This window comes from Polypterus senegalus, chromosome 4 (assembly GCF_016835505.1).
Source record: "Polypterus senegalus isolate Bchr_013 chromosome 4, ASM1683550v1, whole genome shotgun sequence".
Lineage (NCBI taxonomy): Eukaryota > Metazoa > Chordata > Cladistia > Polypteriformes > Polypteridae > Polypterus > Polypterus senegalus.
The window spans coordinates 147,018,399-147,162,577 of NC_053157.1; the positions used below are offsets into that span (position 1 = coordinate 147,018,399).

General features: G+C 39.1%; 3 protein-coding genes across 4 annotated transcripts; all 3 read right to left on the reverse strand.

The window, feature by feature from the left end:
* Positions 1-10,696: 10,696 nt before the first annotated feature.
* LOC120528615 (C-C motif chemokine 2-like) lies at positions 10,697-70,624 on the reverse strand. Of its 2 annotated transcripts, none has more exons than XM_039752786.1 (6): positions 70,529-70,624; positions 65,672-65,783; positions 53,306-53,431; positions 16,396-16,475; positions 12,345-12,401; positions 10,697-11,218 (listed from the first exon to the last, which is right to left on the reverse strand). In XM_039752786.1, the coding sequence occupies exons 1-6, from the start codon at positions 70,590-70,592 to the stop codon at positions 11,097-11,099; spliced, it is 561 nt and encodes a 186-aa protein (XP_039608720.1). In that variant the 5' UTR covers positions 70,593-70,624; the 3' UTR covers positions 10,697-11,096. The 2 variants fall into 2 exon arrangements, with proteins under 2 accessions (XP_039608720.1, XP_039608719.1); XM_039752785.1 differs by lacking the exon at positions 70,529-70,624 and adding an exon at positions 67,521-67,617.
* Positions 70,625-78,233: 7,609 nt separating this feature from the next.
* Positions 78,234-86,952, reverse strand: LOC120527705 (C-C motif chemokine 4 homolog). The gene is made up of 3 exons (XM_039751432.1): positions 86,728-86,952; positions 84,937-85,048; positions 78,234-79,863 (listed from the first exon to the last, which is right to left on the reverse strand). The coding sequence occupies exons 1-3, from the start codon at positions 86,795-86,797 to the stop codon at positions 79,737-79,739; spliced, it is 309 nt and encodes a 102-aa protein (XP_039607366.1). The 5' UTR covers positions 86,798-86,952; the 3' UTR covers positions 78,234-79,736.
* Positions 86,953-97,035: 10,083 nt separating this feature from the next.
* Positions 97,036-107,034, reverse strand: LOC120527706 (C-C motif chemokine 3-like). Its single transcript, XM_039751433.1, has 3 exons — positions 106,861-107,034; positions 104,451-104,562; positions 97,036-98,944 (listed from the first exon to the last, which is right to left on the reverse strand). Exons 1-3 carry the CDS (start codon positions 106,925-106,927, stop codon positions 98,830-98,832), a joined length of 294 nt encoding a protein of 97 aa, XP_039607367.1. The 5' UTR covers positions 106,928-107,034; the 3' UTR covers positions 97,036-98,829.
* Positions 107,035-144,179: the final 37,145 nt, after the last annotated feature.

The following is a 144,179-nucleotide window of genomic DNA, read 5'->3' on the forward strand; positions in this document are numbered from 1 at the left end:
ATGATGCCAGCCTTCTAAGGAAGTATAGTCGACTCTGTCCTCTCTTGCACAGAACATCAGTATTGGCAGTCCAGTCCAGTTTATCATCCAGCTGCACTCCCAGGTATTTATAGGTCTGCACCCTCTACACACAGTCAGCTCTGATAATCACGGGGTCCAGGAGGGGCCTGTGCCTCCTACAATCCACCGCCAGCTCCTTGGTTTTGCTGGTGTTCAGCAAGGTGTAGGTGGTTTGAGTCACAACATTTAACAAAGTCCTTGATTAGGTTCCTATACTCCTCCTCCTGCCCACTCCTGATGCAGCCCACAATAGCAGTGTCATCAGCGAACATTTGCACGTGGCAGGACTCTGAATCGTATTGGAAGTCTGATGTATATAGGCTGAACAGGACCGGAGAAAGTACAGTCCCCTGCAGTGCTCCTGTGTTGCTGACCACAATGTCAGACTTGCAGTTCCCGAGACGCACATGCCGAGGTCTGTCTGTTAAATAGTTCACAATCCATGCCACCAGGTATGAATCTACTCCCATCTCTGTCAGCTTGTCCCTAAGGAGCAGAGGTTGGATGGTGTTGAAGGTGCTAGAGAAGTCCAGAAACATAATTCTTACAGCACCACTGCCTCTGTCCAAGTGGGAGAGGGATCAGTGTAGCATATAGATGATGGCATCCTCTGCTCCCACCTTCTCCTGGTATGCGAACTGCAGAGGGCCAAGGGCGTGGCGGACCTGTGGCCTCAGGTGGTGAAGCAGCAGCCGCCCCATGGTCTTCATCACATGTGACGTCAGAGCGACAGGCCGGAAGTCATTCAGCTCACTGGGACGTGATACCTTTGGGACTGGGGTGATGCAAGATGTTTTCCAAAGCCTGTCTGGTTCACATATGTCACACCATCTGATGTGGCCACTTTTGGGGAGTTGTTCATGGTGACTGGTGTGGCAGCAGACTGGTGTGTAGATCAGGATGCTTTTCAGTTGCTTTTGGGGTAAAGCAAATTACATGTTACATAGGGTTCCAACTAGGTTTTTGTCTACTGGCTCCATCTTGCTTCCACTGTTTGTATTTTTGATATATATAAGGTCTCTTATCAATGGGTTCAAGGTATGTAATTGGTTTGTTTGGAAAAAGGGTGCCTAGATTAAGTTGGTCAATGTTTGTGCAGGGCCAGTCATCCATCTTGGGTTGTTGAGTGATTCAGTCACATTTGCTCCTATCAGTGTAACAACCTGGGGTATGGTGGAAGAATGGCTGCTATTTAGACACAAGCAGCCATTTAATGGTCCTTTAAAGGACCATTTATTGTCTCTGTAGATAAGGGCTCTAATGAGCTCCCAATACTTGTCCCATGAGTTGCCGCTCTTCTGCTTCAAGGGGGATTGATATCCTCACAAGCCTTCACACCCATATTGGCTATCTTCTTTCTTTTTACTGGGTTCGACCTCCCATGCTGTTCATCATGACTCCTTTTAATCTATTTCATTTTTTGCATCTCTGCCCTTGTGTCCAGCATTTTACATGCCCCTATGGAGCTTCACCTGCCTGTTCTCTCACAGATTGAGTCACTATAGCATTTATAAAAAAACACTTGCTGACTCAGCTAACCTCAAACAGAAAAGGAATGTTAAGTTTTTATTGCTTTATTTATCTTTAATTTGTCACTCATGGTATTAGTGTAGCGTAATGGTACAGCAGTTCTTGTGAATATCAGCACATTGACAGTAAATAATATATTGTACCAATGGAGACTCATAGTTATGGCAAGAAAGTCATGGTAACTCTTGTGCCAGTCATTAAATCAATATTACTCTCTTTTGTTTTATCATTTGAACAAGTCTTTTCAACAATAACTTTAAAGAGCAAAGGAATAATCATATGTCCAAAAATAAATTTTCAGACTCCATCTCTTATATAATAAAACACTAAGGTCTGCCAATGTATCCGGTTCCATTGAGCAATCTGACTGGTCAGTTTGGTTTTGGTGACACGACTGAAAAAGGAGTGTGTGTGTGAGGCACATGAGGAGGGGTAAAGGCTAAGGAGGCATACTTAGAGTCAGCTTGACTGGAGGCGAGCAAGATGCTTTAAAATGACATAGTCAGAGAAACTGGAACGCGCTCCAGAGAAGGAGTGCTGGTCAAGAGAGGTTCAGACACATGGGGATACAGAGAAAAGGTGCTGAAATACAGAGATATCAAATATTTTTACATTTATTCTATTACTTGTCACTTTTTACACAGAGCAAACTATTACAAATTCGTAAAAGAGATCTATCAGGTGTGTTGACAAGTTAGTGTTGATCAAACACAGCCAATAAAATAATATATGTCATTCAAAAATAAAAGCACCTTCTACTGCTCATTTGGTAGGTCATTCCCATGTTTCCTACTCACTGCTGAGTCATGGAAACTGTATGTGCACTTTCTCCATAGTTGTACTTGAAAACAGCAACTAAAGAATTCTCTTCTTTCAAGAATTCACTTTCAAATTTACATAAGCATGTTGAAAGAAGCATTTTTTTTCCTCTTCTGAAGCTATCACATACGGTGCCCCGAAGACACAAAACACAGTTTCTTTGAAATCTTGTGCCAAGAAGATAGTAGTATCTTGAGACCACCAGTTATATTTTGTCCAACGATTATTTGTAAGTTATATGCCCATTTACAAGCCCATTTACTGAAACTCTATAGATTGTAATACTGTAAAAGTCTGTGATTAACTGTAGAAGATAGACGCAGAGTTCTGGCAAGATCTTGTGGTCTGCGAGGGGTGAAAGGAGTGTTGCCAAGGTCTTACTGTCACATGTTACTTGAGAGCTAATAAAAGGAATGTTCAGCTTTCCTTCAAGCAATGATAAGTATTTTTATTGGTACCTTATGGAATTTGAGCTGAGGGAAAGCAAACATAATACTGCCTTGTTGACCTGAATATTTTATTTTTGTGTGCAAAGGTGTACTTAGAGTACCGATATATTTTGTCTTGGGGAATTCAGTTATTACATCTTACATTGAATTTGAAATCATGTGACTTTTATTTTCTCTGAACTGTCCTTTTAATTACTCCTCTATGTGTGATTCAGGAGAAAACATTTAAATTTAACAGAACGGATACATGTCCTGAACATTCTTCAGGGGACATTGGCTCTTACATTTATAATTTATATTTTACTATGTTGTATTTAAGTTGAACTATTGCATGAATTATTATTCTGTAGTGCATTTCCATTGTAAAATATTTTGTGTGTGTTGTTTAAAAATAAAATAAACTTAATATTTTCTCTATGTACTTTTACTTTTGGTACTTAACACTAGAACTACCAGAGCCGTCCACACTTCAATTCGCAAGCATCCTACAGCGTAAAGTCACAAGTACAGTGCAGAGCTATAGCGCGTTTTTATGTGAAAACAGTAGTGTCAGAATCAGGATCGTGAACGCGACTGTGACAATGAAAATGAATTAAAAAAAAAACAAAACAAAGCTAACCTTTACAAGTATCATACATTTACACTTGCTGTTACAGACTGAAATCAAATGTATGTTTTTATTCTAAAATAGTAAGAATAAAAGCAGCTCATTTCTCAAAACAGACTCATTGGGGATTGAACCCATGAAGTTTTGATTACCAGTCAACACCGCTGTGCTACAAAGCAGTTGTAGTAAATGCGTGTCAATGTCGCACCCTAACATGGGTTCTTTTTTTGAATAAAAGTGCATTTGTTGTGTTATATTTGTACCTTTTGCGAAAGTGTTTATTTGATATTTGGACTTCAGGCTTCACACATTATAAACTTCATGTCTACATTTTGTCAATTATTACTAAAACATGAAAAATGTTTCTGTTTTAACGATATGTTTACATAGATTGTTGTAGACACGGAACACACATGAAATGCATATGTTCTAAATAGCGATATAGTATTTATAAAAGGTGTGATTTTGCTTGACTTCTCACTCTATAGAACTCCAAGTAACTGACACGCAGGTAAACAGATTGAGCTGAGAAGACTGTGTGCCGGTGGGGGATATGATAGCAGGCTGCTTGCTGTTTGCTGCTTATCCACACATTTACAGGACAATAGACGCTGACGGAGAGGTGAGAAGTGATTTAAGGTGGGACGGATCTATGAGTTTTTTCATAGGCTCTGGTAATTCTAGTGTTAAGTACTTTTGAAAGCAGATTCTTTTTTTTACTTTTTCTCAAGTATTTTTTTAACTGAAATACTTCTTACTTCAGCGAATGCAAAAATTTGATTAAGTACTTCAACATTTACTCAAGTAATTTCTAAATACTTCTTACAAATCTGCATTTACTGTACATATGTGCCTAAACCTTACTGAAGATTAAGCAAGTCTGTTTTCTTTTTCTTTTGCATGATTTTATTAGAATAGACCCTGGCCCCTTGACCCAGATATGGAATAGATGGATCTGAAGCTGAATGAATGATTAAATTAAAGATGTCTCCTCATCATCAGCATTCCCATTTATTTTCCATATATAACAACCTCCTTTGATTGTTTTAACAATAAATGTTGACAACTCAAAAGCTTTTGTCAATCTAAAGTGCATTTCAAACCTAAATAGAAAGTTTAGAAATGTATAAGTTATAAACCATCTGTTAATCACAAATTAATTAATTAATTAATGAACATGAAACTGCTATAAAATGGTATTTGAAATGAAGACAAAAACTCATTTTTTTTAAATGTTAAGAAAGATAAGTCATAACACTAAGGATGAAAAGCAGCAACTACATTTTGTAACTGTGATTAAGATTGTGAGGCAGTGTAGCTGTTATTAATTCTTTAAAAAAACACAATTACTTTAAAAGATCATATAGGGTTGGAAAATGACTGACTGATGATATATATATTTAATAGTAATCATCTCATTGTTCCTTTAGTAATTGTATAAGACATGATAAGTACAGAAAATATTAGTTTCATAGGAAAGGCACAGCCAGAAAACTTATAAATTTCAATTGCATTTTTAATAAAAAACACACAAGGATAAACTTTTTTCTGCAACAGTGTCAGTGCTTATTGACTGTGTTTTGAAGAATTGCATGACACTGATTTTTGCTTAATGTTTTTACTGAAACATGTTGTAGTAAAGGACAGCTATATATTAGCAAATCTTGTCTGTCTCTTTCACTACTGGTTTTGGTTGGTCTTTAACTACAAGATGCCCAGGACATAGTCCATTTAGGTATTCAAGAACACAGAGCATCACATGAGCACTTATTGTTTTATTTTCCAAAAGCTACAGTGCAACACAATATGGACCTTAGTCACCTTTATACAGTAGATGGTTTGATCAACCTATTTTTTTTCTTAAATTGTCTTTTTGCTTTGCCTCCCCAATCAAATAAGTGGAGTCATGATATAAAGGTAAAAAATAAACTCTGCAGGTACAGCTAGAATGTAAGTGTTTTTTACTCTGAACATGATAATTAAAGCATGTGTGTCTTTGGCAGAAAAAAATGAGTGTTAAGTACTAAGAACTGTACAGAATTGTTTTCCAATTAATTATTGGGTATACTGTATTTCACAATTTATTGCAACAATAGGGACAGGGATGAACAAAAATAAGTAGTAGTAAGTTTGTGGGAAGCAGTTTGGGTTTGTCCTGTGTAGAAAGTAAAGGGAAATTCATACTTTTCTGTCTGACTAACAAGCAACATGTTAGCACAGTCTGACACTCTAATCAGCATGCATTACTAGTCAAACTTTGGACCTTACATTAAAACCTCTAGATTTATTCATCCATGTCAAGGAAATATTCATCTGAGAAACTGTGAGTTTTTTCAATAAAGTCTCCAACCTTGTTGAAAGGATGACATCAAGGATATTATGCTGCTTAGCAATTAAGCATTCCATTTTGCTGTTTCGTAATCTAGGTATATCAGTAATGTATTCACCATAAGGGTGAAAGATGTCTATTGAGTTGGAGAAAACCACACTTTCCTCCTAGTTCCTGTAAATCTGCTTGTGTACAGTGGAAGATAACATTAGTGGCAGTGCACCCTCTCACCCCATTGGGTTATCACATACTTTGATCAAGCCTGTAAGGAGGACTTCTGATGCACATGAGTGACATGCAACCAGCTTGGCCCAAAGGGGGTGAGGGGATCTGGCTGAGAGGTTGTGGGACCAGGAAAGGGCATTAATATTGGCATGGAGGGACCCCTGTTGGCGGATCACTTTATTTTTGTAGGGTTTTAGGCTCAGAAACCACTGCATGATCCTGGGATTCTAGTCAAGATAGGAACAGAGCCACTGCAAGGGGGCATGGTATGTAACCAGAGTGAATTCTCTGCCCAGGAGGTAGTACCTGAAATGTGTGATTGTACACTTAATGGCAAGTGCCTTTCGTTCAATTGCTGCATGCCTCGTCTCCTGGTCCAGTAGTTTCCAGCTATATGATGGGGTGTTCGACTCCATCGATGACCAGGCTCAATACGGGCCTGGTGTCTGAGGCATCAGTCTGGAAGTGCAAAGGTAGAGAAAAGTTAGGTGAAAGCAGTACTGGAGCCTACAAAAGACAGTTTTTACGTTCTAACGACATTAGACATTTACGTTCCGCGACTTCTGCCGTGTGGGTCCACATCACCATGTTGGGTGCCTTCTTCATCAATTGAATGATAGTCGTGACCTGTATGCAATTTACGGCCAGGGTCAGTCAAATGACAGCAACTTTGGAGCACTGGGGTTTAAGATGTCCGCCACCCACCACGTATTCCAGGTCTTTAGCCTTGGTCAGCTCGAAATAGCATTTTTGAGGTTTGATCCAGAGGCCAGTATCGCAGATAGTTAAGAAGAATGTAGGAAACATGATGTAGGTGTTCAGCTCAGGTGCTAGAAGAGATCACCACGTCATCCCAATAGGCTGCACTATAGGCATTATGGGGCCTTAGTAGTCTGTCCACCAGATGTTGGAAAGCTGGTGGAGCTCTGTTTAGCATCTTTGTTTTGCAAATGTGTCAATCGGCACTCAGATTATAAAAAGGCAGGTCTTACCTGAACACCAGTCATGCAGACATATTTAGGTTGTGTCAATTGATATTTAGGCTTCAGTTTTTACTCATTGACAGCAACATGTAAATTGAATATTTTTTTTCATTTATATTCTTGCATAAAAGCACACTTGTTTTGTTATACCTTTTGTGAAAGTGTTTATTTGATATTTGGATTTGAGTCTTTACACATTATACACTTCACGTCAATATTTTGTCAATTATTACTATAACATTAAAAACATTTCTGCTTTAGTTATGCGCTCAACTTTTCATGCCTCGCATTTCCTGTCATCCTACATTTATACAGATTGTTGTAGACACAGAACACACATGAAATGTACGTATTCCATATAACGATATATTATTTACCCTATACAACTCCAGACATCTTACTCCCAGATAAAGTGACTTCAAGCTCTGAAAATGTTGTGGTGGACTTCAGCTGTCTCTGTCAGGGGATGAGTGAGCAGACTGCCTGCTGCAGGTGGTCATTGACACATTTGCAAAACAATGACACTGATGAGGAGGTGCAAAGGAATTTAAGGTGGCGCAGCATTATGACTTTTTAGTAGGCTTCAGGGATTCTAGGGTTAAAGTAACTTCTCCATCTGGCTGTTCGCTTTCAGGAGAGAGTGATGACTATTTCTGGGAAGGGGTGGTTTCTCTGAGCTGCAGGGAGAGAAGAATATACCTCGCTTGAGTTTGTGAGGATGTCCTTCGACTCACATGTGTGACAAACCATACCTGTAGCCCACCTGATCTCTTACTGCAAATTCTTTGAGGTTTAAAATGTAAAGTTTCAGGAGGAATGCACAAAAATATTAACTGATTTTGGCACCATTTATATCTGTGAGCAAACCACATCAAATCTCCAATCATTTCTGCTCTCAGTGATTAAGATTTGAGTCAGCTGTTATGACTGACAAACATGGAGCTTGACATTTCCTCTCTTATCTGCCTAAAACAGACCCACAGTTCACGACTTAAAGAGAAATAAGAGGTAAGCTAGTGATTTTTTTATTTTAATATACGAGGTGTGGCAGAAAAGTAATGAGACTGATTTTTTATTTACCAAAGTTTTTATTTTTTTCAAACATCAATGTTATCCCCTTCAAAGTAGTTCCCATGGGCAGCTACACACCGATGGAGACGTTGTTCCCACTGTTTGTAGCAGCACTGGAAGTCTTCAACTGGTATGGTCTTCAGCATGTCCGTTACACTCTTTTGGATGTTTTCTAAAGTCCCAAAATGACGTCCTTTGAGGACATTTTTCAGTTTAGGAAAAAGGAAAAAGTCACACGGACTGAGGTCAGGTAAATAAGGGGGCTGGGGAACCACAGGAATGAGTTTTTTCAATTGTCCTTCTGCTCAATTGTGAGGTTTTTCGACACCATTTTGGCACAGACCTTTCGCATGTGCAAATGTTCAGCAAAATTTGATGAACGATAAATCTGTTCAAATTTAATTGTTCACTCAACATTCTTAATGTTAAACGACGGTCTGATCGTTGGGAATGCAAGCCATGTCCATTGAGTCAAGTCCCAATCCTCTTTTTTAATACATTTTCAATTTAGGTAAACAGTGGCCTCTTTTGAAAGAGAACAGTGGAATAATGATTCCCTTAAGTAGGATAAAAATGCAGACACTTTGGTAAACAGCCAACACATGCACCATCCCATGCCACAGGGGCGTACTTGTACTTAATAATGATCTTCTTTATTGGGTAGCTGAACATGATGGAGAGGCAAGGTCACTATTGTAAGTCCTGAAGACAGTCTGGCAGTAGGCTTGTGAATTAGCATGCGCCCACCTCCTAGGTATCCATTTGATAGCCAACAAAACATTTGAGTGGAACAAGCTCCGATTTCATTGGCTGGGGATTAATGAAGAGGTTTGTTGCTTTTGTGCTTCCAGCCCAGAATACCAAATGCAAGAAATTCCTAGAAAGGACTGCGCTCCTTCAATCCCCATTACCCCGGTTGGTATTCCCTTTGACCGCATTTGGATTGACATCGTAGGACCCCTTGAACCCTCAGTTATAGGACATATATTTTATTCCTTGTAGACTATGCTCCCCATTATCCTGATGCTATCCCATTGCTAACACAACTTCTAAAATTATCGTACAGGAATTGGTAGGGGTCTTTGTGCAAGATGGCATCTCCAAAGAAGTCTTAACAGACCAGTGGACGTCTTTTATCTCGGAAAAGTTCAGGGAAGATGCCAGATTACTCAAGATCAAGCACTTAAAGACCTCAGTATACCGTCCTCAAACTGATGGTCTAGTGGAGCCATTCAATTAGACCCTCAAACAACTGCTATGCAAGGTTGTCAGAGAGGATGGGAAGAACTGAATCAGTTACACCCCCATATTATTTGCCCACCGGAAGGTTCGACAAGAATCTATGGGCTTCCCCCCTTATGAAGTGCTGTATGGGCGACAGCCCCAAAGGCTTATTGGACATCCTAAAAGAAGGATGGAAGGAAGAGGCCCTCCCTTCTACAAATATATTGTAATATATTGCATAGTTACGTGATAGATTCATGAAAATCAGACCTATTCTAAAAGAACACATGTAAAGGGCGCAAGCAACACAGGCACGTTTCCATGACTGTGGCATGTGTCTCCAGGGGTTCCACCCTGGTGGCCACATCATGGTACTCTTCCGCAATTTCCACTCCAAATTATTGGGTCATTGGCAGGGCCCTTACAAAGTTAAGGAGAGAAAGGGACTCGGTTCACAACCTCTTGGTTTGGGCCCCCCGACCTGATGAGTCTGGGCTTGGGGGGATGGGGGTGCCATGTCACCATACCTGCGCATGGAAGACAGCTTATAGGCTTGTATAATTGTACTGCTGCTTTGCAGTAAGGAGACTGTGGAAGATTGTGGGTTCACTTCCCGGTTCCTTCCTGTGTAGATAGTGCTTTGAGTACTGAGAAAAGCGCTATATAAATTTAATGAATTATTATTATTATTATTACTTACCTGACAAACCAGGGGTTTGAGATTTCCACTAATCCTTTCTCTCTTTTTTCCTCCGAAGACCAACAGACTGAACTCAAATCAAGTCCTCTGACATCACTTCCTGCCATCTTACAATATAAACACTATCTTTGATCATTGTATTCAGTTCTGTGTTGGACTCAGTCTGTAAACTTGCTTGTCAAACCCAAACCTTTATTTATGCTCTTTATGTTTATTTCTCAACAGCTATCTATGATCATTTTGCTGTCAATCACCCATCCAGACCCACCTACCTTTAGGGTGATATGCTGGCTACTACAATATATAATAGACTAAAATAGTCAAAGTTTGTTTTTTTTCTGTATTTTCCACTGATTTAGGATTTATGTTGTCTTGGCTGAATTTAAACATACAAAGTTCTCCTGCCAGACACAAGTCAATCTGCCCATGTCAAGGGGAATTCTGGACATTTGTGACTATACATCCATGCAAATATATGTCGCAGGTAAGTGAGCCAGGAGATGCTGATTACATCCCACATTACCTTGAATAAAAAGTCAGAGAATAAAGAGTGAGCATTTATTAAAACACACTAAATAGGGTATGTATTTAGACTTAAAAACAATAAAAAATGTCTTAAAAGAAAACTGCAACACAATTGCATTATATATCCCACAATCATAAGATTGACTTATCAAAAATTAACTATTTTAGGTGAACTCATAACTAATCAGTATTGATACATAAACTTAATTATCAATAAAAATATATTAATGGTTTTGTCAAAGAAAATCAATTCAGTTATACCAGAATATATGCAGCATATTTTCAAAAGACTAAGCTCTTACTGCAGATTATCTGAATTTTCTAATTTTTAACTTTCCTGATAATTTCCAATAAACTGCTCTTTTTTAATTATTTAGCCTTACCAGCTGTCCTCACACTTAGACTTCCTCATTTATATAAAATACTTTTCAGCTTGAACTAAATTTACCTGAAGTTACTTCATTTGTGCTTAACATTGTCCATATGGTACCTGGATCAAGCCTTTTACACACAAAACATCAGTCTGGAGATTAAGGGTGCAATTGTACAAATCAAACAGAAGCTTAAGAAAAGCCTAGAACATTCTACAGAATTGTTTAAATTCAGTTTGAAAGTCAGTTTGAGTTTTTTCCCGATTTTGTGTCTGAACTGGAGTTTTCTGCAAACCAGTGAAACAGGCATCTGACTTATTGTCATCTGAAATATAAAGGGAGTACAAAGTTGTAAAAGTTATTTTGATTGAAATATTTAAATAAAATAATTAATATTTAGTAAATAATGTTTTTAACAGCATGGTTATTGAACATTATTTCACAAAATACAGTACATTTAATTGCATTGGTTCACTGTTTGATATTAAATGAATTCTGAATTCAGTTTCTAATTCAGTTGTTGTCTGTCTGGGTTTTCTCTAAGAAAGAAAGCATTTGGATTAAAATGTAAACATACTGTACTTGTATTTGAGACTGGATGAGGACTGGATATAATTATGGGACTCAAGCAATCCAGGGCTCAGGTGCAAGAAAGAGATGTGGACAAAACTAATGCCCTGAACCAATTTTTTAGTAGATTTTCCCTCCCATTTCCTCCTTCTTCCAATGGCCAGTCTCCCCACACCATCTCTGTTACACCATCAAATCCTACCACAGCAACTGGAATAGCTAGTTACAAATCCACCATTGACCATCAGGGTGGACTGGTCAAAACTGAAGAATAAGTAAGGACCAAAATAAGGAAACTACATATAGGAAAAGCTGTGGAGTCAGTCCTCAAGGTCTTAAGGACTGTGCTAACAAACTTTGTGGTGTCTTCTTTGACCTCTTTAGTCTGTCACTAAGGTTTCAAAAAGTGCCACCGCTGTGGAAAACATCCTGCATTGTTCCAGTTGGAAAGAAATCAGTCGCTATTCAGACCACAGACCAGTAGCACTTTTGTCTCAGATCATGAAGATCTTTGAGAGACTGGTCATGGACTATATGAATCCCCCTATGGTAGACCACCTGGACCCACTGCAGTTTGCCAATTGGACAAAGATTGGAGTGGAGGATACAGTTATCTATCTGGTCCATGAGGCTTATTCTCACCTGGACAAAGCTAGCAGCACTGTGAGGATTATGCTTTTTGATTTATCCAGTGCCTTCAATGTCATCCCTGTTAACGGGTAAACTTGGAGATATGCAGGTGAATGAGCCTATGGTGTTCTGGACAATGGATTATCTGTCAGGCAGACTGCAGTCTGGGTTCAGTTCCTAACTCAGTTGCTGTTTGCCTGGGTTTTCTCTAAGAAAGATAACAAATGGATTAAAAAGTAGATATTATGTACCTGTTTTGGAAGCTGGAGAAATTGTGGAGAGCACCCCAGGAGTAGCTTTGTGTTCTCCTATAAGATAAAAGCAGGTCATTAAATTGTCATGAAAACACACTTCAGGAATGTGTTTTATCACATGGAATCTGTCATTTTACTTGCTTTCATCTTCAGTAAATGAACAGGTTGACTGCAATGCTCGAATGAGAATGTAACCCTGAATACCTATTGAATAACTTTTTTTTATCCCTTATCTTGTTTCCATTATTGCTCTCTTTAATATAAATCCCCCTGTTCAGAAGTTAAATTGCTGGAACATCATTCACTGAACCTTTGTAACCCGTGTCAGTGTTCAGGCAATGGTTGGGTAGATCCTGTCCAGCACAGGATGCAAAGCAGGCATCAAATATGTGCAATATATCTCTGCATCATACAGCACATTAATGATCATGCTCACCCTCAACCACCATGTGGCTTAAAATTTTATGGTTTTTATTTACAGTATATTGTTTTATCTTATGGGGCACTGTGGTAGGGCTGCTGTCTTACAACAACGAGGTTTCATGTCCTTGTTGCCCCCTGTGTGGAGTTTGCATGTTCTTCCTTTGCATGCCTGAGTTTTTTCCCATAATCCAAAGACATTCTCCATGACCCTGCTCAGGATAAGCAGATTTAATGATGGGTAGATGTTCTAACCTATTTATTTTGTCTTAAACTGTTCATTTTTTTGTTGTTATTTCTGCTTATCCCACCAGCACAAGGAGCAAGGCAGGAACCAATCCTCAAATGCGGTGCCCATTAATCACGGGGACAATGAAGCACACACCAACTGGAGGTCAATAGGGTATTGTCTATCGACATCATCTGCATGTCTTTGGGAAGTGAATAGAAAACCAGAATGCAGACCCCTCATAGTGAGAAGATCTGAATCCATGGGGCAGCAACTGTTATAAATAACTTATCTTTTGTATTCTGTACTCTTGATTGAATGCTAACATAGCTTTGCATTAGTTCACCCTCCATGGAACTACCTCACTTGCAGATTTGTTTCCAAACAGGAGACGTTTGAATCTGTACCATCCCCATGGAGTGTTGAAAATGCAGAGCACTGATGACTCTCTATCCATCTTGATTTGCCAATATCCATTTTTTTTCATCCAGAATGGCGAATATTTTTTTTTCAGCCAGTTTGCTGTGGACTTCATTGGGGGTTGGTATGTAGTAATGTTGTCTTTTGATAGCCTTGTTCAACTCACGTGGGTCTAGACATATTTGGAGTTTGCCATTTTTCTTTAATGTAATCACCAGACTGCTAACCCATTTTGTCAGTTCTGTTACTGGATGTGATAACATTTTTCTATCAGGTTGTCCATAATAGCAAATGGAATTTTCCGACAGCCGTGTATAATTGGTGTCACCTCTGGATCAATATGACTGTGATGTTCACCGGGGAATTCACCCAGACCTTGAAATACATCAGGATACGTGCTCACTAACTCTTGTATGGTTGCTGGTGAGTGCACTTGTACCTTGTCAGGTCGTTTGACTAGGTTCAGTTATTCACATGCTTCTCTCCCTAAGATTGAGGCAAAAGGCTGTTTAGTGATAAAGAACTTTAATTCTCGTCTTTGCCAGCAGTACTGCATCTCAGGTAGGTACACCCAGCAGGATTGATCCTGGCTCCACCAAATGCAATCAGCTTTGTTTTGGTCAGTTCAAGAAATATATCCCCTAGTAGTCTTTGAAATTGTATTACTGACATCACATTGGCATCTGCACCAGTGTCCAGTTTAAATTTTACTGGAGTCTCTTGAACTGACAAGATCTCATGTAAGCTCCATTTTCAGCTGTCTGTAGCACATTCAACTGGGAACACTGCAAGATTCCAACAAACAGCGCCTCCACAGTCTGAGGAGACCGTTCTGCTTTAGTCCTGCACATTTTAGCATAATGGTTCATTTTGCCACAGTTTCTGTACTTCAGGCCATTTGCTGGACATGTTTTGGGACGATGCTCTTTCCCACACCTGTTGCATGATTTTGCATCACCTTTATCTCTTTTGTAAGAAATCAGTTTATCATTTTTGAATTCACAGTTTTTGCTCCATTGTCTGAGTTCGCTAACAAACCTGTCTATTTGCAGTGGCTCTTGCATATCTTAAGTCCAGAACTGATGTCTTTCAAATACCAAATTTTTCTTGGTTGTGTAATAGTTATTTAAAGATTCCAAAATTGCCTCTACTGTATCGTTTTTGAATCTGCTTTGGATATTTCATGTGTATTGTAAACTTCCAGTGCTTCTTCTCCTAATGTATGCAACAAAATTTGCACTTCTTTAGTTTTCTTGTTCATTTCAACCACTGTAATATACAGCCTATATTTCTGTTGCCATCTATGCCAGTTTTCACTAACATTGCCGGTTAGGACTAGTGGCGGCAGAGGTTTAAACTGGTCCATTTCACTGGTGCGGACTTAAAAGCAGATGAAATAACTTACTGCCGGCACTGTTGGCTATCGTAAGTTCTGCGGGTCTCTTTATCTCGCAAGAAGCAGCTCTCGCTGTGGTTCAGCTTGAACAAAAGTAGTCAAAAACACCTATTGAATAACTTTGTTAACAATAATCTCATTTTCATTATTTCTGTTTTTGAAAATATAAATCTCCCTTTTCAGAAATTGTCAAATCATCACACTCACTTGTATCCTTTTTCAGAGTTCACGGTCAATGCTGGCCAGATCTTATTCTACACACAATGAAAAGAAGTCATCAATTCTGAAAAGAGCCTCACTCATGAACACACCTACCTTCAAACACCCACAGTCAAAGTACAGTCACCAGTTAACTTAACATTCATTTCTGAATCCTAACTACATGTCCACGATATATAACAGGTTCCCCACGATGGGTTCTTAACCCTACCTTAGACAATTAGCCCAATATGCTTGTATATGAATGCAGTTTTGGCTGGTTGCACTCATGATCTCATTCTTCTGATCACTACTCACAACTCGTAACCATAAGTGAGCATGAGTATGTAGATTTACCTATCAATGGATGATTTATTTCTTCATTAGTACAATGTCAGCACTCTATCTTGTACAGAATTATTGGTTAACCATATTGGATGCTTTTGTTGTCTGTTACAACAGATATAAAGTCAAGTCAAGTCAAGTTGGGGAGCATGCACAGGTACAGTGCGTTGCCGCACCCACCACATAACGAAACAACTCGGGACTGAACCCAACCTAACTTCTAGTTGGAAAGCATGTTAAATTTAATTGCAGCAATAGCTGAATTTCATTGTCTCTGAGGATATTATATAACTAGGAACTGAATGGAATGAATGAATCACAATCAGATGTTGCACTGTGAAAATGCCACAATATTGCCTCATTTTGGCAGTGAATCAATGTGGAGCAGACAGGAATACAACATTGGTGCTTGTCTTTTTTTCTTCTTCTTCTTTTGCTACTCTGTTATGGTAGAACAAATAAAAAAACACAGACCAAATATCTGTGCTTGTTTCACAGTTTGACAAGACTCTCTTACATTTGCACAGTAGAAACTCACTTTTCTTCTTTTTTTCCAGCCGCCAAAGTTCCTAAACGTTTGTGACCATTATATGCACTACATTTCCAGTTGAGCTCTGTTTGCTAAACTCTCACAAGAATAAGATCCTTAAGACAAAATTAGACTAGTTTGATTTTGTTGTAGTCACAGAATGGTATGTCTGGGAGTGCCACAATACACAACTGAAAGTAGTGAGCATACACTGCGACTGTATACAGCACATTATGTTTTCCTGAAGACTATAAAAATGAAGGCTACGACTGAAAATTATTAGAAAAGTTGAAAGGTGTTACACCAGCTTTAACAAAACAGAAAGGCAAGTAGATTGTTAGGTTAAAGAAAGCAGACACATGGCAAGTTAATACACAATGAACAGTCCTAATATATTAAAAAGTACAAATGTTACCATGCTAAAAAAATTCATAAATAAGCTTTTGACATCTTCTTAATATTATGTTGTATTTATTAACTTCATATGTTTCTAAGTTTTGAATGAAATAACCTGTAGAAGTTTCTTGATAATTTATGTTCTTCTTAACCCAAGCATCATTCTGATTCATTCTTCCTCTTGCAGTAGTAAATCTGTAATACAATAGAAAACAGAAATAATCATTATGAAAGACAGGTTACAATTATTTTCACACTGAAAAAATTAAAATGAATGATAGAGATGCAGCATTTCAAAATTTAATACACAACCTAAATGCAACATATTTCTAAAAATCTTTTCTCTGACTCATCTAGTCCCATCAGAGAAGGATTATTATGCAGTTATTATCTATTTTTTGTGTCTGATTATTCTTTTCTATCCTTGATTATTCTTAAAAAATACATTTAAAAACAAACTATATTTTTCAAACAACCTGCTTATTTCTTTTAAATCTTCCCAACCATCTGTTAATACTTTGCTCCCTGCTCGCTTGGGTGGGCACTACACGTTAGCCACTTTGCATTTCTGACGCTCGCGTATAAGGATGCGGATGTACAATTTAAACCGATTGTTATTTTCATGGGAATTGTTGCATATGCATAATAGAACTATTTTACATTACAGCGAGTAATTAACCATAAAAAAATAGTAAAATGTAATAATTTGAAAGTAAATTATATTTCATGTTGCGTTAGAGTTATTCGTTGCATTATACAATGTTGTTCTATTTGGCTTTAAAATTAACATGCAAATACTTTTTCAAATTGCATTTTTACTATAAAACTTCAGTAAAAATAATTTTTTGAAATAAATTTTCATCAATATCGCATTGAATTTTGATTCTGTGTTTGGACTTAACATTGTGACAACACAATGCATAACTCCCCGTGAGTGAAGACCAGATGGTGTTAACGGTTGTAGATATTCTTCGGTATATTGTAAGTTGATGTTTACAACTTCCACATGATGACCACCAGCTGTTTCAGTATAGTCTATTGATATGCATTTAATCAATTTTCTGTATAACCAATCGAGAATTTTAACGTTAATTCATTTGTCTTCATTGTTTCTTGGTGCTAGGTCTGCTTGTGTACTCATTTCTTCTGTTGATAACCCCTTTGGATCAAATTCTTCAATAAGATTTGGACATAATAAGTCCAAATGGGAGCTTAAAGTGAGGAAAACGTAAACATTTTTTAAGAGCTGAGAGAGCAGGAACTGTGTCTGTCAAAAACATTCAAACAAATTGATGTGAGGACCGTGTGCATGGTTGAAAATGACTGAGAGGAGGGTGGGACTTGAAAAAATCTCATGGCAAATGACTCGTCTCGTGGGACTTGAAAAAACCTCTTGGAAATCGTCTTGTCCCATCTTGTCTCAGGATTTTTTTTATAATAGAGAGATATTTTTCATCCTAACCCTAATTTACTTATTTTTATGTTATGTTACCATCATTACAAATATACTGGATGCCTAGTTTGATTTTAGATTCACTGATCTAAATATCAGGCTCATTCTTTACTTTATAGTCTAAACATCATAACATACCTCTTTTTTCTTTTTAAATCTATTCATCTTCTTCAAAAGTTAAAAAGAAAGTTTAAGTAAGTAACACCCGGAAGTGCTGGGGGGAAGAGGACCGGGGACACCCAGAGTGTTTCCAGGTGCACAGCCGGCACTTTCGCCACACAGGGGAGTGTCGGCGGAGGAGTGTCGGGAAGCACCTGGAGCCCATCCAGGCATGTATATAAGGGGCCGTCTCCCTTCATTCGATGGCTGGAGTTGGGAGAAAAGAGAGGCAGAGCTCAGAGGAGAGGAGTGGTGGCGGTCAGAAGAAAAGGCATTGTGAAAAGGCCAAGACTTAAAGGGGTGATTGGTGCTGCGGCACTGGGTTTGTGTTCACTAACTGTAAATACTATAGTGTAAAATAAACGTGTGTGGTGAAATTATCATGTCTATCTGTCTGTTTTTGGGCTGTACCCCACAATATATATATTGTGGTAGATAGGGGGCGCTCTCGCTCCCCTGAACCCCTGTCCACGACTCCAGACACCAGGTAAAAGTCCTCAAGTTGACTTTATTAATTTGCCACAGTGTACAAAACACACTCTCCACCACTATACTCATAAATCCCACCAATACAATCAATAAACAATCCTCCAGCTGCCAGACGCGTTGCCACCCTTCCACCCAGCTCAGCTCGCCGTCTGGGAGCTCCCACAGTCCTTTTATATCTCCTAACCCGGAAGTGTTCCCAATCCCCAGTCCATGTGATTCTCAATCACTTCCAGGTCAGATAAAAGTTCTTTTCTTCAACCCGGAAGCCTGTCGCTCTTCCTATGACAAACTTCCGGGTTATAGGGCACGAAGAAATCTTCAGTCCTCCCTGCAGCTCCCTCTTGTGGCCCCCATGGCATCCAGCAGGGCGGTGCATTAAAACTCCATTGTCCATGATACCCTGCTGGTCTTCTGGGGACCTCCATGCTGCAAGGAGGGCTCCACCTGGCGACTTGGGGGTATTGGTCGGGATAAACGGCCGGCCATCCTCCACAGTATTCCCCTCCCAGCGACGAATTATCATTTGGAGCGGCCTGCCCCGAGAGGGAAGACTTCCTCCAAGAGGATGTCCTGGTTGAGCCTTGATTAATCCGAACATCTGGGTCCCTGGAGAACCTAGGGGGAATATTAGTCCACATTGATAGCTTGTCCCCCTCTCTCCATGGACAGTGTCGCCAAATATGGCCCAACCTTCGGCACCTGTAACACTGCCTCTGCCCTCCTGACATTCTCCCCCTGCGGGACTGAAAACAATTAGGAAATGTTAGGGCCACCCCTTGTCTTGCTGGGAGAGAAACCCCTGCCGCCTCTAACGGTGCTTTCTCTTCTATCCCTTTCTTGTCAGGAGACCCCCGTTTTATTTTCGGGATCTCCTGCTTGATCTGGGGCTTGTCTACAGTCTGAGTCTCTCTACTAGATGAAGACAGACCCTTTACTGTCTGCACCCCTTTTACTTTATAGGGCCACCTCGCTCTGGGAGTCAGCACTGTCTAGCTGCCCCAGATCGATTAGCCCTTCCGCCAACCACTCTGTTAACATACCGGCCTCTCTTGTAGGGCACGTAGTGTACTGGCACCCGCTATTTATTAAAAGCAGGCCCGGATTACACTGCGTCCCTCTTGTTTTATATACGGTACGGGTTTCACATACCTGTACCGCCACATCATGATATACGGGAGGCTCCCCACCAAATCGCCGCACGTAATCCCTCAGCTTTGCCAACGGCTCTTTGGCTGCAGCTCCCAACTCCCCGACGATCTTCTCTGTGCTCGTCAGGACCTGTAAGAAACTCGCTACGGGCTCGCTCGATTAGTTTCTCGAGTTCCCGCATGTCCATATTAATGTTTACTTCGGTCGGCAGGAGACTTACTTCTTTGTTCGTCATACCTGCCGACCGGGAGCCAATGGGCACGTCCGCTTCTGGCACGTGCTCTGGAGTGTCTCGCGGAGGCTTCTGGGACTTGGAGTTCTTTTCTTCACAGGTTGAGGATCGGGCCGCTTCCTTTAGCAGGCTGCGGTCTGTCTTTTTTATTATTTTTGTGACCTCCCGATCAGCCATTTCCTGACCCTCCTTACCTTTTCGTGGGGTGAGCGGTGCCTCGCTCGCCTCCCCCTTCCCCTTCGGAAAGACCAAGTCCGATCCTTCAGGGTCGAAGGCGCAAACAGCGGGACGTGGACCTCCTCCTTCCCAGAAAGCACCGGGTTTGCTGCCGTGTCCCTCGTCGGCTGCCGTCATGCGGAAGTCGTCTCCTCTGTGCTCAGGTTCCGACAGGAGCGCGCTGTCGTCTCCGGGGCAGTCTTCTTTTCCCCGCGGAGCCTCCAGGTGATCTCCTCCGAGGTACACGCATGGGACAAAGTGAGTTATAACAAACGGATTTTCCATAGCGTTCCCAGCACGTACCTCAGAGCGCTCGTTAATTCCTGGAGGTTTCTCCGAACTTGAAAGGCCGCTCCTTAACTCCTCCCGAGTGTCAGTCATTGCACACAGGTCACTCCCGCTGGCGATATTACTCTGCTTGCCCTTCCTCTTCCTAATTTTAGACTTGGCTTTCTTTATGGGTTCTGGCGATGCTGTGGTGATTCCTGACGCCGTTGTCTGTTCAGGGTTCGTTTCCCACAGAAATTTTTGATTCAGGTCCTCTGCAAACGACACTAGAGTATCCTGCCAACTACACCACTGTGGTAGATAGGGGGCGCTCTTGCTCCCCTGAACCCCTGTCCACGACTCCAGACACCAGGTAAAAGTCCTCAAGTTGACTTTATTAATTTGCCACAGTGTACAAAACACACACTCCACCACTATACTCATAAATCCCACCAATACAATCAATAAACAATCCTCCAGCTCCCAGACGCATTGCCACCCTTCCACCCAGCTCAGCTCGCCGTCTGGGAGCTCCCACAGTCCTTTTATATCTCCTGATCCGGAAGTGTTCCCAATCCCCTGTCCATGTGATTCTCAATCTCTTCCGGGTCAGGTAAAAGTTCTTTTCTTCAACCCGGAGGACTGTCGCTCTTCCTATGACAAACTTCTGGGTTATAGGGCACAAAGAAATCTTCGGTCCTCCCTGCAGCTCCCTCTAGTAGCCCCCATGGCATTCAGCAGGGCGGTGCATAAAAACTCCATTGTCCATAATGCCCTGCTGGTCTTCAGGGGGCCTCCATGCTGCAAGGAGGGCTCCATCTGGCAGCTTGGGGGTATAGGCCAGGATAAACGGCCGGCCATCCTCCACAATATATATTATCTATACTAATAAAAGGCAAAGCTCATCACTAATTCTCCAACTTCCCGTGTAGGTAGAAGGCTGAAATTTGGCAGGCTCATTCCTTACAGCTTACTTACAAAAGTTGGGCAGGTTTCATTTTGAAATTCTATGCATAATGGTCATAACTGGAACCTATTTTTTCATCCATATACTATAATAGACTTCTGCTCGATGCCCGTGGGAGGCGTAACTCCGCAATTTAGTGCCTGCCCATTTAAGGCCGCCCGTCAGCGGAAATCCAATAGAAACACTGCCGCTAAATATTCACGGGTGAAGGACTGTGCTTATGCAGAGGAAGAAGAGATGATCAGGGTGGTGTTTGGCACAAACTCAGCGAAACTGCGAGAGAAACTTTTAAGTGCCGGGTCTTAGCTAACATTAAATACAGCCGTGGACATCGCATGAGATGGCACCAGCACAGCTGGGAACCTTCGATGCATGAAATGACGCAGTGCACAGACAAAACGCAACAGTTCAAAAGAGTGCTGAACAAAAACCGAATTACACAATTGAGAAGGCAGCAAAAAAATATGAAGCATGTGATACATACAAGCATATTCATAAGTGCAGCTACTGCGGAAACAAAGCACACGGTGGAAAAAGTCAATGTCCCGCTAAAGGAAGACAGTGTAAAAAAAAACCCATGCATGCAGTGTGTCACGTCTCAGATAAAGAGGAAGACGAGCTGTTTATTGCTGCAGTAAGAAACGAATTGAAGATTGAAACCTGTTATCTTTACAACGATTGACAAACACGGAATGTAACTTGAACACAACACATCCTACAAATACGAACCTGACTGAAAGAAATAATGATAATCAAATCCTTGATGACAGCATCACTCATAACACTCACAAAACAATTACTGTATATTGACAATCATGTTACGTTATTTTTAAAATGTTCCCTTTTCTTTTTCATAACTTCTTTAACACACTACTTCTCCGCTGCGAAGCGCGATCTACATACTCTCAACTAGACAAACCACATGCCATGGCGCAATGGTAGAGGCTTCGCCTCTAGCGCTGACATCAGAGGTTTGATTCCCGAGAGGGGGGTGCACTGAGTATGTATGCGTGCTTCCCGATTCATTTTACCCTTGCATCCCCTTGGTTTGAATCGTATGAAAAAATATGCGGTTAACGCAGAAAGACCGATCACCAATTGAAGCTTTATGAATAATGGATAAAAAGCACATTCCTAAGACTGATCGGAGGCAAATTTCATTTCAAAAGACTACCCGACGGAAGCCTTGATAAAAGCGTGGTTTTGTGCAAACTGTCCAAATACGAACCTGATTGAAAGAAATTATAATCAAATCCTTAATGACAGCAACACTCATAACGGTCACAAAACTATTACATTCACAATCATGTTACGTTATTTTTAAAATGTTTCCTTTTCTTAGCACAAGCACAGCTGAGAAGCTTCGATGCATGTACTCCATAACGCGTTAAAAAATAACGCATTTAATCACACTTTCAATTCCAAGCAAAGGGGAACTTTTGTCAATGCATGATTTCCTGGTACATCGATTACATTGATGCACACATCAGAGCTACAAAAATGTTAGAGTTGGAATAAAGCGCGTTCCTACGACTGATCGGAGGAAAATTTCATTTCATAAGACTACCTGAGCGAAGCCTTGATAAAAGCATGGTTTTGTGCACACTGAAAAGCAAGCAAAATTAGATGCATTACAGAGCGCGGACTTTGTGGCTCTTACTGGGGATCATTGGACTTCCGTGACCGTTAGTAATTCTAATTACATCTAATTACAAAATGTTCAATGATCACACTGTTTTAGCCTAATGTACAAAATAATTTTGGCTAAGGTTATCTTTTATGTTTCTGCCTTATTTTTTTAAGAAGAAAAACTGCACTTTATGTTGAAATTTTGGTTATTATTATTTAAAGACAATACCATTCTGAAAATGTACTTAAAGTACTTAAAATACCACTTTATTTTTAAGTCTGCCCAATTTTAGCCAGGGATGATATTTTTGTTTCTGTTTTGAATTGAAATGCAGTTTAAAAGCATTTTTTCTTCAGAAATTAAAAGAGCTTGAGTTTACAATTTTCATGTCCATGCCTATTATTTGATTCTGTCGCCCACTAAAACCCTTTTAAATTAAAAAAAAAACATTTGTGATTTGGGGCAAATTTTCTTGTGTGATTACATACGATTAATCAAGATTAATTATTACACAGCCTCTAATTAATTAGATAAATTTTTTTAATCGAGTCCCATCCCGTATATATGTATATATATATATATATGTAGATTTGTATATATATATGTGTATATACAGTATATATGTAGATATGTATATATATGTATGTATATATATGTGTATGTATATATATGTGTGTATATATATGTATGTATATATATGTGTATATATATATCTGTATACAGTATATGTATATATGTATATATTTGCCTATATGTGGCTGCCCCAAACCTTTCTACGCCTCTGGTCTCCTCTTCTTACAGTGGCGTAGCGGCAGGATGTATATATGTATGTAAGAGGGGACCCACAGGCGTGGGCTGGCTTCTGGGGAACACACGAGTGGCTCAGTATGCTCTCCTGGCATATATATGTGGGGCTAATTCCATTCTATGGACGAGCTGCTACAGCTCTTGCAACCCAGAGGCCGGCTGTGAAACCTGGGAGGCAGAACAGCCGCTCTGTGGACTACCCGGAGCTATGTCCTACTAAAGCAGTCCCTTCCACGCAATCCAGAGCCTGTTCGAAGTCGCCGGGCCGCCTGGCTTGCGATATGGCGGGGTTGTTTGTGTGCCCTTAGCAATCCCTGTATATATTTTGGCCTCGTTATAGATGATAAAGACTCATCTCAAGCTGCTTCCACACCGTAATCAGCCGACAGGGAGTGGGGCGGTAGGCCAAGAGAGTGACGAAGATACTCCCGACCGCGGGCTACTACGTCATCCACTAGCGCCCGGCAGCGAGGGAGGATTCTCCGCCCTTGAGGTCAGACCGACCCGCTCTCTGAGTTGCACTTTCAGTTTAGAGCGACTCCGGCTTCTTTCAAGAGAGAACAGTGGAATGACGACTCTCTGAAGCACATAAAGAATGCAGTGGTTCTCGTTAACGGCCAACGCACGCATTTGCCCATGCCACAGGGACCTCACTTTGTCATGGATAATGAATTATTGTATCGGGTTGCTGAACATGAGGGGAAGGTCCGAAGTTGTTGCTAGTCCCGCGGACCTACCGGCAGGTATATGCATTTAAAACCTCGTGTATCATCCTCAAACCGATGGGCTAGTGGAGAGATTCAATCAAACTCTCAAGCAAATGCTACGTAAGGTAGTCAGCAAGGATGGGAGGAATTGGGACCAACTCCTCCCCTTGTCCTCTTTGCCTACGGGAAGTCCTCAAGCCTCTACGGGTTCTCTCCCTTTGAATTACTATACGGAAGACAGCCCGGGGCTTATTAGATATTTTAAAAGAGGGCTGGGAAGGGGAGGCACAGCCCTCCACTAACATTTTGTGTAATAAGACCTATACTAAAAGTCATATCGAGGAGGCACAATCAGCACAGGCCCGCCTGTATGACCGTGGCACGACTCTCCGTGTTGGCTAGGCCCCTACGAAATTAAGGAGAGGAAGGGATTGGTGACTATTTGGTGAAACAGCCCAATACCAGCTGAGCGAATATATCATGTAAACCTGCTGAAACCGTGGAAGGAGAGGGATCCCGATCCCTCCTCCGACAGCCCTGCTCTCTCTTGAAGTAAGTGCCCTTAATTTCGCGAACAGCTATCTCCCAGTGTATATATATATATGATCGAGGAAAGTAGTAGTCCCTGGTCCAGCCCCATCGCCTTGATTGCTAAGCCTGACGGCAGTTGGATATTTGATGCTTATCCCATGCCTCGCGTGGACGACCTCCTCGAGACTGGGACCAGCCAAATTCTTGACTACACTTGACATGACAAAGGGGTACTGGCAGGTTCCTTTAACGGAGTCCGAAGGAAAAACCGCGTTTAGCACTCCTAGCGGACACTGGCAGTATCGTGTCCTTCCATTCGGGTTATATATATATAACTCGCTCTGTGCTGCCTATCTGGATGACGTTGTCATCTATTCCAGCACCTGGAAGGAGCACATACAGCAGGTCACAGCAGTATTGTATATGCAACCCCAAGAAATGTTACTTGGGTTGAGCAGCACTCATGACAATGACAACACAAATACATTGTCAATCATGTTACGGTGGTATTATTAAAATGTTTCCTTTTCTTTTTTTGTCATTACTTCCAAAGCGCCGACGGTGTTGAACACACTACTGTTGGACCGGGAGACCAGGTGCGGGAGAAGGAGGCTATTTTGATAGTATATATATATATTGTAAATCAATAGGCTTTGTCTCAAAATAATCATGGTGAAATCAAACAGTTTCTATGGCAGTTATTGTTGGACATACAGTACAATATGTTAAACCATTTTTGAAGGATATGCAGATAATTACTGGACCAAATTCTGTAACCTGTAACAAGACAAACATGATGCATCTTCCCTGAATAAACATACATCTTTTTTTTACCGAAATTATTATTATATATGGGTGTCAGCATTCAGGGGGATATCTCAGCAACTACTCAATCTAAATTTTTGTATCTTTGCTAGTATGAAGTTATTCAGGAGCTTTACACAATGCAAAAAACGGTATACGAGAACTGTAATTTTCTGACATAAAAATCAATTTACATTTTTCATAGACACACATACACTGTTCAAATCAACTCTTCTCAACTGTTTTTCTTTTTACTTTATTTGAAGAAAATATCATTCCATACTATTAAGTTGAACATATACAACAAATGACTATATAGTCAAACTAGGGAAAAAATACATCAGAAAGCTGGAATAAAAAGAGACAAAATCTAGCAGAATATAATTCAATTCCCACACAAGAGAAATGGCAGAACCAAGAGCTTGGACAAAAATAGAAAAAAAAGAAAAATGTCCTTTTTCCTGATATAAATTCTTATTATAAAAACTTTATTAATTAAATTTCATCATATTTTTAAAAGGTTTTGAATGGATCCTCTTAAATCAGAATTTATATTTTTTCTAATTTCAAATAATATATAACTTCAGTTACCCATTGACTTAAAAGAGGTTGGCTAGGGTCCTTCCAGTTGAGCAAGATAAGTCTACGTGCCAATAATGAAGGAAATGCAATTACAATTTGTTTGCCCTTCTCCACTTTGAACCCATCTAGGTTAGGATGGGTTAGGAGTGATTGTGACACCAAGGCTGTCTGATTAGCAATCAAAGATGTTTGTCCAGAATGATGTTAATTTGATGCACTTCCAAAACATGTGGCTCAGTGAAGGTGGAGCTAGATTGCAATGTTCAGAGGATGGATCTCACCCTGAATGGATTTTGGACAATTTTAAATGAGATAAAAGTGATCGATGAAAGATCCTTTTCCCACTGTACCTAATAACCTGAAAGGAAGAGACTTTGAGATGTTTTATATATTGGTGAGATGCTGTCCGATTTTTCAAGGCTGATCAGTATTTCTCATGGAATAGAAATTAGGTGTGGAAAATTGAGTAGGTTTCTTTTAGCAAAATTTCTGATTTGAAAGTAGTAGAAAAATTATGTTTCTGTGAAGTAAAACATGAAGAGTAATTGTTCATAAGATGCAAAAACATTATTTATATACAGTTTTCTAAGTGTTTTAACCCCGGCAATTTTCTAAAAAATTAAATATTGTGTAGGTTTGAGAGGGCTAAAAAAGGTGATTATCATGTAGACTGATTCAGATCTGCTCTACTCTAGCAATCACTTAGTAGAGCAGCACCAATAAACCAGAGTAGTTATAAGCGGGGGGTATGTGTCGAAATTGCAATTAGAGCTGTCAATCAAAATGATTAATGACTTTTAAGCCCCGCCCCTATGGCATCATACCGGAAGTCCCGCCCCGTCGCCTCCTGATGACGTCACGCCAGAATTCCCCGGCACCTGATTGGTTCAGGAAACTGTCAAGGGCCGTTTGATAGATGTCTGCCCCCTGGTTGAACCTGTTCCCAACCCACACCCACCTGCATGCCCAGGAAACTGTCAATGGTCCGTGTGATGGATGTCTGCCCCCTGCTTGAACTCACCACCGCCCCCTCCTCTCCCGAAAGACATGCCCGGGCGTTACAGCCTTTACCTCAACAACCTCAGACATGCCCGGGACATGTCCTGACAAGCTCAAACATCCCCGGGGTCTGCTTTGGCCCCCCCACTTTTTCTATAGCACAAGCCCAGACATGCCCGTGGCGTGTCCAGACCAGATCAGACATGCCCAAAGTCGCCCTGCACCGGTCCGAGGACGTTCCCATCTGTACCCTGCCGGCCTGAAGGGCCTGCCTCGGCCCCTGGGGTGAGGCAGCACCTGACGGTCGGCCTCCCCACACTGCCCAGATCACATTATCACGCTTTTGGAAACTGCTAAGAAAAGACAAGATGGACATCTCCGAGAACGGTTTGTCTGCATTTTAACGTTAATGTGTAATCTGTAATGGATAAAATCCGATATTTACATTCCTCACACACATTGACTATCTTTGCAGAAGCTATCCCCGCCCTCTCCCTAGCACAAGCCCAGACATGTCCGTGGCGTGTCCTGACAAGATCAGACATGCCCACAGTCGTCCTGCACCGGGCCGAGGACATTCCCATCCGTACCCTGCCGACCTGAAGGGCCTGCCTCGGCCCCTGGGCTGAGGCAGCACCTGACGGTCAGCCTCCCCACACTTCCCAGTCCCCCCACACTTCCCGGTCAGTTCTGAAAGGCCGATATAAAAAGCAAAGCACGCAATTAAAACATCTCATCTTTGCTTCAAACTAAGTCAAACTGCTTTTTTCCATCTCACAGACAGATTCTTTTGTCATCTTGCCTATTGCTGCGGCAAGATCTTTGACCTGCTAATCATGAAAAATCTGATTTTATTCTCATGACACTTTATTTGCATATTTTATTATACCTACTTAACTTTTATTGACATTTATCTATCTCTATATTTATTTTTCTGGACCTGATAGGTTTGATGGACCTTAGGGGTTTTAGGGATATACGACCTGGAAAATCAGATGAAGTGTCTGAACTGAATGTCCCGGTGAGATCACATGTTTTTTGTCGGCTTTTAATCACACTGTTTAGTTGTAATGTTTTGAAGTAGTTGTTAAAACCTCTCTGAATTTTAATATTGTTTTAAAAATGACCAATAAAGGACCAATTGATTTTAAACCCTAATTTCTTTCACCGTCGAGGATAGTGGGTCGTTGAAAACATTTTTTATACTCTGAAAAGAGACTCCCGCCCCACCGGTCTGATTGGTTCAGGAAACTGTCAAGAGCATTTTGACGGATGTCTCTTATTCAGGTCAGTGAAAGGTACTTTGGCATAAAAAAACCTAAGGTTTCGGGGGTATGGTCACTGTGAATAGTTAATACAGTAACGAGAATACTGAACACACACCGCACTCATCCTATCTCATTTGAAAAACCTGAGGTGAATTTTGAACATCATGTCCTATGACTGGTTAACACTGCGGACAGAGGCGCTAGATCTCCGTCATATAGACCATTACAGAATAAAGATTATAGAATCTTTTGCAGTCAGTCTCCATTACAAGATCCATAGCACCCGCAGGAATTTGGACAATTAAGTGCAGACCCTTTAGTTGGTCAGAATCATGGAGTTAGCGCCTAGGGCTATATTCTAAAATATCTTATATTATATCAATTTAGTAAGCATGTCGGCACTATCCATTTTCAATATAGGTGGTATATTTCCCTGACCAGGGGCTTCTTGTCAAAACGTTAAAATAAAACAGAGATCCGAGATACTCTTTGTCAGCCCTTGCATTCTAATTCTTAAAGCTCTATCAAACTATTGTTAATTTCAAAGCAAAATGCCAACAATCATTTTGTTTATAACTAAATTAAATAAACCTTATAAATAGATCCCGGTGCTTGATAATACTTAACCCTAATTGATATCATTAAATGGTCCTTCTGTGTTTTATTCAGGTTTAATATTTTTAATTTGCCTTTTTAAGTTTTATTTAAAAATGAACTCTTTAAGACTATTCTAGACTGTGCATGTCAAAAAAGCTTATCATTTATTTCAAATGTTTTTATACATCACGGCAGTTTTTCAAATCACTCCACTTTTTCATGTGGTTATTTACTTTATTTAGTTATTTTGGCACAAATATCCTTACAATCAAGACTACCAGTCTAGTTCATATTATAAACTCCAATATTTAATGTTCTTCCTGAATCAGGAGGAACACAAACCTGACTTTTAGTTCCAGATAAGGTTCTAACAATAACCGGCAAATGTTAATTAGCCTCATACTAGCAGATGTTAAATAATGTTTTTCCCTAACTCTTTGCAACCCGTGGAACTGCCTAAATAGATTACAGTTTAGCTGATAATATACCACAGAACACGTAGGTTCTGTTGTAGTGTGCGGTGAGCTTGGGGTGATCCCTTGTTGATCCGGTCTTAAGATGTTTTTTAATCCCCTCTGTGACTTAGTATTTGTAAATTTTTGTTTTTACTGCCTTATCTTTGTGATAGGGGCGAGTCAATGTTTTATCTTGACATTTGACTCGTATTCAAGAAGTTTGCAGACACTTGTTGACTCTTGGAATCACAGTTCAAACTTACATCCCCTTGACCCTGAATGCTCCTAAAACCAATGATGCTTTTCACAAACAGAGGGGAAAAGCAGTTTTCAATGATAGTTCAATGATAGACAGTTTTAGTAAAATTTGAATCCTTGTGCGAACGCGTATAATAGATATGATGTAACTAGTCACTAAAAACATTTTCCATCCTGATTGGCCTAACGTGTCCAAAATAAGCCTAATCATCAGCCCTGTAGTGTATAGGCTCCTATAACCGTTCTTATTTTCAGGGGCTCATAACTGCTGTAAAATGGAAGGCTATTACCAAGTGTTCACAGAATTTCTAAAACTTTGTATTATACAAAGCCCCCTGAGTACCAAAGTGTTTATAACCTGTTGATGAAAATGCTGTTTTAAATTAAAGCCTGAACAAGATAACGGTTTTCTAATCATCATATAAAATGCTTAGTAAATAAAGAGAGACTAAATAAAATTTATAACAAAAATGGAACACCGATGGACGGCTGAATAAACAAGGGAATCTAACTTAGATTGAAATGCCGTAGAGTGTTTCACAAATAAAACCCTACAACAGTGGTTTTCAAACTCTGGGTGGACCACGCCAGGGAGATGTGAAAAAAAGAAAACAAGAATCGAAAATATGAAAAATACATCTATTGAACCCAAAACAAATTAACTTAAACTACATTCTGATACAGAAAAATAAATATAGAGATAGATAAATGTCAATAAAAGTTAAGTAGGTATAATAAAATATGCAAATAAAGTGTCATGAGAATAAAATCATGATTAGCAGGTCAAAGATTTGGCCATTTGAGAAAAAATAATCGTGCATTTGTGTTGTACGCAAAATCTGAATGACTTGAGCTGGCAAGAAAAGATTTATGGTAGAAGATATCAGATGTCTCCAGTTCCTACCCAGTTCCTTTAGGGACTTTATACTGGCTATTATCATTTAAAATGAGTACAGAAATTAAGTTATATGCTATGTTTGGTGTGTATGTGATCAGAAAGGCACTGATGCTTCCAAAGATCAGTCAAGAAAACTGTTGGAAAAATGGGCAGAACTCTTTTGGAAACAAGGATTTTTCTTATAATGTTTTAAAATCGGACCTTTACAAAGATGCTTTTAGATGCTTTATTTTCTAAAGGTGCTTTATTTTCATGTTAAAGCAACCGGTCATTTTACTTGGCTACTGAACATGTATTTTTGTTCACTAGCGCTTTAGTGTTTCATTAAGAATTACCGTAATATCTGATCATTAGTTTAAGCAGAAAGAGTAATTAGCTGTGCTATTTTGTGAGCTATACAAGCGTGCTGAGCTGTTGGCTCCCATTTACGAGGTCACTAGCACGAGCTAAAGCTGCTGATTTTAAAAGCATGATTTTAGGTCGATGAACTTCGGAGGTGCAAAAAGGGCTTCTTACATCCCCTGCCTCTAGTTAAACCAGCACACCTCACTATGGCCTCCTGTGCATTCTTACAAATCTCCGTTTAAATGCACAAGTGTATTTACAGAGTTTTCCTTCGTCAAAAGGCTCCTAGGTGATAGAAATGAGCTAAGCAAAAATTAAAATTCACTGACCGCAGCAAATCCAAAAACACGTGGAATCTGTCTCTCTTGTGCGGTGTGGGGTTACTTTTAAAAATAACTTCATTATATTATACTTACAAAATGAGTAACCTAAAAATGTTATATATTTTAAGGGAAGGCAGGTATGGGCTGGCATCTCGACATGTACAGGACCTTGTTCATTAGCCTGGGTGCAAGCCCCTATTAAACCTGAGGCCACAGAAGGAATAGAGAACTTTTACAGGCGGGAATGTTAAAAAGAGACACAATGCGTTTGTAGCACGAGACTGCTCCATGTCTTTAAAGGTAATAAATCAAAGTGGAGGTTTGTACATGACCTAATCGTAACAAATTCCTGAGACTACCAGCTGGTGAGCTCTCCGAGGGTCACCCAGCGGGGGGTCGGTGCTCGAAACGGGCAGGCTCAGTTGTTTTCAAGTGAACTCGCAGAGTCTTTGCCCCGAGTGGGGTACTTGCAGAGCCTGACTTTACTTTCTGTGTGTAGAGAGAGAGCAGGGGCTGCTCGCAGGGGGTCGGCTAAAAGCTGACAGGGTCTGCCACTTGGTCTTTCTCTCTGGGAAATCAGCTTCATTGCTAAAACTGTTTTTTACTGCAGAGTCCGTCACTGGGAAACCTGATTTAGCTGAAGTGTGAAATTGGTCCGTGCTGGAACCATAACCTCCTCCCTGAGCCATGCAGGCCGCTTGCTTCCACAAGATGTTTCCTTAGGGTCAGCTGAAGTTACCTGTATTTAAAATGTGGGGTGAGTTTGGATAGAAAAAGGGCTTGTTTTAGATCGATTGTTATACAAATTATAATTATATTTATTAATATAATTACAAACTATACAGCCCAGGCTAGATTTTTTAGACGTCTCAAACATGATTTAAAAGGGAACTACTGCATATTATTTAACTATGTGTGATTTTTAAAGGGCTGAACTAACAGTTATCTCAAGCTTTACAAGCTAATCTTTAAAAATCCCTTAACTTTAAAAGATCCATCCGTCATGGGCAGAGGGTCTGCGCGGTGTTCACACTTTATTTTATTTTATGACACTGTTTATTTTGACCTATAATCTTCTCTTGCCTGTCATGGAGCTCTGTCTAATTACCTGAAGTTACAGGAATTGGGAAGTGATGAACTATTTTGGTAAGAATATGTTTTAAGGTCTGCATAAGTAAGAGTATAAAGGGGAAAACTGTCACCCTAGGGCCCTCCCATGACAAAACAAAAATCATAATTGGGCTTTTCTGTTTTTAACTTTTTAATTAAAAATAGTAAAATGATTTCTAATTATCACCTGTGTAAACAGAAATAATTTCAGTTTTTTGAGTAGACAGAAAATATCAAAATTTTGCGCTAGTGTAACAGTAAGTGCTTTTTCATGCACGTACAAAACTGGGATAAGGTAGAAAACCTGCTTTCTTATAAATATCCGTTGAAATGCACAAGTGTATTTAGAGATGTTTCTTTTGTCTGATTTTAGACAGTCCCTGGAAAATAAGCCCTAAGGTTAAGCTCTGTATATATGTGAACATTTTTGAAACTTATTCATGCTTTTTTCACATCCTGCTTCGATTATTGTATCCTCCATGCTGGCAGGTGCCACTTCTAAGCTTTTATCATAGCTCAAGCTGATTCAAAACTCTGCTGCAAGAGTCTTTACACAAACCAGCAATGACAAGCACATAACACCCATCCTGCTTTGCCTTCACTGGCTCCCTGTGTCTTACAGGATTGAATATAAAATTCTATTAATAACCTAAAAAGCTTTAAATGGCCTTGCGCCAGACAACCTCAGTGACCTTCTCCAATGCTCTGTTCTTTTTCGCCCACTAAGATCTTCTGATTCAGGCAATCTTATTGTGTCCCACTCTATGAGAGGCAGGGCCTTCATCTGTTTAATGCCCAGACTTTGAACTTAGTAGTTTATTCTGGTTTATTATCTTTTATTCTATTTGTTGCTTTATATATCTTGTATTTATCGGTTTTTGTGTAGTTAAGTGGAGAAAATATTTTTATCCAATGTTATATATACTCTGCTGTTCTTTCTTAGATTTTTTGAAGTTCATTGAGTATGGGAAAGGCATTATATAAATAAAACATATTATTATTATTAAAGTGGCATCAAACCACAGTGCAGAATAGATTTTGCATTGTGTACACAAAAAACAATATTCAAAGCTCACGGTTTACTCTTGACACTAATTACATCTGTGATGTTACTGTGTTACTGCAGCATAAAGGAAAGGAATGTTAAAAATGTAGTGACTCACCCAAACTACCAGATTTTGAAGAAAGAGAAACTAACCCAGAAGTTTAAATAAGGCCCAATGAGATCTCTAATGTAAGAAAACATGAATGGTCAAACACCTTGTTTAAACCTGTCTGGTTCAAAGTTGATAGTGAATCCAGAAAGCTTGCCTATGTACTGCAATAGTTGTCTATTGAAATCGCCATGACAATCTCTAAAACAGTGTATATTAAACTTGTCATGGAATGATTTGCAATAGTCTACAGAAAGGGTGTTTGAGTGAATGTGTCTTTATAATTGCTCACCTACAACTGGTGCAAAATGCTGCTGCTCCATTTTTAACTGGCACAAGAAAGCATGAGCATGTTACCCTGATTTTGGCTTCCCATCACTGGCTTCCAGTGAGTTTGTGAATCCATTTTAAGATCCTCGTATTTGTTTTTAAATCCTTTAATGGTTGTGACCCATTTTATTTGTCGGAACTGCTGCACCCTTATGTACCATCTCACTCTCTCAGGTCAGCAGACCAGATGCTTTTACGTGTATCAAGGCACGATGCAAACTCCAAGGTGATCAGGCTTTTTCAGTTGTAGCCCTTAAACTCTGGAACGATTTGCCGTTGCACGTTAGGCAGGCTCCTTCGCTAGCTGTCTTTAAATCTTATTTAAAAACACATTTTTACTCTCTGGCTTTTTACCCAGTATGATATGTTGGCTATCTTTATAATTTTTATTATGAATCTCTTCAGCTCTTATGTTAACCTTTGGTTTTTGTGTGTCTGACATGTTGGGTTTTTATTGTACAGCACTTTGGTCAGCCTTGATGTTGTTTTTAAAGTGCTTTATAAATGAATAAATAACGCTTTTAAATTCCACAATTCTGTGTCTGATGTACAGTATTGTCTTAACAATGTATAGCAATGGGCATTGACATACTAATAAATGCACAACACTCAAACATCGTTTCAACATCAGTTCGAAACAGGTAATGTGTTTATTAGTGTTGTATTGTATAGTATAGTTGAGCCCAAACGAACGATGTTTCACAACACAGCAGCTATTGAGGTTGTATTTAGTGGTGGACTTTACAAAAGGCCTGAGGCATTAGCTATCCTGTTCATGAAAATACCTTAAAACATAATTCTGACACCAACTTATTTTCACAATATCAGGTATATTCAACTGTGAATGTAAAACTAAGAAGAAAAAAAAAACATTGGCAAATTTAGTCATTCACCACTTTGCACACTCTAGGCCCTTTTTTTCAAGTTCCAATCAACTTTACCTGTACTTTCATAGAGATTCTGTCAACTTAATATTTGTACAGTGTTTATATCTCAACATTGTCAAATGACCTTTTTAAAGTATAAGTGATTTGTCAACAACAATATTGTACTCAGGCATAGAGACCCAGGGAATCACTATTTCAGTGCGTCATAGAATAGTTTTATTTTTTTTTTCTCATGCACAAAATGACATGTAAATTGTTGTCAACAAAATGCAGACGTGAGAAATAAACTGAAACCTTTTCACTTGTGATTTTATGTCTTTTAAGGTAAAGGTTGTGTTGATTAGTACATTTAAACTCAGGCACTGAATTATACCTTGATATACAAGTACAACAAAAGCCAGCAGCTCATTACAACTGACATCAGATCACATACACACCCTGTATGTTGGTTTCAGTGTATGTTGTATCAGTAGCTGTCCACATCTGTTGGCTCAATTGCAATTATGGCTAACATGTCATCATTTATAAACAGACTGATATTCTATAAAAATATCATCTATAGGTTATACATCTTCATTGCACTATAGAAATTCAGTAAATGATAGCTTTGAAAATTACCCAATGCTCTTGGGATACAGCACACATTCAGAAGTGGCATTGTAAGGTACAAAATCATCACCTTTGTATGTTTTAATAATATTAGAACTAGAGGCAGAATATTCCTTTGCAAAAGAAAAGAGTAAATATTTATTTATATTTTTTGGATTAATTTCAAAGACACTGCAGCTCAGGTTAACCAGTGCATAAAAATGAAAGTTATTTTTGTAATTAATTTTTTTTGTAAACATACTGTATCTCAGCATTGTTATTTGTTTTATTTCAGCTTACAAAACTGTTTTTTCAGTAATAGTTTTGTTTCCATTTACGGTAATAACTTTGCTTTGCACCCTTTTGGATATTTAGTTAATTTTGAGCCTTTTCTATATTAAATAAAAATAATTAAAGAAATATTATTTTGTTGGATGGGCCAGGTTTTTTATGCTCCATGCCCCCTTAAAGTTTGCATTACAAGGTAAAACCATAAAATGGTATCAACACTGTACATAAATATTCACTGAAAATGTACACCTCCAAATTGCACCCACTTCTTAAATATTTTATACATCAGAGTCTTTACGCCAATCATATGCGGTTGTCCCGGCAACGGATAAGCAGTCTTCTACAGACGCGGTGCTCGTGCTTCAGGACACTCTTCAGCGTATCGTTCAGTTTTTTTGGTGAGTCCCAGAAGAGTTTAGTAACCTCACATTCCCCCCTCAGTGTTGTCCACACCGGTGTGGGCAAAGCGACTGTTCAAGCCTGGCTCAGCCAAGAGGGACAGAATATCAGCATTGGTGTGTGCAGCCCCGGGAACATCAAAAGCAAAAGCCTGTAAACTAATAGACCACCTTCTGTTTGTGCAGCCATTACAGCGGGGCATGGTCAGTCACCAGGGTAAACTGGCGTCCCCAGAGATAGTAACAGAGGGCTTCCACCGCCCACTTAATCATCAAGCACTCAATACTCAAATAAATATGCTCCCCGGGTAGCAGTTTTCTGCTGAGAAATGTGAAGATGTGTTCTTCCCCCTCAAAACATTGTAAGAGCACCGCTCCTAAAATGAAAGTGCTAGTATCTGCTTGCAGAATAAATTCCTTCAAAAAGTCTAGATTGCACAGAACTGGGAACAATAATAAAGAGGCTTTTAGGTTCGAGGAAGCTCTCTCGCAGCTGTCAGTACAGACAGCACTACAATTCCCAGCTTGCACTTCTTAGGGTTGGCCGTCAACACCACTAGTCACAAACTGTCAAGCACTGCCCAAAGGTAGACGAGATAAGATTCCCAGTCGTTACTGAAAATGATCACATTGTCAAGACAGGCACCCGCGTATGCTGAATGGCGAAGCAGGATCTGGAGACCAAAAGGGAGCACCATGAATTCAAACAGCCCATCCGGAGTGGCAAACGCAGTCTTCTCGCAATTAGACTCCTTCAAGGGGACCTGCCAATAACCCTTTGTGAGATCTAAGGTGGAGATATATGAAGCCTGCTCGAGCTTTTCTAACAGCTCGTCCACACGTGACATCGGGTATGCATCAAACTTAGAAATCTTATTCAAACAGCTAAAATCAATACAGAACCGAACTGTTCATGCATTGAGATGAGTACAATTGGACTTCGCCATTTGCTTTTGCTCGGCCAAATAACGCCCAATTGGTGTATCTGTCGGACTTCCTCGTGTGTCACTTTCCATGTTGCCTCTGGTAGGTGATATGGTGGCACCGGTGTAGTAACACCGGGCGGAGAGACAATCTTGTGTTATGTCTGAGTTCCCCTAAATCAGCGATAGCAATTTCCTCTTTCTGGGTGTTAGTTAAATCATCTCTAATTCTTTTGGGGACTTCTGCAGCTGTGACCAGGATTTTGTGACGATCGTGACACTGTTTAAAAAGATTAACATACAAAATTTGTACATATTTCCGTCACCTGGAAACTCTGACTTTATAATTCACTGGGGACATATGCTCTTCTATCACTGCCGGCCTTTCCATTCGGCCTAAAATTTATGTGGATTTGACGGGATCAACACTAGCACGCGATCTCCCTTCTGAAACTCGCAGAGTTTCCTCATCTTGTCATAATTATGTTTTTCTGCCTCCTGCTCACACTGCTGATGTTCCACAACAATAGAGAATAATCAGGAAATCAGCCCATCCATTCTTCCTGAAAAATGTCCAACACCCCACGCAGTTGGTGGCCAAATAGTTCGAAAGGGCCCATCCCAGTGGACACCTGCGGGGCCTCCCAGACAGCAAACAGAAGGAAAGGCATTACTGTATCCCAGGAGAATGGATCGCCATGGGCCACCTGCCATATTTAGGGTTTCATTAAATCATTCAGTCAGGCCAATCATCTGTGAATGATAAACTGTGGAGTGTAACTGCTTAACACTAGAATTCTTGATGCCTACAAAAAAAACTCATAATCCCGGCCCACTTTAAATCCCTTTGCACCTCTCCATCAGCATCTTTTGTGTTGTAAATGTGTTGATCAGCACAATCAGCAAGCAGCCTGTTATCCCATTCCCCCACCTACCGCTGCAGCTCAATTCGCAAAGAAGGTTCGCAGTGCTCAGTGTTTATCCTGGGGTGAAGTGCCTGGAGTTGTAGAGGGTAAATAATATATCATCATTTGGAATACAGTGTGCTCGGTTTTCCATCCAAAGACATGAAAGTTTGGGGATTTGGTAAAGCTACAATGACAACCGTTTATGTGTGTGCTTGTGTTCACCTTGCGATGAGCTGATACCCCATCCAGAGATTTTGTTTCTGTCTTGCGCCAATGGTGCTAGAATAGGCACATCCCCGAATTGATGGATGTAATCATTAAACATCTTTTTCAGAAATATTGTAGCAAGGTGTCCTTGGAATTTAATGGATGCATTTTCATTGCATTTCCTTACAACATTTAATCTCTAAATATTTTGCCCGCAAAATCATAGAGTGAAAGACTAAACTTTCTAAATGTTACTTCTTTCTTTTCACTGTTTTACAAGATTTGATCAATCCACACAGCCTGTAATACTCCACCCATTCTTCACACTCACATTTCTTATCTTATTTTATGATTCCCAATAAATGTTAACCAACTTCTACCTCCAGAATGCTGTTGCTCAACTCATTTACACTGTTCTCTGTTTATTTGTCCATTTGAAACCAATATGCAAAAACTGCCAATATTTCTAAATTCTTAAATGCTTATATAGGTCATACATTGATGCTTAAAGATTGAGAGTCCATAATACTATAGAGCCATCTATATGTTCTAATGGATCTCAAGAGAAAGTTCCTGGAAGCCTTAAGCTAATCTACTCATCTATATGGAGCCTAAAACAAAATAACCTTATGTCAGCATTTTTGGTGGTGGAAACTGAAATGTCGAAGGTTTCACAATAAAAATCCCTGCAGTCACTGAATTTTGAGGTGATCACATTTACTAGAAAATGAGCTGAAACACAGGTAGTGAAGCCAGGTAAACAGGAAAAAAAGTCAGACCCTGACAGTGATCTAGTTTCTGTGCAATTCTGTAACTGCAAATATTTATGAATTATTTTCCAATTAGTGCATTCAAGCTCTATTCAATCAAACTGCAAATTACTCCACTGAATAAATAACCTTGGACATGAGCACTGTTCCAGAGTAAAGGTGTTGTCTTTCCCTTGTTTAAATTCATAAGGAATGAATAGGTCAGTGGTAAATACTTCCACAGGGAGCAAATCTCTTTACAATAACTGTGGCCAAATGACACAGTTGGAACCACAAGAACCATATGTGAGCAGGTTAGGCCTTCCTGTGACCATGAATTTGATCAAAACTCACCCTTCACTGCACAATGGTGTTCTCATTTGCTGAGCTCATCTCTCAGAAATGTTATTGGTGGTAGCAGGTTGAAGAGGCTCACAGTGGGATCTAGTAGTGTGCAGTCAACCCACTTTCACACAGTGCATCATTTATTGCCTCCTGACTGGGTAAGTAAACACCATCAATCCCAACTGGGATGCCAGTCCATCGGTGCCCTTCATTACAACAAGTACACATACATATACAGTGTATATACTGTATATATGTGATTTTATACAATATATATTTTTAAAGTTCTATAATGGCACATCAATTGCCTTGCTTCGCTATCTTCAAATATAAATGTAGGGCACTTTATTGCACCACTACAGCTAAGCCTGTTACTGTGAGTCAAAAATTGTATTCAGTGTTTCTTGCCAATATGGTAAATTTATTATCTCTTATATTGCATGTTTTTTCATTTCTCTCTCTCTGGCTAAACATGTAAAACATATTATTTATAGACTGCAACAATAAACCAATAAAGTATATTTTGTAAATGAGAGGCAGTAACAAACAAAGGTTTGGGGAAACCGTCCCTGTATACTTGAAGAACTTTGCAAAATTGCAGGTAATGGTCTTTACAGACAGGAATGCAAAACAGAACTGAATAGGCTATGAAACATGGCAGATATGACAGGGCAGGGATCTTGTAACCAGAACCAAAATTTACTTCTTTGGGTTGCAGTTTCTGGTGATGCGGAAATTGCATCATTAGGAGGTGAGTTGTTCTGCTGGTCTGCAGAAGGAGAAAAGAGAGAAGCATCAGAGGATAGCACCAACCCCTGGTTCGGCAGGGAAACACATTCAAGCCTGTAAACCATCTCACAAGCACATGTGTGTGACAATGCACATTGTTTAAAAGCAAAATAAAGTCACTGAAACAAAAAAAATCAGGAGTGTGCTCCCCTTAAGTTTCTCATATACTGAGATAAAGGAAAAGGTCATCAGAATCACTTCCAGTTGCACAATATTTCTCAGATATCAAATTTCTTTGTTTCTCATTATAACTAATTGATAATATCGATACACAATCATTTACCTCTATTTATAATCAAACTTTGTATTAAAATGATATTTTTGCACTTAGGGAGGTCAAAAACGGTGGTGGAATTTTTTCATGATTACCTAGATTACATGCAAGGTAAAAAGAGTTAAAGTCACCTAAAAACAGAGAAAAAGTGCTAGTATTATATAATATTTATTGCAATATATTGCTCTAGGTAGAACTGCATTTAGCTACATTTAATTATGATAATGATGGCGGAAATAAAAAAATCATAAAATTAAATGTATTACCAGGAACATGACGGTAACGTAGTAGCTTATTGTACCCATTACATCTTTATATTTTTATGGCATGTTCAATGTCTACACATTATTGTTAAACTGATGATGTATAAATTAAAATTAAATTAATAATAGTTATTGAAAGAATATGCACTCTATTGAATACAGTTTTTAATATCGTGCACACATTTATATTTCCATGATACAAAAAATTCAGATAGTTGCTTAAATAAAATACTTCTTCCGGTTGAGTAATCGTTCTCAAGTTCCATATCTGTTTTCTTTTTATAATAATAAATATCTATACAAAATCTGAATTATCTATGAGAATTATCACCATAGTTTACTTGAAAATTCACAAAAATATACAGTTAAAGTACCACTTCTGGTTGTTGGAAATGTCCCAAAAGTTAGGATTAAAAGATAGGATTTTTTATTTTTGAAGGAAAAAGAAAATCAAGCAATTCAATTCTTAAGTATTATACTATATTTTTAAAACGTCGGTTGGTAAGTTTGCTTCCATGCAAAAGCTATTTATCTTGTGTGAAGCAAAAATTACTGCGTTAAAAACATTTCTTGCTACTGTGTGGAATGTCTCACTGTTTTGTCTTGGTAGAGTGATATATTATACTATTTTACCCTTTTATATTATTAATGTGTAGCCTTTATCAGAATGCCTTACATCTCCTAGACTTACCACTGTTTATAAGGTATTATAGTATATAACTTCTCCCCACCTTCCCTTCTACATTTATAACCTTAGGCAATTAGGTGTGGTAAAAGACAAGCAGGAGTTAAATTACACTTTAAAAAATGTATTATTGATAATATTTATAAATAAGTAAAGTACAAGTGAATATTGGCCACCATACAACCTGATAAATGCTGATGTGTAGTTTCAGGCAGCACACAGACCTGTTACTTAAAATGTCTCTAGTTAAGGAATCATTTTTTGTCAGCGTTCTTCAGAACAGGCCGCATGCCTGTCTCAATATGGCTACCGAGCTGTGCTCTTCATTGTGTTGTCTTTTTCAGTTCAAGGTGTGTGAGATTCTCCTTCATCAGTTGGTATGAGAGAGAGGGAGGGGTAAAATAACCCCATTGCATTCTTTGTCTAAACCTTTACACCAATAGGGCGTCATGCTACAGAATGGCCTTTGATTCAGGCCAATCCCAAACAGCCATACTTCAGACCAATGGGGCACACAATACCTTTCACACTTTCCCCCAAAACAATTTATACAGCTGGTGCTTGCCAGCTCAGTAGATTGGCTTTCTTGTGGGGGTGATTGAGAGAGTCCTGCAGAGAAACATTTGCCAGACTTGTTTAAGGCACTTCCTCAAACTCTGTCGTAAAATTACAAAGTCTCAGTCCTAAAAGGGGGGGGTTGTTCTTAACCATCAAATGATTGCTGTTCTTATCAATGATAGACATTAGTGTTACAAGTTAAAATAAAGACGTATAAAGTATTTATCAACTTATATGCAAATTTCACACCACAAAACTCACCCTCTTACAGAGTTTCATTACCAAATAGTGTGGTAGACAGTGGAACTTTGGGGACCTCGAACACTTAAAATTATTTTGCAGAAATATGGTGAATAGATGAACTTTACTGAACCTAATGGTCTGTTCTTGCCTAAATATTGTGAAGTTCTAGTGTTTTCTCAGATAAAATCATATTTCAGCATTGAAAAACAAAAAATGGTTTGCTTCTTCACTGGCAGGATTTCCCAGTGAATGTGCATTTGCCTATCTTTCGCACTAGGCAGTATTGAAATTTCTCTCTAGTAAGTTACTCCCTCATATGCAGAATGTGCTAGTAATACAAATTGTATTTGTTGCATTAAATTTTGTTCAATGGCAATGGATGCAATATTTGCTAAAAATTACTAATTATATTTAAAGTTTTCTATGTTCTTACATTTTAGGCGTTGATGAGACCAAGCATTGTTGCTTTTTGGCGCTTTTCCACTGCATAGTACGGCACGACACGGTTCAGTTCAGCACACTTTTGGGGGGTTTTCCACTGGGAACAGTACCTGGTACCTGGTCCTTTTTTTAGTACCACCTCAGCCGAGGTTCCAAGCGCGCCGAACCGTTACCAAAACGTGACGTGTAAACTGCTGGTCACTGATTGGCGGAGAAAATCGTCATTACTGCGTCACTGGCTATTCTTTTCTTTATACACGCGGAAGTTTGTGTCCCGTCTCTCCATCGCTGGACGCAGTTTGTTGCATAAGTGGATGAATGTTTCTTCAGACATTCGAAAGTTCTCCAGCCACCGAGTGTTTGTAAAACCGGGAACAATCACATCCCACCACTCTGAAGCACGGTTAAATGTCCATACAGATGGTCTGTTGCGGCGACTTTTTTGCAAAATGTGGAAGATCTGTAATATACAGAATCAGCATTTTAATGTTACACTGGCAGTTAAGTTCATTTTATGCTTTGCAACAGTGAAAAGTTAGCTAGTGATGTGCTTTTTTTAGATGCTTACCCTTGCGCGTCGTCGAGCTAAAGTGTTGTCGTTGTCTGCGTGTTGTTGTAAAAGTTCCACGGTGTCACGGCAGTAGAGGCGGCGCAACTATAACGACACGTGAATAATCCCGCCCACTCTAAAGCGGTACTATACTGCAGTCGAAACGCAAACCGAGCCGAACTGAGCCGAACCAAGGTGAGCTGTACTGAACCATGCTGTGCCGTACTATGCAGTGGAAAAGCGCCTTTTGTTTCCTGAAAACTCCAGTCTGGAGGCACACTTTAGTTGGTTATGCAGTAATTTCAATATGCTGTCTAAGACAGGGTATAATGTAAAAAACAAAGTTTTGCAAAATCCTTTGCAAACAAAACAGTGAACAGGATATTGCTAAAGTTCATTTTCCCGTTTCACTCATTTTATCATAAAGATCCCACAGACCTTCTATGCAAAACAATCAGCAATCTTAACCTCCTAAAGCAGTAAATCATTTTCTAACCCCAAGTGAATGCAGTTGCTTGTTTTATTCTGTAATTTTCAAGTGTGTTATGTTACAGTTACCTTAAAACGGTTTGCATGGATTTGAATTAGATGTGAAATATTTTTCTGTACCATACATATTTTGATGTATTCTTAAAAAAACTAATAAATGTGAAAAGAAAAAAAAAAAGGATTAGGCCCTTCCCTGACCTTATGTATAAAGTGACACATAACTGATGACTGAGTTGTCTCGTTGCCTTGTTGTGGATGTTAGATTTCACATCTAGAAATTGCAGCAAATGACAAAATAGATAACTCCGTGATCACTTTCTGGGACAGTTTCAGATTTCTAAAGTAATGTAAGCTCTCCCCTTTTGCTGATATCCAATAATAAGGTGCTTGACAAAGTCAGTACTATACCAATGTTTTCAAGGTAAAGCGAATATACAGCTGCAATCTTTACCCCGCCTCCCTTTCTTCTTTTTCCATTCTTTCATAATACTTATAACATCAGAAATCACACACATATAGGACAGACTGGTATTATCCATTTTCTTAGGAGGAACCCAAGTCCTGATTAACACTAGAATCCCTGAAACCTATGAAAAAACTCATAATCCCTGGCCACCTTAAATTCCTTTTGCCAGACACCCTTATCGCATATTAAAAGTCTCTGTTTGCTGGACTGTGCCTCCTTTTGGAGTGCAGCATCTGCAGCCTTATCTGATCAGATGATCAATTCCAGACTATATAACAGCCAGGGACATCTCTCTCTAAGGCATGAAATGGACTCAAGTTCTGAACAAAGAACCATAAATCCAGAATGAGAAACACTGATGAACAGAACTTTGCACCAGTGGTCAACCAAGAGAATGGGCTCATGTACTGTACATGCAAGAGGCCAATGACAAAACCTCTATTCCTCCCTATAAAAACTCTTGTAATACCCTAACTAATTGCTCTTCTCTCACTATGCTACAGCTTGACCTGGTTATAATTTGGCTGCCCATAGCCAGAACCATAGCTGATCCGGCGTGTCCGCAAAAGAGGTTGAAGCAATCCATTTACACCAACCGAGGGAAATCAAGCTGAACTGGAAAGTGGAACACTCATCTGTGTTGGAATTAAGATAAGGTTGCCACTAGCCCAATCTTGGGGAGAGACAGCAAGGACAGGAGGAAGAGAGAGAGGCATACGTAAACCTTGCTAACAATGGATCACGCGCAAAAAATTCTCAATCCAAAAAAGTTGTTTTTAAAAAGGTTTAGTGAAAATTCAAGGGAAAAGTTATGGCACACAGAGAATAAAAGGCAAAACTGAAAAAAATTTTCTACTTTAAACTTGTTTATCTTGTTAAACTTCAGTTGTTTTTTATACTTAAACATGAATTATTTTTCTATGCTTTACTTCATCTTTAGTATGTTCTAAAAGTATGGTGCTGCATGTTCAATAGAGCATGTTGCTTTACATACAACTGGGCACAGTTTGAAACTGTGTGCCCTCCAGGCCTCACTTACAGCAAGGCAGGTCACTAACTGAGACTAATCTGTAGTCAGAGAGGGAAGAAATAGAATATTCCATTTCAGTTAGTTTGTGGGTATTATAATAGCACCTATCATAGACCATGCACTAATATATAGGCAAATATTTAACATAACTAAGAAAATACTTAACATAACCTAAATAAATGGCTCTTACAGAAAGTGCTCTGAAAAAGCCTTCCACATGTCTGGAGAAAGCTGCCTAGGAAGGGAACCAAGCATTGCTCACCTCAAACCATACTGTAAGTACATGTTGATTCTGAGAACTATTAACTGTAATTTAATAGATAGGACAAAATCAGCTAATGCACTATGGTATTGGTGTTAACTGTAGCTTAAGATAATAACCTTGTGAAGGATAAGGTCTGGCTATTACAACTTTGTCACCCTTAATCCAAAAAGGAAAGAGCAGGGCAGCACCTCACACATGTATGCACTCATGCATACACACTCATTAAGAAAGAGAACTCATTATGGTGGGGGGTGGTCCTTGAGCCAGGGCAAAAACTAGCTGCTGTGTGCAAATGAATGCCACTTGCTACTTTATAACCAACCAGAGAACTTTTCCATCTTAACCTTATTAATTGAAAATTCGGGATTCATAAATCTTGTGGAGGAAAGTTCTAAGTCAGTGTCAATGTCAACTTTATTTATATAGTACATTTAAAACAACATAGGAATGCTGTGGCCAAAGTGCTTTACAATAACAGAATTAAAGAAAAACATACAATTAACATGAATAACATAAATATAAATAAAATAAATGAACATAAATAAAATAAATAATAAATAGAAATAATGTTACATAATCACAATGAGGAAACCATCAGTATTACTGAAGGTCACAGAATGCATGTGAATAGAAATGAGTCTTTAATCTTGTTTTGAACAGTTCAATTGTAGACGACTCCTTTATGTGATGAGGTAAAGAGTTTCACAGGCGAGGAGCAGCAGCTGTTAAAGCCCTGTCCCCCTTAGTTTTACACTTGGTACGAGGGACAACAAGAGACAACTGACCAGAAAATCTAAGCACTCTGGATCGCTGGTGTAAAACACACAATTCAGATAAACAGGCAGGAGCAAGCCCATGTAAAGATTTAAAAATTAGCAACAAGATTTTAAAATCAATTCAAAAACTGACAGGCAGCCAATGTAAAGAAGCTAATATTGGAGAAACAGAGTCATACTTTCTTGCCCCAACCAGAAAGCGGGCAGCAGTATTCTGGACCAACTCTAATCTGCGTATCAGGGATCTGCTAATCCCAGAATACAGTGAGTTGCAATAATCAAGGCAAGAAAAGATAAAAGCATGAGTAGCTTTCTCAAGATCCCTAGAAGATAAAAATAAGCTTGATCTTACCTAATAGACGGAGCTGGAAAAAGCAACTCTTGACTACAGAATTAACTTGTTTCTCAAAAGAGAGGTTACTGTCAAAGATAACACCTAGATTGCGGACTTGAGGTTTGCAAAAGACAGAGAAAGAGCCTAGAAGTCCAAGACCTATTTGGGCTTTAGCTGATGGACCCACTATAGCCACCTCTGTTTTATTTTGATTCAGATCAAGAAAATTATTAGCCATCCAGGATCTTAGTTCAGAAAGACAGTTGTGCAGTTGATTTATTGCAGAGTTGCAGACGGGTATATAAACCTGTGTATCATCAGTATAGCAGTGAAAAGAAATGTTACATTTCCTAAAATTAGCTCCAGTAGGATGAAGGTATATAGAAAATAAAATAGGACCAAAACTGGATCCCTGAGGAACACCACATTAAGAGGAGCAGTAGACGAAAAAGAGGAATTTAAAATCACTGAAAGTGTCTACCAGTTAGATATGACCTGAACCAGTTAAGAGCAGCCCCTTTAAGCCCAACAAGCTGTTCAAGCCGAAACAGCAATATCTCATGGTCAAAGAGGACAAGGACTGCAGCACCACCTGAGTCAGTAATAATAGAGATGTCATTGAATACTTTAAGGAGGGCCATCTCAACACCATGATAATGCCTAAAACCAGATTGGTAGATCTCAAATAAATTATTGGAGTTAAGGTGATCAACCAATTGATTATAAATAATTCTTTCTAATATTTTAGCCAGAAATGGCAATTGGGAAATCGGGCAAAAATTGGCTAAAACTCCAAGATCTAATTCTGCCTTTTTTAGACCAGGACGCACTGCAGCATTTTTAAAAAATGAGGGCACAATCCCCGCACTAATAGAATCATTGATAATGGCTAGTAAAGGTGGACCCAAAACATCAAAGGCTTCCACTAAGAGGCGTGGTGGTACAATATCAAGAAGATTGGGAGCTGGTTTAAGGGTGTCAATAGTTCTTTTTAGCTGTGAAAGTGAGACAGGATCAAAAGATTCAAATACAATACCATAATTAACAGTAGGAAGTTCATAGTCAGTTGGAACAATACCACAGCAAATTTTATGAATTTTACTGACAAAGAATGAAAGAAATTGTTCACATGAAAGAACAGTGGTATTTAATCCCATCACAGAATGAGGGTGAATGGCCGCATTATTGAATTAAATCAGACCCTAGGATTCTTAGAATAACAGGAAACTAAATCAGCGAAGAAATCATATTTAGCTTTCTTAACTACAACCTGGAAGTTGAATAGAGAAGTCCTAAAAATCTGTTTAGAAACAAACAGACCATCTTTTTTCCAGTGCCGTTTCACAGTTTGACAGGCACAATGCAGCGAACGCGTAGTTTCATTTAGCCAGAGAACAGGTCTTCCCTTATTACAGCATATCTTGAGCAGAGCAATTGAGTCCAATACCGTTTTACAAGAAGAATTAAATTCTAAGACAGAATCATCAATACAATCATATTGGAAATGTACATCAAGACTAGAGAATATGGTTTTAAAATCAGATATAATAGAAGAATTTAAAAAGCAAGAGCAGCGTGAAGCACAATTAGTAGTAGGGACATCTACAGTATGTCGCATGCGGCTGGGGGTGGAGCCCAGCCGGGACACCCAGGAGGACCGGAGGAGGGCTTGTGCCTCCTCCAGACCACGAAGGGGCGACCGCCCTGGTTGTGTTGTGGGCCACGGGTAGAGGGCATGGAAGCCCAACCCTGTAGGGGCCCGTGGCCACCGCCAGGCAGCACCCTGGTGCCTGAAGAACCCTGGAGCCCAGCACTTCCGCCACACCAGGAAGTTCTGGGAGGAAAAGGAGCAGGGGCACCCAGAGTGCTTCTGGGGATGCAGCCGGCACTTCGGCCACACAGGGGTGTGTCCATGGAAAATTGCCGGAACCCACCTGGAGCACATTTGGGTGATGATTGAGAGCGGAAGTCGGGTGGAAGAGGACGGAGCTGGAGTGAGGACTGGAGGCGGCCAGAAGAAAGGCACTTGAGGACTGTGTGAAAGGCCCGGACTTTTGGGGGATCAGTGCTGGAGGCACTGGGTTTGTGAACAGGACATTGTAAATATTGTAAATAGTTGTGGTGAATAAACATGTGCTGGGTGAACAAACGATGTCCGTCTGTCTGTGTTCCACAAGTAATATTCAAATACATCATAATAGAAAAGTGATCAGTAAAAGAAACATCGCATAAATCAATATCATTAACTGAAATATCACATGTAAGAATGAGATCAAGGGTGTGACCGAGAGAGTGAGTTGGTGTATTAATATGCTGGATAAAATCAAATGATTCCAATCGTGATAAAAAGTCATTAACCAAAGGTTTCGATTGACAATTGTGAATGTTAAAATTACCAACAATAAATACCCTGTCATGGGAGAGGGTAATATCAACCAGGAGATCAGAGAATTCAGAAATGAAGATATCATTAATTACAGGGGGTCTATAAACCACAGCAAACAACAAAGAAGGGGAGCTGCACACTTCAAAAAGTTGCAGTTCGAAGCTACTAAATGGACCCTTTGTAAGGCTCCGACACAAGAACATACTTTTAAAAACAGTGGCAATGCCCCCACCACGACGAGTCAGACGAGGAGAGTTTAAAAATTATTAACTTGATGGTACCAAGTCAGTAAAACATGAAGAGTCATCCTTTACAATCCAGGTCTCAGTGATGAAAAAGAAATCCAGATTATTTGAGATAATAAAGTCTTGGAGAATAAAAGTTTTATTAGACACTGATCTCACGTTCAAGAGAACAGCCTTGATAGAAGTAGAAGAGCTCACTGCGGGATGAGCACAGGTGAGTGTGTGAAGATTAGCAGCATTTCCTCCCTGAGAGCACACCGAGGAAAAGTGATGCCGCCATGAAATGGAGAAATTAAATCCGATGTCCAGCACCCATGAACAGAAGTGGAGTCCTGTGCAGGAGAAGATGGGTCGTAGGCAACTCGCAGGCATCAGGAAACCACAAAAGAATTGATAAGTTATGTGCGTTTTTCTACAGCAGAGAAAAGGTTAAACTAAGCTTTCAGTATTTTTTATGTTTTGTCTATATATATATATATATATATACATTTGCATCTATCCATCTTCTCTTATCATTATGTTATACTGAAAATTATATTATTTTGGTAATTTCAACAAGTGTGTCTGGGTTATTGGTGAAAGCAAGTCTTTGGCCATGTTTTGAATCACAACCGAGAAAATGAAACTGTTATTGTAGACTTTCAGCGATTTATGAACCTTGTTAATAACTTGTACAGATCTCTTCATATTTCTGGTGTCCCATCCAGAATGTTAAGCAGAGATCCTACACCCCATTACCTGCTGTGACGGACGGCTGGGGCCCTTTCCCTGTAGGCCAATATATTGGAAGGACCGGGGGAGCAGATGTGCACAGGGCACCGTCTCCCCCAGTACACTAGATGGTAGCCCCCCTGGGTTGTAGCAGTGCCTCGGATTTCCGCAGGGCTCCATGGGAGTTTGAGTTTGCCACTGCCCTGTTGGATTTCGTGGGGGCCACAAGGAGGAGCTGCAGAGTCCTAGTTTGGGCTTCCAACACACCTGGAAGCACTTCCAGATAATGCCGATGAGCCACCTGAAGTGCACCTAGGTGTGGCATAAAAGGAGCTGCCTGCCTTTTTTTGAGGATCCAGAGATGGGAGGAACAGAGAAGTGCTGGTGGGAAACAAAAGGAAAAGCATTTTCCACTGAAATAAAGACGTGTGTATTGCTGGACTTGTGACAGGTGTCTGTGCCACATTTGGGGAACAGATGTACCCACTGGTAGCCACACTGCATTAGTTTGCCATCTTATATCTTGATTATTACTCTTTAAAAATACTACACACATGAGCCTCTCTTCTGTTTGCAATGTCCAAAACACCCATGACCCTTATTCACTGTAGCTGCATTAAATGCATTATACTTCTGGGTGAGTGCTCATTGATTCTCAATCTCACACACACAGAATATGATGTAAGAGAAAATCTGTTTGGTTTTGTTGGGCAAGATGGGACTGGTTGGACTGAGTCACTGGGTACGTCAGACTATATGTCACAAGAGTGTGCCTTGACTGCTCCTGATTCTCTAAGATTAGATTAATGTAATAAAGTCTGCAACAAAAAATTGCTGGAAAAGTTATGTAATGTAAGAGGGCCTTAACATGATCACCTTTTATTTATAATTACTTACTAAGTGATATGTAGACCAGGAACATTATCTTAACTCTTTTTGAAATGTAGATGGCCATCATCAAACAGTAAGTTCCAGGAGTAATCTCAGAATTTTATCGCTATAACAACTTCAGTAATAAAATAGATACCTGCCCATTTTCTCTAGACATTCAATTTTCCTCCCACATCCCAAAATGTGCATGTCAGCCTACCTACTGATGATGAAGTAATATGGTGTAAAAGACAAAATGTATTTTTCTAAATGTTTTTCAGTGGAGTGGAATCTCTCTCAGTTAGCTGCTGTCTTTACTCTGATAATGTCAAGATAGGCTCTGATTTCTGACTGCTTTAAAATGTAAAAATTTGGTTCATGAAATGAATAAATAAATGCATAAACATTTAGACATCTCATAGGTAGAATGCCCAGAGGAGGCTGGGTGGTCTCATGGTCTGGAACCCCTGCAGATTTGATTTTTTCTCTCCAGCTGTCTGGAGTTTTTTTTTCTGTCCTCCCTGGCCATCAGACCTTACTTTTATTCAATGTTAATTAGTGTTCTCTTATTTTAATTCTTATATTGTCTTCTTTTTCTCTTTCTTCATCATGTAAAGCACTTTGAGCTTTATTATTTGTATGAAAATGTGCTATATAAATAAATGTTGTTGTTGTTGTTAAAAAAACCTGAAGATGCTAAACATTAAAGCAAGACGTTTATTTATTAGTTCTTGAAAGATGCACTTTGATACAGTATATACAAAAAATAAAAAGCCACCTTGGAGTAGCAGCTTAGATGGTTTGGTCATGTTTGCCGATTGGGCCCAAACCGCATACCACAGTGACACCTGTGGAGGGTGTCCTCCACCCAATGGAGAATAGAATGAACTGCACCCAAAAAAACTTGGATTAACCATGTTCAACAAGACTAGACAAGCCAACACTCTGACCTCAATCAGGCAAGGACAGGTTCCATGGACTGTTAAGGATGGAAAGGCATCTTGAGCAACATCCAAAACCCTACAGCACTTATAGGGGCGTATTGGTTGTGTGGTCCACCACCAATTTCATTTGCCAGCTAAGGATCAGTGAGAAGAGAGAGAGAGAGAGAGAGAGAGAGAGAGAGAGAGACACACACACAAATCTTTTCATAGGAATATTAAAATAGCTCATCAGTTTTCTGTGTCTCAGAATTCATAATTTTGTTTACAATTGTTGTATTATGGAAGTCCTTTAAACAGGTACAGATAAGCACTTTCAATCTTTCAGACTCCCACAATCCATTAAAACATGGAAAGATGACAAAGTAAATTTGGAATAGGATTAGGAAACTTTTATTGTGATTGTACCAGTACAATGAAATTAAAAAAAGCTATATCTGTAAATGGTGCAAGCACAATAAACAATAACAAAAAAAACAATATAAAAATAACACATCCTATAACAAATAAATTATATATATAAATAAATAAATAAGGGATGGAAATTATTATCCACTAAAGTAATCATTGTATACATCAAATTTGTAAAATAACTGGATGCTTTTTAAATGGAGACAAGTACTCCAAGGTTTTTTGAGTTTAGATGAAATAGTTGTAGTTCATATTCTCAGCCTTGTTATACCCATTTACACCTGTGCTCATTTCTACCCTTTCATGTAAATCACAATTTCAAGAACCATGTTTTGGAAAACTAAGTGCTTTTTTTAAAAAATAAATTTGCATGGGCGTTCCCAGCTGTTACTAGTTCACATCTGTCTTACAGGAATTTCTTTGGCAGTTCGTAAAAACACCCCACTACTTTACACTAATGCTAGTGTAAGAGGACTTTGGCTCTTTTATAATGTTTAAATACATGCAATTAACAAATAATTTTATCCAAGAAAGGGGAACACAATTGCAGTTTGAAAGACAGGAAATAGGCACACTTTTCTTAGACACATTCAGAAATTAACTTAATGTTGTTTAAATGATAATCATATTTTAAAAACAGTATTAAACAAGTGCATTACATTTGTGACTTGTGTGTTTACAAAGCATATATTGCAAACGTAAGATTACTAATACTTAAAAGAGGTGATAAATAGAATCATTAAGCTATAATTGACTTTCAGACATTTTATTCCAGATAATTACATATTTGCAAATTCAATTATTTATATTTCATGAAATTAATGAGGGTTCTGTAAATTTGCTGGTTTAGCCTGAATAGCTGGAACTAGATACTGATGTATTGACTTCATCTCTTGAACATAATAACAGTATATTGGCAATTTTAGACCCTTGCAACATATTTAACTCTGTAGTCTGCAATTCTCTTTCAAGCTGAACTTATTCCTGGCTTAATACTTGTATATAAGGACATTGTACAAATGCTTTATAAAATCCAGAAATATTCCCTTACTTATAGCAAAGGCAGTCTCGAAAGATATATTCAAATTAGCAGAAGCATTGTTTTTAAATTCTTTACCTTATTAAGTGGAAGACACTGAAAGCAAACTTTTGTTTTCCATCACTGCAAACCAAATATGAGAAACACTCATATTGATTATATTTGGCTAACTACATAGCACAGTTGACAGGAGGATTATGAGGCACAGTATAGGAGTTGCAAAAGACACTTACGGATTTTTTCTCCTTGGTATCACTTCAGGTTCTGCAGCTAGCCGATCAAAGTAATTCATGTACTTTACGACCCAAGCATCTTCTGGATTGGCACACACTTCTCTTTTTGTATTTGCAGTAATAAATCTGTAATACAGAACAGACAGATAATCATTATGAAAAAAAAGGTAAAAGTTATTTCACATTGAACATTTGAGCAGAAGGTCAGAAATATATATTACAAGTGTCAGTCAGCAAACCATTACATAAAAGTCAGACTAGACCCACATATACTTAATAATTATTGACCAATTTTAAATTTACCATTTATGTCTAAAACAGTGGTTTTCAAACTGTGGTCCACGGACCAAAGGGGGTCCGCAAAGGATATGGGGGTCTGCGAGGTTTCTGTGAAATATCCATTAATAGTTCCATAATAATGCAGCGTCTCGTTAATTATCGCCATTACTTTCGAAACGCTTCGGTACCCTATGAGCCTTCTCGATCAGAGTCAGACCATTTAGTATTTTAGTAATGTTAGTGATGCTGGTTTTAATTATTCTATGCATGCTACAGTGACATCAAATTTCAATAAGATGTATTCTAGTCTGTTGTTGAAATTAAAAAGTATGGCCAGAGCATTTAATAATATGGTAATACTATATTATACTCCATCTACTGGCGTAACTGACCTATTTCATTCACATTCGCTGTAGTTCTTAAGTAAATAATTATTTTGTTGTTTGCAGTAGGTAGGGAATGGATATGTTTTTGAAGCGTAAGAAAACAGAGTTGCCATTACACGAAACAGACAACAGTTTTGACAATTCAGAATCAGAAGCTAATGACTAATTCACTATAGAAAAAGATATGAACGGATGCATCAGTTTCCTTGACATTTCAATTGAAAGAGGTAACCACACTGGTTTAATTACAAGTGTTTATCGCAAGGAATGTTATGCAGACAAAATGCTTCACTTTTCCAGCAACCAGAGCCGGCCTTAGGGTGAAGCGAATGAAGCGACCGCCTCGGCCCACAGCTGGAGGGGGCCCACTGCACCCAAGGTTTTTTTTTTTTCCTGCGATGCGACGCTGCTGCGGAGGGCCCAATGGAGCAACAGACTCCTTCACTCCAACCTCTATTACAAATTTTTATATATATATATAATTCATGGGCAACATATTCCATCACCTAATTACTCCACGTGGACATCTCCACTCGGCACTCCAATCTTCATTACGCTTCACTCAGGCCCGCGCGCCTGTTGCCGCCTCCACGGCTCATCTGTGCCTCTGTCCTCAGTAGGCGGCCACTTACGCTTCAGTCAGGGCTGCTCCACCGCACTGCATTCTTGACAGAGCATAAAAGGGGCCCTTCTCTTCGTAAAGTCATCACTTTCCTTTATATCAATATATTTCCATTTTGTTAGAAAGAACGTCTTGTAGATAGTAGTTAGGCCTTGCTAAATTTCCACAGTTTGAAATTATTGTATTCCAAATGTCTTCAGTTCCACCGCCAAAGAAATATAAATCAGGTGCTCAAAAACGTAAAGAAAAAGCAACGAAAGATGAATTCTTCGCTACCCAAAAAGGCACTTTTCAACGCTACCTAACGAAAACGGTTAGCTCTAGCAGCAGCAGGACTGAACTTCCATTAGTCGAAGATACCGCAACACCGTCCAAGCCCCACAAACCTGTATCCGACTCCAAGGAGTCAGAAGCCGATGACTTTAAGAATGACATGGCCGTGGGTTTTTGTCAGGTTCAGCAACGTTGCCAGTCATTTTGGTTTCAAACCAGAAAGATGAAGATCACGACGAGGCTGATAATGATTTTGATTCCTTTAGTTGGAGAGATCCAGGTTTGTGGGGTGCAGCAATCACTGACAAGGAACGTGTTTTCCTAGTCCAAAAGGGGCCCTTTCGCGAAAGCCAATATCCGACAAATGATGATGGGCACCATTTTTCTGATTCCTTTTATTCCCGAAAATTACCAAATGGGGAATTTGTTGAAGGCCCTGGCTTGTTTACTCAAAGAACAAAAATGCAGTTTTTTGTTTCTGCTGCAAGTTATTCTTGAATATCCAGATCAAATTGACTACTGATGGTTGCAGTGATCGGAGAAATTTTTCCCGAGACGTGTGCAGTTATAAAATATCTGCGAACAATATACGTGTCTTTAAGGATTGGTTGGAACTTCAAAATTGCTTGAAGGCAGGACGTACCATTGATAAGCGTGCACAAGAACTTCTGCTAAGAGAAATTGAGCATTGGTGCAATGTATTAACAAGAATTATTGCTATTATTCAGTTTCTGGGTGAAAGAAACCTGTCGTTTCGAGGTTCTAACGATTGTATATTTGCCCCACATAATGGCAATTTTCTTGAGTTAGTGGAATTGTTACCCAAATTTGATCCGTGCATGCAAGAGCATGTTCGAAGGATTACAGACAATGAAATCCACGATCATTATCTGAGCAAAAACGTGCAAAATGAAATAATTCAGTTGATGGGTAATGCTACGTTAGAGAAAATAATTTCCCATATTCATAAGGCCAAGTATTTCTCAATCATTCTTGACCACTCCTGATATAAGCCATGAAGAGCAGATGATGATGATAATAAGGATTGTTTATATTGATGGCTCCTCAGTGGAAGGTCGAGAATATTTTGTAGGGTACATAGCCGTTGATGATAGCACTGGCTCCAATCTCACAGACCAATGCTTACGGATGCTCTCGGAGTTGAAATTGGACCTAGGTAACTGTAGGGGACAGGGATATGATAACGGTTCCAATATGAAAGGCAAACATAGTGGCGTTCAAAAACGAATACTGGATAAAAATCCACGAGCATTCTACATCCCATGCAGTTGTCATAACCTTAATTTGCTTGTTGGAGACATGGCTAAATCGTCATCAACTGCCATGTCGCTTTTTGAAACGTTACATCAGATATATTTGCTGTTTAGTGCTTCTGGAGAAGCACATCAATAATTTCACTCTGAAGCGCATTTGTGACACTTGATGGGAATGCAGGATTGAGAGTGTTAAACCTGTCAGATTACGCGCTGGTACATGTTTCTGAAGATTCTAAACATCCTAAGGCTAGAACTGAAGCCGCTGCATTAGCCAAGCAGCTGAAAAATTTTTCATTTCTTGTTTCCTTAGCGATTTGGTACGACATTCTTTCACAGATCAATGTAGCCAGCAAAATTTTGCAAAATGAAAATATGCACTATGATGTTGCTCTCAAATGCATCAACAGTGTCTCTGACTATTTGGTTTCGTACAGAGAAAATGGACTAGAATTAGCAGAAGCTACAGCCAGAGAGCTTGCTAATGAATTGGAGATGCCTTCCGAGGATGTCGCATTTCCTGCAGTAACCAGTTTATGCAGGAGACGAACAAAGCGCCATTTTGATTATGAAGTCCGGGATGAGTTAATCAAGCAATTATGTCCATGAATGAGAGGTTTGATCAAATGAAACAGCATTTCGACAATTTTGGATTTCTGCACAATTATCAGTTAATATCATCCATGGATGATAATACCTTGATGAAATACTCTATGGACTTGAAAATTGCATTAACTGACTCGAAGAATAATAAATCAGACATTGATCCACATGCACTATGCAGTGAAATTCGAATGTTTGCCAATTTAGTTCCTAGCAACTCAATGTTCATGCAAGCACTGGAATATCTGTATGAGAAGGAGTGAGCAACTGCCATGCCTAATGTTGCTGTGGCTCTCAGAATAGCATTGACTGTGCCTATAATGGTATCTTCGGCAGAGGGGAGTTTTTCAAAACTCAAGCTTATCAAAAATTACTTACGAAGCTCCATGAACCATGAACGTCTGAATAGTCTGGCATTGATTTCAATTGAGCAAGAGATAGTCGAATCTCTTGATTATTCTGAACTTATTCATGAGTTTGCCACTGCCAAGGTTCGAAAAGTGTCTTTTGTGTGAAATAGATTTCAATATCTGCTGGTAAGTTACTTAATAAGGAAATTTGAATATCTTGAAAGTATGAAAACAAACTTTAAAACCGAATAAAAATGTAAAAACAAAACAATGTGGATCTTATCTTCATAAAATAAAAAAAATATATAAAAGATATAAAAAGCAAAAGAAAAAGTGCTTGGCCTAGCTATTTACCTCCACATGCTGACTGGTGGAAACAGCAAAAGCTGGCTAAAATGTAGCTTTATCTGTTAATGTATCATCAATAAAGACATTTATGCGGGCCCACTCTGACCTCCATCACTCATACCCTTCACTCAGGGCCTTGTATTGACAGTCTGAACTGACAGCCTGCAAATTTGGCTCCTGTCAGTGTGTTATGGTCATGGTTGTCAGTGTCAAATGGAAATCGTCAAAAAGTGATGGTAGTAGATGCCAGGAAAATGCATTTCTGTAGCTCAGAATGCAGGAAATCGCTTAGTGGCTGGAGCTCTGCCCTGGACCCCCTAGCTGCAGGGGTTGGGCCCCTCGATATCGGTTTGCTTTGCGTCCGAAATTGTCTAGGGCCAGCTCTGCAGCAACCACCCTTCATCACATAAACAGAGTCAAGTTAAGACTTTGTTGAAAAGAATTAACGCACATTGTAGCACAATTGACACAAAAAATAACAAAAGATGTTATCTTTTTTGTCTGTTCACATCAAACTGCTACCCCAAGACATTTATTAAACAATGCCTATATAGGAGACACTGCACACCACATCATATCCTTATCATTGTGGCGTGTCAGATAGTACAGCACATGCCCTGTCCAGATCTGGGATCAAGATAGCACAGAAACCGGCAAACACTTTACAGATTGTCCTTTCAATGAAAAAAATCAACAACAGACACAAGAAACACAGTTTACAGCATTCCACGCAATGCATGCCCAGCAGTATATGTGGGACAAACATCTAAAAGAGTCAACATGTATGCAGGAACATCACAATGCCATCAGAAGAAAAGATGCACGGTCTCTGATTTACACACATACAAGTACCACCGGACACAAATTTAACTGGGACACTGAAAGTAAAATTCAGGGCCAATACTAAGAGTGGCAGAGAGCTGCCTGAATCGTGGCTCTCTAATGAAAACACCATAAACAGATACTTGGACTTGAACCCAGCATATGCAGGCTTAAAAAGAAGAACATCTAAATAATAAAAAGTCTTTATGACCAACACCTTCTGAACCCCACCTTATTAATCCACCCCCCCTTACAACCTCCCCCTCTACCCCACCCCCATCCTTTACCTGCAATATATTGCCTTTGATTCCTGTTTGTCTAATCATTTTCCTCTAACAGTTTGTCTGCACATGTAGAAGACACCTGAGATACTGGGAATCTTTGAGTCAAGAGTTGTAAAGGCTCTTTCATCAGATTGGATGACACTGTAGAATGACCTGGAGGGGTTGGTCTGCTAGTTGGCTTAGGCTATCAGGACTGTGCCTGACTTTGTCAATTTTAACTGATCATTTTAATTGTTTAGCTGATACATGAGAGGTTTATTTTATAGTGATGCTGCTGAAAAGTTTTTGTTTTCCTCTCCTTCATTGTCAACTGGACATGCTACAGTAATTAATTAATGGGCAGATATTTTTGGGCTTGATTTATTCAGTTTCATTTTATAAAAACTAACTGAATTAAATTCAGAATCTTGTATATCTCTGTTGTAAGCATATTGAGAAGCACAGAGACTATACTGAAAAGCAATGAAGTTGAAATAGCTCTAACGTGAAGTGAAACTATAGAAGAATAAAGAATAACTCACCAAAATACTTATGTGAAATGAAAGGTGGGTAAATTATGAGTAAAAAAATTAAAGCAGATTAGATGTTTAAAGTTTGTTTAAAGCAAAGTGCGGTTAGTTGGGTATGAATCCTAACACAGACAGTGTCTAAATTTAGTTGGCGTGTTTGCTCAGTGTCTGTAGTTTGTACAATTGTTATCTGGCCACATGTTCAAAGACAAGTGGGTTAGGTGGTTTGGATGCTCTAAATTGGCTTTGTGTGCGGGAGTTTGGATGTAAAAGTATTATGTACTGTATATCTGGCTTCCCTCTTGGTTTGCTTCCTGCCTTAGACTGGATGCTGCCAGAATTGGCTTTAGCTAACCATAATCAAGAACTGAACAAAGCATTTGCTGAAAATAAATACCATAAATGGATTTAAAAGACAAAAGCTGTAAGTCAGATTATTAGTGGTTTTCACTGAAGCAGAAACAAAAAGAGGGGCATAAAAATCAACAAATTTTTATTGGTGACCAATAATCTCCAGTAGTCTTCTACTCTATTCAGTGATTGTGAAACAAACTTTGCCCAGCTACTAATTACAGCCAAGGGGAACAGGAGTAGTAGAATGGCAAGAAAATTACAATGTAAACAATGGTTACAATTGTACAAATCACCCAAGACCAAGGCTTTATGTGGAAGTCAAGGAGCAGAAATCATACAGCAACAGAAAGATGTGCCTTGTTCTTCCTTAATTTTGATCACTTTTTTGTGTTTTGTTTTTCTCTCTCTGTTTAATTTCTTCCTCTTTGTCTCTCTCTTGAACTCTGCTAAATGCTATCTTCTCAAAACTCTTAATTCTGGGAATAGTTATTTGATGTGAAGCCTGGGCCGGTTCTAGACAGGCATATATGAGGGGGCAGACACAAATGTGAAGGGGGCACATGGTGGCGATGGAGGCTGGAAAGGGGTGGGGGTGCTCTGGATTACTGTTTTTGTCATGTCATTGGATTGCACTTCGTCAGGCCTCTACCCTAAGACCTGTCCAACTTGGGTGTCCCACCTGAAGGCTAAGCTTCTGCTGGTGTAGCTCTTAGGGTCACTGAGGCACGCAAACCCCCTGACCACAATAAGGTGGCAATCCCTCAGGAGGAAAACTGAAAAATAAAACAACAAAAAGTAAAATAAAATATTCCTCATCAGATTATAACAACTAAAAATATGACATTTACCTTAATTTTATGGCCTATATCAAATATATTCGAACCCAACAATAACACTTCTCACTATTGCCAATACTAACAAAACTAAAAAGGGTAGGCCAAGTTATAAAAAAATCAATTCACCAAGTCTTGAAAAATAAAAAAATAAAATAAAGAATAAAATAAAATATCCATCCAGATCTTTACAACCAACAAAATAAAAATTATCTTAATTGGATGGCCTAATTCTCAAATAAATTTGCAAAATAAAGTAAGAATAAAATAAGACCTCTCAATATAGCCAATATTTACAAAACTAAAAAGGGTTGGCATAGTAATTTAAAAAAAAAAACAATTCACCATGTCTTTCCCTACAATTCTCAAACTAATTTGTAGAACACAACAGATTTAGAACAGAACATTTGAACTTTTTCTTCTTTTTTTGTCTTGTTTTAAGCTTGTTTGTTTTGCAAGCAACTGAACTCTCTGTTTGTAACTAAACAGCTCCACTCTCCTTTCTCCTCAACCCACTCTACAACAACAGTCTCCTGTTTCCCTTTGCAAAACTCTTCCAAATTCATCCATATCCAAGTTATTTGTTATGGACTTCTCATGGGCCAAGATCACCAAATTCCTCTTTCTTTTATGTAACATGGTGTGACGATAGGGGGTTAGGACCCGTGACAAAGTGGAGAAGGAACTCTCACACGATGCTGAAGACACACCAATTACCAGGGCTGTTACATACAATTTATGCAACTCAGGAAAGGCTTCCTTGTACTCCTGCAGGAGTTTACACACAGTGGACAGGTCTGTTTCCTTTGAACATTTTTTGAGCAGCATCTGTTTTGCCACAAGAACTTCATTTTCAAGACTTACAACATCTGCTACAGTGCCAGCCATCACAGCCAGAGGGTGCAACAGGATGGGATCTAGAAATGCGCTAGATTTGGGTGCAAGACTAGATATGGCTCTCATCAGGTCAATATTCTTGTGTGAAAATCTAGTTTCCATTTCTGAAATGGCCCTGTCAAGGATGTTGAGCAGGGATCTTTTCAGAGACTGATGGGGACATGGTAGGGTCACCAGAGTCTGTATGGCCCAAAGTTGAGAGCACAACACTTTGACCCAGGTGTTTGCTCATTGTTCTCCTTCTCTTTGTTGGATGTGACTCATCCTCAGCAGGAGATGACACTCCCCAACAGTCATCCTCACGGATGTTTTTTAAGGAGTCCAGTGCTGCACTAACAACCTCAGAAGCACTGCACAGATCAACTGACTGAGACTGTAGAATAGCATTTGCTGGTTTCAAGACACCAAGCACCGCACTGGGAACTTTGCAATCTCAAAGAAGTGATGCCTCTTAATTTGGCATAGCAGGCCTGATTCCTCGGTGCACAGGTCAACTGCAGCATCATCATCCTCTGTCATCTCAGATAGGATACTAAGGATTTGTTCTTGATTGTCCACAGTGCACCTTGTCACCTCATAGTGACTTGTCCATCTGATCTCAAGCAGCCTTTTAGACAAGGTGCATCATGTTTATTGAGCACATAGTGGTGGTGAAAAAGTTGTAGAGTGAACTAGATAGGCTAAAAATCTTTTGCACACGGCTCACTCTGCATGGCATGCACAACCACTAAGTGCAGTTGGTGGTTGTAGCAGTGGATGTATGGGACATATCTGTCAAGCTTCTTTTGGAGCAGAGCTTGTACCCCACCTCTAACCCCATCATAACACTGGTTAAGTATACTGTCAGCACTGTAGCCAGCATCACAAAGGTGTAACAGGATCTCACAGGTGATGTACTCTGCATCAAGTTGTTGCAAGTCAAGCAACCCAATAAGATGCTCCTCTGGCATGGAATTTCTGACAAACCGTATTATCACAGACACATTTTCCACATTGCACCTATCCCTGGTCCCATCACTTTTGAGGCAAAACCCTGCAGAATCAGCACTTTCATATTTTTTCCTGACCTCTCCAAGCACCATGTCAGCCAGTGTTTGGATAATTTCATTTTGGATATCCTTAGATGTGTATTTTGCATTTTATGGGACACCCTTAGCAATGCTTGCTAGCTTCTCATCCTTCTCTAAGGTATATTCCATCAGTTTTAGAAAAATACCTGAAGCAATGTCATCATCATTACCGCTGCATCATGTCTCAAGGTTTCTGCAGTCCCACGGAGCCCCAACTCATTTACACAGAGAAACCTTATAGCACTACCAATACTCTTGACATAGTAATGGTTTTTTCAAGTTGTGTTTTACCAACCAACATTGAATCCACAGACCCCCCTGTGGCCTCTCAGTCGAGATGGTTGAATCATGCACATGGTTGTGGCTGGACACATGCCTCTGTAGCCCCTTGTCTCGATCAAGTGCTGCTTTCCAGTTGTTAAAACCAGTTAAGGTAAAAACTACATCCCTATCATTAACTGTGCTGCCATATTTCTGACATGGGAAACAGAAGCATGAGTCCCACACAACAGAGTACTCCAGCCATGGGCGTGTGTGGTACCAGGCAGGATTGAACGATCTTAATGTTGTACCACCAAATACACGTTTGGGGTAACTACCCAGTATTGGCTGGGATGGTGTATTACCATTTAACTCACTGGGTAGCTGAGCGGGTTGCTTTGGGGCAACAATTGTTGGCAGAGGTACAGGAGAAGCCGTGCCTGTTGATGCCACAGGAGAAGACATGCCAGTTGCTGTCTCTGATCATTGCTACTGCTATTGGTACAGCCAGGATCAGCGTCACACTTTTTAAAAGCTTTGGAAAAAGGATGCATCTCACAGCATTAACTTTCCCTTTGTGAACTGCTGGAAGCTGGGGAGGAAAGTAATTAAGCTTTACTAAAATCGCTGTGATGTTGTTAATTATCTCACGAGTCGCTATGATTTTGACGACAGAGATTTGCTGCTTCCTCAAAGTTTGCCGCTGTTGCGCAGCCCTTGCCTACTGAGAAACTTGACACCGGATCATTTGCATACTAAACAGTGATTGGATGTTTAGCTGGGGGGCGGGTGAGTGGGGGATCTGTGCGCTGCGGAGTGCTGTGTGAGCTGCGGACAAACAGAGCACGGAGGCAAAGAGGGAACAAGAGGTGAAGCCTATCATCTCATTTGTGCCTTTTTCAGCTACTGCAGTACGTCTTGTCCATATTCAGTTTGTGGGTAATCTATTATTTTCTCTCTCAGCTTCTAAAAGTTTGATTTAAGGGGGCAGGACGTTTGTTTAAGGGGGCATTGCCCCCTCTTGCCCCAGCATAGAGCCGGCCCTGTGTGAAGCTGGTTTTTGTGCTTTGAAAGGTTCCTAATATGTGGACAGGGTAGAAATCTTTAATGTGTAGTAAACTACCTAGCAAAATACTAACAGATCAAGAAAATCAGAACTTAGTCTGTGTTACTGTATGCAGTAAGAGGCCTTTTAAAATCAGGAACACATTGTCATTTTACAAATCTTTCATTACTTATTCATGGTCATTTATGGGCCCTTTTACAGATTTAAATAATAAATGTTCTTTCTGGATGCTTCACGTGAGTGGTTCTTTTGGTAACTAAAAATCTTTACCTTTTGGCATCATTCTGAAGCACAACTTTAGCATGTTTGTTTTAAAGAGTAAAGGCAGGAATGTGTTCCTTTGCATTACCAAATTTTATTGTCAATCTATTTATGAACCTTAAATCATTATAACTGCCCTTTCCTCAAAACACTCATCTTTGGAGAGAGATTATACATTGGCAGCATTAAAATTTAGTAATGAAGTTTGAACCTTACTAAAAATAAGTCATGATATTTTCCGTGTCAGGCAGTAGTTGCATGTTGTGTTATGTTGTATCACCACTTCAGCAAATCTTTCAAGCATTACATTGAAGGGACAAAGGGTGACTATTTGTTCTATAAAAAATGCATGAAATGTGCATGTCCCCTCCTTTTGCATTGCCTTTTGCACAGGGGTGGGGATTAGGGATTTTTGTACATAGGACTATGTAAATCCAGGAAAATAATACTTTCATATATATGACTTACACCAAATTAAGCTATAATGTAAATTTTTAACATAAGGATACAAAATCATTTCAGTGTGATCAGTGTCAGTCATCTTAGAGTTGACAGATTCCCAAAATATTAAGCATTGAAAACATAGTGCAAATTCACTATCTTTCAAACCAGAAAATTTTTAAATGTGTGTTCAGATGTTGTTCATGTGGAGTTTGCATGCTCACCTCATATCTTTCTGGGATTTCCTCAGTGCATTTGGTTAAATCATAATTTTGTATAAGAGTGGGTGTATGCATGTGTTGGGATACTCTGTGAGGTAGTGGAGCCCTGTCCTGTCATGTGTTTGATGCTGCTGGGATAACTCCCTTCATTAACAACTCTGAACTTTATTAAGACAATTCACTAATGAATGACTGGATGAAGAGAATGTCTTTAACTTCTAAAATGTGTTTGGCTTATTGGGCTAAAATGCATTTGCATGTCAAGCACTTGCTAATCCTAATCATTTAAGCATAACATAATGAACATATACTACCTACAATAAAAGATATCTACTCTGGTTAGATCTGTGACCAACAAAATTTTATATTTTAATCAGACAATTCACACACTTTGGAAGCAGATGTGAACTTGAGTGAAACATTCTTTTAATTCATATTTTTCTAAAAGATTTATAATGCTAGCACTTTAATAAACATCAGTATTGTAATCTCTCTTCTAATAGCCTCCTTGATTCACATGAGTTTATGATCATCTGCTGTAGGTAACCCAGGAGATGTAGACATTTAAAAGATGGCTTCTAAATGTAAGCTTAAGTTAAACATGGAATACTGCATATGCAAAATTAGCTTAGTTTAAATGTCAGGAAAGGTGCTCCTTAAGATTTATAAGAATAAATTAAATTTACGAGTAACATAAAAAATTCAATTTTATTATACTGTTAATATTAATTTGTTTAGCCATAAAACCAATAAGATGAAAGTCATTCATCTGGTGTAGCAACTAATTATTTTGCAGATGATCACCATCTTAAAAAATGTTTCCTTTCTAGGTTTTAGAATGCAGGCATTTTACTGTTTAGGCTGCACTTCTTTAGAGCAGTAGTAACATTCACCAGAAAGACATCATTTCTTACTGCTGCAAGGCAGTGTACAACCACAGCATACAAAGTCTCTAAACAGAGTCCTGTTGTCTCACAGACAAACCTTACATGATGGCAGACCATAGCGCCTGAGCACAGGGGAAACTAGAGTAATGAATTTTGACATTAATTTAAGTATGCATTTTTTTTTAAAAAAGTTGACCAAAAGTAAAATATTATGTTCAGCATTAATATGTAAACATATGTGTATTTGTGACTGAGTGAAACACGTGCAGTTGTGTAAAAGGCATCATTTTCAAATTTTAATCAAAACAGAAAATGTAGTTCTTACATTACACCTTGCCGTGGGCAGTCATCCCGAGTTGTTTTATAACCAACAACATGTTGTCTTGGAATTGGAGTTTCTAGGAATCTGAAGCAACAGGACAGAGGCAAGTTAACATCTAAAATATAAAAATAGGAAAAAAAATGACAGTATGTATTTTGAAGGAAACTTTTAATAAACATATTAATTTTTAGCCATATACAGTAATCTTAATAGGTACACCACCTGTTCTGATCTTAAACACTATCTGTCACAACAAATGCTGTTTGTTTTTTTGTAACTTCATCTTGCATATCACGAAAGAAAAAAGACAGTTACTGAAAAAGTTCAACATAGCCTGCCATTAATCATCTGAAGGACTTTCAGAGCTGAGTACACATTACAAGAGAAAATCTTGCCTGTTAAAAACCAAAACTATTTTTTAATATAATATAGTTTATGCAACATTTTATACAAACTTTCACACCCAGTAACATACATTATTTGTATTGTTGTGGTTTTGTGCTAGTTTTATCTTCCTTTATCAAAAACAACTTTTCATGAACTTTATTAACAGAGTGAGTTTTTCAAATGCATTCATACCTAAGAATTGGATGGCTGGCTCTAACTGGAAGAATTGTTTTTTTTTTAAGTTTGTTTCAGTGACTTTATTTTGCTTTTAAATGATTTGCAGTTTGTTTCTTGCTTTACAGTATTATCGCCTTCTGTAAATAACACATTTTACTTGAAAGAGAGAGAAATCTGCTGTGCAGTCGCAAAGCAAAGCAATTAATGTACCATAATGAAGCCATCTACCAGGAATAACTAAGAGTAGAGTGTCATTTTGTAATCTTGGAGACCAGGGGAGCACATCATATTTTATTGATTTTGAACAGTGTTTAGCTGGCCTATTTTATGTATCAGTTTATATAAATAAAAGAACTATTTCAAACTTAATAGATCAACAACAGCTTAATCAAACTGGCAATACTCAATGCCAGCTCAATGGAAAAGCAACCCTGGACAGGCACTGAGTCATTATAGGTGACGCAAACAGATTTAGTTAAGAGTAGACAATTAACCTACTTTTCATGTCTCTTTGGGGAAAACCAAAATAACCAATAGAAAACTGAAACAAAGTCTATATTGATAGCATATGTGCATGTGATTTGAACACACAACACTAGGTCTGCAATGCAGAAACACTAACCAAATCTCACATACAAATGTTTTTTTTTATAATGAACTATATTGAAAACATGGTTTCACAGCATTGTTCAAAAAGCACATTTAGTATTTTTATTAATTTATTAGTGTAATACACTTGATGCATACTGCTGAACTGCTGCCTTAGAGGTATAGGAAACTTGATTTCGATCATTAACCCAATCACTGTTTGTGTGGGACTTGCACATTCTGGACATTCTCCAGAAACAAAGTTGTGCAGATTAGTATATCTTAAACTATGACTCTGAACTGACCATGAGTTTGCATTACTGCTTAAAAAAATTAAAGGAATTATTTTCTAGTACAGGGTTCCACAATCTTCAAAGGCTTTATCTTTTCAAAAAATTATTCATTTTGTACAATGACTAGGCTTATTACTACCCTTGTGATGCCAATCTTAAAAAACTCACTTAGTGAAGCTGGTTTAAATATGCATATGACCATCAGACAAGAAGTAACAACAATATTAATTTGTATAGCACATTTTCATACAAATAAGTAGCTCCAATTGCTCATATACTGTAGTATATCTTAGTTTATCTATAAACAACACAATTTCATCACAAAGAAGGACCTGGCAAAAGAATACCTCCTGAAATCTTCTATGCTCCTTCACAATTTACTGTATAGATGTTAAACAGAAACTTACGAGAAAACAGTTGTGAGTTTACGATTCCAAAAAGACCCACAACAATCAAGAAGTGAGATTTCATCCTATTTTCTTTATTTCTATAGACCAGCTGCTATTGAAAATCATCCAAAATCTTCTCAAAGCTGCCTATGACCTTGGCCACCTTTTAAAGAACTTTATCAAAGTTGGGTCCCCCATAAGATGATGAGGTAATGGTTTAAAAAAAAAAAAATACAAAATGAGTGTTCTTCTGATGAACAAGGTAAAAAAAAATACTTGATGCTTTGGCAGGAAGTACAATGATACTTAGTTTTGTTAACCACACTGCATATTGAAAGGCAAATGTAAGCATAACACATTTTTCTTTTCTTTAAAATGGATGTGACCATGCCTCACAATTGATGTGGGATTCAAACCCACAATGTTGGATTCATGAGGCTGTAGAGTTTCCACTATCCTATCATGCTGCCCTTCTAGTTTTCAATTAATGGAATAAAATAAATAGCAGACTGAATGGTGCTTTAGTATCTTCAATATAAGATTTATTAGTGTAATACACTTGATGCATACTGCTGAACTGCTGCCTTAGAGGTATAGGAAGCTTGATTTCGATCATTAACCCAATCACTGTCTGTGTGGGACTTGCACATTCTGGACATTCTCCAGGAACAAAGATGTGCAGATTAGTATATCTTAAACTATGACTCTGAACTGACAATGAGTTTGCCTTACTGCTTAAAAAAATTAAAGGAACACTTTGAAAACACATCAGATCTCAATGGGAAAAAAATCATGCTAGATATCTATACTGATATGGACTGGGTAATGTATTAGGAACGAAATGATGCCACATCATTTGATGGAAATGAAGATTATCAACCTACAGATGGCTGAATTCAAAGACACCTTAAAAATCAAAGTGAAAAAATGATGCAGCAGGATAGTCCATTTTACCGAAATATCATTGCAGCAACTTAAAATTGTACGATAGTTTGTATGGCCCCCACATGCTTGTATGTATGCCTCACAACATCGGGGCATACTCCTAATGAGATGATGGATGGTGTCCTGGGGGATCTCCTCCCAGATCTGGACCAGGGTATCACTGAGCTCCTGGACAGTCTGAGGTGCAAGCTGGCAGCTTCAGATGGACCGAAAAACATAATGTCCCAGAGGTGTTCTATTGGATTTAGGTCAGGCAAGTGAGGGGGCCAGTCAATGGTATCAATTCCTTCATCCTCCAGGGACTGTCTGCATACTCTCGCCACATGAAGCTGGGCATTGTTTTTGTACCAGGAGGAACCCAGGACCCACTGCACCAGCATAGAGTCTGACAATAGATCCAAGGATTTCATCCCGATACCTAATGGAAGTCAAGGTGCTGTTGTCTAGCCTGTAGAGGTCTGTGTGTCCCTCCATGGATATGCCTACCCAGACCATCACTGACACACCCCCAAACCGGTCATGCTGAATGATGTTACAGGCAGCATAATGTTCTCCACAGCTTCTCCAGACCCTTTCACGTCTGTCACATGTGCTCAGGGTGAACCAACTCTCATCAGTGAAAAGCACAGGGCACCAGTGTTGGACCTACGAATTCTGGTATTCTATGGCAAATGCCAATCAAGCTCCACAGTGCCGGGTAGTAAGCACAGGGCCCACTAGAGGACATCGGGCCCTCAAGCCACCCTCATTAAGTCTGTTTCTGATTGTCTGGTCAGAGACATTCACATCAGTGGTCTGCTGGAGGTCATCTTGTAGGGCTCTGGCAGTGCTCATCCTGTTGCTCTTTTTCCAAAGGAGCAGATACCTGTCCTGCTGATAGGTTAAGGACCTTCTTTGGCCCTGTTCAGCTTTCCTAAAGTAACTGTCTGTTTCCTGGAATCTCCTCCATGCCCTTGAGACTGTGCTGGGAGACGAAGCAAACCTTCTGGCAATGCCACATATTGATGTGCAGTCCTGGAGAAGTTGGACTACCTGTGCAACCTCTGTAGGGTCCAGGTATCGCCTCATGCTACCAGTAGTGACACTGACCATAGCCAAATGCAAAACTAGTGAAAAAACAGTCAGAAAAGATGAGCAGGGAAAAATGTCAATGGGCTCTGCCTGTTAAACCATTCCTGTTTTGGGGGTCATCTCATTGTTGCCCCTCTGATGCACCTGTTGTTAATTTCATTAACACCAAAATAGCTGAAACTGATTAACAACCCCCTCTGCTACTTAACTGACCAGATCAGTATCCCAGAAATTTCATTGACTTGATGCTATACTCTCATTAAAAAGTGTTCCTTTAATTTTTTTGAGCAGTATATTATTTACAAAAACGGATTGATGGAAGAAAAATAAATAAAGCAGAATTTGAAGATGTAATTTTTTAACAGCAAAAACGCTGTTAAAACATTACAAACACTAAAAAATTTTGTTTTTTATGAACATGTTTTTGTGCAGATATAAGTATTTTACTTTTAGAACCATGAATCTAGGCTTTTGCCAGTGGCCATATGCAAAAAAGAACTGAAAGGATATAATGCTCTACTAATTTTATAAGTAGATCAGTAGTTCTTATACCACCACATTGTTTCTACTTTATTAGTTTATTTTCATCTTAGACTTTCACTTGCTGTCCTGCAGCTGCCTACACTCTGAGCAGACCTCCAACAGAGTATTCTTATTTTCTAGTACAGGGTTCCACAATCTTCAAAGGCTTTATCTTTTCAAACAATTATTCATTTTGTACAATGACTAGGCTTATTACTACCCTTGTGATGCCAATCTTAAAAAACTCACTTAGTGAAGCTGGTTTAAATATGCATATGACCATCAGACAAGAAGTAACAACAATATTAATTTGTATAGCACATTTTCATACAAATAAGTAGCTCCAATTGCTCATATACTGTAGTATATCTTAGTTTATCTATAAACAACACAATTTCATCACAAAGAAGGACCTGGCAAAAGAATACCTCCTGAAATCTTCTATGCTCCTTCACAATTTACTGTATAGATGTTAAACAGAAACTTACTAGAAAACAGTTGTGAGTTTATGATTCTAAAAAGACCCACAACAATCAAGAAGTGAGATTTCATCCTATTTTCTTTATTTCTATAGACCAGCTGCTATTGACAATCATCCAAAATCTTCTCAAAGCTGCCTATGACCTTGGCCACCTTTTAAAGAACTTTATCAAAGTTGGGTCCCCCATAAGATGATGAGGTAATGGTTTAAAAAAAAAATACAAAATGAGTGTTCTTCTGATGAACAAGGTAAAAAAAAATACTTGATGCTTTGGCAGGAAGTACAATGATACTTAGTTTTGTTAACCACACTGCATATTGAAAGGCAAATGTAAGCATAACACATTTTTCTTTTCTTTAAAATGGATGTGACCATGCCTCACAATTGATGTGGGATTCAAACCCACAATGTTGGATTCATGAGGCTGTAGAGTTTCCACAATCCTATCATGCTGCCCTTCTAGTTTTCAATTAATGGAATAAAATAAATAGCAGACTGAATGGTGCTTTAGTATCTTCAATATAAGATACCTTGCTTATTACCTTGCCAGAGCAGACTGTACTTGCTGAGGAGACTCAGGTCTTTTGATGTGTGCAGCAAGATCTGTGTGAAAAGTCAGTCACACAAGACCTTTTTTCAGGTGTTGACAAGGTCCTCACATTCCAAGGAGCTATATTTAAATTACCCATAGTCTGTAATAAAATAAGCAGAAAAGGCAGAAAGGAAGAAAAACAGAGCGATGTGCCAAATGAAACATGTACAACCCCTCAAAAGTGCGCATCTGCCATTCACTCTCAGAAAGCACATCCCAATAAAATCAGCCCTCCCCCAAGAAATAACATAAAACCCATAACCCCGTGCTCCAGGTAACTGTTGCCTCAGCCAGCCTTCCCCCCAACCTCCGACCTTGCATGAGTGAATAAAAATGAATCTGCTAAGACATCTGGATGATTTAATAGAAAGGCTTAAAAGTGAAGATATATATAACCCAAGAATATAAGGCATCAGAGTTAATATGCTCATGGTGCTCATTACCATACCGTGATCGTCAGCATGCATGTGTCCACCCACCCTGCTCAATAAAATGTGTGGCAGGCGGCTGGGCGCCATACCCAGCCGGGACGCCTGGAAGGACCGGGAGAGGGTCTGTATGCGGGGACATTGTGTCTGAGGACCATGTATTTAATATATGCGTGTGTTTTAAGAACTTGCCTGTGTCTGTCTGGGTTGTGTCCAAGCTGTCTTCCACAAATGATAAAGAAATACAAAACAAAGATGAAAGCCCCTGCCATCAGGATCAGCGACTATGAAAAATATCAACTCTGATGATCAGTCCACAGCATAACCTTCCGAGGTTTAAACATATTAAACATCAGTTAAAAGAAATTAAAATCCAGTCACCAGAACAATGAGGGAATAATTAATCATCATAAATTTCTTTGAGCAATTAAATGTCAATTAACAGCAAAACCTTGGCTAGCTGAACTTCACACTGGTGCCGGTCGGGAAAAGTCATGGCGACACACCAATGGAAAATTAAAGGGTGCAGTCCTCCATCAAAGCATCACAGATGAAAGGTGTCGAACAATTCAAAGTCATATAATGTTCTGCTCACCTCTGTTGGAGTGTGACCTCCAAAAGAGAGCTTGAGACACGCAGGAAAAAACAAAAAATGGGTAATACCTAACTTATTTGCCCTTCTGATCAGCATGTTCATTGCCCGACTTGCAGCAGTCAATTTAGCACTAAAGTCCTGATAAAAATTTATTTTATGACATTCAAATGAGAGCTTCTGATATGTTCTTGCCTCTCAAATAACTGTCAGTCTTTATAATTAATAAACCACATTATAATAGCGGGAAGGCGAGATGTGTTATCCTGTGCACTATACACCACGTGTGCCCTCTCTGTAATGGACTCAAGGGAAGCAAGAGCAGGAAATATTTTTGGGCAGAGCTGACAAGGGAAAAACAGCATATCATTTCCTTCACCAATCCTAATGATGACAAGTCTAAGGTTATCCTGTGTGATGGACAGCCAGCGTTTCAGTCTGGCCGGGACATCCCTCAGCAGAAAAAAGGAAAAAGAGTAGCCTTTCCAGGGCACTACATCCCCCGGGACGCTTGATGGTAGCTCGCCTGGACGGAAATGGTTCCCAGGATTCCCTCAGGGCATCATGGGACATGGAGTCCATTTCTTCAGCCCTGTTGGGTACCGTGGGTGCTGCCAGAGGGAGCTCACAAGGAACCTGGGGATTCCTACAGTCATTATGACCCGGAAATACTTCAGAGGCACGAGGACGGAAGCCTGCAGTATTTCCGGGATACTTGAGGAAGGAGGATGTGGCATTTGACATGGAGAAGGAAAACTTCCGGTCAAGGACTATTTAAAGGACTGGTCAAAACCCAGCAGGCTGAGACGGAGTTGGGAGGGAGTGCAACGGAGCTGCTGGGAGTGGAGGATTGTGATTATTGATTATTGTATTGATTTATTTGTGAGTTGTGGAGGGTGCGGTGCTTTGTGCACTTTATTTAAGAAAAATGTTAAAATTATTCTTGGTGCTTTTAAGCGTGTGTCCTGGACTTCTGTCTGGTGGGTTTCACGGGGTAACAGCGAACCCTAGCATCCACAATTGGTATAGCCGGCAGGATTCTGGCCGTCTGTTTGGTCAGAAAACCTTTGAATTTAATGTGGACAGAACCCCCAGACAGTGACACACGAAACCACCAAACCCGTTTCGATGGTCCCTCATAAGTAAGAAGAAGAGTAAACCGACCAACAGTGCTGAGAGAAGTCAGGTGATCAACATTCCCTACGTCCAAGAGGAGCAACGGAGCGACACCATCTTACAGGAAAACCGATAACCAAGACAATGTATGTGCCGGAGGAGGGATAGAAAATATCTTTAAAATAACCCACTTTGTCCCGTGCTCGTACCTCGTAGACAGCGTGCACCTGGAGGTTGTAATAAAGACAGCAAATCATCCCGAAGACGCTTGTGCGCTCTCCAAGGAGAATAAGAAAACGAAAGACTTCCGCAGGAGGTTGGCCAGCAACAGACATGTGACCAGCCCCGAAGCATCACGGGAAAGAGAAGGTCAAATGCGGTCCGTAGGCTGGAGTCAGGACAACCAGACGGATGCGGATTTTTCGAAAAGAGAGGGGAAGGTGGACGAAGTGTCGCACACCACAAATAAAGGTAAGGAGGTTTGGGGAGTGATCAATCTGAGAAACTGAGTTGGGGGATCGCAGTCAGCTCAAAGCCAATCTCTAGAACTCCAAATCCCTAAAAGCCGTACGAGACCCAACTGCACAGGCGCAGGAGAAACCTGTCGGCTCACGGCTGGAAGGCGGGGCGTTTGAAAAGCCGAGCTTGCCTCCAGCCGATCAAGAAGGGGACTTTAATGTGCGGGAGCTGGAAAAATTAATACAGCCTGTGCAGAGCTTTTTCCAGGTCATCACCTCAATTAAAAAGATAATAGAGGAATTGGGAGCGTCGGCCGAGGCACCTTTAAGGCAGGTCAAAGATTATTTATGCCGCTTCGGACTGCAGCTGCCACAGAAGACAGCTTCGGCGGTACAGGTGGGTATATCCAGTACCATACATGAAGTCGGGACCCAGATTACAAGGGCAGCGCGATTATCTAGTATCGGCTGCCAAGTAATCTTAAGTCCCACAGTTGATGAAGGGTTGATGACCGAGTGTCCAGTGGAAGGAGAGGAGCCGTCGGAGCAGCGAGATAGGGCTGACTTACAGGAGGTCCCGAACCCTAAGACATCGGCACCGGTCTCACATAAAACTAAAGGCGTGCCGACAGTAAAGGGTCTATCTCTCACCCATAGGGAGACCCAAACTGTAAGCAAGCCCCAGAAAGAAAAGGAGAACCTGCAAGAAAAGCAGGGAACTCCTAACAAAGAGCGTGTCTCTCTCCGCATGGACGGGAAGACAGTCCGCCCTCAGCTGGCCAAAGAGTAATGCAGGAATTACCAGCCTGCTTCTAGTCCCACAGGACATTGCAATATGGGAGGTGGCTGTGTTACGAATGCAGTCGGCCAGGCCATTTATGGCGAGATTGTCCAGGGAGAACTGGGAAGGTCATTATAAGAAAACTAAAGTGCCATGTCTCCCCGTTGGTCTCCTGTTCCTGATTTTCAGAAAGAAACCATAGTCCAGTGAGAGTAGACAGTCCCTCCCGGGGCAGGACTACCCTAGCGGGGCTGGCCGCCTCGCATCATGATACTCAGCTGGGGGAGGAGTACTGTGATAGACAGCCGGCGTTTCAGTCTGGCCGGGATTTCCCTCAGCAGAAAAAAGGAGAAAGAGTAGCATTTCCAGGACACTCCATCCCCCAGGACTCTAGATGGCAGCTCCCCTGGACGGAAATGGTTTCCAGGATTCCCTCAGGGCATCATGGGACATGGAGTCTGTTTCTTCAGCCCTGTTGGGTACCGTGGGTGCCACCAGAGGGAGCTCACAAGGAACTCGGAAGTACTTCAGAGGTACGAGGATGGAAGCCTGCTGTACTTCCGGGATACTTAAGGAAGGCGGATGCGGCGTTTGACCCGGAGAAGGAATACTTCTGGGTCAAGGACCATTTAAAGGACTGGTCGAAACCCAGCAGGCTGAGCCGGAGTTGGGAGGGAGTGTAACGGAGCTGTTGGGAGTGGAGGATTGTGATTATTGATTATTGTATTGATTTATTTGTGAATTGTGGAGGGTGCGGTGCTTTGTGCACTTTGTTTAAGAAAAATATTAAAATTATTCTTGGTGCTTTTAAACATGTGTCCTGGACGTCTGTCTGGTGGGTTTCACGGGGCAACAGCAACCCCTAGCATCCACACATGGCACTGATGATCTTCCATCTCGGTGAGCCTTGCTGACAGCAAGTCAACCTCTTCATTGTTGCTAGCAATATCTGCAGTATGGCAGTCAGTCGTTTGAAAAGCAATTTTTAAAAGTTGAATTCTCAACTCTGTAATTAAAAATTAGATTTAATATGTGATTATAACAGGTCTTTAAAAACCTAACAAAACCCTGCTTTGTTTAGCATATAAAAAAACATTTTCTAAAAGTGTCACCTTCCACATCAAGACAGATATTAAAATCCCCCATCAAAACTACATGTTCAAAACTTATGGATAAATCAGATAAAAGCTGGCAAATTTAGTCAAGGACCATATATATGGACCTAGTGGTCTATAGACTAGTACTTCATTGTGCTAGAATCTGTTTTAATATTGTGATAAATAATCATGCCTTGACACAACAAAGAGGTTTGGGGCAGCCTTCCGTATATTTGGAGATTGTCTGCAAATGCAAAAAAGGTTGTGAAAACATGGTCTTTACAGACAAGAGTCCAAAACAGACCTGAGGTTATGGTACAGACAAGTTGGGTTTTAAAGTTGGAAGGGAGATGTGACGTCTTCAGCAGTGGAACCAGAAGTGATGTTATAGGGCACAGGCAGAATTTCCCGCATTTCATCTGCCAGGGAAAAAGACAAATGGTTAGTGCACACTGCCACCCTCTGATCTGACCAGGAATTAACTTCTTTTGGGAACTGTAGGTGTCTCCCCTGCGCACGTGTGTGACACTGCCCCCACCCTCAGCCCAGACCCATTGGGTCAGGGCTGAGGGTGGCCGAGAGGTCATGAGCCTGACAAAGAGTTGGCATGGAGACAGCCCCGACAATAAATTACCAAAAACTAGCATGGCTGTATGTCTGAAAACCGCCTTGTAACCCACAGGTTCGACTCCTTGAGTAGGGCCATCCACTGTAAAAGGACATGATCCATAACCAAGGTGAGCTTGCTGCCCAAGAGGTAGTACCTCAGCTAAGTAATCACCTATTTAATAGCAAAAGCTTCCCGTTCCACTGGTCCAACAGTTTCCAGCTCAGGAACATAATGGGGTGTTCGACACCATTGATGCTTTGGCACAACACAGCACCTACATCTGTGTCTGAATCATCTGTGTGGAGGATAAAAGGGAAAGAAAAGCTAGGTGCCATTAAGTGCCAAAGTAAGGCCTTGTTTTAGGTCACAAAAAGCAGTTTCTGCATTATCATCCCATACCACATTGTTCGGGGCCCTCTTCTTTGTCAAATTAGTCAATGGTGTCACAATCTAAGAAAATCGGGAGAACAAACCAGCAGTTGAAGCCTGCTAAATTGAGAAAGGCTTGAACTTGCCTCTTGGTCTTCAGTCAGGGCCGGTATAATGTGGCATCTATTTTGGAACACTGTGGCCTTACCGTACTGCGGCCCACTAGGTAGCCCAAGTATTTGGCTTTGTTTAACCCAAAGAAGCAATTCTTAGGATTAATCTGCAGGCCAGCTTTCCCTAATGCCCACAACATGGCTTGGACCTGTTGTAGGTGATCCTTCCAGGTGCCGGAATAGATGACCATATCATCCAGATAGGCAGCACTTCAGGAGTTATGGGGCTGGAGCACTTTATCCATCAGATGCTGGAAGGTTGCAGGTTCCCCATGTGACCAAAATGGAAGGACATGATACTGCAAGTGACCACAAGGGGTGCTAAACGCAGTCTTAGCCTTTGTGAAGTCTAAGGAACCTGCCCGTACCCCTTCATCATGATAAAATTAGACCTTCATGTGCTGTGAAACATATTACATTCGTCCTCTTTTTTCTATAATCAGTTTGTTATATACGGAAAAGTAAAGACTTTGAGTAAGTGTGTGACATTTTTTCAGCAATTCTTTTCTAGTTGTTCACAGAGCAAAGACTATAATTCACAGCTAGATATCAGAATTCAGTAATGTCAATAAATGTACCTGGAGACGATGTCCTGTACTGTCCTGAAGTATGACAACATAAAGTGTTCTCCCTAAAACACTTTAGAATAAGACTGTTATTAATGTTGTCTATGAGTAAGCATGCTGGTCCACTGTTAATATTCTAGATGTTTTTGTATCTTTTAGTGCCAACCATATGAGAAGTTGCTTAATTTTGAAGGTCTCAAGATGGTTTCCAATGGTGTTGAAATGGATTTTTAATTTGATATGCAATACTTTAATAGTTCTTGTATGCTCAGTTGTTCTGTACCATACTTATTTTAATATATTCTTATAAAAGTATTACATCTAAGAAAAAAATAACACCCTTCCATGGCCTTATGTCTTTCTTGCTCTTTAGTGTGATTATTTTTGTGAATTTTTACTTGCCATACAATACGTAGCCTGGAGACAACAATCTTAATTTTTTTTGAAATGCTGGTGGAAATTATCCAGGAATAATTTCCAGGAGTAATCTTCATGTTTATTACTGTAATAAGTACACTAATAAAACAGGTACTCTTTCAGTTTCACCAGACACTCCATTTTTCTCCCACATCCCAAAGATATTCATGTTAGGCCAACTACTGACATTAAAGTATTGTGATTTAAGTGCCTGTATGTGCATTTATGAAAGTAATGAATTTTTCAGGGTGGAGTAGAATCTCCTCAAGGTTACGTCTAGTCTTCAGTCTAATACGTTTGGGATTAGCTTTGATTTCTGATAGCTCTAAAATGGAAAACATGCATTCATGAAGCAGATAAGGATCATATACAAAACAAGGAGATGCCAAATATTTAATCCAAGAAGTTTATTTATTAGTCTTAAAAGATATGCTATGATATAGTACATAGAAAAATAAAGGCAGAGAAGCAAACATTAATGATACTCATCTCTGCCACCTTTTCATTGGAATATTTAATTACTGTCATAAGTATTTCACTCCAAATGCAAACTCGGAATCACTAAAATTAGAACCCTCAATTCTTCACTTTACTTCGTGTGTAAATTCAGGAATTTATTTACATTTTTTTAATATTATTATAGCCTATAAGAAGACTCCTGCACTGAGAGATGAGAAAGTACACTGTATGATTTATTAAGACACATTTGTAAAATCAATTACTGTTTTTTTTAAGTGAAAAGGAGGTGTTCAAAGATGAACAAAAGTGTTTTAAATCTAGAGATGCTTCTGATTTGACCTTTTCAGCCTTGGGAACACCAAGCCTGTCATATGCTGTATAGTTGCACCAGCAGAAATCTCTACCCTTTCATGAAACTCGCATGATTTCAAATATGTTTGAACTACAAATTAAGTTGCAGTTTTAATGGAATTCTATTCTCGTGAATGTTCTTATGAAAAAATCATAGCAATTTAAAAATGATAAATTCTGAAATGTACATGTCTCACCGACACCAGCGTATGAAGACTTTAAATATTTTATAATGTTTAAATATATGCAGCCAAAATTATTTTATCAGAGAGAGGGGAACATTGTTGCAGCAGGAATACTGTATAAAAAGTTTGAATGTACTTATATTTGGTTTAAAATGATAGGCATATGTTAAAAGCAATACTAGTCAAGTGCATAGCTGTGACTTGTGTGTTTACAATATAGAAATATTAAACCTCTAAGATTACTACTGCGTTAAATAGGTGATAAATATAATCATTAATTTGAAATAGATATTTTAGTCAAATTATTTTTTCAAAATTAGATTATACTTTATAGATGTTCTGTAGAGAAAAGCCAAGCAAAATGACACCTTTTAATGGCTAACACGGTACAGACATACAGTAGATGTTCTATAAAATTGCCATTTTAGTCTGAATTCTGATCTGTTTATATTTTGGACACAATAGCAGTGTATTGATGATTTTAGACATGCAACACATTTAAACCAACAGCCTGCAACATTCTTTCAAGCTGAACATATACTGTCATAATACATGTGCATAATGATACTGTACAAACTTTTTTCAAAGAACTTTCTAGAAATAATCCCTCATGTAAAGCAAACACTGACTTAAGAGATATACTTATATTAGCTAAAGAATCCTTTATCAATATTTTTGCATGTAATTGCATACCTTGCTTAAGTGCATAGTATTCCAAGATTATTTTGGTTTATATTACTGTAAACCAAATATAAAAAACACATTGTATTTACTGTATTAGGCTGCCTAACTAGCACAGGAGACAAGATTATCAGTAAAGCAAAACAAAAGGTGACAGATTAATACACAAAAAAATTTACTGTACATATAAGGAAATACAAATCTGACATGATCCTTTAAAAGATATTTAATTTTAAAATGTCTTACTTGCTAGATTAATATATTGCCTGGTTTTGAATGACTGAAAGAACAAAAATGTTTAAACAGAGCATTGAGTTGCAGAAGACTTTTGTTAATCAATTCACTTTGGTGTCTCTGTAGTTGTTTTGGGTAGTTGAAGCGCCAGCCGATCAAAGTAATTCATGTACTTCACGACCCAATCATCATTTGGATTGGCACACACTGTTCTTCCACTTGCACCAATAAGTCTGTAATGCAGAATAGAAAAGTAATCATAATGAAAAACTAGGTAAAAGTTATTTTTACACTGAACATATGACAAGGTTAGAGAGACAACTTTTTAATATCTGCTAAATCGACTTAGTCCTATCTATATAGGTACTGTATATACAGTATATATCCTTTTATGCTGGACCTGGAAGTATAATTTTGTATCTGGGAAGAACTTCCGGGTCAAGCAGCAGTCCCTCAACGAAAGGGCAAAGTTCCCCAGTATCTCCTTTTGCCAGCCCTAAAGAAATGCAACAGGGCTATCCTACAGGAATAAAATTCCCCAACTGCCCTGATGTATTCGTATACTGTAGTAGTTCCTTCAGTGTGATGCTGCCACTATGTGTATCAGGTGAACACATCCTCGACCTTCCTTTATGTCCTCCTGTCCTGGTAAGGTACTGATATGCATCCTGAACTCTCAGCCTCTATATACCTTCATGGTATTTCAAACTTGATCCAAACGCAATGTATGCATACTGCCACAATTTTATTTGCCAAATGAACACTGCGGGGCGGCACGGTGGCGCAGTTGTAGCACTGCTGCATCGCAGTTAGGAAACCCAGGTTCGCTTCCCGGGTCCTCCCTGCGTGGAGTTTGCATGTCTGCGGGGTTTCCTCCAGGTACTCCGGTTTCCTCCCACAGTCCAAAGACATGCTGGTTAGGTGGATTGGCGATTCTAAATTGTCCCTAGTGTGTGCTTGGTGTGTGGGTGTGTGCGTCCTGCGGTGGGTTGGCGCCCTACCTGGTATTGGTTCCTGCCTTGCGCCCTGTGTTGGCTGGGATTGGTTCCAGCAGACCCATGTGACCCTGTGTTCGGATTCAACGGGTTGGAAAATGGATGGATGGAAATGAGGACTGCTAATCACACAAGTGGTGATTTCAAATGAACCTGTGTGCTGTATTCATGTGTGTTAGTTCCTGTTATCATGTGTTATGGGTTTGTGTGCTGATAGCTTTAATAGCATCGATAGTTCTTTGTTATTCTGCTAAATGCACTTTGTGATGTGTCCGGTTCGTATATCATCAAAATATTTATTTTAAAAGGTAAATAAATGTGATTGCTAATAATGTGCACTATTTTGTTTTTATGCACTTTGAGATGTGCTATGTCAGGTATGACCAAATTTTTACTTTTTATTTCAAAAGTGGAAAAAAGTATTCCTACTACCTCAGACTCTGTTCAATTATTTTATTGTTTTTTTTGTGCAATTTTTCATGTGCCCGTGTCAGATGTAATCAAATTCAAAAGGGAGACAATGAATAAACAGTTAATTTTTGTTGGTTCATAGTGAGGGTGGCTCAGATGGGTAAGGATCTACACTGGCAATCAGACAGTTGCCGGTTTGAATTCCATAAATGCCAGAAGGTACTCTACTCTGCTGGGCCCTTGAGCAAGGCCCTTAACCTGCAATTGCTTCGTCCAGCATTTGACATTAATCTGCATCCACTTAAAAAAACGTAAAAGCGATTTTACAAATGTGTCTTAATAAATCATACTGTATACTTTCTCAACTTACAGGGAAAACGTGGGGATTGGTGGAAAGACTGGAACTCCAGCCAATGTATAAAAAAAATCTCACACTGTTCTAGTGTGGTTCTCAGGTCCCAATCCAGGCAGTTTGTCGTGTGGTGGGTGCGGCAACGTGCAATCAACGCATGCTCCCAACCTCTCTCTCTCTGTAGGCTGCTGACCAGCCACTGAAAATGTCTGGCCCAGCTAAATTTCGTGGTTTGAAACTGGTACAACTGAATTTGCAATTGAATAGCCTTGCTCTAGTACTTCAGAAAATTCTTTGTAACAGTTTTTTTGTAATAGTTTTTCATGATTATTTTCTTTAAAGCTGAAAAAACCTGCCTTTCCAATGTCTGAAATACAAAAGTCCAAATCTGTTAGCCTGTCTATAATGTTTTAAGTCTGCTGCCTTCCATAAAAACAATTGTATTGCCTGCAGTCTCTAACAAAAACAGATTTATATTTCTCAGTCAAAATTGTTTCATTGTACATACATCAGTTTTATTGAGAGGTACAGTATGTCTTTGACCTACCAGTGATGCATCTTAACTCTTTTTTGAAGTTCCAAAAAGAGAGCATAGAGTTTACAGCTGGTCTATAAGGATATAGTGTAATTCCAGCAAAATTTGCATTTAATCAAATTTCGTCTTTCATTTGGTTTACACACCAAAAATGTTACAAATAATATCACATTTACTTGAAGTTATTATTTTTTTTATAAGGGATAGATGAAGTAGCAATAGATTGTATTTTTTTTCATTTTGCATTTTGTACTGCAGCACTAATAGAGTTCTATTATGGCAAAGACCCTCAACTGCTTGTCTTTGCCTCTGTGATAATCAACAATATTCAATCTTTAATTTAATAATGGAATTGTCATGGATTCGCTATTAAGCTGTTTTTTTTTTCAGATGTTTTTGAAGAAGAGAACTGATTAACAAATAAGGCATCAACATCTTCTTTAAAGAGTAATTGAGCTGAAGTAAAAACACATGATACCCAAAATTTGAAGCTGAAGACACCCTTACATGATAGTGGTGGTCATGAGCGGTTCAGTTACATTACCTCTTTCTCACTCACACGTATTCTACCCATCATATGAGTGTAGAGTTTGGAAGAGAATAATCACACTGGACATTGATGCCACTTTAACATTAGAAATTCTCACAACTGAATACAGGCATATTAAAACTCTCAGATGTTTATATACTCAGTATGTGGATGGTACTTTACCTTACTCAAGTGTATATAAGTGAATAAAAGTGTTGAAAAATAGACAAGTGTGACTGATGCAGAGCACTCAGGACAGCCATCAATATAAATGCTGTTTATAACTTTGAAGAAGCTAGGGGCATCATTCTATCTGACAGAACAGTTAAAAAAGAACCAGAATTAGCTGCACATTTGCAGGCAATAACAAGGCAAAAGAAGAGGTGCACGTCTATCAGGCTTTCCAATCAACCAAAACCAACTTTTATTCCAAATTCATTCAGAATCTTGAGGACTGCTGTTAAAAGCTTACTCAGAAGCATAAATACAGTATGTACTATATGGAGAAGTAATGATCTGAAATGTCTCTAAACAAGAATAGAAACTGTAGAAAAATAAACAAGAATCCACCAAAATACTTAACCAGCAATTTATATTTAATGAAAGTACATTGTCTGTTGTATTTCAAGAATTTAATGGTTTCATGGAAGCAGTTGTCATGAGTGACCACACGTCTTCATTGCTCTCCTACTCTATTCAACAATAATGAAACATATTTTGTTCAGTTTCAGATTACATGCAAGAGGAACTGGTGTAGTGAAGCTACAATATAAGTAAAGGCCTGTAATAATAATAATAATAATAATAATACATTTATTTATATGGCACCTCTCCCATGCTCAAGGCGCTTAGCAACCCATGACCAAGATTTATGTGGAAGTCAGGGAGCAGATATTACACGGCCACTAAGAAATACACTTTGTTCATCCTTAATTTTGATTGCTGTTTTTAACTTTCATTGTTTTTTTTATCTGTTGTTCTCTCTCTCTCTCTCTTCCTTTTCCACTCTTTCTCTCTGTTTCTTTTCCTGTCTATCAGTTTGCTCAGGGGGTTGAAAACAGGGATTTATTGGACATAAATAGTCTGTGAGTCCAGGAGAACATATTTTTCATGCATATGAGTTAAACCAAGAAAAGATGTAAAGTTCATTTTTAAATTTAGGATAAGAAAAAAAAACGGCTTTACCTTTTTAACGTAGTTAGTAATGTCAAATTAGAGATAACAACTCTGCAAATATTAGGCATTAAAATAATGTGAAGGTTCATAGAGAAGCATGTGCTGTTTCTGTCTTTTACAGAGGAAACTGAAATATTTTAAGAGTACTGCTGACTCACATATCCAGCCTCCTGGGTTTGAAACCTGTACCCAGACATTGTCCTTGTGGATTTTGAATTTTCTCCTCATACCTTTGCAGGATTTGCTCTGGGTACCCTAGTTTTCCTCTCATATCCCAAAATCTATTTGTTTAACTCATGAATCTAAACTGATCCTGTATGAGTTTGGCTGTACGTACACTATGGATACGATTGGTGTCTTATGCAGGGCTGGTGCCTGCCATGTACTTAATACTCCTAGGATAACCTCCTGAACTAACATCTCTGAAATTTATTAAGACAATTTAATGAAGAATGATTGAATGAAGAGAATGTCTCTAGCTTCGAAAAAATTTTTTGGCTAATTTGACTAAGAACACATTTGTTTCTTAAGCACTTGTTAGTCCACATATTTTTAAGTATCATATATTGAATGACTACAAAAGCTATCAGTGTCTATTCTTGTAAGATTTGTGATTAATAAGCTATTGTTATTGAATCAGACAATCCACACATTTTGGAAGTGAATATGAGCTTAAGTAAAGCACTTTTTCAATCCATATTTCCCTAACATATTTATAATACTAATATACTAATAAACATCAGAATTCTACCTTCTTTTCTAATAGACCCCTTTGATATACATGAGTTCATGATCTTCTGCTGTCAGTAATCCAGGAGAGGTAGATATTTCAAAAATGTTTTCAAGATGACAACTGTACATGGCCAGCTTAACTTGGCTTAAATGTCAGGGAGGGTATTCCTCAAAATTAAGAAGAATTAATAAATTTTATGAGTAACATGAAATAAAATTTTGTAGCACTCATTGTTCATGATGATCAGCATATTCAATAAATGTGTCCTTTCTAGTTATCCCAGAATGCACCAGCGTTACTGCTTTGGGCTGTACACCTTTAGAACTATAGTAATTTTGACCAGAGAGCCTGAACAGCACTCACTATCTCTAAATGGACTCCTGTTGCTGCATAAATAAATCTCTCATAATGGGGGATGTTGACACCTGAGCATGTGAGAAGTCAGAGCTATGATGCTAGTCCATCATTAATCTACAAATATATGTGTCTATTTGTGTATAAGTATGGTGAAACACATGCAGTTGCTTGAAATGCACTGTTTTCAAATATTAATAAAAATTGAAAATGTTTCTTACATTACACCCAGGTTTGGGCAGTCATCCCGAGTCATTTCATAAGCAACAATATAGCGTCTTGGAATTACAGTTTTCTGGAATTTGAAGCAACAGGATTGCGGCTTGTTAACATCTAAAATGTAAAAATATGAAGAAAATTAAAAAATATTTTAAAGGAAAATTTTGAATAAAACTGTTAATATTTACCAGATAAAATCTTATTAAATACACTATCTACTGCTTTTGAACACCTTCTGATACAAGCAAAATAATCAACTAGTGACAGAATTCAGCATAGTCTGCCATTAGTTCAAAGAATATCCAGAGCTGAGTTGCATTACAGAAGAAAACCCTGCCAGTTAAAGACTAAAATAATTTTGCTATAATATACATGAAATATGACTTTATGTGAAATTTCACACAGCAGCATTTAATTATTAGTAGTGGTTATATGACAATTTTATCCTTCTTACTTATTTTGTGAATTTTGATCAGAACTACTTTTTTAAAAAAAATTCTGTGCTACTTGAGAATCAAAATGCCATCTCTAACTGAAAGTATTGATTTTTTTGTAATTCTGTTTTGGTGACTTTATTTTACTTTTAAATGATTTTTCCATTTATTCTTGTTTTATTTTTGTTATTGTGAATAGAACAATTTACCTAATGAAGTGAAAGAGACAGAAATCTGCTGTGCAGATGACAATTCAATCACAAAGCAAACCAATTGATAATAAATCCATGAACTGTGAAAAATTTGTAGAAAAGTGCCATCCAGGACTTTTAGAGCCCCATGCAGAACCTCTTATTTTATTAATTTTGAATAGTTTTGGATTGCCAATCATTTATATTAACTAATGTAAATAACATAATAGTTTCAAACTCATTTTATCAAATTTACAGTAATTTCAAAGTCTTAAGTTTGAATCTGTTGCTGCCGGCATACAGTATGTGCTTTCTCTAACCTTGCATTACAACATTATTACAAAAATAGATGGATGGAAAAAAAGTAAATACCAGTATTTGAAGATGAAAAAATGGTTCAACAGCTAAAGAGTTTTTATGAGCCCTTTACTTGTGTACATATTTTATCAACATGAATCTATGCTAGTAGCCATATACAAGAAAAGGACTGGATGGACATTATGTCCCACTGATTTTACAATAGTTGCCTGAAATGCTTTGCAAAAGTAAACCCATAAAAATGTTCTAATCAATATTTTCTGCACCTCCACACTGTCCTTTGGTAATCTATTAAATGTATCTCCATCTCAAACTTCGACTTGCTGCCGTGCAGTTTCCTATACTCAGCACAGACCTCTAACAGGCTCTTCTCTTTTTCTGATACATGGTGCTAATACATTGCACAGTTATCAAAGATTCTTGATTTTTTTTAGATTTATTAATTGTGTACAGTCTCATGACTCACTTCTCCATACTTACAGTACAAACCTCACTTGTCTAGCTAATTTCAATATCCTTGGGACCATCAAATAAGCAGCAACAGCAACATTTATATTTATATATATATATATATATATATATATATATATATATATATATATATATATATATATATATATATATATATATATATATATATATATATATATATATATATATATATATATAGCACATTTTTATATATATGTATTTCAAAAGTGCTTTAATAATTTATATGTGTACAGTGTTTCATAGCATGTCTGTGAATAACATGCCTGCATTACAAAGAAGGACCTGATAGAAGAACATCTCCTGAAATCCTGAGTGCACTTTCATAATTTACAGCATAAATGTTAAAACAGAAACTTACTTTGAGCAAACAGTTCTGAGCGCAGAGTTCCAAAAAGAAGAGCCACGACAATCAAGAAGTGAGATTTCATCTTCGTTTCTTTATATTTGTAGACTGGATGCTATTGATTAGTACCCAGAATCTCTACTAAGCTGTGTAGGACCCTGGCCACCTTTAAAAGGGTTTGATCAAAGGTTTTTTTTTTTTTTTGGTTCTTAAAATGTAATGTTTCCTTTGCCTCCCCCATAAGACGTTGAGACAACAGTTTAATGGAAAAAAAAAATGCATTTGCAAAATGAGTGCTCGTCTGATGAGTATGGTTAAAAAAAGCACACAGGGCTTTGGCAGGAAGTTTTGTTAACCTCACCTTCTATTGAAAAGTAAATATAAAAAAAGCTTCATTATTATAATGTATAATATAATTATAATGATGTGTTTTACTCTTTGAAATTGACATTGTTATTCATCAATACTGCAATGGCATTATTATGCAAATACCCATCCATCAATTTCCTAACATGCTTATTTATTTTACTGCCTTTCTTGGTAACACTGGTCTCATAGTGGGAACGCACATTGAACAGGGTGCCAGACATTCTAATCCTGCTTCAGGGTCATGGATATTGTAAGACAATGGATTGCGCACAAGACAAGTAGGTCTGTATAGTATGTATAATTTGTATTACACTATTCTGGTCTGTTTTTGCTATGGATTAATTAGTGAAACTTCCATGTAATAGTTTGTGACTTTTTAAAGGATTACACTTCCCACTCTTATTAAATGAGTCAAACTCACCACATTTTTGCTTTCTTTGTATTTTCAGCAACGTGACTATGGAATCTAAGAATTCCATATCTGGAGTTTTACAGATTGCATTTGCTCTAAATTTTTAACAAGGCATACGCATTCGAGGAAGTAACAAGAGTCCCAGAGCCTGCACACGTCAATTTATCTGGGTTCTGTTTCGAGAATGCATTACCAGGCATTTTGAATTAAGGTATAAATTTGAGCAGTTTTAAAAAAATATAGGATTAGAAAGGTGTGGCCTGTGAAAACTTTGAATTGACTTTCCAAAAACTGTATTTGTCTATGATTGTGAGAATAATGTCTTACTATCAACAATTTGTTTTGGGGGCTTTTTTTTTGTTGTTTAGTATCATTATCTGTAGGAACTGAGGAGGATAGTATTCCAAAATGAGCTATACTGCAATAAATAACATCTCTAATATTCATAACATAACATTTTCAAACCTATCACCCATTTCAGAGTTCAACATTGTAGTATCAAGCGGGTCACCAGTACATCACAGGGCCCACTCGCTCACACACACACAAAAACTATTGGGCCAATTTAGTATTACAGACCCAACTAACCTATTCAACTGTGTGAAGAAATACAAGATATTCATATGTAATGAAAATATCAACCACCAAATTAATAATCTTTGTAAAGAAAAGCCAAGCAAAATGACACCTTTTATTGGCTAACTAAAAAAATTCCAATATGCAAGCTTTCGAGGCAACTCAGGCCCCTTCTTCAGGCAAGATGTAATACAGAAACTGAAGTTTCCTGTGTTTATATCCACACACTAGGACAAGAAACAACATTGGTAGATCTTTAAATGAGAAATCTTAAATGTAAAAAAATAATAGATTCCTTCAGGCTAGGCTTAATTTAACAAGAGAGAGAAGAACAATGTATGGTAAAAATCTTTGGATAAGATAACTGTCCAACAAAGTCTTTTGATGTTTGTAATGAATATTTGTAAAAAAAAAAAAAGACAAAAAACAGTAAAACCAAGCATAACCTTTACATTAACAGATATACCCTGTACATATACAAAAGTGAAAAAAGTAATACATGTCTTATTTCAAATTAGAGTATGAAAGTATAACTTTAAGTCATTGCAGTTTAAACTTTTTTTTTAAATTTTACTAGGGGGAATTCACTCGCCAGCCACTTTGCATCTCTGCCGCTCGCATATATGGATTTCATTTTCATCAATCAACAAATCTTTTATTTCTTGTGAATGCACCTCTTCATTGGGAAGAAACATTACTTTTCCCTGTTGGCAACACGAATTAGATGATCTACAAGTCTCTGACTTAAAGATTAAATCCAAACAATATATTCAATCTCTTTTCGCTGTTCCGTTTTTTCACCGAGTAATAATTTCCATTTGTTTGCGCTAATGCAATCTTTATTATAATTTTTTTCAGTCTTTCGAATTTTAGTACTTCCGTTATCTCTAACCTGCTCTGCATGTGTATCGTGCCAATGTTTTTAAATTGTTTACAACATTCTACTTTGTCATCTACTCTTTGTCTTTTATTTCCGGCCCCGGGCGTGGTTAAATCTCTTGGCACAAAGTTTCTTCTCGCAGGATGTGAAAGTATTTAACTGAAAAAGTCACGTCTCATCTCAGGATTTTTTAATTATAATAGAGAGATTATACATATCTAAGCCACATTAGCACATAGAATATACTGTACACAGTTTAGGTATATTGCTGAGCAAAATTAAATTAATTATAATTTGAATCAGTAAAAGTCAGAGGCCACATAAATAAATAGGAATTTTCACCTGGATAATAAAGTGCATAATAGTCATGCACCAATAGTTAATTTTAATTATATAATAGTAGTTACAGTATAGAGCAGTAAAGCATCCACTTCATTCAGCCTGAAACAACATTAATTACACAAAAATGGTCTTGATTCAGTTGTTTAGTTCTCTTAGAAAATAAAAAAAGGAGTCACTTGGCTACATGGCAATATTGAATACTTGCAAAATTATTAATTTTTATTGATATTACTTAATCAATCATTTATAGGTTTTTTTGCTCTTTGATGTTAGATAGTTTAAAGTGTTGATCAATGTACAAAAGTCCTCATTAAATACATGAAGTTTCCTTATTGCAGCCTGACAAGATCTTGTAAACAGTCGGAACAGCTGTTTACTTGTTGTGGCTACAGTGTTTAGTATTCTTACCTTACTTCCTTTACTTTCCGGATTCTTACGTAGTGGCACAGATGATGGACTGGAAACCACAACAGTGGTAGTCTATTTCAAAGTGTTAACTCAGTATGTGACTCTGAGCAAATTCTCAAACTCTTTTTATGGTGATATAGTGACAATCGCTCAAAGAGTTGGGGAGGAAGTCCCTTGTAAAGCTCTGAATGCTGGGATACATTAATACTTGGTTAAAAAGCAGGACGCATGATGAATCAGTACAATAAGAAAAGAGGAAAATGATGAAACTTTCATCTTCAAAGTCAATGACAGTCAATCAAAGAGTGTGGTGGGAGAGTGTTGGGCTTCCCACATGATATATTTTGCACCAGGTTACACAAACATTGGATCAAAGAACATGTTCCATGAACATATGTGAAAAAGTACACTCCTGAAAAGCGTTGGTACAGTACTCTGCACTGAAATTTTAACAGGTGCCACTAGTGTGTAGCAGTGAGTACTGGCCCACTTCAAGCACTTCTTGTTTTGATGTGTGACTGGCCTCGGGTCCTTAGAGACAGGCATTATACAATTTGCTAAAGGCTTTTACTTTTTGGATTATACAACTAAGAAGAGAGAGAGAGGGAACAAAATCCTAATCACCTTAATGAGGTAACTTCAAACAGATCCCAAGGTACTTGCTAATCTGCAGGGATAGCAAGTAACCTGCTTTCCCCTCCAGCTCACTGAGTTCACTTGTTTATCTCAAGTCTGTCAGGACCCTTCTAAACCCATACCATCTTCCTGCCTGCCACAAAGCTGTTGCCCATTTGCTCCCAACTCTAGCAAGGGTCAACCAATTCATATCCCCACCTCAACCCCCAGAGTAGAGTCTTGAATATAGCCATGGCTGTACTAAGCACAGAAACAACAAAACCCCAATTCATCTTTCAGAATACTGTACCACTAAACTCTAAGCATCTTTGTGTTCTTGTGACAGTTAATCAAAGAGTGAGATAGGGAGTGCTGGTACTCTGCTGAAAGTGGAAGAAGTGCCAGTACTGAGTTCCAGTGAGTACCAGCCCACAAATCTAGAAAGGACAAATTACAGTTGTAGTTAGACCCCCCAGTCTATTTGCATTCTAATATAAATTCTTGCTTCCATCAATGCATTTAAAGTCTGATAGGGCATTTGTACACCCTTATGAGCAGCATATCCTATCACCAAGCTAGAAGTATAAATGATTATACTTGGATTGTTGTCAAGGATTACCCATCTCTGAATTAACCAAGCAATTCCCTCTGTTACATTAGGGGGTTTTCCTCCTATAGGCCAAAATGCCAAGTATTGGATTTATATAATTTCAGCTAGTTTGGCAATACTGAAGAATTCGTTAAGCATCTGAACGTTGCAAATCTGTACTGAATGTGCCAAGCTTTGCACACATTCTAAGTGTATTATTGCCTTATGTGTGTATAAAGGCACAAAGATATGAAATAAACAAAAATCAAAAACAAAAACAAAAATAGCACTGTGTCACACACGTGTGCATAGGAGGCAGCTGCAGGGCTTAGAAAGGACTGATTATACATCTGCCTGGGGGGGGTGGGGTACGGTGACGCTCTTTCTAAGTTCCCTACAAGTCTTTCCCGGGAAATCCCACCAGGAGCCACCACCTTGAATCGGGACACATCACTTCCAGTCCCAGCCCTGAGGACGTCATCACTTCCGGTCCTGGGCCCGAGGACGACGTCACTTCCGCCCAACGTCCTATAAAGCCTCCCGCCTTTTCTCTGGGAAGCAGTTCTGTTTTGGACTCTGTCGTGTAAACTTGACTTACAGGAAACCACATTAAACGGGTGGCTGCCCCAATCCTTTCCATGCCTCGTGTCTCTTCTTGTTACAGTGGCGTAGCCGGCAGGATGATGTCCCTGAAGACCCCGGGACATGACCCTAGAAAGAACCAGGTGGGAAAGTACAGGGGCCAAGTTTCAGGGCGGGGAGTGCGTTGGGGGGTCAGGAAGGACCCGGTGCAGGCTCTGCTCCAGAAGGGCAACCCTGGGCTGAAGCCCTATCTGGTGGAGAAGGTGGAGGGGACCCACAGGCATGGGCTGGTTTCTGGGGAGGACACTAAAGGGGTTCATTATGCTCTCCTGGGCAGGAGAGCTGAGCCGCCCATCGGGACCAAGGTCCCTGATAACGATGGGTTTTCCCCAGGCCAGCTGGTGAAGGATTTACAAACCTGGGAGTTTAACCCAAATAGAGGGTTCCCAGAACAAGCTATGGCTCTCTGGCAGCAGGTGGGTCTGTGGCTACAGCAGGTTGCCTGTTTTCTGCTGTTGCAGCACCTACCCCAGGACTTTGCCCAGCCGGCCTGGGGTGATTTTCATTCCATGCAGGAGCTCCTAAAGTTCCTACAGACCCCAAGGCTGGCTTTGAAACCTGGGAGGGCAGAACAGCCCCTTGGTGGACTACACGGGAGCTATGTCCCACTGAGGAAGTCCCTGCCACGCACTCCAGAGCCTGTTCCGAAGTCGCCGGACCGTCTGGCCTGCGACCTGTCAGAGAACAAGGCGGACTGTAGGGGGACGCGGCAGTGTTGTTTGTGTGCCCTTAGCAATCCCCTGGTAGACAACCATGCAGGGGAGCTTCTCATTAACGGTCATAAAGTGACGGCCCTGTTTGACGTGTCTGTCGTTGCTCGCCGTTTTGTTCTACTGCAACAGTGAACTAAAAGAAAGACCAGCCTAAAATGTATACACATGTACAAATCCGCCTGGTGTTATGTGTGTCTCGGAGGGACCCTTCGAAAACTCACCGTAGCGGTTCACCCAGATCCTCCGTTTCCAGTAATCCTCGGGCGGGACTGGTCTGAAAGTAACAGCGGTAGACTAGTGAGCATTCCCGGAAAACCTTTGGGCCTAGTTATAGGTGAGAAAGACTCCGACAAGACACTGGAGCGAATCAAGCTCCGTTTTTTTTGGCCGGGGATTAATGAGGAGGTTCGCTGCTTTTGCATTTCCTGTCCGGAGTGTCAACTGCAGCAAATTCCCAGGAGGGACCGTGCTCCTCTTGTCCCCCTCCCCCTGATTGACGTTCCTTTTGACCAGATTGGGGTCGACATAGTAGGACCCCTACAACCCTCAGCCCGAGGACATAAATATATACTCGTCCTTGTGGATTATGCAACCCGGTACCCGGAAGCCATTCCGTTGCGCTTGGCTACTTCTAAAGTAATCGCACGGGAACTAGTAGGAGTCTTTGCGCGAGTGGGCGTTCCTAGAGAAGTCCTAACGGACCAAGGGACGCCTTTTACCTCGGAAACGTTCAAGGAGACTGCCAAGTTACTGAAGATAAAGCATTTAAGAACCGCGGTGTATCATCCTCAAACCGATGGGTTAGTAGAGAGATTCAACCAAACTCTTAAGCAGATGCTACGTAAGGTGGTCAGTGAGGATGGGAGGAATTGGGACCAACTCCTCCCCCTCGTCCTCTTTACCTACCGGGAAGTTCCCCAAGCCTCTATGGGCTTCTCTCCATTTGAATTGTTGTACGGACGACAGCCCCGGGGTATATTAGATATTTTAAAAGAGGGCTGGGAAGGAGAGGCACTTCCCTCAACAAATATTCTGGAATATATCGCCCAATTGCGCGATAGATTTGATACAATTAGACCCATTCTAAAAAGTCATATGGAGGAGGCGCAAGCAGCACAGGCCCGCCTTTATGACCGTGGCACAACTCTCCGGGAGTTCCGCCCAGGGGATCGCGTCATGGTGTTGGTGCCTACTTTCTCATTCCAAGTTGCTCGCTCATTGGCTGGGCCCTTACGAAATTAAGGAGAGGAAAGGTTTGGTCGACTATTTGGTGAAACAACCCAATCGTCGACCAAGCAAACGGGTGTATCATGTAAACCTGCTGAAACCGTGGAAGGAGAGGGACCCCGATCCCTCCTCCGGTCAGCCCCGCTCTCTGTCTTCGCTCAAGTAAGTTCCCTTAATTTTCGGCGAGCAGCTATCTCCCAGATCTTCCGTCGGCTTAATCAGGTTTCCCGTTTGATGCTTATCCCATGCCTCGCGTGGACGACCTCCTCAAGAGGCTGGGACCAGCCAAATTCCTGACCACACTTGACATGACAAAGGGGTACTGGCAAGTTTCTTTAACGGAGTCCGCGAAGGAAAAAAAATGCGTTTAGCACTCCTAGCGGACACTGGCAGTATCGTGTCCTTCCATTCGGGTTACACGGGGCACCTGCGACTTTCCAGCATCTGATGGACAAAGTGCTCCGACCCCATAACTCGTTTTGTGCTGCCCATCTATTCCAGCACATGGAAGGAACACATACAGCAGGTCACAGCAGTACTGCGGGCATTAGGGGAGGCCAGGCTTCGAATCAACCCCAAGAAATGTTTCTTCGGATTGAGAGAAGCCAAATATTTGGGCTACCTGGTGGGCCCAGGGTACTGTGAGGCCACAGTGTTCCAAGTTACAAGCCATACTGACCTGGCCCTGTCCGCAGACGAAGTGGCAGGTCCGATCCTTTCTCGGTTTGTGCCTTGCTTCACCGAGAGAGCGGCGCCCTTGACCGACTTGACAAAGAAAAGAGCTCCTAACATAGTGGTATGGTCTGACAAAGCGAGGGCTGTATTCAGTGACTTGAAAAGGGCTCTGACTTCAGCACCTATATTAATCTCCCCTAACTTCTCTCTTCCATTTGTCCTCCAGACGGACGCTTCGGACACAGGCTTGGGAGCCGTGTTGAGCCAAAGCGTCGACGGTGTTGAACACCCCATAATGTACCCGAGCCGGAAACTGTTGGACCTGGAGACCAGGTATGCAGCGGTGGAGAAGGAAGCTCAGGCGATCAAATGGGCGGTGACTCAGCTGCGGTACTACCTCTTGGGTTGCGTGTTCACTCTGGTGATGGATCATGCACCTCTGAAGTGGATGGCCTTTCACAGGGAGTCGAATCCGCGAGTCACGAGGTGGTTTCTTGACCTGCAGCAGTACAAGTTTTCTCTCGTTCATCGGCAGGGGTCTCTTCATGCCAATGCTGATGCCCTCTCCCATGCCCACGACCTCTCGGTGCAGGACACCCAACCCAACGTGTCTGGGCTGAGGGGGGAGTCTTGTCACACATGTGTGCATAGGAGGCAGCTGCAGGGCTTAGAGAGGACTGATTATACATCTGCCCGGGGGGGCGGGGTCTTTCCCGGGAAATCCCACCAGGAGCCACCACCTCAAATCGGGACACATCACTTCCGGTCCCGGCCCTGAGGATGACATCACTTCCGGTCCCGGCCCTGAGGATGGCATCACTTCCGGTCCCGGCCCCGAGGAAGACGTCACTTCACCCCAACGTCCTATAAAGCCTGCCGCCTTTTCTCTGGGAAGCAGTTCTGTTTTGGACTCTGTTGTGTAAACTTGACTTACATGAATCATTTGCTTTTGCAGCCAGGAAACCGCATTAAACGGGAGGCTGCCCCAAACCTTGCCATGCCTCGTGTCTCTTCTTGTTACAACTGCTAGGCCTTCCTTACACTGGACTCAGCCTCTTGTACAACTCAAAAGCACAATCAAATTATATCTTCTCACCATCATGTTTTTCTTCAGAAAAACCATGGCTGCTTTAGTCCTTGTAAGCGGTGTGTTGTCTAATGTAAGACTCCTGTGCTTTGGTTTTTCACAGCCTTTTATCCACTAACCTCATATCCAGGAATAGCAGGAAACCTACAGAGCTCTTGGGTTGCTGGTTAATAGCACTGCTCCAACCTAAAATTCTGGTACCTCCTTAAACAGTCTCACACATCCAGGTGATAGACAGAAGGTCTTTATGGGTTCTCTGTTACAGAAATTATGGCTATAGTAATGTGACCTCTCTAAAAACAATCAATACCTTTTTTAACCACCAATAAATAAAGCACTTCTTGGCTTGTGGTATGCCTGTATAAAGTATACAAGCACTTTGATCTACTTTTTGTATGAAAATGTGCTATATAAATAAATGTTGTTGTTGTTGTTATACTCCCAAGATCACTCTTTAATAAGGTTCTAATCAATGCTCTCCACTAGCTAGCATATTAGTCCTTTATTAAACCCTCTAAATGCTTCTGTATCTTTGAACAACAACCATACAACCAATTACCCCATTTCATAATCTCCAGGTGGGTTTGTATGGTAGTGAAGCAGAATTTCAATCTAATAAGAAATATTGTCCTTCTTATTTCATGCGCAGCTGTTCCATTCCATATGTATTCCAGTTTATTCTTAACAAAAAATGATAAATGGGAAAAGAAAAAAAGAATAAGATCCTTCCAAGACCTTATGTCTAAAGTTACGCATTTCATATGTTCTAGATGAACTCAAACTTGATGAATGAAGTCGCTATTCTCATTGTCCAAGACGACAAATTAGATGACTCTGTGATCTCATTCTAGCACAGTTTTAGATTTCCAACGTAATTCAAACTCACCCCTTTTTCTGACATCCAATAATGTACTGCCTGACAGACTCCGTATTTTATGAATGCTTTCAAGGTATGGTGAATATGCAGCCAAAATCTTGCCTCTTTATTTTTTTCCTTTTTTCATTCTGTTGTGATACATGAAACATGAGACATTACACACGTGAGCCTTTCTTCTCTTTGCAATGTCCAAAATCTTCTATGATCCTTATTCCTTAAGGCAGCATTTTATGTGTTGTACTTCCAGGTGAGTGCTCATTAGTTGTCTGCTCTCACACACTCAAAGCATATAACCTAAGACAAAATCTAACTTGTTAGATCTTGCTGGGGTAAGTCGAGACTGGGTTGACTGAGTCACTAGGTATGTCAGACTATATGAGTGGTGGTCATGGGAGTGCACCTCCTGAGTCTCTAAGATTAACATAATGAAGAATGATACAAAAATGTGTACTGTGACAGGGCCTTCACATCGTTTGGTTTTGGTTTATTACTACTTACTAAATGATATTCAGTATAGACTAGGGTCATGTATTAACTTTTTTTGAAATGTAGGTAGCCTTCACCCAGGGATAATTTCCAGAAGTAATCTCAGATTTTTATTGCTATTAAACCTATAGTAATGAAATAGGTACACACCCATTTTCTCCTGACAATTTTTTTTCCCATATCTCAAAGATGTTCATGTTAGGCTACCTAGGGAAATTAAACTAATGTGGTGAAAATAAATAATATGTATCTTTATAAATGTCCCCCAGTTATCTACTGTCTTCAGTCTGATATGGTCAGGAAAGGTTCTGATTTGTGGTAGCTCTAAAATGGGTTAACAAAATAACTGAATGAACATTTTTCACATCTCAGACCTGCTAGGCTCCAGGTATCATAAACTGTATAAAACATGAAAATGCTAAACATTTAAGCCAAGAAGTTTCTTTATTAGTTCTTGAAAGATATGTTATAATACAGTATATATACAAAAAAAAGACAAAGAAGCAAACATTCACGATACTCAACTCTGCCATCTTTTCATTGGCAAACATTTGTGAATCTACACTCTGCAAAGTTTTCAAATGCATATTTAATTACTGTCATACATATTTGACCAAACATGCAAACTCAAATTCACTAAACAGAGAACATTGTGTGTCTCGAAACAACTGTTGTATTACGGTAGGCCTTTAAACAGGTATATTTTCAATTATACAGACTCCCTCAGTCTATTATAAAGCATGAAAAGATGACAGAGTAAATGATTTATTAAGACAAACTTGTAAAATAACTGGATGTTTTTTAATTGGAGAGAAATACTCAAAGATTTTTTGATTTTAGAGAGTTGTAATTCACCATTTCATCCTTGTCATACGCAGTTACCCAAGTTTTGCTTTCTCAGTACACCAGCAGACATCTCTACCCTTTTGTGCAAATCGTGATTTCAAGAATGTCTGAACTTTAAATTTGGTTGAAGTTAATAGTGGATTCCTTTTCTCTTAAACGTTCCTATGAGAAATTGGGAATTATTTAATGATAATACATCCTGAGGCATAGTTTTGCATTATTTTAGTATATCTTAGGCCATGATGAACAATGGGATGTGTTTACTGTCAACATTTTTTGGAAAACTAGGTGCATTTTTAAAATAAATTAGCATGAGGTTGCCCAGCTGTTACCAATTTATGTCTTTTTTACAGGAATTTCTTTGGCAGTTGGTAAAAGTACCCACTTTCCACTAACACTAGTGTCAGATGGCTTGGAGTCTTTTATAATATTTAAATATATGAAGTCAATAAATAATTTTAAATAAAAGAGAGGGGAACACTGTAGCAGCTTGAAAGATAGAAAGTGGGCACATTTGTCTTAGACATATTTAGAAATTAATGTTATATAAATGATGATCATATTTTAAAAACAGTACATTGTATTTGTGACTTGTGTGCTTACAAAGCATAAATTGCAAACTTTTAAGATTACTAATGATTAAAAGAGGTGATAAATATAATCAGTAAGCTGACCTTTGGACATCTTATTCTAAATATTTTTTTTTTGACGAATTTGATTATTTATATTTCATGGGGGTTCTGCAAATTTGCTGGTATGGCCTGAATAGCTGGAACTGGGTACTTACATATAGACTGTACAATAACAACACAATAACAGTGTATCAGTAATTTTTGACCCCTGCAATACATTTAATTCTGCAGTCTGCAATTCTCATTCAAGCTGAACCTATCATGACTTAATATTTGTGCCTAAGGATATTGTTCAAATGTTCGTTTCAAAAAAATTCCCAAAATATTCCCTCATTTATAGCAAAGATATATTCAAATTAGCCAAAGCATTCTTTCAAAATGTTTTATCTGATAGTCATATCCCTGACCAAGTGGAAAACATTGCAAGCAAAATTTTGTTTTCTGTTACCATAAACCAGATATGAAAAACACTCATATTGTATGTATTTGGCTAACTGTATAGCACAGAAGACATGAGTATTATGAGGTAAAGTATAGCAGAAGATGGCAAAATCAATACACAAAAAATATAAAGTATATAAAAAGGAAAAGGAATAACATGATCCTTTAATGAATTTTAACGTGTCATGCTGATTAGATTAATATATTGCCAGGTTTTGAATGACTGAAAGAGGAAACCATGTGAAGAGAGCATTGATGAGTTGCAGAAGACTCTTATGGAATGTGTTCCTTTGGTATCATTTAATTTTCTGCGGCTGGCAGGAGTGAAAGCCGATCAAAGTAATTCATGTACTTTATGACCCAAGCATCATCTGGATTGACACACACTTCTTTTTTTTTATTGGCAGCAAAAAGTCTGTAATGCAGAACATAAAGGTAATCATTACGAAAAAACCAGGTAAAAGTTATTTCACATTGAACATATGAGAAGAAGGTTAGAAACACAACTTTTCAAGACTCTCGCTAAAAAGTATACTAGCCCCGTCCATTCGAGAGGAACTGGTGTGGATTAACTGTTTTGTTTTTATATGTGTTGCTTGTGCATTTTTTAATCTTACTTTTGGTTTATATTGGTAAAAAGGTGTTATTTGTTTCCAAGCCCTCTGTTAATGCAATATTTTTAATCTATACTTTTTATATTAGGTTCCCTAAATTAAAACTACAAGAATAGTCTTCTGTTCTATTTTAGGGTCACTGTTTTACTTTAATCTCAACACAATCACACATTTGTTTCCTTCAAACACTTCCTCTATTGATTTAATCTCTTTAGAATGCTGATTTCTTTCTTTCATGTTCTTTCTTTCCCTTTCCTTCAATCTCATCAATCAACAATCTTTTGTAAAGTTAACAACACAATTTCATTTCTATAAAAATAGTTCATTGTCTCCTCAGTTTCTTTTTTTTCACACATTGTCATTTACACTTTTTGATGTTTTATTTTTGTGTTAATACTGTACTTGATTGGCTACCTTTAACTTCTTAAGCAAGTGGTTGAAATTCTCTTCTGCTATGCATCTCCTACAAAATTACTACTAAGACAAAAGAACTGCTTTCTTTATTGTTTTACTATACTCTGTTTTGAAGGGGTACCTCTGACTTATTTCTTAGTTGTCCACATACTCCAATCCTTGTAAAAAAAAAAAAGATAAAAGCCCAAATCTGTCTGCCTGTCCATAGACCTTTAGATCTGTTGTCTTCAATAAGAGTAATTGATGTCAGTTACAAACTGGGACACCATTCTTTATATTGCCTGCAGTCTCTACCATTTAGACAAGCAAGCACATTGGAAAAACACAATGGTCGAAGGCTTGTTTAAAAAAATAATACAATATTTTTCAATCAAAATTACTTAGTTTAGGTATCTCATTTTTAAAATGAGGCATATCTTTGACCTCACACCTACTTGAATTTCAACATAAGTGCATTGAATCTAGTTGGTCTACACAGTGTTTCCCAAACTCGGTCCTGGTGGACCTCCTGTGGCTGCAGGTTTTTGTTCTAAGCAGCTTCTGTTTTTAATTGAACTTCTGGGCTAATTAAGTGAACTGATATTTCCCAAGTTCTGTGTTTTAGAGAACAATATAGAAATTAGAAAACTAAGTTTGCTAAAATATATATATATATATTAAAATATACCAAGCAGTTATATAGGAATAATGTATTTTTTTCTTTTTAACAGTTTTTTCATCTTGATTTTTATTCTGCTTTTCAAGGTGTTCTAATTGTTTAATTAATCCATTATTTACTAACTAGTGGGTCTGACTCTAAAGTACTTGCAGCCTTTGATTATTCAGTGTTGTTTGCCAGCAGGTCTGCTCGTTTTTAAATTGTCATTATTAATATTCAACGAAGGGGGAAAAACTGCAAAGAGAAAGGGCAAAGTATAATGAAATCAACAAAAGAGTTAAGCATTTAAATCTATAACAAAATCAGAAATATTTATAAATGTCTTTATAAATGTAAAGATCACACTGCTATGCTTTTCTGAATGTCGAATAAAAGAAAAGAAAATACCAGCTAATTAAATTAGATTAGTGTTACCAGGTGTTGTCACTGATTAGGAATCTGGTTGGAACAAAAACCTGCAACCACAGGGGGTCCACCAGGACCGAGTTTGGGAAACATTAGTCTACAAGAACATTGTGTGATTTTGGCAAAGTACACATTTAACTAAACTGTCAGTTCTTCATTGGGTATACACATTGAAAATATTACAAATAATGTCATGGGTGCTAGCAGGTAAATGGTTTAAGTGGGGTGGCTGATATAGTAGCAGACTGTAGTAGTGTGGTCATTTTTTTCATTATGTCATGGACTGCAGAGCCTAAAGTATTTCATTATGGCAAAGAGAGTCAACTGCTTTTTACTGGCCTCTGTTCTAAATGACAATATTCTATCTTTAATTTAATAATTGGTTAGTAGTGGACACACTATAAGGCTTGTTTATATTTTGCTATATTTTAAGAATGCAACAGAGTAAAACATATATAAAATGTATAGCTTGGCCTGCTTAATCACACTATTTCATATATATTGCTTGTGGTGACAAATTTGCAAAAGTGAGAGCGCTCAGTGGACACAAGCCAGACACCTCAGGCTTAAAGTGTCACGTGTGTGCAGGAAGGAAATGTCAAATTAAACTAACATTCTTGCCAAATCTGTCAAAAGTAACAGCTAACGCAAAAAGGAAAGCAGTTTATAAAGGTATGACTTTTTTTTGCAAGAATATATGGCCGTACGACACAATGTCTGGTGAAGGTTATTGTGTGTTCAACTTGTGCAGTACCCAGTTGGCCCAGCAGCCAATATTGGAAAGTTTTAAGTGAGAAACAGATGTACTACTCCATTCAATGACTGTAATGCAGTGCATGGTAGAGAAAGCACAAAAACTGAGAAGGACTGTTGTAGATGACATGCTATAGACAATCAATAATTATTAGTGTGCTGTCACAACTGAAATTTGGACCAAACTTTTTCAGAAAACGTCTCTTATATCTGCTACCATCCGTTATGTTCTCAGTATCTACTCAATGTCTTCATGTGGCACTTGGGGCCACTGTTCTACTGCCAAGCTGCCCTCCTGCATGTGGAAAAGTCATCTCAGATTAAGGAGCATTGGAATTATCAGATGGAAAAGATTTTTTCAACAGACTGGATGGCCCAGCACAGAATCCACTATAGAATGTCCAGGACGAATACGAAGCTAATGGGCTGAGGTCTGATGGGGCCCTCATTTATAAAGCTTGCAAACACGCTGTAACAGACGGCTGGGACCCTTACCTAGCCGGGACTCCTGGAGAGGGGAAGGACCGGGAGAGAAACAATATCTCCTCCAGGACACGAGGGGGCAGCCGCCCTAGTTGGTGTCAGGGCCACGGGAACAGAGCTTGGAAGCTCAACCCTGTGGGGGCCAGTGGCCACCACCAGGGGGCATCTGGACATTTATTAAACCCTGGACATGGTGGAAATGCTGCAGGAAAATCGTCAGGGTGCAACAGAAAATGGGTAGCCTCACTCTATTTGGAGAGCAGGAGTTGGGAAGCAGAGGACAGAGCTTGCTGGAGAGGAGTAAAGGCGGCAAAAAAGGAGAAAGAGAGAGAAAGAAAAGGACTGTGAGCTATTTGTGGTGCTTTGTGGACTGTGTGTGATGTGCATAAGACGTGGGGGGGGGGGGTTTGGGGACATATGTTTCGGGACTTGTGAGTCTGAGTCTCTGTCTGTGGTCAGGGTGATCATTCACAGCACATAAAGAGGCTTGAAATACGTGTATGCAACTTTCCACACAAATCTATTTATAAAAGAAGACTAGAAAGGGAACATGCGGATATTTACAGGAACTCTGAACCCTTGTATACACAACATTTTGGAGAAATTGGGAAAGGACAATACCCTTGATCAAGTAGGGAAATGCAGCCAAACCAGCTAAATGACGACTCACACGTATAACTATTCAGATCACTGAGCCATTTTTATAACTTTCATTGATGTGACAAACATATTACAAATGAAGAGTGTTAAATATGCCGTACAAACTGTGTTTTAGTTGCCATTTAAATTGGGCCAACGCTACGTATTTGCACTGGAGAACTTTTTTTTTGGTTTTCACCAGTTTATTTTGATTACCTGTTGTCACTTCTCAGGGAAATGGCCAACATCTCAGGCCATTAACTGACCAGCAAGGCACTATGTCCAGTCTTCATATGTTGTGGGGGGCACATACAATTCATAAAATGTAACATGCTTTGGCCAATATAAAGTCAAATAGCAGCACTGTCCAGTTTTCATAACGTAATCTGAGCCCTGTACTGCACTCATATTTCAATAAGGGAACCTAGCGAGAATGAAACTGCTTTTGCAAACTGCGAGCAGTGACATTCCATTAATATGGCTGAGGAACGTTGTGTCTTGGTGGACCGGGTCAGAATGTGATTCATTAATTTTACTTGAACCGTAATGTGAATGGTTCTTTGGGAAGAAAAAGTGGTGTCCTTATGGCACCACTCGAAAGCAGCACTTTAGCAGCTTAATTTTCAAGAATATAGACAGGAATGTGTTCCTTTGCATTACCAAGTTTTATTATCAATCTATTTCTGATTTTTAAATCATTACAATTGCCTTTTCCTAAAACTCTGATTTTTTGAGAGAGATTATGTCTTCTGTGTCAGTCAGTAGTTATGTGTTTTGTTATGTTGTATCACCACTTCAGCCCACCGTTCAAGCATTACATTAAAGGAGCAAAGGGTGAACATTTGTTCTATAAAAAATACACTGGGGTGGGGAGTAGGGTTTTTTTGTACATAAGAGTATGGAAACACTGTAAAATAAAACTTTCATGTACAGTATGTGACTTACACCAAATTAAGTTACTGTATAATGTCCATTTATAACATAAGGATAAATAATCATTTCAGTGTAGTCAATGCAATGACCTTAAATTTGACAGCTCTCCATTAAGCATTAAGAACACTGATAAATTTCACAAAAACATCTTGTCATTTGCTAATCTTTTAAGACAGATTTTTTTTAAACGTGTGCTCAGATGTTGTCCACGTGGGATTTGCATTCACCTCTTATCTTTGTTGGATTTCCTTTGGTTTTCCCCCCACATCCCAAAGACAAGTGCATTTGGTTAATTCGTATAAGAGTGGGTGTATGCATGTGGTGGGACACTCTGTGATGTATTGGTGCCCTGCCCTGTCATGTGCTTGATGCTGCTGGGATAAGTCCCTGTATTAACAACTCTGAAATTTATTAAGACAGTCCAATAATGAATGACTGGATGAACAGAATGTCTTTAGCTTCTAAAATGTTTTGGCTTATTGGACTAAAATGCATTTGCATGTCAAATGCATAATGAACATCTACAACCTTGCAATAAAAGATATTGGCATCTACTCTTGTTAGATTTGTGACAAACGATTGATTTGAATCAGACAATCACACTTTGGAAGCAGATGTGAATTTCAGTGTAACATTCTTTCAATTCATATTGTTCCTAAGAGATTTGTAATATTAGCATATTAATAAACATCAGTATTCTAATCTCTTTTCTAATACCCCTCTTGATTAATAGAAGTTCATGATTTTTTTGCTGTAGGTAACCCAGGAGAGGCAGACATTTAAAAGATGTCTTCAGGGTTTGAACTGCTGTTAAACACAGAATACTGCATATGGCAAAATTATCTTAGCTTAAATGTCAGCATAGGTGTTCCTCAAGATTCAAAAGAGTAAATGAAATTAATGAATAACATGAAACAACATTTAACTATAAGAGAGTCTTTGCTGTCAGTACTGATTTGTTTGCAGTTGTGTGAAAAACATTATTTTCAAATGTTAATCAAAACAGAAAATGTATTTCTTACATTACACCTAGCTGTGGGCAGTCATCCCGGGTTGTTTCATAGCCAACAAAAAAGCGTCTTGGAATTGGAGTTTTTTGGAATTTGAAGCAACAGGACAGTGGCCTGTTAGCATCTAAAATATAAAAATATAAAGAAAATGACAAAAGTTATTTTGAAGGAAAACTTTGAATTAACTTATTAATATTTAGCACATAAAATCTTAATAAGTACACTGCATCTTCTGCTTTTGAACCCCATCTGACAAACATTTCATCAAATAAGAAAAAAAAATCAGCTAGTGAAAAAGTTCAGCATAGCCTGCCATTAATCTGAAGAGCATTGAGAGCTGAGAACACCTTACAAAAAGAAATCAGGTCAGTTTAAGACCAAAACTATTTTTTAGCATAATATAGAATATACAGTAGAATAATATAGAAATTTCACAACCAGAAACATACATTGTTTCTAATGTCATGTTTATGTGCCAGTTTTATCCTCCTTTATCAAGAACAATTACTTTTCATGAACATTAATCAGAATGACCTTTTCAAAAGTATTCATTGCTACCTGAGAATTGAACGCCTGGCTCTATCTGAAAGCATTGCTATCTTTTTAATTCTGTTTCAGTGACTTTATTTTGCTTTTAAATGATTTGCAGATTTTTTCTTGCTTTATTATCACCTGCTGTAAATGAAAACATTTTACCTGAAAGAGAGTCACAGTCACAGAGCAAAGCACTTGATGTACCAGAATGTAGCTAACTAGGAGTAGAGGGCCATTCAGTCTCCATTTATTGGAGATTAGGGTAGCACATCATATTTGATTGATTTTGAAAAGTGTTTAGCTGGCCTATTATATGTATCAGTAATTATAAATAAAAGAACTGTCTCAACCTGAACAACAACTTAATCAACCTGGCAACATTTGGCTCAATTTAAACAACAACCCTGACAAGACACCACCTAATCACCTCCAATGCAGCAGTGCAATAGATGACATCTTGTGCAATAGTGTTTCATTTGTGCTTAAGGTCTTATGTTGAATGTTTGTGTTCTACCTTAGTTCTTCTTATCCTTTCCTATCCTTTTGTAATTATATTTATTTATATTTTGACACCACAGGGACTGCACCTAATTTCATTGTATTTGTTACAATGAAAATAAAGATATTCTGATTCTGACACAAACAGAGTTAGTTAAGAGTGGACAGTTAACCTAATTTACAGGTCAAAAATTAGGATTTTGGAGGAAAACCAAAATAACCAGTAGAATACTGAGACAAAGTCTATGCTGACAGCAAATGTGCATGGGATTTCAACAAAGAACACTGGATCTGCAACACAGAAATACTAACCACTGAAACAATGTCCTGCAAATCGAATATAAAAATGTTCATTAATTTATTTTATAACGAAATATATTGAAAACCTAGTTTTACGCCTTTGTGCAAAAAGCACATTCAGACTTTCTCTTGAATTAACGTTGTAACACACTTAATGCATATGGATGCACTGCCGCCTTAGAGTTGTAGGACCCTTGATTATGACCCCTAACTCAATCACTGTCTGTGAGGGACCTGCACGTTCTGGATCTTCTTCTTAGTATATCTTAACCTGTGACTCTAAGCTCACCATGAGTTTGCCTTCCCTCCCTAGACTGCTGACAACATAGGCTATACCGTAGCTACCTGTAAGTTTGCATTACAAAGTATATGATTTAAGAAAACGGATGGATGGCAGAAACGTAAATAAAGCACCCTTTGAAGATGAAAAATGTCAACTTCTGAAAACATTTTTATGAAGAATTAATTTTTATGAGTAATTAATTTGAGCAGGAACAAGTATTTTACTTCTACCTTCACAAATCTATGATTTGTCCAGTGGTTATAAACAAAAAAAATTGGAAGGACATCATACTCCACCGATTTTATACGTACCATAACATTTGTCTGAAATTCCTTGCAAAACTAAACTCATACTGTTCCTCTAATCAGTATTTTTGTACCACCACATTGTTTCGACTTTACAAGTTTGACTTGCACTTGCTATCCTGCAGCTGCCTACACTCTGCGCAGACCTCCAACAAACTGTTCTCATTTTCTTGTGTGTGGTTCCCCAATCTTCAAAGACTCTTCATCTTTTTTGGAGAATTATTACATTTATACAGTGACCAGGCTTATTAGTACCCTTGGGATGCCATTCTTAAAAACCTCACTTTGATGGTTTGAATATGCACATGATCATCAGACAAGAAGTTAACAACAATATTGATTTGTATAGCACATTCTCAACAAATAAGTAGTTCCAAGTGCTCATATACTTTAGTAGCATATATGTAAACAATATGATTCCATTTCAAAGAAAGACTTGGCAATAGAGCAATCTTCTGTGCACCTTTACAATTTACTGTATCGATGTTAAACAGAAACTTACTTTGAGCAAACACTTCTGAGCATATGATTCCAAAAAGACCCACAACAATCAACAAGTGAGATTTCATCTTCTTTTCTTTATTTCTGTGGACCAACTGCTATTGACTGTCATCCAAAATCTTCACTGAGCTGTCTACAAACCTGGTCAGCTTTTAAAGGGTTTAATCAAAGTGGCTTTTTTTTGTTTGTTTTGGCCTCCCCCATAAGATGCTGAGGTAATGGTTTAAAGGAAATAAAAAAAAAGTTCACAAAATGAGTGTTCTTCTGATGAACAAGGTTAAAAAAAACACTTGATGCGTTGGCAGGAAGTGTAGTGGTACTCACTTTTGTTAACCTCACAGTATATTGAAAAGTACATGTAAGCATAATGCATTTTATTCTCAATATGCATTTTATTTGCCTCAATATTGAAGTGACATAACTACAGCAAAACTGTTATTTATATACCCAGCTGCCCAATCTGTTAGTATCCATTCATTTTCTAACACACTTATTCAGTGCCTTTCCTGCTAGTATTCTCTCCAAGGACAGGATGCCAGACATCCTTTAAAGTCACAAACAGCCATAGACTAAGAACTGGGCACAAGACAGGATCCACTCACACAGATGTCTACAGTTAGAACATTAGAACAATCTGGATGAGAACAGGCCATTCAGCCTAACAAAGCTCACCAGTCCTATTCACTTAATTGTTCTAAAAAAGCATCAAGTCTATTTTTGAAAGTCTCTAAAGTCTTACTGTCTACCACACTACTTGGTATCTTATTTCCAGCGTCTATGATTCTCTGTGTAAATAAAAACTCCCTAATGTTTGTGTGACATTTACCCTTAACAAGTTTCCAACTGTGTCCCCGTATTCTTGATGAACTCATTTTAAACTGTCTCGATCCACTGTACTAATTCCCATCATAATTTTAAACACTTCAATCATGTCACCTCTTAATCTTTTTATTCTTAAACTGAAAAGGCTCAGTTCTTTTAGTCTTTCTTCATAATCCATCCCCTTTAGCCCTGGAATGAGCCTAGTTCCCTTCTCTGGACCTTTTCTAGCACTTCTATGTCCTTTTTGTAGCCTGAAGACCAAAACTGCACAGAGTACTCCAGATGAGGCCTCACCAGTGTATTATAAAGCTTGAGCAAAACCTCTGTGGACTTGTACTCTACACATTGTGCTTTATAACATAACAAGTTGCTATTACTGGGTCATTTTAGAGACTCTGATGTGACTAAATCCCATGTATTTGGGATGAAAAACAGAGCACAACAATACAAATTTCCATACTGGATCGTTCAAGCCCCAGATTAACAACACCACCAGTACTGTTAGCCAACAGGGTGCTGGCAAAAATTGGGCTACTGTTGGCCGAAGAAGAAGAATAAGAAGGAGAAGAAGAGTGGGGAGACGTGTCTGGAGGCAGGAGGAGAGGAGGAGGGTAAAGAGAGTGGAACTGAGGTAGGAACTTTGAATGTTGGTGGTATGACTAGTAAGGGGAGAGAGTTAGCAGATATGATGGAGAGAAGGAAGGTTGATATATTGTGTGTGCAAGAGACTAAATGGAAGGGGAGTAAGGCCAGGTGGATCGAAAGGGGATTCAAATTGTTCTATTATGGTGTGGATAGGAGGAGAAATGGAGTGGGGTTATTCTAAAGGAAAAGTATGTCAACAGTGTTTTGGAGGTTAAAAGAGTGTCAGACAGAGTAATGATTATGAAGCTGGAAATTGGAGATGAGATGATGAATGTTGTTAGTGCATATGCCCCGCAAATTGAGTGTGTGATGAAGGAGAAAGAAGATTTTTGGAGTGAGTTGGATGAAGTGATGAACAGTGTACCCAAGGGACAGAAAATGGTGATTGGAGTGGATTTTAATGGACATGTTGGTGAAGAGAACAGAGGATATGAGGAGGTGATGGATAGGTATGGTGTCAAGGAGAAGAATGAAGAAGGTCAGATGATGGTGGATTTTGCAACAAAGATGGACATGGTTGTGGTGAATATGTATTTTAAGAAGAGGGAGCAACATAGGGTTATGTACAAGAGTGGAGGATGATGCACGCAAGTAGATTACATCCTATGCAGAAGAGTCAATCTGAAAGAGATTGAAGACTGCAAAGTGGTGGCAGGGGAAAGTGTAGTTAAGCAGCATAGGATGATGGTCTGTAGGATGATGTTAGAGATCAAGAAGAGGAAAAGAGTAAGGGCAGAGCCAAGGATCAAATGGTGGAAGTTGAAAAAGGAAGACTGTAAGGTTGAGTTTAGGGAGAAGGTGAGACAGGCACTGGGTGGTAGTGAAGAATTACCAGTCAGTTGGGAAACTACAGCAGACGTAGTAAGGGTGACAGCAAGAAGGGTGCTTGGCGTGACATTTGAACAAAGGAAGGAGGAAAAGGAATTCTGGTGGTGGAATGGGGAAGTACAGGAGAGTATACAGAGGAAAAGGATGGCAAAGAAGAAGTGGGATAGTCAGAGAGATGCAGAAAGTAGACAAGAGTAAAAGGAGATAAGGTACAAGGTGAAGGAGATGTGGTGAAGGCTAAAGAAAAGGCATATAATGAAATGTATGAGAGGCTGAACACTAAGGAGGGAGAAAAGGACCTGTACCGATTTGATAGACAGAGGGACCAAGCTGGGAAAGATATGCAGCAGGTTAGGGTAATAAAGGATAAAGATGGAAATGTACTCACAACTTTGAGACGCTGATGAATGAAGAGAACGAGAGAGAAGAGGTTGGATGATGTGGAGGTAGTGAATCAGGAAGTGCAATGGATTAGAAAGGAGGAAATAAGGACAGCTATGAAGAGGATGAAGAATGGAAAAGCTGTTGGTCCAGATGACATACCTATGGAAACATGGAGGTGCTTAGGAGAGACGGCAGTTGAGTTTTTAGCCAGATTGTTTAATGGAATCTTGGAAAGTAAGAGGATGCCTGAGGAGTGGAGAAGTGTACTGGTGCCGATATTTAAGAATAACGGGGATGCGCAGAACTGTAGTAACCACAGGGGGGTAAAATTGATGAGGCACAGCATGAAGTTATGGGAAAGAGTAGTGGAAGCTCGGTTAAGAAGGGAGGTGATGATTAGTGAGCAGCAGTATGGTTTCTTGTCAAGATAGAGCACCACAGATTCGTTGTTTGCTCTGAGGGTTTTAATGGAGAAGTATACAGAAGGCCAGAAGGAGTTGCATTGCATCTTTGTGGACCTTGAGAAAGCATATGACAAAGATGATTCTTCACTAAACACTGATTTCTTGTCATTAGGAAGTCATGTATATTGTGGAGGAAAGCCAGGGCCCTTACCTGGCAAGGGACACCTCTATTGTAGAAGGACTTGGGAAGAGAGCATGCACAGAGCACTTCCTCACCTGGAGCGCAAGATGGCAGCCCCCCCCTAACACCCTAACCCCCCGGGTTGCAGCAGTGCCTCAGATTTCCACAGGGCTTCCGTCTCACCCAGAAGTGCTTGCGGACCACACTAACTGGCCACTGGAATTACTCCTGGGTGCGGAATAAAGGAAAGACTGCTGCCACTGCTCAGGAGCCAGAGTTGGGAGGAGGAGGACGAAGCTTGCTGGACGAGGAGTGGAGGCAGAAGAAGAGTAAGAGAGAGAGAGAGAGAGACAAGAAGAAAAGAAATTGCTATGTGTGCTTTAATTATTGTGTTTAGGTACTGCACTGTGGAAAATGGCTAAGAAGTGTTTCCCACTGAATAAAGCTGGTGTTGTGCTTAAGAACTTGTGTCCATGTCTGTCTGTGCCGGGTTTGAGGAGCTGGTGCACCCTCTTAATTGAAGAGCCAAGGGGAGAAAGCATGCTCAGGGAATTCTCTCCTCCAGAACACCACGGATTCCCATAAGGCATACTGGGAGTTGGAGTTTGGAGGCTCAGCCCTTTCGGGTTCTGGGGGTGCTGCGGACACTATTGCACCCTATTTTGTCCTGCTCCCACCTCACCCAAAAGTACTTTCGGACCTGGCTTATGAGACACCAAAAGTCATCCTGGGTACAGCATTAAAGAAGAATGCTGCTTTCATTCATGTAGCCAGAGTTGAGAGTAAGGTGAAGAAGCTTGCTGGAGGAGTGGAGGTGGACAAAGGCAGAGAAAAGAGAGAAAAGAAAATGAGAAGACAAAGAGTGCTGTATTGCTGTGCCTCACTCTGCTTGATATGGTGCTTGTGTGGGAAACGATTTGGGAAGAGTTTCCCACATTCAAATAAAAGCCTGTGTGATGTTGAATTTGTCTGCGTCTCTCTGTGTTGGGCTGGGGGAGTCAATATATATAGAATATATGTGTATACTTATACTGTATGTAAGTGTTTTGATGACCTGGACTAGGTCTCGACATAGTCTAATACTCAGTGATAATAATGTTTTATAAAAAGAACTACAAATAGCTGATTGTTCATAGGGAAGATAAAACTGCAATATATTAGAGTGGCAGAAGCTGCATGCAATCCTGCTGATTTGTTTCTGAAGACATGTGGTTTCAAAAAAATCCTAAATATGATTAGGCTGGGAGCAGTTTGCATGGTTATTGGTGTCTCATGTCACCAATCTGGAGTAACACCTGGAAAATTTGGTCCATCTTTAAAACATCTTGTGAAAGCAGTCAGTAATAAGGCAGGCCTATGCACAAAAGATAACTTTTAGAGTGATGTGTGAACAGACCAGAGTGGTGGTGTTGAGAAGCAGAAAGTGTAGGCACCTACATGTCAAGGCATGAATTTACACTAAAGCCTAACTGCAACCAGAGATGTCTCTGCATTAAGGGCAGATGGAACACTGACTTAATCCCTCGGCCAATGGCATTTTTTTTTTACAAAAATTAAACAGGTGGTAAACTAATTTAAAAGTTCTAAAAATAGCAAATTCAACCCGGTCATCATGATCACATTTTTCAAATGTCCCAAAATATCCTCAATGAAACTTAGAATAATAATTAATTCTAATAATTATTAATTTTTTGATGCTGTGAGATTTTCTTGGTACTGCTAGCCTCTTTCTGCACTGCCCTTTCAACCCTGGTGGGTTCAAGACATACCTTTGCCCTTGAGTGCACTTGTGTAGCCTAAATGTCACTTTGGAGTATAAAGGCTACAGTCCTTTAACTCACCCTTTGAATAATTTTTTGTGACACAATTTAAAGAGCATGTGACCTTACACACTTCACTATTTTGAAATAGTCACTATTATTATTATGAATCATATCAATTACTCATGTACAGTACAATTTACCACATTGCCCATAGGAAATGTATTATTTTTCATCATCATTTCTGCTTTTGGTGTTGGGTATTTGATGTTGAGAATACGGTTTTTGTTGATTGTACTCTGTGACAAAAAAAAAAGTTGTTGATAGCTTTTTCATTTTGATTTTCATAGCATAATTGATGTTGGTGGCCTAATACATTGTGAAATGTAGCGTCTCTCCCTATCTTCATCAGGACGGCTCCTTCTTTCTTAGGCTGCCCTGCAAAGCTACTGCTACTGTTCTGTTCTTCCATGCATTTGCAGGGCTCTTTTCTATGCCACGTGCACTGCCTGCACATTCACACCAACAATTTACCTCACACCACTCATTCAGGGTCAGAGGCAACAATGCATTCACTGTCTCCAAATCCATGGGACGATCCTTCTTAAACTTCACCAGTGGTCATATACCCAGGCCAGTGGATTTTTAGCAGAGGAGCAGTTGTTGTAAGTCCCACTCTGTATGTGCATGATCGTTTCTGTCTTTCTCTACCTCACTTTCTCTCACACATACACATATATACCCTGTATATACACTGAATCTTGTATGTTTGTCCTATTAGGATTGCTTCACCTTCTGACATTATGTGACCCATTTCTCTCCCAGGTCAATGTGGCCAAAATCACCACAGGTTGCAACATGAAGCCATTGGAGGGAGGGAAGCAGGGGGGTGGTTTAAGTGAGGCTTTGAACATTATACACCAGTTAAGTTAAAACATTCAGGATGAGTTGTACGGTTGGCTAACTGTTACTATTAGCATTGGAGAAAACAAATGCGTGAGTGATGAGCTGAGCAGCACAGGCTGTGAAAAATGGTTAGAACTTGTAAAAATTTTGAAGAAGTGTCAGACCTGGGTCAAGAATGCATTACTTAAAATAAAGGAAGGAAATGTACTGATCTTTTTTTAAACTGGGGCTCTTGTGGTTCCTGACTCTGCATTTGACAAAGAAGGTGCTGCACAAGCCATCTCGCTTTTTCCCTCACCTGAATGCATTCAAGTTTCCTCTGAATTGTCATGTGGTGAAGAAGCAGTCACCCCTGTTTACACCACCAGTCACATGGTATCAGTGGCCTTTTGCACAGGGTGCATCACGCATCATACCTGGACAGCACAGGCTGCCTTATGATTGTGGTGATATTCTTATTAATTTGTATTTCTGGTCTCTGCAGATTTTTGTGTATCTAAATTATGATGTCTCTGGAGGTTAATGATGTAGTGAAAAACTTTTTTTGTGAATATTATACAAGTAAATTTCCAGGCAAGATTCTTATTTTAGAAGTGTGAAATTTAAACTCACATTGGCATAGTTTAATTTTTCACTAACTGAACATCCTTTACTTCCACTCTTTTACTTTTGTCTACTTCATCTTTCAGGCTATACCAGAAATAAATTGTTGTTGTTTAAAAAGTTGATTATTTTTCTTTATTTATGCAACACTATTTGCAAAGGTCACGTGACCTTGATTGTTGTATAGATAATATAACAGAAGCTGCACTATAAATATGGAGACGTTCATACTATATTAATAATAATAATTAATGACATTTATATAGCACCTTTCTAACCAACTTAAAGTGCTTTACATAGACAGTGAGGAATCACTTCAACCACCACCAATGTGCTGCATCCACCTGGATAAACCATTGACAGCCATTCTTGCGGCAGTAAGTTCACCACATCTTAGCTATTAGGTGGTGAACGGATGAGAGAAACAGTTAGCCAATAAGCGACAGGGGTGACAAGGAAGCCAGAATGGACAAAATCATGGTGGGCAATTTAGCCAGGACTTTGGGAACACACTACTGTTTTGAAAAGATGCCCATGAATATTTTATGACCACACAGAGTTAAAGCCTTCTGTTTTATGTCTCATCCAAAGGAGGGCACCATTTTTTCAGCATAATGTTCCCATCACCACACTGAGGTACGGGGATCCACACAGACCACAGAGTAAGTTTCCCCTGCTGCCCTCATCAACACCTCTTCCAGAAGCAACCCAAGCTTTCCTGGTTGGTCTCCCATCAAAGTACTGGCCAGGCCCAAACATACTTAGTTTCAGGCGGATGACCTGTTCTGAGGTGCAGGTGCATTATTTTTTTTTTACTGTTTGGATAAATCGACCTAAAGAAATCTTTAGCAGTAGTTAGCTTCTTTCTCAAGTAGGTCCTAGTGGTAGGGTTTTGTTTTTTTTTATTTCAACCTTGCTTTCTCTTTGATTCTCTAGTATTGTTCTTGGGAACCCCAGTTTCTTCTGATGTCACAGCTCTGACACTTGCTTTGCCTGACCGTGTCTTGTTCTTATTATCTCCTGGTAATTTTATAAAATAATAATAATCTCCAGACACCTTTGTGTCTATAACACATTGGTAGTGAAAAGGCTTTTAAATAGCAGCTAATTTTCAATATGCATGTGACACTAATGTAACTGATGCATATGATTTTGAAGCAAAGACTCCATTTCAGTAAATCATACTCTTATAATGTTTTCAATTCTATAATTTAATTTTAGATTTTCACTCATAGACCCAGATGTGACTACTGTACTTGGTTTCATTTGAACCAATTTTATAATTAGGGGCTGCTTCTTGCTTCTAATAATAATTACTTAATAAGGCTTCTTGTTTCCTATTATTTTAGTCTGTCTATCCAATTCCCTTTTTATGTACAGTATACAGTATTTTGTCTTTATTAATTTTTGCATTGAAGAGTCTGCATCAGTTTGTTTATACAGATCCCTGACTTGTTATTTATATTGAATGCTTTTAACATAGTAGATATTATTTAGTACACAAACATTTGCATGTAACTCAAGGCATCCTAATCCAGAATATATAATAAAGAAAGAGTAAAAAATAATTTTTATGTTGAAAACTTGAAAAGAATGTTATCAACACAACATTTGAATGTTTACTGAACCTCCTTAATTTATGGCAGTGGTTCTCAACCTGTGGGGCAGGCCCCCCTAGGGGGGCGCGAAGATGTGAAAAAAAGAAAACAAGAATCAAAAATATGAAAAAAACATCTGTTGAAACCAAAACAAATTAACTTAAACTACATTCTGATACTAGAACAATAAATATAGAGTTAGATAAATGTCGATAAAAGTTAAGTAGGTATAATAAAATATGCATCTACATTTCAAAAAAATGTTAGGGGGGCCGCGATTAAAACTGTTATGAAAACTCGGGTCACAAATACTTAAAGGCTGAGAAACGCTGACTTATGGAAATTATTATGCTGACCCAGTCAGCTTCATCAAACAGACAGGAACTGGACTATGCTTATCGTTTTGTTTATAATTTCCTAACCTTCTTTTTTGTTAATAGAAGTTTATTAGCCTACTTTGATGACAGACTTTGTTTTATTCCAAGGCATCTGTTAACTCAATGTTTTTATTTTTTAATCTTTACTAGCTTTTTATATCAGGCTCACTTTCTTACAACTATAAGAACATTTCTAACCTCAAGTTCTCTAATCCAGATTTCACACCCACCATTTTTCTATAATGTCAACATAATCACACACTTTAATCTTTTTGCAGATCTCTTCCTTTTTTCCTTCTTTCATTTAGAATGCTATTCCCATGCTGTCATCTTTTATTATTCCTTTTATTCTTCTATTGTGTCTGATATCTTTAGTTTATTGTATCCTGATTGAACTGAAAAAGGACAATAAAATGGCAGAGATTGTGTTGCAACTCACCACACTGCAAAAAGTTAAATCTAAGTAAGTTACAGTATATGATGACATTAAGTCTTGTTTTCCTTATTGCAAGAATTATTTAAGATTATTTAGCTTACTTAAAGAAATCTTGTTAAGTAAATTTTGCTTAAAACAACTTCTATTTAAAATTTGTTTTTTTATCTAGTTTTTGCATATGCATTTTTTGCAGTTGGCATAGCTTGAAATATTTCTTACAGGCACTGGCACCATCAGGCAGAGCATTATTGGCTGTCAGACTGCAGAAAGCTTGTGACACTTTGGAAATGTGAAACTGTGCCACAAAGACTGCATGGAGTCACATAGTTGTCTTCCCCTGTGATTTCTAGTCATGCATTCAGACATCTTCAAGGACATGAGATCCAGCAACTGAGTTTGACATCTCCTTCAACCAGAAGTTGTGTCATTATTATCTGATTCTGAAGAGCGATATGTTATGGTGATGGGCAATTTATCTAATACTAAAATGATTTTGATTAACATCTATGCACCAAACGTGGATGATAGAGCTTTCTTCCAAAATGTATTTGCATCTATCCTTAATGTGAACACTCAGAAAAAGTATAATGGCTAGAGACTTTAATTGTGTTTTACATCCAGACCTGGATAGATCCTCAGATACAGCGGCAATAACAATGACAATTACAGTTTGTAACAGATCACAACTTTCAGACTGTATGAGGTTCTTAAATCCTAACCTAAGACCATACTCCTTCTTCTCATCCATACATCATTCTTATTTAAGAACTGATTATTTCCTCATAGGCAATCATTTTTTGCCCACTCTCAAATCTTGTAAGTACGATGCTATCATTATCTCTAACCATGTCACCTCTGATCATGGAGCTTAAATTACTGCATCCTACACACTCACTCATAGCTAGTGTCTTAACACCTTGTCATTTGCTGATGAGAACTGTACAGAATTCATACCCAGGCAAATTAATTATTTTCTTGAGAAAAATGCATCCTCAGAGGTCTCAGCCAGTATACTCTAAGAAACTCTTGTAGATATGTGCTAAGAGGCAGGAGGAAGGTTTAAGTGCACTTTTTAATAGGAAGCCTTTCTTTAGTTACAGGGACATGCTGAGACATTTATAAAAAGATCTCCTGACATCACCCGCGATTCAGTTATCATGCAAGACTCTACAGAAAGTCTGGTGGGACAAAGTTAGTTATAAGTAACATAATACATCAGAGATGTCTACAACTCTGAAGGTATTTTTAAGAGGACAGATTACTTCATATCTTTCTCACAAAAATTAACTGCAAACCAAGAAGGCGTCTGAGTTAATCAGCAAAATTATCAGAATAGATCTAGAATATGCCAGGTCTCCAAATGAGGCACTCTATAGGAAAAGACAGGTTTTGCAATCAAAATTTAACCTCTTCAATACTAAAGAAAAGGAACAGCTTATCTTTAAATCATTATTATGAATACAGAGAAAAGGCGAATAAGATCTTAGCCTAACATATCAATAAGCAGGAAGTCCGTAATGCAGTAGCAGCAATTAACCATACAGACAGAGATAAAATTAGTTGACCACAAAAATGCAACTTACACATTTGGAGAGTACTATAAGTCCTTATATTCTACTCAGTTTAAAGAAAGTAAGACACAATCTAATGAGTTCCATGATTCATTAGAGATACCACAGCTAAATACTCTTAGTGATGCGGAACTGGATAAACCTCTGACACTTTCAGATTTACAAAACTCATGTCAAAGTGGGAAAGCAGCCAGGGCCGGCTACACATTGGAATCTATACTAATAAAAGGCAAAGCCCTCACTCACTCACTCACTCACTCACTCACTCATCACTAATTCTCCAACTTCCCGTGTGGGTGGAAGGCTGAAATTTGGCAGGTTCATTCCTTACAGCTTCCTTACAAAAGTTGGGCAGGTTTTATATCGAAATTCTACGCGTAATGGTCATAACTGGAAGCAGTTTTTCTCCATTTACTGTAATGGAGATGAGCTTCAACGCCGTGGGGGCGGAGTTTCGTGTGACATCATCACGCCTCCCACGTAATCACGCAATACATAGAAAACCAGGAAGACCTCAAAAAAGCGCTGAAGAAAACATGCATTATATAATTGAGAAGGCAGCGAAACAATAAGAAGCGAGCGAGTGACATATACAACCATATTCATGAGTTCTGCTACTGAAACAAAGCACGATGTAAACCTACACTTTAAATTAAGTTCATAGACAGGCTGCCGCTGGCGTTTGTAATTTAGTGCCTGCCCATATAAGGCCGTCCGTCAGCGGCAATCCAATAGCAAACTGCCACGGGTAAATATTCACGGGTGAAGGACTGTGCTTATGGAGAGGAAGATGAGATGGTCAGGGTGGTGTTTGACACAAACTCAGCGAAACTGCAGAGAAAGTTTTAAGTGCCAGGACTAAGGTAACATTAAATACAGCCATGGACATAGCACGAGATGGCATCAGCACAGCTGGGAAACCTTCGATGCATGTACACCGAGTGGCTCACGGAACTGACGCAGTGCACAGATAAAAGCAACAGTTCCAAAGAGCTGAACAAAACCGAATTACACAATTGAAAAGGCAGCAAAAATATGAAGCGTCTGATACATACAAGCATATTCATAAATCCAGCTACTGCGGAAACAAAGCACACGTTGGAAAAGTCAATGTCCCGCTAAAGGAAGACAGTGTAAAAAACCCGTGCATGCAGTGTGTCAGGTCTCAGATAAAGAAGAAGACGAGCTGTTTATTGATGCAGTAAGAAACGAATCGATGAATGAAACCTGTCATCTTTACAACGATTGACAAACACGGAATGTAACTTGAACACAACACATCCTACAAATACGAACCTGATTGAAAGAAATAATGATAATCAAATCCTTGATGACAGCAACACTCAGTAACACTCACAAAACAAATACTGTATATTGACAGTCATGTTACGCTATTTTTAAAATGTTCCCTTTTCTTTTCTAGCTTTTTAACACACTACTTCTCCGCTGCGACGCTGGTATATATATATATATATATATCCCGATCTACATACTCGAATAATGGATACTTTATTCGCCATCAATGATTGTTTTGGTAAAGCCATACTCAGTGTATTCATTAGATGAACGGTAAAAAAGTAAGAGCGAGGGAGGATGACTTATTGAGGCATGCAGGCTGTAGTGCGCGTCAACTCTATCTGAATTGCGATCACATTTGAAAAATATATCTTTTCAAGTTCTATTTAGTCCATATGTGTCAAACTCAAGGGCGGGCCACATCCGCCCGTGTGTAATTATATCCGCCCGAGATCATTTTATATACTGTATTATTGTTATTAAAGCCCGGTATATGAAGCGCTGGTAACACAATAAACTACAGATCCCATAATGCAGCGCTTCAGCTGCCTTGCCAACACTTACCGTTAATCAAGTCTACCTTATGATGCTGCAAGTTATTGCGAAGCTAGCTCACACGATGCTGAAGAGAAAAGTTGATTCTGAAAATAGAGCCTTTAAAACCGATGGGAGGCTGAGTATATGTTTACTGAACCCGTGTGTCTCATTTGTGGAGCTAATGTGGCTGTAATTACAGAATTTAATCTAAGACGGCACTATGAGACAAAACATCAGGGTAACCTGAATGCAATGCAGAAGATACAGAAAGCAGATAATTAAATAAGAATCTGACACTTCAGCGGACGTTTTACCGTGCACAATCACAAAGTGATTTCAAGTGAAGCTGCTTTTATGGGAGACACAAATGCACCAGTGCACTTTGCCCCACTTTCCCTGTTGCCAAGTAATGTTAAACCAAGTCGTCACTACGGTGTTCCCAAATCGCACTTTGCTGATAAACTGAGCGCACTGACTGAGTTTGCACGGCGCTTTGGTGACTTTGAAGAACAAAAAGTCCGTCTACATGCGGCTCGAACCTTGTGCATGTTTGGTAGCACATATCTGTGTGAGAAGCTCTTCTCAGTGATAAAGACTAACAAAACAGCACACAGGAGTCGCCTCACTGATGAGCACCTGCAATCCATCCTGAGAATCTCCACAACACAGAACCTCACACCAAACAGAAACGAACCTGTGGCCAAAAAGATGCCAGGCGTCCAGCTCTAAAATGACATATGAGCAAAGACAACTGAATGATTTGATTTGTTATTGCTGAAAGGAACACATTTTATTTATATTTCCAGGTTTTGTTATGCAGCATGTTCATATTTGAATTTGTATAATTTTGACAGGATATATTTTTATGGAGAGCAAAATCTTTTGGGATATTTAAAATCTAAGTTTATTTTTATATAAAATTACATAAGAGTAAAGAAATTTGAATGTTTGTTCTTTTAACGTTTACTTTATTTCTAACTTGTATAATTTAGACAGGATATATTTTTATGGAGAGCAAAATATTATAAGTTGTTTAAGGTTTGAGTTGATTTATTCAGAATAATATTCCTGTCTGTTTTACCATTCCTACCAAAGATATTTCTGTCGACTAAATAAAAATTCCTTCTATTTAAAATTTAAATAGAACTTGAACAAATATGATAGTTCATAATATCCACGCAGACTTGCGTAAGAGCGGAGTTATCCGTTTTAACAAGCAGCGTATTGCACTGATACGAAATAGCTGTGTGTGTATATATGTAGATATGTATGTATATGTATATATATGTTTATATATGTGTGTGTGTATGTATGTATATATATATGTATTTGTGTGTATATATGTGTGTGTATGTATGTATGTGTGTATGTATTTATGTGTGTGTGTATATGTATGTGTTAGGCCGGCCGGGCTGGAGCCCGCCGGGACGCCAGGAGGACGGAGGAGGGCTTGTGCCTCCTCCAGACCGCGAGGGGGCGTCCGTCCTGGTTCTATTGGGAGCCACGGGTCGAGGGCATGGAAGCCCTACCCTGTAGGGGCCCGTGGTTACCGCCAGGCGGCGCCCATGCCGTTCGTCCCGTGTGGCCTCGCCGGGATGGAGCCCGCCGACGCTTTAGAGGACCGGAGGAGGGCGTGTGCCTCCTCCAGACCGAAAGTGGGGCGCCCGTCCCTGGTTAGACAGGGGGCTCGGGTACAGGGCTTTGAAGCCCAGCCCTGTAGGACCGTGGCCACCGCCAGGCGCGCTCGTGCCTAATTATCCCGGGAGCCCGCACTTCCGCCACACCAGGAAGTGCCGGGGAAGACTTTGTGTGGCACCCGGAGAGCTGCCAGGAAGACGCCGATATTCCGCCACGCTGGGGCGTAAAGGACGGAAACACCTGGGGCTCATCCGGCATTATTTATAGGCCCCTCCAGTCATGGGTGGAAGTCGGGAGGAAGCGGACTGAGCTGGAGAGCGAGGACAGGAGGCGGCCAGGAAGCAAGGCACAGAACTGTGGGCCCTGGACTTGGGGGAATCAGTGCAGAAGGCACTGGGGTTTTGTGAGTGCACGTGACTGTTTATATTGTTGTAAATAGTGTAAATAAAGTGTGTTGGGTGCAAAATATGATGTCCGTCTGTCTGTGCCGGGGCCAGCGTTCACAGTGTATATATGTAGATATATATATATGTATGTATATATGTGTATATGTATAGATATGTATATATATATATGTTTATGTGTGTGTGTGTAAATATATATATATATGACAACACTCATCACTCACAACAGTGACAAAACAATTACATTGACAATCATGTTACGTTATTTTCAAAATGTTTCCTTTTCTTTTTCATTGCTTCTTTAACACACTACTTCTCCGCTGCGAAGCGCGGGTATTTTGCTAGTTTTATATAAAATTCTCAAATAAGTTAACTCCGCTATTATTGGCAATGTTTATAGAAAATAAAGACAAAAAATCTACCTCAGCCTTTTCACCAAGCAATAATTGCCATCTTTCATAAGAAGAACAAGGCCTACTACAATACGTATCATACAGACCAGTCTTTCTTCTGAATAATGATGTTAAGATACTCTCCAAAGTTCTAGCCAGAAGGGCTGTGAAAGTGCTTCCTTCTGCAATATCACAAGACCAAAGAGGATTTATTAAAGGTAGACACTTAACTTCTAAGCTTCAATGTTTGTTTAATATGATATATTCACCCATTATATCTAACACCCCAGAGATCCTATGATCTTTAGATGCAGAAAAAGCATTTGATATTGTTGAATGGGACTACCTATTCACCACATTGCACAAATCTGGGTTTGGCCCAAACATATGTGAATGGATCAAACTACTTTATACTAATCCAGAATCCTCAGTTCGTATTAACATCATTATTTCAGATAACTTCAAACTAGAACGTGATATTTAACAAGGATGCCCCTTATCACCTTTGCTCTTTGCAATCCCAATTGAACAGTTGGCTGTTCACTTTCAAAACACATCAGAGATAAAGGAGATTCTCAGAGAAGGACTTGAACAGAAAATATCACTATATGCAGATGCTATGGTACTGTATATATCGGACCCACAAAATTCTGTGCCAGCAATCCTAAAAGCATTAGTAGATTTTCAAAAGATATCTGGACTTAAAATCAATTTGAATAAAAGCTTGCTTTTTCCAGTAAATTCTCTACCACATAAGATATAGCCCATATATCTTAGCAGATCAGTTTAAATATCTATGGCTAAATATTACAAGAAAATATATAAAGCTCTTTTACAACAAAGTTTTGCTGTCTGCATGGAAAAAAAATAAACAAGATGTGACTAGATGGTTTACCCTCCACCTTACATTAGCAAGGAAAATCAACATTGTTAAGATGACCGTCCTACCCAAGCTGCCCTTCCTATTTCAAAGCATACCCATATACATTAACAAATCAATTTATGAGAAATTAGACTCAATCATAACTTCATTTTTTTGGAATTCGAATCATCCACGGATCTAAAGCGCGACTCTACAACAATCTAAGTAGAAGGGGGCATGACACTCCCTAACTTTCACTTTTATTACTGGGCAGCAAATATGCAAGCTATAAAGACCTGGGGCCTCATGTATAAATGGTGCATACACACAAAAATGTTGCGTACTCCCGTTTCCACGCTCAAATCACAATGTATAAAACCTAAACTTGGCGTAAAGCCATGCAAATTTTCATGCTAGCTCCAAACCTGGCATGCGCAAGTTCTCTGCTTGGTTTTGCAAACTGCCAGCACCCAGCCTCAAAGCAGTGCTTTTGTTTCAGTGTGGTTTCCCTTTCTTTTTTAGATCCACATCCCTGACATGGCTTTATCATATACACTGAAAGTTACCGCATATTGTTTATTAGTTTAAGGCATCTGATTGTAATTAACCTGCAACAATATAATGGTCCATGGAATGGCCAAACTATTCCAAATACCATAGATGCTTTAGCGTTGTAACTCCTTGTAGAACTGTTTGTACTTATAAGTACAATCACCTCACTGTAAACTTGCGATACAGTTATAATATTGCACAACCCGAGTCACTTTATAAAGTGCGTATTTACATATATTGACGATATAATTTTTAAGATAACATGCAGCAAAATATGTTTATTACATTATACAAATAAAGTGTTAACATCATTTAAATAATCTACATTATTAATAATTAAACATGTGAGGACACAGTGCCTCAGCGCTAGAAAGGAGCTGGCGCCCCGTTCAGGGATTGTTCTTGCCTTGCGCTGTATTTTTGCTGGGGCTGGAGCGACCCTGGATGGACAGATGGATTGAATAATTAAACATGTACTACGAAAATATTTCAATGTTTCATAAAAGTGTTGAAGAATCTGTGTTCTAAGCTTACAGATAGCTTGGCATCTATTACAGAGCTGACTGTATGGTGATTGGTTACTTGGAGAAAGAAAAGGAAGGACAGGAATTGGGGATTAGTACGTTTGAAAGAGAAAGTACTGCTGCAATAAATTATTTAATTGAAGGTCAAGATATGAAGCTGAGATGCCTTTTCAAGAACAGGTCCATTACTGTATATTACCCCGAACTCAAAGGCCTTCATACTGTACAGTGTGGGACAGGATAAAAGAAATGCACATTAAAGCCACTTTAACATCAAAAATGTTGGCAATTGAATACTGTCGTTGTTTAGTGGTACACATCTATATCTGCAGCCAGTTCCTGTAAAATATTAGGTTTATTTTTGTTCAGCAACTAACTGCAAATTTGAGAATGTATTCTATTATGGAGAAAATTATGTGCTAACTTAATTCAAATAAAGCAATTTTTAAAACAATTACTTAATCAGCAGACAGTAGGAACAAAATCCTTTAAAGTTTTAGCATTTTTTCGTTTGTTTTCGTTTTCAAGACCCTAATGTATTGTGCTTGTCCATTACACGTTGGATGGTAACCTTGTACTCCCATCCCACCCTAGAACAAGTGTTTTTGCCAAAATGTTGAAATAGACTTGGTCCACAATCAGAAATAATTGATTTAGGTAAACCATGCAATCTGAAAAAGTCCTTAATAAAAATTGTCTGATAGTAATTTCTTTGAGCAAATACAATGAGCACATTTAGAAGCGTACCATTGATAACTAGTATTGTGGTATTGCAATTAGACAGAAGAAGATCTGAGAAGCGTACCATTGATAACTAGTATTGTGGTATTGCAATTAGACAGAAGAAGATCTGAGATGAAATCCATGGTAATCTTCATGCAGAGATTATAAGGTGGAAGTAAACTAAAGGTTGTAAAATCTCTGCACACCAAAAATACCATTTGTCCCTTTTCACCTTGAGGTGGCTCATGATAGGTATGTAAAGGGCTGGATAAGAGCACCCTGAATTATTATGGGGTATTGGACCAGCAAATGACAAAAAGGTATTTCAAGGCACAAGAAAAAAACATAGTATTTCAAGACACAAACAGCAAAACCAAAGATTCAAAAATAAAAACAAAAGTCATTTATCATAGCCAGAAAAGGCAAAACAAAGCTCAAAAATAAAAAGGCAAAATAAAAGTCAAAACAGCTAAAGTGACTGATACTACCTTAGGATTTTCCTCTAAACATCTTTAATATTGAAGCTTTTAGGAGTTTTCTTACACCCACCGGGGGAGACAAGTGAGCCTGGCCATCGATGAAGACCCATTGATATCACATGTCATGTCAGTAATATATGCTATATTTAAAATGATGAACACACCCCAGGGAGACGCGGTCGCTCCTCCGATACCCCCTTTTAAACGGTGATACAATGGGAAACAAATACAGGTTTTTTACCTCCTTTTTGTATGATCTACATCTCACGTAGCACTTCGAACATTTAAAGGGCTGTACAGCAGCTGTCCTACTCTTTGTCTTTTATTTCCGGCCCCAGATGTGGTTAAATCCTTTAGCACAAAGTCTTGTCTTGCGGGACATGAGTTCTTGATATTTTTTAGTTTATAATTTAAAAATGCAATAAGAATCTTAAAATCTAACAACATCACATTAAATTTTCATAAATTCTGAAAAGAATGATACCTATATATATATATATACTAGCAGAATACCCGCGCTTCGCAGCAGAGAAGTAGTGTGTTAAAGAAGGTACGAAAAAGAAAAGGAAAAATTTTAAAAATAACGTAACATGATTGTTAATGTAATTGTTTTGTCATTGATATGAGTGTTGTTCTCATATCTATCTATATATATATATATCTCTATCTATATATATATATATATATATATACCCGCTTGGCAGCTGAGAAGTAGTGTGTTAAAGAAGGAAAGAGAAAGAAAAGGAAACATTTTGAAAATAACGTAACATGATTGACAATGTAATTGTTTTGTCATTGTCATGAGTGTTGCTGGCATATATATAAATCTATACTAATAAAAGGCAAAGCCCTCACTCACTCACTCACTCACTCACTCACTCACTCAATCACTAATTCTCCAACTTCCCGTGTGGGTGGAAGGCTGAAATTTGGCAGGTTCATTCCTTACAGCTTCCTTACAAAAGTTGGGCAGGTTTTATATCGAAATTCTACGCGTAATGGTCATAACTGGAAGCTGTTTTTCTCCATTTACTGTAATGGAGATGAGCTTCAACGCCGTGGGGCGAGTTTCGTGTGACATCATCACGCCTCCACGTAATCACGCAGTACATAGAAAACCAGGAAGACCTCAAAAAGCGCTGAAGAAAACATGCATTATATAATTGAGAAGGCAGCGAAACAATAAGAAGCGAGCGAGTGACATATACAACCATGTTCATGAGTTCTGCTACTTGAAACAAAGCACGATGTAAACCTACACTTTAAATTAAGTTCATAGACAGGCTGCGCTGGCGTTTGTAATTTAGTGCCTGCCCATATAAGGCCGTCCGTCAGCGGCAATCCAATAGCAAACTCCACTAAATATTCACGGGTGAAGGACTGTGCTTATGGAGAGGAAGATGAGATGGTCAGGGTGGTGTTTGACACAAACTCAGCGAAACTGCGAGAGAAAGTTTTAAGTGCCAGGACTAAGGTAACATTAAATACAGCCATGGACATAGCACGAGATGGCACCAGCACAGCTGGGAACCTTCGATGCATGTACACCGAGTGGCTCACGTGAACTGACGCAGTGCACAGATAAAAGCAACAGTTCCAAAGAGCGCTGAACAAAACCGAATTACACAATTGAAAAGGCAGCAAAAATATGAAGCGTCTGATAAGCATATTCATAAATCCAGCTACTGCGAAACAAAGCACACGGTGGAAAAAGTCAATGTCCCGCTAAAGGAAGACAGTGTAAAAAACCCGTGCATGCAGTGTGTCAGGTCTCAGATAAAGAAGAAGACGAGCTGTTTATTGATGCAGTAAGAAACGAATCGATGAATGAAACCTGTCATCTTTACAACGATTGACAAACACGGAATGTAACTTGAACACAACACATCCTACAAATACGAACCTGATTGAAAGAAATAATGATAATCAAATCCTTGATGACAGCAACACTCAGTAACACTCACAAAACAAATACTGTATATTGACAGTCATGTTACGTTATTTTTAAAATGTTCCCTTTTCTTTTCTAGCTTTTTAACACACTACTTCTCCTGCGATACGCGGGTATATATATATATATATATATATATATATATATCCGATCTACATACTCGAATAATGGATACTTTATTCACCATCAATGATTGTTTTGGTAAAGCCATACTCAGTGTATTCATTAGATGAACGGTAAAAAGTAAAGCGAGGGAGGATGCAGGCTGTAGTCTTGCGTCAACTCTATCTGAATTGCGCGATCACATTTGAAAAAATATATCTTTTCAAGTTCTATTTAGTCCATATGTGTCAAACTCAAGGGCAGGGCCACATCCGCCCGGCGTAATTATATCCGCCCCGAGATCATTTTATATACTGTATTATTGTTATTAAAGCCGGGTATATGAAGCGCTGGTAACACAATAAACTACAGATCCCATAATGCAGCGCTTCAGCCGCTTGCCGAACAAGTTATTGCTGAAGCTAGCTCACGCGATGCTGAGAGAAAAGTTGATTCTGAAAATAGAGCCTTTAAAACCGATGGGAGGCTGAGTATATGTTTACTGAACCCGTGTGTCTCATTTGTGGAGCTAATGTGGCTGTAATTACAGAATTTAATCTAAGACGGCACTATGAGACAAAACATCAGGGTAACCTGAATGCAATGCAGAAGATACAGAAAGCAGCATAATTAAATAAGAATCTGACACTTCAGCGGACGTTTTTACCCGTGCACAATCACAAAGTGATTTCAAGTGAAGCTGCTTTTATGGGAGACACAAATGCACCAGTGCACCTTGCCCCACTTTCCCTGTTGCCAAGTAATGTTAAACCAAGTCGTCACTACGGTGTTCCCAAATACGCACTTTGCTGATAAACTGAGCGCTGCGCACTGAGTTTGCACGGCGCTTTGGTGACTTTGAAGAACAAAAAGTCCGTCTACATGCGGCTCAACCTTGTGCATGTTTGGTAGCACTTATCTGTGTGAGAAGCTCTTCTCAGTGATAAAGACTAACAAAACAGCACACAGGAGTCGCCTCACTGATGAGCACCTGCAATCCATCCTGAGAATCTCCACAACACAGAACCTCACACCAAACAGAAACGAACTTGTGGCCAAAAAAAGATGCCAGGCGTCCAGCTCTAAAATGACATATGAGCAAAGACAACTGAATGATTTGATTTGTTATTGCTGAAAGGAACACATTTTATTTATATTTCCAGGTTTTGTTATGCAGCATGTTCATATTTGAATTTGTATAATTTTGACAGGATATATTTTTATGGAGAGCAAAATCTTTTGGGATATTTAAAATCTAAGTTTATTTTTATATAAAATTACATAAGAGTAAAGAAATTTGAATGTTTGTTCTTTTAACGTTTACTTTATTTCTAACTTGTATAATTTAGACAGGATATATTTTTATGGAGAGCAAAATATTATAAGTTGTTTAAGGTTTGAGTTGATTTATTCAGAATAATATTCCTGTCTGTTTTACCATTCCTACCAAAGATATTTCTGTCGACTAAATAAAAATTCCTTCTATTTAAAATTTAAATAGAACTTGAACAAATACGATAGTTCATAATATCCACGCAGACTTGCGTAAGAGCTGGAGTCATCCGTTTTAACAAGCAGCGTATTGCACTGATACTAAATAGCTGTGTGTGTATATATGTAGATATGTATGTATATGTATATATGTTTATATATGTGTGTGTGTATGTATATATATATATGTATTTGTGTGTATGTATGGATTTATGTGTGTGTGTATATGTATGTGTATATATGTAGATATATATGTATGTATATATGTGTATATGTATAGATATGTATATATATATATGTTTATGTGTGTGTGTGTAAATATATATATATATATGACAACAACACTCATCACTCACAACAGTGACAAAACAATTACATTGACAATCATGTTACGTTATTTTCAAAATGTTTCCTTTTCTTTTCATTGCTTCTTTAACACACTACTTCTCCCTGAAGCTGGTATTTTGTTAGTATATATATATATATATATATATATATACACACACAGACACATATATAAATATATATATATATACAGTAATCCCTCCTTGATCGTGGGGGTTGCGTTCCAGAACCCCCCGCGATAGACGAAAATCCGCAAAGTAGAAACCATATGTTTGTGTAGTCATTTTATATATTTTAAGCCCTTATAAACTCTCCCACACTGTTAACATTATTAGAGCCCTCTAGACATGAAATAACACCCTTTAGTCAAAAGTTTAAACTGTCCTCTATGACAAGACAGAGATGGCAGTTCTTTCTCACAATTAAAAGAATGCAAATAGATCTTCTTCTCTTCAGGAGCAGAGAATTTCAGAGGGAGAGAGAGAGCTCGCAAAGAAAAGCAAACAATCAAAAAGTCAATACTTGTGCTTTTAAGTTTGCCGCGGCACTTTTAGAGGAGCTTAGTATCTTCTAAGCAAACAGCCTCTGTGCAAACAGCCCCTCTGCTCACATCTCCTCCGTCAGGCGCAGAGAACGTCAGAGAGAGAGAGCGAGATTAAAGCAACAATCAAAAATCAATACGCGGTGCTTTTGTGGTTTTAAATATGCCGAGCACCGCAATAAAGCAGCATTTTTTAGAGGAGCGTCAGTATCTTTTAAGCAAATAGCACCTCTGCTCACACCTCCTCCGTCAGGCGCAGAGAATGTCAGAGAGGGTGAGAGAGGCAGAGACAAGCAAACAATCAAGCTCAGCGGGATGCATATCTTATAGCATTGAGGAGTTTTAGTTAATATGTAATACATGCTCTGATTGGGTAGCTTCTAAGCCATCCGCCAATAGCGCCCCTTGTATGAAATCAACAGGGCAAACAAACTGAGGAAGCGTAGCATATATTAAAAGACCCACTGTCTGCAGAAATCCGAACCAGCTAAAAATCTGTGATATATATTTATATGTGCTTACATTTAAAATCCAGCGATAGAGTGAAACCGCGAAAGTCAAAGCGCGATATAGCGAGGGATTACTGTATATATAAATATATATATATATATATATACATATCTATACACATATATATACACAGTTATATATATATATACATATACACACATACATATATATATACACTAGTAGAATACCCGCGCTTCGCAGCGAGAAGTAGTGTGTTAAAGAAGTTATGAAAAAGAAAAGCAAACATTTTAAAAATAACGTAAGATGATTGTTAATGTAATTGTTTTGTCATTGATATGAGTGTTGTTGTCATATCTATCTATTTATATTATATATATATATATATATATATAAAAATACCTGCATTGGCAGCGGAGAAGTAAAAAGAAAAGGAAACATTTTAATAATAACGTAACGATGTTTGACAATGATTGACAATGATTGACAATGTAATTGTTTTGTCATTGTCATGAGTGTTGCTGGTATATATTTATATATATATATATATATATATATATATATATATATACACACACAGACACATATATATAAATATATATATATACACACACATATACATATCTACATATATACTGTATATACACATATATATACAAATCTACATATATATATCTACATATATATATATTAGGTGGGACTCGATTAAAAAATTAATCCAATTAATTAGAGGCTGTGTAAGAATTAATCTTGATTAATCGTATGTAATCGACACGTAAATTTGCCCCAAATCGCAAATGTTTTTTTTTTTTTATTTAAAACGGTTTTAGTGGGCTTACAGAATCAAATAATAGACATGGACATGAATATTGTAAACTGAAGCTGTTTTAATTTCTGAAAAAAAAGCTTTTAAACTGCATTTGAATTCAAAACAGAAACAAAATATCATCCCTGGTTAAAATTGGGCAGACTTAAAAATAAAGTGGTAGTTTAAGTACTTTAAGTACATTTTCAGAATAGTATTGTCTTTAAATAATAATAACCAAAATTTCACCATAAAGTGCAGTTTTTTTCTTAAAAAATAAGTCAGAAACATAAAAGGTAATTTGACCAGCTTACTCTTTAAACTCTGAGTAACATTAGCCAAAATTATTTTGTACATTAGGCTAAAACAGTGTGATCATTGAACATTTTGTAATTAGATGTATTTAGAATTACTAACGGTCACGGAAGTCCAATGATCCCCAGTAAGAGCCACAAAGTCCGCTTTCTGTAATGCATCTAATTTTGCTTGCTTTTCAGTGTGCACAAAACCATGCTTTTATCAAGGCTTCGCCGGGTAGTCGAAATGATCAGTCGAGGAACGCGCTTTATTCCGACTCTAACATTTTTGTAGCTGTGATGTGTGCATCAGTGTAATGGATGTACCAGGAAATCATGCATTGACAAAAGTTCCCGTTTGCTTGGAATTGAAAGTGTGATTAAATGCGTTATTTTTAACGCGTTATGGAGTACATGCATCAAGCTTCTCAACTGTGCTTGTGCTAAGAAAGGGAAAATTTTAAAAATAACGTAACATGATTCTGCGTAACCTAATATTTTTCATACGTCCCAAACCAAGGAGATGGGAAGGTAAAATGAATCGGTAGCGCGCATATAGTCAGTACATCCCTCTCGGAATCGAACCTCAATGTCGGCGTTAGAGGCGAAGACTCTACAATTGCCCACCGCTTGTCTATGCTAAAGTATATATTGTAGATCGGGCTATAGATATACATTTATATATATACCCGTATCGCAGTGGAGAAGTAGAAGTTATGAAAAGAAAAGGGAACATTTTAAAAATAACGTAACATGATTGTCAATATACAGTAATTGTTTTGTGAGTGTTATTGAATGTTGCTGTCATCAAGGATTTGATTATCATTATTTCTTTCAATCAGGCTCGTATTTGTACGATGTGTTCAAGTTACATTCCGTGTTTGTCAATCGCTGTAAAGATAAGAGGTTTCATTCATCGATTAGTTCCTTACTGCATCAATAAACAGCTCGCCTTCCTTTTTATCTGTGATGTGACAAACTGCATGCACGGGTTTTTTTTACGCTGTCTTCCTTTAGCGGACATTGACTTTTCCACCGTGTGCTTTGTTTCCACAGTAGCTGCATTTATGAATATGCTTATCAGACGCTTCATATTTTTGCTGCCTTTTCAATTGTGTAATTCGGTTTTGTTCAGCTCTTTGGAACTGTTGCTTTTATCTGTGCACTGCATCAGTTCACGTGAGCCACTCGGTGTACTTGCATCGAAGGTTCCCAGCTGTGCTGGTGCCATCTCGTGCTATGTCCATAGCTTTATTTAATGTTACCTTAGTCCTGGCACTTAAAACTTTCTCTGGCAGTTTCGCTGAGTTTGTGTCAAACACCACCCTGACCATCTCATCTTCCTCTCCATAAGCACAGTCCTTCACCCGTGAATATTTAGTGGCAGTTTGCTATTGGATTGCCGCTGACGGATGGCCTTATATGGGCAGGCACTAAATTACAAACGCCAGCGGCAGCCTGTCTATGAACTTAATTTAAAGTGTAGGTTTACATCGTGCTTTGTTTCCGAAGTAGCAGAACTCGCTTCTTATTGTTTCGCTGCCTTCTCAATTATATAATGCATGTTTTCTTGAGCGCTTTTTTGAGGTCTTCCTGGTTTTCTATGTACTGCGTGATTACGTGGGAGGCGTGATGATGTCACACGAAACTCCGCCCCCACGGCGTTGAAGCTCATCTCCATTACAGTAAATGGAGAAAAACTGCTTCCAGTTATGACCATTACGCGTAGAATTTCGATATAAAACCTGTCCAACTTTTGTAAGGAAGCTGTAAGGAATCAATCTGCCAAATTTCAGCCTTCCACCCACACGGGAAGTTGGAGAATTAGTGATGAGTCAGTGAGTGAGTGAGTGAGTGAGTGAGTCAGTGAGTGAGTGAGTGAGGGCTTTGCCTTTTATTAGTATAGATTTATATATATATACCCGTGTACCGCAGTGGAGAAGTAGAAGTTATGAAAAAGAAAAGGGAACATTTTAAAAATAACGTAACATGACTGTCAATATACAGTATTTGTTTTGTGAGTGTTACTGAGTGTTGCTGTCATCAAGGATTTGATTATCATTATTTCTTTCAATCAGGCTTGTATTTGTAGGATGTGTTGTGTTCAAGTTACATTCCGTGTTTGTCAATCGTTGTAAAGATGACAGGTTTCATTTATCGATTCGTTTCTTACTGCATCAATAAACAGCTCGTCTTCTTCTTTATCTGAGACCTGACACACTGCATGCACGGGTTTTTTTACACTGTCTTCCTTTAGCGGGACATTGACTTTTTCCAACGTGTGCTTTGTTTCCGCAGTAGCTGGATTTATGAATATGCTTGTATGTATTAAACGCTTCATATTTTTTGCTGCCTTTTCAATTGTGTAATTCGGTTTTTGTTCAGCACTCTTTGGAACTGTTGTTTTATCTGTGCACTGCGTCAGTTCACGTGAGCCACTCGGTGTACATGCATCGGGTTTCCAGCTGTGCTGATGCCATCTCGTGCTATGTCCATGGCTGTATTTAATGTTACCTTAGTCCTGGCACTTAAAACTTTCTCTGGCAGTTTCGCTGAGTTTGTGTCAAACACCACCCTGACCATCTCATCTTCCTCTCCATAAGCACAGTCCTTCACCCGTGAATATTTACCCGTGGCAGTTTGCTATTGGATTGCCGCTGACGGACGGCCTTATATGGGCAGGCACTAAATTACAAACGCCAGCGCAGCCTGTCTATGAACTTAATTTAAAGTGTAGGTTTACATCGTGCTTTGTTTCCGTAGCAGAACTCATGAATATGGTTGTATATGTCACTCGCTCGCTTCTTATTGTTTCGCTGCCTTCTCAATTATATAATGCATGTTTTCTTCAGCGCTTTTTTGAGGTCTTCCTGGTTTTCTATGTACTGCGTGATTACGTGGGAGGCGTGATGATGTCACACGAAACTCCGCCCCCACGGCGTTGAAGCTCATCTCCATTACAGTAAATGGAGAAAAACTGCTTCCAGTTATGACCATTACACGTAGAATTTTGATATAAAACCTGCCCAACTTTTGTAAGGAAGCTGTAAGGAATGAACCTGCCAAATTTCAGCCTTCCACCCACACGGGAAGTTGGAGAATTAGTGATGAGTCAGTGAGTGAGTGAGTGAGTGAGGGCTTTGCCTTTTATTAGTATAGATATATACTAGCAAAATACCCGCGCTTCGCAGCGGTGAAGTATTGCATTCAAATTTTTATTAAGAAGAAAATTAAACCTTTTTAAACTGTGGGACAATACGCCAATAATTATTTGTTAAGGATCTCTTTGTATACCATGCTGTCAGTTCGGCCCTCCGGTTGTAACATGACCAAGCTGTGCGCTGAGCTTACTCTTGAGCATGCAATGTACAGTTGGCCATGTGAACAGTAATCTTGTTTCAAATCTCACAGCTTTGATTGCTGCTGTCATAATCGGTTTGAGTTTCATGGTTTGTTTCAATTACGACAGTATTTTCAGGATTTGTTGTGTTGAAGTGACATTTGGCATCTGTCAAGCGTTGTAAGCACACAACCGGTTTCATCAATAAAATCACATCCAGCTTTTGAGAGTTTAAACATTCATAAACATCAAAGTGTCCACTACTGAAATCGTCACCTGTGAATCTAAGATGTTTAAGAGGCATTGGCGGTTGTCCAAAGGTGTAAAATATTTGGCCATTTCGGTACACTTGAAAGCGACAACTGAACAATTCAGCGGCAGCAATCAACTCACATGCAGAACCATAGGTGAAAGGCTTAAGCATTTCACTCTTCTAGTGCTCCTGTGTAGTATAATTATCTCCTGTACCGTCATTAGTCCACACCTTGAACCTGTCCCAGTCATTCAATACATAAGACAGAATGTTCCTCCGGATATCAAGAGTGAGCCTGATATGGCCGTGCAATATGTAACAAAGAGAATGGAAAAGGTAGGTGGTATCTCCGGGCATGGAAACCACTCGGTAAGTGACAGTTCTTTGATCGATAGAATTTCTTGAAGATGGGCCCATAAGTAACAAAGACTGTTGAAAAGTTCAATATGGCGGCCGACAGTGGCATCATACTACCGAAATAAGTATGTACATTGGTTTCAGTTAGCGGGAAGCCAGGGAAGCCGCCTACCAAATTTCGTGAAGATGGGGCCATGAATAATAAAGTTCAATATGGCGGCTGACATTGTTGACCGTATGACCGTTGACCGTTATGACCGTTACGCGTAGAATTTCGAAATGAAACCTGCTTAACTTTTGTAAGTAACCTGTAAGGAATGGGCCTGCCAAATTTCAGCCTTCTACCTACACGGGAAGTTGGAGAATTAGTGACGTGTGGAAAATTCAATATGGCGGCCGACAATGGCATCATACCACCGAAATAAGTACGTACATCGGTTTTGGTTAGCGAAGGGAAGCCGCCTACCAAATTTCGTGAAGATGGGGCCATAAATAAGAAAGTTCAACATGGCGGACGTTGTGATCGTTATGACCGTTACGTGTAGAATTTTGAAATGAAACCTGCTTAACTTTTGTAAGTAAGCTGTAAAGAATGAGCCTGCCAAATTTCAGAATTCTACCTATACGGGATCTTGGAGAATTAGTGATAAGTGAGTCAGTGAGTGAGTGAGTGAGTGAGTCAGTGAGTCAGTGAGGGCTTTGCCTTTTATTAGTATATATATATATATATATATATATATATATATATATATATATATAATTATATATATATATATTAATATAACATATATATGGGGTGCCAAACAGGCAAATAAAATGATTTTCTGAATATATAAAGTCAGCGTCAGAATATAAAAAGTCACTCCTGAATATATAAAGTCATTCCTGAATATATAAAGTCAAAACTTGAATATATAAAGTCAGTGTTGGAATATATAAAATCATTCCCGAATATATAAAATTTCCATGCTTGTCATTTCACTCGTACTAGTGAAAGGTAAACTTTGACAGAAGCCACTCAGAGTCGATGGGGCTTGTGAGGTTCTTCCAAAAATGCGCCCGTACAAAAAGAATAAATAAATATAGTGTTCAAAATTTCGGACACATACATCATTTTGAATGAATTAACTGAACAGTGTGGTGTTTTTTAAAATATTTTTCTGAAGATGTTTTTGTTAACTTATTTCATTACGTTGTATTAGGAACTCATTGAGTTTACTAAAAATGTGCCTCAGTCGTTTCAATCAATATCAATATAATCTGACTTAAAATTTATATATTCAGGAGTGAGGTGTTATATTCTGACGCTGACTATATATATTCGGTAATGACTTTATATATTCAAGTTTTGACTTTATATATTCAGGAATGACTTTATATATTCCGAAAATCATTGTAATTGCCTGTTTGGCACCCCATAATATGTGTGTATATATATATATATATATATATATATATATATATATATATATATATATATATATATATATATATATATATATATATATACTAATAAAAGGCAAAGCCCTCACTGACTGACTGACTCACTGACTCATCACTAATTCTCCAACTTGCCGTGTAGTTAGAAGGCTGAAATTTGGCAGGTTCATTCCTTACAGCTTCCTTACAAAAGTTGGGCAGGTTTCATTTCGAAATTCTACGCATAATGGTCATAACTAGAAGCTAGTTTTCTCCATTTACTGTAATGGAGTTGAGCTCGAAAGCCGTGAGGGGCGGAATTTCGTGTGACATCATCTCGCTTCCCACGTAATTACGCAGTACGTAGAAAACCAGGAAGAGCTCAGTGCGCAGACAAAAAGCAACAGTTCCAAAGAGTGCTGAACAAAAACCGAATTGCACTTCTCGCAGTGAATATGCTGTGTTCATTTGTGACCTTATTCACCATATTTACTCATTGAGTGTTTAAGGACCTGAAATTCCTACCCACTTATGCAGTACCTTAGCCAATCTTTACAATATATGAATGCATCAAGAAAATGGTTGAACAAGTAAGATGCACAGACGATGCTCAGGATAGCTGTTAACATTAGCGACAGATAAAAAATTGTGCAAACTCTAGGGCCAGAAGAGCAATGACAGACAAAATCACATTATAGCTAGGAGTGAGGGTGGATTTGCAGGTGATGAAGAGATGAAAGAACTGCATAATTGGCTTGGCTTTCAATTTAAAAAAAAATACATACTGAAGCTGTTCAAAAGCTTGTAGATCATTGTTAAATGTGTGCTGAGAAAACATGGGGAATATATTGGCTATAACTGAGATGTAATTAATTTGAAATGTCTTTAAAACAAATTTTTAAAAAATGAAGGTAAAATAAACAACCCTCATATAGAGTTAAAAACAATCTGCATTATTTAGAAGTACATTGTGAACAAAAAATACATTGGAGTAAATGCTTAAAATGAGTTTTATTAAAGCACAGCACAGCCGCTAGAGTCAGCACTGCTACCTCACAGCTTCAGGAGACTCCAGTCTGGTTGCTGTCTGGTCACTGTCTTTATGTTCACTGTCCAAAGACATATGAATTAGGTGGCTCTGTAAGTCTAAATTGGCCTTGCGTGAGTGTGCCTTGTCATGGCCTACTGTCTCATTTAGTTGTGATGGATAGTGCCAAAATATTCCTAATCTACCTTTAACACTGAACTGCACACATCAGGTACAGGAAACAGATGGATAAAAAGTACATTGCCTGTTGAAGGTCAAGATATTTATGGCTTTCAGGACAGCAAAGAGTGTCACAAAAATAAATAAATATGGCAGATTACCATTAGTCATTAATCTTCTACTGTACTCAATAATCATGAAAGAAATTTTAAACAGTTTTAGATTACATCTAAGGGGAATTGTTTTAATGAAATCTTGAGGAGGCCGCAGTGTAAATTAGGGCTCCATACTACAAATTGACCAAGGCCAGGACTTTATGTGGAAGTCACAAAGGAGATGTCACACGGCAACAGAAAGATATGCTTTATTCGTTTTAATCTTAGTCACTGTCTTCTAGCTTCTTGTGTTTTTTATTCCTAATCTCTCTTTCTGTCTGTGTTTCTTTTCTTTTCTACATGTTCACTACTCTCCTCCCGTAATACGCATGTTTCCTTAAAGAACAGTAGAAAAAATGAATGGGTTTAAAGGACAGTGGAGATCTAGTGGCTGTTTGTTAGATGCTAAGAACTGACAGATGTTGAAATTATAGTGGAACAATAATATTCTCAGTTGTTCCTAGACAGGAATGTGTTGCTTTGCATTATTAAGTATTACTATTACTATTATACTATTATACTATTAGGTCAATTTTTTATGATCTTTAAGGGAGTATGAGTATTCATTGTTAAAGCTCTGCTCTTGAGAGACAGAGATTACATTGGCACCCTGAAACTTTATTAATGTATTTTATAATGTGTCATTGCACCTCTTGTATCACATGTTGTCCACTTTAGCGCAACAATTCAGGCATTTTACTAAAGGAACAAGGAGTGCTCCATGGGTTCTTTTTTTTAGTAAAAGCACACCTTTCTTGTACTTACACTTAGATTTGCACAGCAGTATAGAGTGAAAAATTATTGCAAACAAAAGCTTACGTCTCCATGAAAATTGCACTTCCATGTGCATGACTTAACTCAGATGTCGATTTTTAGTGCAAGGATAAGACCAAAGGTATGAAAGCTGCTTGATTATTTTAATGTAGTCAATAATTTTTTTTAGCAGTGCTCCAAAATTTAGAATATTTATTTATATACTGTGAACATTCAAGAACATTTGTTTCATTCTTATAAATCAGGAATTACATGTAAAATAAACGTCACTATTTTTGCCACACATCCAAAAGTTGTGTTTGGCTAAACTCTAAATTGGCCCCCAGTGAATGTAGATGTGTTTGTGAGGGAGACCTGTGATGGACTGGTGCCATGTATGCAGGAGGTTCTTGTGGTGGTGTGGCTGTGCTACTGCACCAACAACCATGAACACGATAAAATGCTCAGTCATTTATGACTGGCAGGAAGGATGGATGGATGGATGAAATCCCTGTGGCTTCAAAAGAGTGTTTTGGCTCACTGGACTAAAACAAATTTGCAAGCATGTACTGTACATGTTAGCCTGTGCCTTTCTAGTACAACATAATAATGCTATCAGCATAAAATAAAAGATTTTGATCTTCATTCATTTGCACATACAGTATAATCAAAGGTATTTTAACATGAAGCTGTTAAAACCTGAATGCTGCAGATTACACTGCTGAAAAAAATCAAGAAATTATAAATATTGTAGGATAAGAACAGGCACCCAGGCCAGGGAGGAGCATGTTTCATTACCTGGACAAGAAGCCAGACCAGAAAGACGAATGGATTGGCCAGTGGGGACAGAAAATATCTTTGTGTCTGGTCGGTATAAAATAAAGGACGGACCAGCAGAAGCCAGCAGTAGGGAGCAGTTAAATCCCCCATACGTTAGGTGGAAGTTGTCCTCACATGAGAACGCAGTCAGGACACCCACAGGGGTGCTTGGGATATGGAGTTCAGTAGTGCAGCCCTTTCTGGATCCCTTCATTCCAATAGAGGGTGATGCTTGGGGGAGAACCTATCTACTTTCATTATGACCTGTAAATGCGTACCAGATGATATGGCATGGCCGTGGAAGCATTCCCAAGTCCGGCAACAAAGGAGGCATGCTGCCACACCTGGATGAGTCAGAGTTGGGAGGCAGAAGACAACACTCAACTGCAGGAGTGAAGGAGGAAGAAGTGTATTTTATTATTCATTTATTGTATTATTGTGGCTGATTAATGGAGACAGGATTGGGAAGAAGTGCCTCTTTATTTGACCCTAATAATGTGTATGTGGTTTGGAGTTCTCTGGCACCCCTTTTGGTTACAATATGTAAATAAACACATTCTGCCTAAATACTAAGCAAAGTATATTTCAAGACTCAAAGGCGTACATAAAATTGGTGAATAACATGAAATTAAATTTTGCTAAAGCAGTGTCTTTGTAGTAAATGTTCATTTGTTTAGTCACAATAAACTATAATCTATCTATCTATCTATCTATCTATCTATCTATCTATCTATCTATCTATCTATCTATCTATCTATCTATCTAAGTGACAAGATGAACACCTTAACTGGTACAGTGTCCCTAAGGTGTACATGAATGAAGACTTCCTTTTACATTGTCCCAGAATGATGGCATTTTGCAGCCTTGGTTAAACTCCTTTATGATAATAAACAAACTCCTTTTATTTCTATTTCAAGAAAGTGTGCAACTGTTCTACAGCACTCCTCAATGTCTCTGTAACATTTGAAGTGCTAAACTAAAAAGATTCCTGAAATTACACAGGCAAATCTTAGATGAGGGAAGTCTGTCGCCTGAGCATGTGGAAAGCTAAGTCAGTATACTCTGACATTTCTTCTGGTTTATATAAGAATTCATTTTTTTCTCGACAGAGTTGCCCAATACTAACATTTTGCAATGTCCATAATTATTATGTAAATATATGTGTGTAAGTGCACTGGAGCACATTCATATTGTCTAAAAAATGTCATTTTAAAATTTAGATTTAAAATTAATTTAAAACTAATTTAGAAAATTAGTTTCTTACATCACACCTTAGTTTGGACAGTCGTCTCGAGTAATTGCTTTGGAATTTGAGTTTTCAGGAATTCAAACCATCACATGTCTGGCTTAACCATCCATCCATCCATCCTCTTCCACTTATCTGAGGTCGGGTCGCAGGGGCAGTAGCTTGAGCATGCCCAGACTTCCCTTTCCCCGGCCACTTCTTCTAGCTCTTCCGGGGGAATCCCGAGGTGTTCCTAGGCCAGTCAAGAGACATAGTCCCTCCAGCGTTTCCTGGGTCTTTCCTGGGGCCTTCTCTCGATTAGACATGCCCGGAAAAGCCCAGACACCCTGCGGAGGAAACTCATTTCAGCCGCTTGTATTCTTGATCTCATTCTTTCGGTCACTACCCATAGCTCATGACCATAGGCGAGGGTAGGAAAATAGGTCGACGGGTAAATTGAGAGCTTTGCCTTACGGCTCAGCTCCTTTTCACCACAACAGACCAATGCAGAGCCCACATCACTACGGACAGCCTGCCGATCTCACGCTCCATTCTTCCCTCACTCATGAACAAGACCCCGAGATATTTGAACTCCTCTACTTTGGGCAGGATCTCGCTCCCAACCCTGAGAGGACCATGGTCTCGGACTTGGAGGTGCTGATTCCCATCCCAGCCGCTTCACACTCAGCTGCAAACCGATCCAGAGAGAGCTGAAGATCGACATGATGAAGCAAACAGGACAACATTATATGTAAAAAGCAGTGACCCAATCCTGAGTTCACCAAACAGGACCCCCCTCAATGCCCTGGCTGCGCCTAGAAATTCTGTCCATAAAAGTTATGAACAGAATCGGTGACAATGGGCAGCCCTGGCGGAGTCCAACTCTCACTGGAAACAGGTTCGACTTACTGCCAGCAATGCGGACCAAGCTCTGACACCGGTTGTACAGGGACCGAACAGCCCTTATCAGGGGGTCTGGTACCCCATACTCCCGGAGCACCCCCCACAGGATTCCCCGAGGGACACGGTCAAATGCCTTTTCCAAGTCCACAAAACACATGTAGACTGGTTGGGCAAACTCCCATGCACCCTCCAGGACCTTGCTAAGGGTGTAGAGCTCTGGTCCACTGTTCTGTGACCAGGACGAAAACCACACTGTTCCTCCTGAATCTGAGGTTTGACTATCCAATGGACCCTCATCTCCAGGACGCCCGAATAGACTTTTCCAGGGAGGCTGAGGAGTGTGATCCCTCTGTAGTTGGAATACACCCTCCGGTCCCACTTCTTAAAGAGGGGGACCACCACCCTGGTCTGCCAATCCAGAGGCACTGCCCCCGATGTCCATGCGATGTTGCAAAGGCGTGTCAACCAAGACAGTCCTACAACATCCAGAGCTTTGAGGAACTCCGGGAGTATCTCATCCACCCCCGGGGCCCTGCTACAAAGGAGTTTTTTGACCACCTCGGTGACCTCAGTCCCAGAGATGGGGGAGCCCACCTCCGAGTCCCCAGACTCTGTTTCTTCATAGGAAGGCATGTTACTGGGATTGAGGAGGTCTTCAAAGTACTCCCCCCGACCCACAACGTCCCGAGTCGAGGTTAGCAGAGAACCATCCCCACCATATACGGTGTTGACACTGCACTGCTTCCCCCTCCTGAGACGCCGGATGGTGGACCAGAATATCCTCGAAGCCTGTTCGAAAGTCATTCTCCATGGCCTCCCCAAGTTTTTGCCTCAACAACCACCGAAGCCACATTCCGCTTGGCCTGCCGGTACCTATCAGCTGCCTCCAGAGTCCCACAGGACAAAAGGGTCCTGTAGGATTCCTTCTTCAGCTTGATGGCATCCCTCACCACCGGTGTCCACCAACGGGTTCAGGGATTGCCGCCAAGACAGGCATCGACCACCTTACGGCCACAGCTCTGGTCAACTGCCTCAACAATAGAGGCACGGAACATGGCCCATTTATACTCAATGTCCCCCACCTCCCTCAGGACGTGGTCGAAGTTCTGCTGGAGGTGGGAGTTGAAGCTGCTTCTGACAGGGGACTCTGCCAGACATTCCCAGCAGACCCTCACAACACGTCTGGGCTTACCAGGCCTGACTGGCATCTTTCCCCACTATCGAAGCCTACTCACCACCAGGTAGATAGATAGACAGATACTTTATTAATCCCAAGGGGAAATTCACATAATCCAGCAGCAGTATACTGATACAAAAAAACAATATTAAATTAAAGAGTAATAAAAATGCATGTAAAAACAGACAATAACTTTGAATAATGTTAGCATTTACTCCCCCAGGTGGAACTGAAGAGTAGCATAGTGTGGGGGAGGAATGATCTCCTCAGTCTGTCAGTGGAGCAAGACAGTGACAATAGTCTGTCACTGAAGCTACTCCTCTGCCTGGAGATGACACTGTTAGGTGGTGATCAGTTGACAGCTCCGCCCTTCTCTTTACCCGAGTGTCCAAGACATGTGGCTGCAAGTCTGACGACACGACCACAAAGTCGATCATTGAACTGAGACCTAGGGTGTCCTGGTACCAAGTGCACATATGAACACCCCTATGCTTGAATATGGTGTTTATTAAGGACAATCAGTGACAAACACAGAAGTCTAATAACAAAACACCGCTCGGGTTCAAATCAGGGGGGGCATTTCTCCCAATCACACTCTTCCATGTCTCACTGTCATTGCTGACATGAGCATTGAAGTCTCCCAGCAGAACGAGGGAGTCCCCAGAAGGTATGCCCTCTAGCACCCCCTCCAGGGACTCCAAAAAGAGTGGGTACTCCAAACTGCTGTTTGGCGCATACGCACAAACAACAGTTAGGACCCATCCCCCGACCCAAAGTCGGAGGGAGGCTACCCTCTCGTCTACCAGGGTAAACCCCAATGAACAAGCTCCAAGTTGGGGGGCAATAAGTATGCCAAGTAGGGCAACTCCAGAGTGGTAGAGAGTTCAGCCCTTTTTAAGGAGATTGGTTCCAGAGTCCAAGCTGTGCGTCGAGGTGAGCCCGACTGTATCTAGCCAGAACCTCTCAACCTCACGCACTAGCTCAGGCTCCTTCCCCTTCAGAGAGGAGACATTCCACATCCCAAGAGCCAGTTTCTGTTGCTGAGGATCAGACCGCCAAGGTCCCTGCCTTCGGCCACCACCCTTAAAAATTTTACTTAAAATATAAAAAGCTGAAAAAAATCTGTAAGTTACTTACAAGAAAAATTGAAAATAAATTTGTCAGCATTTGACTGTGATTGAAAGCCATTTGACACGATAAATACAATTGTTTGGATCCTCATACTTTCCTTTGCTAGTTTATCCCTATTTTCCGTATTCTGAACAGACCCCAAACAGAATCTTCCAATTTACTTGCACACTGATACCTTTGTTCCACTTGTGTAAGTTGTGGAACGAGCCTCGGACACAGACAGGAAGACATGGTAAATTCACCACCACATGTTTATTTACAACTATATTTACAATAATACGTGCCACACAACCCATAGACTCCCCCAAAGTCCAGGCCAACACCACACTATGCCTCTTCTTCAGGCCGCCTCCTTCTCTCTCCTCCAGACCTTGTCCTCTTCCACCCGACTCCAGCCTCGAATGAAGGGAGGCAGCCCCTTTTATAATCACCCGAATGTGCTCCAGGTGTTTCAAGGCAATCTTCCACCGACACGCCCCAGTGTGGCGGAAGTGCCGGCTGCATCCCCGGAAGCACTCAGGGTGTCCCTGCTCTTCTTCACCCAGCACTTCCGGGTGTGGCAGAAGTGCTGAGGTCCAGGGTCTCCAAGGCATTGGGGCGCCCCCTGGCGGTGACCACGGGCCCCTACAGGGCTGAATTTCAAAGCCTTGTACCCGTGGC

Excerpts from the sequence above, each read along its gene's own strand:
- LOC120528615 (XM_039752786.1), bottom strand. The coding sequence starts at position 70,592 with ATGAAATCTCACTTCTTGATTGTTGTGGGTCTTTTTAGAATCATAAAC. Across the intron at positions 16,476-53,305 it reads ATACCAAGGAGAAAAAATCC|ATTTACTACTGCAAGAGGAA; the intron begins GTAAGTGTCTTT and ends ATTGTATTACAG. Across the intron at positions 11,219-12,344 it reads TTCTCCAGCTTCCAAAACAG|ATGACAATAAGTCAGATGCC; the intron begins GTACATAATATC and ends TTTATATTTCAG.
- LOC120527705 (XM_039751432.1), bottom strand. The coding sequence starts at position 86,797 with ATGAAATCTCACTTCTTGATTGTCGTGGCTCTTCTTTTTGGAACTCTG. Across the intron at positions 85,049-86,727 it reads CTCAGAACTGTTTGCTCAAA|ATGTTAACAAGCCGCAATCC; the intron begins GTAAGTTTCTGT and ends TTTACATTTTAG. Across the intron at positions 79,864-84,936 it reads TGCCCAAACCTGGGTGTAAT|ACTTATTGGTGCAAGTGGAA; the intron begins GTAAGAAACATT and ends TCTGCATTACAG.
- LOC120527706 (XM_039751433.1), bottom strand. The coding sequence starts at position 106,927 with ATGAAATCTCACTTGTTGATTGTTGTGGGTCTTTTTGGAATCATATGC. Across the intron at positions 104,563-106,860 it reads CTCAGAAGTGTTTGCTCAAA|ATGCTAACAGGCCACTGTCC; the intron begins GTAAGTTTCTGT and ends TTTATATTTTAG. Across the intron at positions 98,945-104,450 it reads TGCCCACAGCTAGGTGTAAT|ACTTTTTGCTGCCAATAAAA; the intron begins GTAAGAAATACA and ends TCTGCATTACAG.